Source organism: Pogona vitticeps, chromosome 1 (assembly GCF_051106095.1).
Source record: "Pogona vitticeps strain Pit_001003342236 chromosome 1, PviZW2.1, whole genome shotgun sequence".
Taxonomy (NCBI): domain Eukaryota; kingdom Metazoa; phylum Chordata; class Lepidosauria; order Squamata; family Agamidae; genus Pogona; species Pogona vitticeps.
Genome location: NC_135783.1, coordinates 123,718,947 through 123,820,793, shown reverse-complemented (window position 1 = coordinate 123,820,793; position 101,847 = coordinate 123,718,947). Strand labels below are relative to the sequence as shown.

Genomic DNA, 101,847 nt, shown 5'->3' with positions numbered 1-101,847 from the left:
TGCCCTTAGCTTGAGCCCATTATTACATGTACTGCACTGTGAGATGATCAAGAACAGATCCTGCCCCTCCTCTGTACTTTACAAGTATTTGAAAAGTGCCATTGTATCTCCCTTTAGTCTTTTCTCAAAAGAACACTGGCCAGTTCTTTCAGTCTTTCCTTCATAGTTACAGAGATTGTTGGTGTGACTCAGTAAAAGTAGTCCTGCAGTTCACTGGTCTTTTAACAGGCGACATATAAGCAGCGGAGTCACTAGTTACCTGGTTTAAAATGGGGCATGCAAAGAACAGTGAGCAATCATGAAGGAAGGTATCTAAAGCTACAGATAATTTTCACGCCCAACAGCCATGCACATGGTGTGCATCAGAGCTGCTTCCACGAGTCTTTACTCTGCTTTTTCACACCCAAATGAGCCCTATTCGGGCATTATGCCCCAAAGCATGAAGGTTTCAATTTGTGGGGAGCACACTTAAGCTGTGCTGTGCTATATTCTCTACCCTGTAAGACAGACCTTTACATGCACGGTGCAACAATCTGCAGAGGTGCTTGTAAGGATGCCCAGCTGAGTGTGCTTGTGACACTCCCATGACAAAGATCTCAGGTTCTGCACGGCTTCCGATTGGGAGTGCCATGTTCCTCTCAACACACTTCTCAGCACCTCTGCATGCTTCTGCACTGACTATGCCAAGGTCTGCCTTATTTGCAGGTGGCATGGGGATGTGGGGGGGGGGCAGAGCTTAAATTCATCCTTACTCTCCCATTTAGCCCTTCACACTTTGAGGCATATTTCCTGAATATGACTACGGTGTCAAGCAGTTGGGCTGCTCTATGTATATCTGGTTCTCCTCTACCCCACCTCAAAAAACTAGCTCAGAAATGTCACTTGTTTGGCCTTCTTTGTTAAAAACCAGCTGCAATGGCCACGTGGTATAGAAAAAGGTGCTATTTATTTCTCTCTTCTCTAGCACTGCTAGGCCTTGACTCATGAATCACCTTTTGTGGTGATTCAAGAATTTCACAACATCCTCCCATAATCTGAGCACTTTTCCTCTTAACAATCCACACGCTTGCTTCAGGTTCCGTTCAGGACGACTTGAAGACGTGTTGTTGCCTGAGATGGTGGTGCCCCCTTGCCCCTCTGCATATTAGAAGCTTACTTGACTGGTTGCTCAGTCTTATTTAAACACTAGTAACAGGATAGCATCCTTCACCTCTCAAGAGCAGCAGTCTAGATTAAACACAATAGGAAGGTAGTATGAAGAACAGCTGAGAGAAAACTGTTTCTCCCTTCCAGTGGGAGGCAGTGACCTTGTTCTTCCTAATGGTTTGGCTGATGCTGTTTCCGTCCAGTTGCTTTTCCACTTGCTGAGGAAAACATAGTTACTGGTGTATGAAATGCCTAAATAATTAAATTAGTTTTGTTTTGTTTTGTTTTGTTTTTTAAAGGATGCCCTTATTTCAGAAGCCAGCACACCCGACTCTGGTCCTGTTGAGGAACCATCTAAAAGTGGCCCATTCCAGAAGATAAATCATGTAATAACAGTAAGTACTGGAGGATGAAATTAACAATTGTGTTTGAAGAAGTGGTTTTTTTTTCAACTGAGGTTTTGTCAAAGACAGTTGATTTCCCCCATCCCACCCCTTTTGATCCTTTTTTTGATCCCTGCCCACTGAATGTTAAGCCTCTTATCTGATTCCTGCACAGACTTAAACACAACAACCCACAACCACCAGATGTCAGTGTAGAGTGACCAATATATTAAAATATATTTTAAAAGATGATAGATGTATCCAGTCATTCCCCCTTTATACAATTCTTTTTGTCCAGGTGAATTGGTGCTTTCAGGCCCCAGGTTCCTCTGTTGCGGTATTGTTACCTTCCAGACATTAAGAAACTGCGATTATGCAAGGAGGAAGCGAATGATGCTAGTGACACACATGACACATAAGGCAGGACCAACAAGCTTGTTCTCTGCTTTCTTCTCCTTGCGCAAAGCTTGAACAAAGTTCAGAGTTCACATTTTTAAGAAGGAATATATCTGGTATTAATAATTCATTATGTGCCATAAAACTGGTTCTGACGTATGGTGACCTTTTCCAGGGTTTTCTGGATAGGAAGCACTCAGAACTGGTTTTCCCAATGCTCTCCCTTTGGGACTGCACAGCTTGCCCAAGGCTCTGCCGGCTGGCTGTTCTCCCAGGCACAATGGGAGACAGAACTCTCACCTCTGGCTCTGCAACTTGTACCTCATTATTTTAAGAGTAATATATTATCATTTCTTTATTTACTAAAATACAAAGAGAGCTAAGTCCAGCTTGAGTAGACCCACTGAATGTTGAGTGGTGAATCAACCATTATGTAAATCTGAACTGACCCAAAAGAGCTACTCTAATTGGGATTCCCAATAGGATTCTGGCCATTAATAGAATTGAAAAATACTGCAAAATGTTAATTGTTAGATACCAAAAACTGAAACCAAACAGCAGTGATGTGTCAAATACATATATGCAACACTCAAAGTATATCTGAGTGTTGAAAGAATATACGACACTGGGCATCTCAGCAGCGATTCTTAGATTCTCTTGTGCAATTCATGTCTCTTCTCTTTCTCCTGCACTCTCTTACGGTACCCAAGATACCTCGTATCATTCTAACACGTCCTTCCACATCAGATGAAGATACCGACCAGCTAACACAGGATCCTGACGATCTTGAGCTAGAGGAGACAGAAAATACTGAAAGCCACCTCTATTCAGACTGTTTAAACAATGCTTTTTACCCTCCTTAATAAAATAATTCTTTTTAGAAAAAGAACCAGAGCGTCAGTGTATTTCTTGTTGTTTTTCAGTTGTTTGGACAAGAAATTGGAAGCTGTTGTGGTGGATGAGGAGATACTGAGCTGAGGTCATGGAGAATGCCTTGGTGTGGGTGGGTGTGTGGGTGTGAGAAGATCTCAAGGTGGCTAGCCCTCAAGGGCAGGTAAGGGAAAGGTGAGTCAGGTAGACCAGGGAGAGGCAAGGCAACTAATGTGGAAGGCACATGGTAGCATTTATTTACATATATTTCAAGGTGACACACATATAATTTTACAGCTACAACTTAACACCTAATACAACGAGTTTTAAGCAAGCAATGCAGAGCTATTTGTGGGATGGGGGTGGGTGGGCAGCAAATAGATTATGTTTGGGAAGACTCTTGCCCAGTGTGAAATTCACTGCATCCCCACATAAAGCTGCAGGCATGGGGTTCCTCTCCAACCAAGCATATTGTGGGTGCCCAGGTATCTGACCCTCAGACATGTGTCCCTTCAGGGGTGGATGGGAAGGATTTGGCCTTTCTGACCTTCGACACTCCGACTCCCACAATCCCTCTCCAACAGGGCCAAAGTTCGAGGGTTCAGAGGAGTTGTAGTCCGAAACATCTGGAGGTCCAAAGATCCTCCAGACGTGGTTGAAGGCAGGCAACACTATGTGTAGGGTTTCCTTTCCCCCCCCTCCTGCTTCCCGTCACCCTCCTCCAGTACAGCATTTACGCAGCAAGCGGTATTGTCCAAAGACGGACACTGACAGCTGCTGCCTTTGGAATGCGGACCCTGAGGCCTCACAAGATTAGCTTCCCCTCACCCTCAGACTCCGTGTCAGCTGAAAGGTAAGCACCCCGATGGCGACAGCGGGCAAAGTCTGACTGGGTTTCACTTCCATACCATACGCAGAGGCTTAATTTCAGCCAAGGGATCACCAGACCTTCCTTCGGGAACATGTTTCAAATGCCTGAACTGTGTGATGTAATGAAAAAGGAAAAGAGCCTCTGAGCATGTACAGAGTGTATTTGCATTACAAGGGCTAGAAGCAAAGGGGAAAAAGCAATCTGTAATAGTGATGTGCATGGTCTTCAGTTGAATGTGTAAAAATGAACCAAATCAAGGGGCATTTGTGCGTTTCCAAGGCAACAACAGGACACAGCAAAGACCCAGAGGGTATTAATGGAATGGAACGGTGTACCCACAGATCCCTCATGTAAAATCCAGCATTCACCTACTGCAGTCAGAAGTGAGGAAAGATGCAGAAAAACTCAGGAAGATGGAAGTTAGTGTGTGTGTTTTTAACCTTAAAAACGAACCCCTCTCGCCTTTCCTGCCACAGAGTCACTGACTGAATCAAGGAAGTCCTGCGGTTGCACCACCGCTGATTTCAAAACCAGGGAAACAGGGATTGTGGGAGCAGATGCGGAGTGTAGAAGAGCAGAATCCTGGCAATGCCATTTTAAGAAGGCATTGAAGACAAGCATTTGCATCGACCTTTTAAAGTTGCGTCTGGATGACTGCCTTGAGAAGCTATGGGGGGGGGGGCTTTCCCCTGGTGACTGGGGAAAAGGAGGAAACTAAAAATAAAACAGAGTGCCCAGCTCTGTGCAAACTGATACCAGTGCCTTTCTTCTCTGCCTTCCCTACTCCGTTGATGCCTTTGTCTTGCTGTTTGTGTATCCCAATTCACAGCAATGGGATCTTCAAGGGAACTGGAACCGTACAGAGAATAATCAAGGATTGGGACGTTCCCCACCGATGTGCTCTCTGTTTAGGCATGGACTGGGTTGGGGGGCTTCCAACAACACCTGGAAGCTCCTGGATTGTGTTTGTTTCACTTTCTGGGATGTAAAATCTGCCACCCTGACCTGGCTGTGCTGATGCTAGAGGGAGTTTGAATATGAAGCAATATGGATGTGCCATCTAGATTTTTTTTGGACTAGTTCCCAAAATTCTCTGTTCTGAAAATTCTAGCTGACAGACCCATACCAGAGATGCTTAAATGTGGCCCACCTAGAAAAACACCCACACTGGAAGGCGTCATGACCCAGCTTCCTGGTCAAAAAGGAAGCTGGCTCGTTATTCCTTTTTTTAACAGAAAGCTAGGGCATAAAGCCTCCCAGTTAGGCCTTCCTCCAAATGAGTTACATTTAGGAGTCTCTGGTGAGGGTCTGTCAGGCACAACTCCCAGAACAGAATTCTGGGGGCTGAAGTCCAAAAAAATCTCAATGGTACAACCCCTACTAATTACTTGATTTTACTATTTCAGAGTAGAAGTTGTCTTGGTGGTTGAATCAGATCACTCCTGAAAGAGAGATTGCTTTGTTTCTGCTTCTCATAGCAGTTTCCTTAAGGATAGGGTTGCCAGATGTCAGGCAAAAGGAGGACATGTCCTCCTTTTTAGCCTAATGTCCTCCATCAGGCAGGTAAAGATAAAAACCTTTAAAATGTCAGGCTTTTGTATATTTTATGTTATAGTTTTGGATGGGAGGGGGAGAGGTTGAAGGACCCCCTTCACCCTGGCTTTCCCTGCCCCCACCTGCTTGCCCATCCCCAGTATTTTGAAATATAAAAGCCTCCATTGAATTTATTTTTAATTTTTAACATGACTGTTTCTTGGTCGGTTCACTAAGAGACATTTATTGGCAGCTATTGTAATAAAATTGTATTGATTGTGGGTTTAATCTGGAATGATTCAAATGAAACATTCAATATGTCCTCCTTTGTCTTCCTTTTTGTCTTTCTATGTCCTCCTTTTGGTACTCGTGTATCTGGCAACCCTACTTAAGGACTCCCGCATGCCTTTTGATGCTGCTGCTTTTGTGAGGTCCTCCAGATGCTGCTGAAATATCATCCCTCCCTATTGCCTATGCTTTCTAAACCTAACAAGAGTTGCAGTTAGAAATGGGAGGTATTTGTATGCGAATATGAATATTCCCCCACAGGTGTAGATAATGAGGGTCCGGCCCCCTGGGCCAGACTGGCCACTCTCCATTCCGCCACTGCTATGGGCTCTGCGATCCCTTCCTATTGCTCCATTGCTCGTGATGGATTAGCCACTCTTGGCAGAAGGTGGGATGATGAGCCTCTCTGCCAGGTCGCAGAGTGGCTAATCCCTTGTGAACAACAGAGTGATAGGAAGGCACAGTGGAACTTGTGGCAGCAGCGGAATCGTGAGTGGTCGGACCCTCTTTATCTGCACCTGTGGGGGGGGGATATTCGTATTCATACACAAATACGAATACCCCCATCTCTAGTTGCAGTACAAGAATACTTTTGAAAATATGAGTTTGAATCTTTGTGTATATAACTATGTTAGTGCTGAGTTAGGATTGCTGCTCATTTTTTTCTGAGAAGCTTCTCACCTTTAACATGTGTGCATCAGATAGACACAACATAGACCTCTTCAGTGCTGGGAACAGTCATATTCCTTAGTATCCCAGGATGGGGTGGGCAGGGACAGGATAGAGGTACCATCCCAGAGTTCTAAATTTATTTGTTATTTTAAGTACACAGATGCACCGGGGGGGGGGGAGTTGTTTGGTGAGATAGTAAATCGTTCTACAATTGTGGTCTTTTGGTATTCAGAATTTTCCACCCCATCAAAAATTTGTACTTTATAGAAAACTTGGAAGAACCCAAATTGACCTGCTTTCATTTTTTATTCTCCGGGGGGGGAACCCTCCCTCCCTCCCTCCCTCCCTCCCTTCCTTCCTTCCTTCCTTCCTTCCTTCCTTCCTTCCTTCCTTCCTTCCTTCCTTCCTTCCTTCCTTCCTTCCTTCCTGTCCAGCATTCACATCTAGTAAACTTGAATGCCTGTTTGATTTAAATATGTCTATTCAGTTTCATTGCCATGTTTATGATATTCTCAAGGACACAAAAATAGTGCAGGAGGGACTCAAAGGCCTTTTTAGTGCAATGTGTGAAAACAGCCAAAGACAAGTTGTTCTTCAGATGGGGCATCTGTCTGGTGCCTGTTGATAGCTGCTGCCCATATGGCAGGGAGCCACTTTGAAGGCAACATTGCTGTAGTTGGTGTAGCAACCGGTGGGTGTGTTGTTGTTGTAAACCTTGGAATCTCACAGAGAGCCAGGGAATGGGCTCCCACCCAGCAGAGTTGCTAATATTGGACTCCTGACTTTATCAGCCCTGAACTCCCGCCAGGTTATTCTTCTAGAGCTAACAGGACACCAGAGCCTGCATCCAGGACTGTAAAAATGGGGAACAGGGGAGACACACACATATCTGTATGTGTGTCTGCTTGTGGACATATCTCTTTCTCTCTTGCAGCTGCTCCTTTACTAAGTTGTTTCCACTTTGCTCTGTTAAGTATCTTTGCTTCTCAGCTTCTGCCCTTTGAACTGGTGGCTTCTCATTCATTGCCAGAACATTCCTGAATTACCCTTAATTAGTCAATTCCTATTTTCTGCAGGAGTGTGTTTTGTCTCCGCAACAGAGTAAAGAATTTGTGCATTGCTTTTGTGAACTTGTATGCTTGTTATGTGATTTTCCAATAATAAAAATGAACCATTTTGCCTGCTCTCAAATTGTTATTAAAATACAACTGGAACTTAAATTCTGCTAAAGGGGTTGTTGTGCAATACTCATATGTTGCTCTAAATTTTGTCATTGCTTATGCAGCATCATTCAACAGCAGTACATAAATGGAAATTTCACAATCGGATGATACATTTCTGTATGATTCCTTTGTGTATCCAGCCAAATAATCAGGAATGACCCGTTTGCAACTGCAACTTGTTCTTGGGTTCCCCACTCCGGGAAGTTTTAGTTGTTTTGGCTGAATTTCCTAAGAATGTCATATCCACTTCAAAAGACCAGTGGCTGTCAATGTTGAAATGAACGCATTTCACATGGATGAATCTGCAGAACTTATTAAAGTTGGTTGTAATAGTACCTTAAGAGAATGTCAGATGACTGCCTTCTCTGACTGCATTTATTGCATAATGCTGCTGCCTGCAAAGCAAATGTCTCATTTCTCTCTCCCTGATTAAATTGACAAGATATCTGTCTTCCCACCTCATAGCCCAGTATGACTGTCTTACACTGCATTGCGGTGATGCAACAGGGCTACTCTAAGAAGAAGACAGGACTTTATACATCTGCTGATGGTATCCTATAGATCAGTGGCTCCCAACTTTGAGTTCCCAGATGTTCTTGGACTAAAACTTCCAAAAGTCGTCATCACTATCTGTGCTGGCCAGGATTTCTGGGAGTTGGAATCCAAGAACATCTGGGGACACACGGTTGGGAACCACTGCTATAGATTGAGATAGTGGGAGTACTGGTGCATGATCCATACATGCACTTGGATTTGTTTGCTTTTCAGAAGCCGACCTTAGGAACATCTGTTTAAACATATATCTACAGGTCTGATAAAAGAACTGTGAGCAGTTTATGTGACAATGTTGGCCAATTCATATATGGCATTTTGTATTTGCTTTAGAAACAAAGCTCCTGGAACAAAGACCCATACTCACATTTGAACTTTGAAGAACAATTGGAAAGGTTCTTGTGTAACACTTTCTATGCAGAAAGTGAATAGAAACTCAAATCCCTCTGGATTATTTGAGAAAACGGATGTCACAAGATGGAGTATGATTTGACTTATTTGTTGGAACTGTCTTCTGCATTTTCCCCCAACATGGGACACCAGGAGGTGTGATCACATTGAATAAAATTACAGTTAAAACACAAAACAAACCCGCTTATTAAAACACAGTTAAAAGTAAAGCAACATTTAAAATGTATCAACGAAAATAAACAACATAGAGCACCCCATTTGGTAAAAAGCACCTCCTTCCCTAGCAACAAACCAATTGTCAGAATTTGTTTGAAAGGTAATTCTCTGCTACCGGAAGAGTCTTCTCTTGGGAGGACATTCCATTGCCTGATCAACCACATACAGGTAGTATTTGGTTGATCATGGACTTTTATTTCAGACTTTTTTTTTATCTTTTGAGACATTGTAGGAAGAAATAAAAAAATTAAAAAATAATTGTTCCCTGTTTGGAGTAACTCAGGCCACAAATTTATTACAGATGAAGAACACAGGGCCACATCTGTTATGAAATGGTATACTGTACATACTTCAGCTCAACTGTTGGGCCCCCTGGGATGAGAGGAGGTCGAAACCACATGGGCTCTCGACCACTGGGTGGAGGTCTTCATACCTAAGACTGAAGCAGACTAACAACCTCTGAGCTGGGCATGACCCCCAAAGCCCACACACTTCAACGCCTTTGAGGGATCCTCAGATTGAAGATATGGGCACACCGCCTCCTTTTCTTTGTCTCTAAACCCAGTCCAAAAACTGCCCAACGAAGCAAGTACAGAGCACCAGTTCAAGAGGAGTATTGCCTCCCTTGGATAAATCTGAGGCTAGCCAAAGTCCGTTGTCTATGAATAAAGAAGGGAAGTGTCACAAAACTCAGCTATTGTGTAGCATGGGGTCAACACTTAAATGTCCTCTAGGTAGACAGAAGAAAAACCTCTGGAAGCTGCAATACTTTCTAAGGGGTCAAACACCCAGAAACCTTGTGCATTCTGGTGAGACCAGTTTAGGCTGGATGAGACCACCCCATCCTAGTGTGAAGATGACATCTGCCTGCTCCATGCCCTGCTGCAGGATACAACACTAGGCCACCACTAAATGGATGAATCCTTGCTTTCAAGATATTCTGCTTGCTGGCTGGCTTGTTTGTTTGTTTCATTTTATTTTTTGATAACACATTTCTTCATATTTGGAAAGGAAAGCAGTTTGTTCATAAACCATTCAAAGGGGAAGACGCCGCCACTGATTAGATCCATCGGTCTGGGCCCAAGGTTTTCAGTGCTTTCAGTGTTTCAGAATCTTCATATCTTCAACCATATTATTTGTTTTTATTCTCGTATTTATCTTCATTTGTATGCTGCCCTTTTCCCAATTAAAAGACCCAAGATTGCTCAAAAGTTGAGAAAAAAAAAACAAATTAACTAAAACCACAATAAATTATAACATTAACATTAAACATGTAATGGTATTAAAAACAGTCTGCTAAAATGATTAAAAACACATTTAAAACACACATAAAATAAAAACACATACAAAAGTGTGACACTCCTCCTTTTTAATAGCTATATGGCAGACTGGTGCAACCAGGTCTTTTCTATACTGGGAACAACTAATGTGTTGAATTTGGTGGTTGCTGCAAATGGAGAAGAATTTTGTTTTCGTTCTTTTTTAAAGAATTAGCTAAAATTCACAAATTTCTTCGTATTCAGGATGGAAAGAAATTGCAGCTGAATACATTTGATTGCAGAAGAAAGAGAAAGTGATAGATTTTGTTTTCTCTAGCCTCAGACGGCCAGCATGATGCGGTGACAAAACCCATGTTGATCCACTCGTTTGATGCCAACATGGTATTTATTGTTATCTGAAGCCAGTTGCTTCTCTTCCCGCCAGGGTTCTATTTGTGCATTTTCTAAGTCTATAAATGGAAACCCTAGCTAACAAGAAATTATCACTCAGGGAGAACTGATACAGCTCTGTCTCACAACTTGAGTATGTTCAGTCGTGGTGACTAACGTGTAGCTGGTTGAGTTGCTTCTTTATGGGCTCTGAGTTTCCTCCTGGGCAATGGAGGTAGAAAAGCATAACAGAGAAGCTTCAGCAAGAGATACTTTGCGGAAGGAGAAGCGAAAGGTAAGATTGGGGTTACCGTGGAATAATTAGGTTTTAACTTGGTGTTAGAAGGACAAGGAAGACAAGTAGCTCTTGCATAGCAAGGATCTTCCAGTTGCTATTTTGATACTTCCTCAAGTCAGTGACCTTGAAGATTAGTCAGCTTAATAGTAGTGTGTTGAAATTAAATTATGCTATGCTCTTTCAGGAAGAGTTGTGAGACGTTGCAGTTAGCATTTCTACACAATTTGTTTAGAGCGGCACATAGTGATAAAACATACATTGGTATAGCATATAATGCTAAAACCCAAAGGCCTGTTGTTATTTGGGATTTCTTTTTAAAGAATCAGTTCTACGGTTTGGTAAATCTTATGACATGCTCTAGAGTCTAGGTTATATTGAACAGGAGTCTGATACTGAGCAGCAAAACAAATTATGGAAGATGAAGCTGGTGATGATGGTTCTTCTGTTTATGAGACTGAGTACAACTCTAGAGTGATAAATGGCATTGACTGGTGCCAAAAGTGGTTTTCCCAGTGGCATGAAGGCGCCGCTGTGTTATTCTTGACTCTGAAAACTGATAAGCTGTACATATATAAAAAAAGATTGGCAGTCACTTACAGGGAATAATAAATCTAAATGGCAACACATTATTGAATTAATAAGGCACTACAGTAGAGCCACTTTTCCTACCACATAGGGATAATTTTGCTAGCTTTTGCTTGCATTTTCTGCTGTGCTTGGCAATTCACTGAAGATTATGTTTGCAGCACTGCAAACATTTCACCAAAGGCATCTATGGCCTGTTTTTGTCTTTGTTTGAAGCCTACCCAGTAGTCCCAACCCTTGACCTAGAGGTTACCTTCTCCATTATCATTTTACGCGCATTACTTGCATTCCAACACAAAGACTCATTAACCTAGTGACCCAAGCACAAGGCCACTGCCACCCACTGGCTGGACGCAGAGTCACTCTTCAGAATGAGTGTGTCGTCGTTGTAGATACCTGTTGCTGTCGGCGTCTAAATCTTGGGGTATGGTGCAATAACTGAATCAGGCTGTCAGACTGTCTTATTTCTGAGTTGGGCTCTCTTGAGACTATTGAAGGTTGGATTTGGCTATGACTGAGATTGTTTAATTGTACATGGGGAAATATAAATGTCACCTTTAACTGCATATATGATATGGTGACAGCATATCTTCAACTTGACTATATATCACACGCACATAGGGGGCAGGAAAGCCTGCAAAATGCATTGTGTCTTTAAATATAATTGAGGAAAAGAAGTTAGGTAAGAACATGGTAAAAACAATGGCAATTTAAGACTACTCAAACCAGGAAGAAGCTGGTTAGATCATCAGTGGGCAAAACTCTCCACTTACTTAAGGCTCTCTTTATTACAAATCTCTGTAGATTTTCTCCCAACTTCCAAATGTCATTACATTACAAAGAAACAAAGTGTGCTTCAAGGCAAGGACAATGCATAGGTGCGTTTTCCAGAGTTTGGAAATGTTCTTCAGGAGTAAAGCACCCGGAATGCCCCAGTATGGTCACATTTTGGCTGAGGGATGTAGCCATTCTGGGAATTAAAATGCAGTAATTAAAAAAAGGGGGGGGGAGTGTGCCTGGATTCGCTGCAGTCCTTTGGCAGATTTAAAGAGTCATGTATTTGGCCGGGCAGCCTTCGGGGCTGGTCTTTTGTCTTAGGTGAAAGCAGGGTGGACAAACTCGGTACCAGTTGGAAAATGGAAAAAAAGCTACTAAGAGGGGCTGCTTGATAAGACGTTTTGCTACTGCCTTTAAGGAAGCGACTGCATTGACTTCCAGTGGTGATGACTGGTTCAGAGTGCCAGTAATGACCCTGAAAGCTTTTCTATGCTTTTGAATCAAAATCCCCGGTGGACTACTTTTGGCCATTTAACTTTGACCACATGTTGAGAAGATCAAAGGCCCTCCTATGTATCCCAGCAGTCTGAGTCCTGTGCCTGGCAGGAACTCGACGGAGACTTCTGACATGCCTCTTGTCCTGGAATTCTTTGCAAAGGGAGACGAAACCCCACCATCTCTCATGCTGCCTGCCCTAGAATGGTCAGTGCCTTCATCTTTGGGAAGGCTTTATGGCCATAAATGGCAGCTCCTATTTGGGAGTGACTTAATACCTTTGTCTGTGTTTGTGAGTGGTTTGTTCTGCACGATTTTCTTTCTTCCATTCTTCTTTTTATGGCTTTATCACTGCATTGTATTTGAATGGATTCTTGAATTAATAAGTCATTTTTTAAAATGTAGTGGCTTTGGGCATATTAAATAAATAGATGAAGACTCCTTCTGCTCACAGAAAGGCTAGTGGTGAGTCAACAACGTTCACCAATTTATTCTCCTGCAATTTACCATACTGGTCTGGGAGCAAAACGTGGAAGGTCACTCCATGAAGTTCCATCAGCAGAGATCTGCTCACACGTTCTCTGCCTCCACCGAAACATATTGATCTTGAATAATACCGTGTGTGTGTGTGTGTGTGTGATTGTGTAATGAAGGTCAGGATACAATTGTCATGAAGAAATGGAAACTGTACGCAGTCAAGGCAACATCCTTCAAATCATAGTCTTGTTTCCTCCCAGCACCTTTGCTCCCCTCTTTTTGTGCCACGTAAGGGCGAGGGCCCCTAAGGTCAGCTAAGAAAGGAAGAGCCCCTGAAAAAGAAGACACAATTGACCTTTCTCTTTACCAATAATAATAATCAGTTGGAAACAGAAATCTGTGGTCCAAGTCTTAGCATTCATGCTGAGGCAGACCGGCTTTGACTCAGTGAAATACGCAGGCATCAAATGCTCGTGTTTATCCTGTTGCACTGCAATCAGGAGCATGTCCCACCATCTGTGGTGAGTAGCAATTGTTTTCAAGCACATCCCAATAGAGCTCTGAGGTCTTTAAGAAGGAAAACATACCAGGCCTACCTAGGGCTCTCATCTGTTTTATTCAGCTGGAAATGATAGAACATTTCTCCCCCTTCTTTATATCTCTCACATTTTCTCTTTTCATATGCCCTCCCTCCTGCCCCCCCCCCCCGTGTGTGTGTGTGAGTGTGACAGGGACTGACTGCAGCCACAAGGTTCTGCTCTTTCCCTCCCGGACACAAAAGAACACCTCACCTAATCTGCCCTCCATGCTTTCTGCTGCAGCTGTTGAGGCGTCAGCTTTGCCCTACCTGACTTTTTTCATTCGCTTTTCCCAGGCCAAGAGGCAAGGAGAGTGATAACTGGAAAGAAGCCGACATACAAGGGCAAGGGGGGGGGGGAGAGACTTGAAAGTACCACATCTTCACTCTGACATTTGTAACATACAGTACATATTTTCCATCCTCTCTTCCCACTGAATTTCACATACCTAAATATGTCAGAACACTCTGGCCAGCATAATATGCACAAGGAGGAATTGAAATAGATGCCTGCTGGAGATAAGGTTACAGTCTGTCACTTGGGTTCAAAACATTCATGAGGGCAGGGCAGCTGGGCATCACCATGAAGTGAAGGAAGCAACATGTTTGTGGAGTTGAGGTGGTGCAGCAGAGATGATAACACGGATATCATCCTAAACTAAACCCACATTTTCTTGTTGTAATGAATCTCTGTATTGGGACAGAGGAGAGTTGGGCTTGTCGTTACTCAGAAGGAAGCAGCTGCCTCAGGCAGCAGATCCTGGGGATGGAGAATGGTGGCAAAGTCAGAATTATATGTACATGTCAGAGGTTCCTCTACAGCGTGTAAGCCAAGTGTAGCGAACAGCCCTGCCCTCACCTGTCCATCACAGCTGAACAGTGGAGTAGGAGCCAATGAGAGGACGGAAGGTGGAGCCAAGGGGGGAGGGGGCTGGATATAAAGGCTGGTGTATGGAGTATGAGGAGAGATTCTGTGAGTGAGAGACAGTGTGAAACTTACAAGTTATCTTAGAGTGAGTTAGAGTTCTGTAAGAACTCCGAATGGAACAGAGTGTTAGTAGAAGTTTAAAGTTAAAGTAGAACCTATTCAAATACAAGTGATTAGCAACCCGTGATTTGCTTATTGAATATTAATCACATGTCATCTTCCCTGATATAATAAATCATTTAAGTTTTAAAAGTACACATGTCTCCTTGATTGAATGGTATTGAAGCAGCAATACCTGGTGGCAGCGAAGAAAGAAGAAGAGCGAGAACCCCGTGAAGACCTGAGGGGATAGGGGCTTCAGAGGAGATCACCACACCAAGCTTTCAAGTGTGGTAGAGGCAGCTAGCACTGAAGTACAAGTCTACTTCCTGGTCGGTTCTCAAATATGGTAACAGGCATACGTCTGTAGCATTTTCTCTTTGTCTTGCACTAATCCTGACAGATGGATATTGGCTTTCAAATCTTTATAGAACATCAGACAGACACATAAGTCTCTCAGCTGTTATCAGTGTGTGGCACACAGATGGCCTTACTTCCCATAAGTAACTGGATAGGTAGTTATTACAAGCCTATAATATACAGTCTGCTTTTAAACTGCTGCTAATCTATCTATCTATCTATCTATCTATCTATCTATCTATCTATCTATCTATCTATCTATCTATCTATCTATCTATCTATCTATCTATCTATCTATCTATCTATCTATCTATCTATCTATCTATCTATCTATCTATCTATCTATCTATCTATCTATCTATCTATCTATCTATCTATCTAATTGGATGCATGCAATCCCTGGCTATGCAGAATGCTTCACAAATTGCCATCTTGCCACAGATTTGAATCCACAGTGCTTTGTGACCTTTATCTCTTTTTCCCCTGAACCATTCCCCCATGGGTTTAGTGACTCCATATGAAGTGGGAACTGAGGCTTTCAAACACATACAACAATAGTCCCTCAGAGCCACACTAAAACCCCACAAGAGCTAAGAATATGCTGTTCAACATGCTTATTGTACGAGAATTGGGGGAGAACAATAGTAAGCATGTGGATAAAGTGTCATGGCTGCATGAAACCCATTGTCTCAAAAGATACAATGCTGACAATCTGTTCACATGCATGCATGCACACACACTCTGTCTCTCACACATACAGAGAAAATATTAATTGGACCAGTGACTCAACTGAGTCCATACAAACGAGTTTGGCCTGGATAATGATTTGTATTCAAATTCAAATCAGGTAGCATTAATAACACCAAGAGTGTGATCCACACAGGCATATAGCTCACATTTTGGACTGCTTGTGGTGCAATCTGGTGTTAGCTAATTCCTGGCAATCACACAATGTACAGGGAAGACCACTCCAACCGTGACATCAATCCACTTGCCCAAACTGGGCCTTCTGAATTTAGCAGTAGGGTTACTGCTTTGAGGGGCCTGGCTGGAGCAATTTCCTGATGGTTGGAAGGGTCACTTGCTTTCATTAAACTGACAATTTCCAGTGTGATCAGACACCTACCTTTCCCATGCTCTGATTGCACCCTGACTCTCCACTGATTTGAAATAGCATGCAGTTGCTGATTTATGTCTTGAAAAACCTGGGAGTCATTTCTCTGTCCTCGTCAGGGGTGTGGAACACGACTTAGGAAGCCTGGTGACAAGGAGAAAATGCTTGGGTAGTTTGAGCTCCTATTCACTCTGCACTCCTCTCCTTTGCTACAAGTTCATTCATGTGATTCTCAAGACATGTAGTGGAGCTGAGGGCTGAAGCAGAAGGACGGGAGATTCAAGAAAGCACTTCTTCACACAGCGTATAGTTAGATGATGGAATTCACTGCCACAAGATGTTAATGATGGCTGCCAACTGGAGCGGTATTGAAATAGGGTTGGGCAAATTAATGGTGGATAACGCGGTCACTTTATTTATTTATTTATTTATTTATTTATTTATTTATTTATTTATTTATTTATTTATTTATTTATTTATTTGACACTTTTCTTGAAAAAGGATTCAAGGCAACTCATTGCATTAAAAGAAACAACATTAGAAGAGACCATTGGTAATGAGGTGGCTAAAAATCATATAAATAAATAAATAAATAAATAAATAAATAAATAAATAAATAAATAAATAAATAAATAAATAAATAAATAAATAAATAAGTTAAAACAACAAATGATTATCTCATTCAAAAGAATTAAACAAACAAGTGCTGGATAGCTCAGTGGTTTAGGTATGGCTGGGAGTTCCATTCCCCGCTGTGCCTCCTTGACAAGGGCTGGACTCGATGATAGTTATGCAGTTCTAAGATCTAAGCATATTGAATACTTATAGGTAAACACAGTATTTAAAACATTAAAAACAACAGGAATACAACAGTCCCTTTAACACACCTTTAACACCTCTTAGCCAGTCTTTTAAAGAAAGCCTGCTTAAAAAGAAAAGTCTTTGTTTGCTTGTAGAATGACAGCAAAGATGGGGCCAGCCTGGCCTCCTGTGGAAGGGAGTCTCCAAGTCTGGTAGCAGCAGCAACAACAGAGAAGGCCCTCTTCCATATCCCCACCAAGTGCAGCTGTGAGGGTGGTGGGGCTGAGAAAAAGGTCTCCCCTGATGATCCTAACACCCAGGCAGGCTCATAAAAGGAGATGTGGTCTTTGAGGTAGGTTGGACCCAAGCCGTTTAGTGCTTTATAGGCCAAAACCATCATGTTGAATTGTGCCCCAAAATGGACCAGCAGCCAGTGGAGCTGCTGCAATAGGGGCTTATGTGATCCCTGTAACCTGCCCCAGTTAACAATCTGGCTGCAGCATTTTTGGCCTGCTGAAGTTTCCACACACTTTCCAAAGGCATCCCCACGTAGACCTTGTTGCAGGAATCCAAGCAGGATGTAACTAAGGCATGGCCAGATCAGACATTTCCAGGAATGGGTGCAGCTGGCACACTAGTTTTAACTGTGCAAAGGCAATCCTGGCCACGGCCGAAACCTGGGCAGCCTGACCTGAAGATGAATCAAGGTGCACTAATCATAAGGAGTATATATTTCCTCCCATCTAGAAGCAGCCTGTTGTGGAATATTAGTTGCTGAGAAGCAAGACTAGGGGAATAGTCATGCCCTGTTGCATTCATGCCCTGCTCGTGGACTTCCTGCAGGCATCTGCTTGGCCACGATATCAACAGAATGTTGGAACAGATGAGCATTGGGTCAGGTCCTGCAAGCTCTCCTTAAGGTGAGCTGTGAGGTGCAAAGCCTGTCCTTAAACCTACATTGGCCATAAATTAACTAGGTAAGGTCTCGTAACACCACTTCTCTCTACTAATATGGAGCCAATCACAGCAGCCTTCCTTACGGGCAGGGGCTTTCTGGTAGAGTCTAACAATGCCTTGTGACCACTTGGCTTGCTAGAATGAATTACGTATCCTCTTAGTAGCTGTTACACCACTGGGATGATAGATGTATTGAAATGTGATTCAGGAACAGCAGGGGAGCCCCACCTTAATTCTAGTGCCTAGATAATAAGAGATTCTCTTACCTAATGGAAATATGGAAACATTAGTAGGAAACAGTTAATGGTTAAATTAATGTCATTGAGCTTTAAAATCCAATACTATTCAGGCTAAGTGAGGAGAAATATATACTCTATTTTAAAAGTTAAATCGATGTTATATTGCCATTGAAGTTAGATGACTGCAACTTTATCAAACAGAAGTTTAAAAAAAATTCCTGTTCATAATTTTAGTTGGACCCCTCTTTCCCTTTCAAAGGGAAAGTTCTCCTCCGTTCTGCTTCATCGTTATAACAACAATCCCATCAGGTAGTTCAGGCTGAGAATGAATGATTTGCTGTTCAGTGAGCTGAATCTTTATCAGTAGTTCCTAACCTTCGGTCCCCAGATGTTGTGGGATTAAAACTCCTGGAAAACTTCACCACAAATTTGAGACACTGCACTTGATCATGGGACACTTTCTCAAAAGCTTTGCTGAAGTCAAGATATACTACGTCCACAGCATTCCCTCTGTCCATCAGGGAGATTACCTGATTAAAAAATGAGATCAAACTAGTTTGGCAGGATTTGTTCTTGACAAATCCGTGTTGGATTCTAATGATTATTGCATTGCTCTCTAGGTGCTTGCACAATGACTGCTTTACGATCTGTTCCAGAATTTTGCCTGGGATTGATGTCAGGCTGACTGGCCTGTAGTTCCTAGGTTCCTCGTTTTTGCCCGTTTTGAAGATAGGGACAATATTGACCCTCCTCCAATCCTCTGGCACCTCCCCCATTTTTCATGATTTCAAGAAAATAATGGATAGTGGTTCTGAGAGTTCTTCAGCTAGTTCCTTCAGTACCCTTGGATGCAGTTTATCCAGCCCTGGAGATTTGAACTCGTTCAAGGTGGTAAGGTATTCCTTGACTATTTGTTTATCAATCTCCAGCTACAATCCTGCCCCCCTTGCACTTCCAATTTATTTGGAAGTTCGTAGTCTGTCTTATGGGAAAAGACTGAACTAAAATAGGAATTGAGCACCTCTGCCATTTCTTTGTCCTCTGTTATCATTTTTTCCATCTCCATTGTGTAGCTGTACCACTATTTCTTTTGTTTGTTTGTTTGTCTTTTGCTACTCAAATACCTGATGAAAACTTTTTTATTGCTTTTAGGTTCTCTAGCTAACCTCTGCTCATTCTTAGCTTTTGCCCTCCTAATGCCATCCCTGCATTTCCTTGCTATTTATCTGTACTCATCCTTGGTGGCCTGGCCTTCTTTCCACTTCCTGTACATGTCTTTTTTTTGGTTTTTAGGTCCTCCCTGAGCTTTTTGTGAAGCCACACTGGCCTTTTTTTTGCCTCCCTCCCCCTTTTTTTTTCTTGTTGGAATCGTTTGTAGTTCTACCTTTAGAATTTCTTTCTTTCTTTCTTTCTTTCTTTTTTGAAGCTCCCACCCTTCTTGGACTCCTTTTCTTGTTAGGATCTCCTGCCATGGGACCTTTCTTATTCTTGTTCTGAGATTACTGTATTAAAATTGGCTTTTTAAAAATCCAGCAAAAGTGTGTGGCAACATTCTGCTTTTGTTTCCTTTGAAATCAAGAATTCTAGAAGGACATGGTCACTCTCACCTAGAGTTCCCCTTAGTGCCACTTCCCCCACCAAATCATCTCTGTTGGTCAGAATCAAGTCAAAGATAGCAAATCCTCTAGTTTCTTTCTCCACTTTTTGTAGGACAAAATTATCAGCCACACAAGCCAGGAATTTCTTGGAAAGGCCATACTTGGCAGAATTTGCCACCCAAGATATATCTAGATAATTGAAATCTCCCATCACTACTACATCGTGTCTTTTTGAAAACTTTGCAATTTGTTTTTCAAAAGTTTCATCCTCTTCCTCTCTTTGATTGGGTGGTCAGTACTAGACTCCAACTACCAAGTTCCTTTTGCTTTTTGCCCCAACTAGATTGATCCAGATGCTCTCGATGGGACAGCCAATCTCCTCCTCCTGTATTTCTATGCAGAAATGTCTATTTTTGACATATACTGTACTGCCACTCCATCTCCTTTTTTATTCTCTCTGTTCTTTTTGATTAGTTTATATCCCTTGCTTTGAACAAGTCAAAGGGACAGTCTGGAGAGAGGAAGTCTTGCTGTATCCTTGTGAGCCAAAATTGGAAAAGAATTAGTTCACATGAACAGGTGACATCAATGCAGTAATCTCTCTCTCTCTCTCTCTCTCTCTCTTCAGAGAGTTGCTTTTATATGTTGAAAGCAGTGATGGCAGGGGTAGGGCTAATACACTCCCACCAATGTGTTGGTCTCCACAGGCTCATGGAATGACAAAATATGGCATCTCTTCAGACACAACAGGATTTAATTATGAGTGAAAATATATAGGATTATTACAACAATGTAATAGAGCAAAATATGGCTCAAACTACTACTACTACTACTGTTGTTGTTGTTGTTGTTGTTGTTGTTGTTGTTGTTGTTGTTGTTGTTGTTATTATTATTATTATTAAAGGTAGAGGTTCCCCTTGACAATTTGTCCAGTCGTGTCCGACTCTAGGGGGCAGTGCTCATCTTCATTTCCAACCCATAGAGCTAGCGTTTTGTCCAAAGACAATCTTCTGTGGTCACGTGGCCAGCATGACTAGACACGGAACATGTCTAAAAACATGTTAAAAAAAATGAAGCACAGCATTGACTGGTATTACATAACAGACACAAATTTTTAACCAAAAACCTAAGTATCTGTTATGAGTATCTCGTACATATTGGCACAGTATTTGTGCTGTTCCTAATACTGCCATTTTTGTAGCTCTGATGGTGTTATTTCTGAGATCAGCAACTTCTTATAATACTGTGTGAAGTTTCTTGATATTGTTCCCAAACCCTGATGACTATGGGGACAACTGAAGGGTGTTTCATCCACAAGCAAGATGTGTCAATCTCTGTATTCTGTTAGTTTTTCAATGATTCAGACATGTCTTCATTCTATTACTATTATGTTTGTTGTGCTATGTTCAAGGTGTCTATCAGTTCTGGATATCCCATAATATCTTGACTTTGTAATTTTCTATCACCTTCTCTACCTGATATTCCCATGGGTTTTTGGAGGCTGGCAAGTTACATGTTTTTGCATAATGACCAGTGCACTAATTCTGCCACTCCGTCTTTGGACATTTGCAGATGAGATGTGACAATGTTCATCTTTTTCTTGCCAGAGTTGACATTTGTTTTAGCATCAGTTCCTTGAATCTTAGCTTTCATCACATTGGTTTGGGCTGCTTGTTCTTGTGCAACAAAAATCAAGCCTTTCCATCAGTGTTTCTCAGGTTTTGTCCATGTAGTGGTTTATTTTCCCAGCTGTTTAATTTATTATCAGATTGTTGCTTCTTATATTGAGCCTTTGTTTCTCTTGCTTTCAAAATATTCTGCATTTTCACTGCCTTAAGTAATTTTTCTCTACTTGCACTGATATAATCATTTAGGCTTATTTTTTCCTCCTCTGCTACCTGCTGTATTTGCAGTAAACCATGGCCTCTGATTTTTCATGGTAAATATAATCTGTCCACATCATTTTTTGGATGTAGTGCATGATGCATGTTCATTAGTTTCTATGTTTTTAAATTCACTTTTACTGCTACATTTTGGGTCCACTCTGTTATTCTAGCTGGGTATTTAATTACTGGAACTAATTACTGGAACCCCTTAGACTGTGTGTTTATGGTTTTGATTGTATTTCCACCATTTAATTTTGATTTAAAGATTTTTCCAGACTTTTGATGTACAGTGGTGCCTCGCTTTACGATTGCCCCACATTACGACGAAACTGCATTACAACGATCTTTTTGTGATCGCAATTGCAATCGCAAAACAATGGTCTGAATGGGGTTTTTTCGCTTTGTGATGATCAGTTCCCTGCTTCAGGAACCGATTCTTCGCAAAACGACAATTCTCCTCCAGCTGATCGGCGGTTTCAAAATGGCCACCGGGTAAATAAAATGGCTCCCCGCTGTTTTCTGGGATGGATTCCTTACAAGACAGCAACCGAAAATGGCCGCCCTATGGAGGATCTTCGCTGGATGGTGAGTTTCCAGCCCATTGGAACGCGTTGAAGGGGTTTCGATGCGTTTCAATGGCCTTTTTATTTTCGCATTATAACGTTTTTGTTCTACAGTGATTTCGCTGGAACGAATTAACGTCGTAATGCGAGGCACCACTGTATTCCTTTTCTGTCAGATCTTAAATTTTGTATGAAGGATGTATGTATCCGCTTCTGCTTTGTATCTCCTTTTGTATGTATCTGCTTCTAGTATTCCCTGGTATTTATACCCTGCTTCCCCCAAAATAAGACCTAACCTGAAAATAAGCCCTAGTATGATTTTTCAGGATGCTCGCAATATAAGTCCAACCCCCAAAATAAGCCCTAATTAAGTGAAACCCCGCTCTCCATCATTGTGCAGCATTGTGCAGCAACCAGAAGATAACGTGACTGTATTTGAATAAATGTAGATAGTTGTACCTGGAAAAAAAATAAAACATCTTCTGAAAATAAGCCCTACTGCATTTTTGGAGCAAAAATTAATATAAGACCCTGTCTTATTTTCAGGGAAACACAGTAATTTTCATTGCTTGATAGTGATTTTATAATATTGCTCTTTTTAAAAAACTCTATTCCATCTAGTTTTTGGACCTTGCCACATTGTATAGATAGAGTTGAACATTTGTCAATTCCAAATTCCATTTGAATATCTTCACTCCATAGTCACAATGTATTTAGCAGTGTTTCTATCTCCGTGGAACTTTTTGCATATAGTTTCTTGTTCTGAAATATGGTAGCCCAATTCAGTTTTATTTAAAATGATTTATATCAGGATTCGTGAGATGTTAACACTCAAAGCCTTCAATTTTGGGGGGCACTGGGGTGCCCAAACCAAAGGTCAGAACCTGCATGCTAAGCAGTGGCAGGCACTAGGCAGCAGAGCAGAACTACCAGAGATTAGACTTTCAAAACAAACAAACAAAAAGAACACTCAAGTCTCCATATTTTAGTAGCTCACAGCAGACAGTCCACTCGAAATACATAACCACTGCCCTCAGTTTCATGTTCTTCTCAGCCCACTTTGTCACATGGCTCAGCTTGGTGCCCAGGGTGCCCATCCATTAGACTTCTCCTGATTCTAGGCATGCCCTCCTAGCAAGTAAACTTTGTTGAATGGTGACAATGTATTTTTCTGTTTTTTAATTTTGTTTAGTTGTAACCACCCTTTCTGTTTTATTGATGCAGCATGCGGTTAAACTATGAAATTCAGTACTTCAGATTGTAGTTGTTGTAAAGGGGACTGGACCCAATTACAGAGGAAAAGGCTATCAATGGCTACTCGTGACTGTGACTATATATCACCCCTTCGCTCAGAGACAGGCAAGCCCACTAATAAACAGTTTCTGAAACAGAGCGGGGGGGGGGGCAAAAGCCTTCTTAGTATCCTGTAATGCTCCTTCCAGGCTTCATGTGTGCATCTGATTAGTCCCAGACAAAAACAAGATCCTGGGCTAGATCAATCTTCAGTTAACTCTTCAGGACTCTTTGGTTGTTTTTATTATCACAGTAAAAGAGTCAAATAATGAAATCCCTAAAATAACTGAATCAACATTTTAAAAATACCCTTCCTAAACAGTAAGCCCCATTTAATTCAGTGGGATTGAGGTCCGAATAAACATGCCTAGGATTATGTCATAAATGAACCTGTTGCTAAAAAAAAAGCCACTCTATCAAAGGAGCGTCCAAATAAAACAGATCAATGAAACGTAAATGCTTGCCGGGGGGGGGGGGGGTGGAATGAGAAGCTCTGTACCTGGTGCCAGGAAGATATTTGAGTAAGTAAGTTTCTAAATAAATCTCTTGCATATTTGATGGAAATTTGCCGGGGATCAAACAAACAAAGATAAAACCCAAAACGAAAAAGCAACACCACTGCTTATGAAAGACCTGTATATTTCTCCTCCTTTACAGTGCAGGCACAATCCAGCCACAATTAAGCAATTTCAGGCCTTGCTGACTTTAATAGGGAGAATTAAGGAATATGCTTAAAAACTGAACATTGGGTCATTGTTTTTGACAAACGCTGAATTTCTATCCAAGTGCTCTTGGATTGGCTACCATTCCAGATATGGCATAAAAGGGGTGGGATTTGTGTAATTTAACCCTATTTCTTTATTCTTACTTGTTAAATATTGTTTGTTATTAATATCATTGTTAAATTGGTGGTGGTGGGGGAAACATCTGCTTTCCATCAAACTGATGTTTTCTCCATTTTTCACAACCATTTTTGGGCTGCCATTGTTGTAGTACTGTCAAGTCGCCTCTGACTTATGGCAACCCCTTGAATGAGCGAGCTCTGAAGTGTCCTGAAATATGCTCAACTGCCTTGCTCAGCTTTTGTAAACTTAAGCCTGTGGGTTCCTTTTCATATTTGGTCGTCCTCTTTTCCTGCCGCCTTCAACCTGCATTCTTGGATTGCGATAGGGCTTGTTTATTTGCTGAAACGGAGTGTATGGCTACACTTGCAGCAGGGAGTGAGCTAGCGTGGGCCACTTGGGAATGGCTGGACTTGATTAGAACAATCTAATCAAGCCTGACCAGTCACATGGAAATGGCTGCTGCCAATATTGTGGAGTAGCTTAATAAGAAAATCAGTTCAAGATATTGGCAAATCAATCACTTCCTCTGCTTGGCAAAAGACAGGGGAAGTGGAAAAAATATTTTGACTGAATATAGACAATTACTTTCGTGCTGCATCAGCTATTTAAAAAATAGAAATCTTTTTTGCAGCTGAAGCTACCATTGTAGATTTGACTGCGTACAATTTCTTGACCTGTTCTGTAAGTTGAGACAAAGAAAACATGTAAAATAATGTATTTTTTTATCACAGATGTAGTGTATCAGCAACAATCTATATACAGTAAAAGAAAATGTTGTTTTTCACTGTCCTCTGCTGAGCCAGGGATGTGGTGGCGCTACGGGCTAAACCGCAGAAGCCTTTGTGTGCTGCAGGGTCAGAAGACCAGCAGTTGTAAGATTGAATCCATGTGATGGAGAGAGCTCCCGTCACTTTGTCCCAGCTCCTCGCCAACCTAGCAGTTCGAAAGCATGTAAATGCGAGTAGATAAATAGGTACCATCTTGATGGGAAGGTAAACAGCGTTCCGAATCTAAGTCGCGCTGGCCACGTGACAACGGAAACTGTCTTCAGACAAGCGCTGGCTCCACGGCTTGGAAACGGGGATGAGCACCGCCCCCTAGAGTCGAACACGACTGACTAAAATGTCAAGGGGAACCTTTACCTTTACCTGCTGAGCTTGTAAAGTGATTAACTTGCCAATATCCTGAAGTGGCTTGCCTATTAAACCACTTCATGATATTGGCAAACTGAAAGAAGAAAGTTTGGTTTCAATCAGTTCTAGCAAACCCATACACTGGAACTGATCCAAACCAGAGCTATCCTACCCACACCAGAAAAGTATAAGCCCCTTGACAAGAGCCATAAAGGTGTGGGTAGGAATGACTCTGGGGGCAGGCTGGTGTGCTCTAGCAAATATGTCGTTGGATTGCCATCTTTAAGAGCACCCCAGCCCATCCCTGCAGTACTCCAAATAGTGCAATAAACAGCCAGTGTAGTCATACTCTGAGTAAGGCAGAGAAGCTTCGCTTTCTCTTGTTGCTTCTAATTCTGCCCGCCAGTATGAGTCATTGACAGCATACTATGTTCACCTTCCATCGTAGGGTGGGGGACTCTAAGAATAGACCCTGATTCCAGTAACAACAACTATTACATGGCTCACTCCAGTGGACTGAATCATAGTCATAGCCCAGAGGAAGTCAGTGTTGCTCATTTGTGTTTGTGTTGCGGGGGACGTTTTACACAATAGTAGTGTGGAATAAACAACTCTCTGTGAAGTTCAGTTTGAAGAGAGAAGTTCTGCTAGCAATAGCACAACCTTCACTCAGTTTGCAGTTGGTGTAAATCTGGTCTCCGCTGACTTCACAGTACTTTCCTGTCCATACGCACTCAGAAGTCAGTCAACTTACTTAAAGGTAAGAGTGTGTCATAAGGTTTCAGCTTAAACTAATATAGAAGAATTGATGCACAAAATATAGAGCTCTGTGTGGTATTACAATGTGTTCCTGAACATTGATTGTTCCGTCAGCACAAAATGATGTAGGAGGGTTCCTACGCATGCATGTGAGAGGGTTACAATGCAGTTCTGCTTCCATTTTTACATTTAATGCTGTGCAACTTAAATGACTCCTTTCACTTAGCAGAACTTTTGCTTGCCCACTTCAGATTCCTCCTCATTGAGTTACAGATTTATTGTGGCCAGTTTACCATTACTGGCCGGCTGAGAGGCATAATTTTAGAAAATGATTGGACATGAGTAGAAATAGCAAACAAGGTTCCAATATGTTAACAATAAAATAACTAATTTTCGTTGGAACTAGATTGCAGTCTTGTACCCAATAACCCAAGATCAAACTTCACCAGAACTAAGACTTGCCTTTGAATGACCATTGGGTAAGATTGCTCTGTTGGTTAGTTATCAAGAAAAGAGCCTTCCTAGTCCAACAATCTCTTCTTTCATATAACGACCAATCAGATGCCCACGAGAACTCCACAAGGAAGACACGAAAACAACAGCAGCCTCCTTCTTACGTTACCTTGCAAGGGTGGAGTTCATTGGCAAATTCTTTTTGAGAAATTGGCTAATAACCCTTGGTAGGCTTAGCTTTTTATTTTAAAATTGACATTCTAAAGGGGGAGATGGTTACCTAGCTGGAACCCTGAACAGGACCACCCCACAGTAAAGCATTATCTTGCATACCTTGTTTGTCTGCATTCCTGAATGTCTGTGTGCATCAGAAACCTGAATTTGCTCAAGTTGTATACCTGGCCCCAGAATGGCAACAACAACAGGACCCTTCTCCTCTCTCTTCTTTACTGCATGTAGTTTCCTGGTTTCTCAGACCTGGATTTGGGGCCCCCAAGCGGAAAACATCTTCCACTTGAGGGGTGGATGCCCTGTTTTGGTCACAGCAGGCTCTAGGAGCAGCTTTTCAGCTCCTTAGCCTGGGTGGATCCCAAACACTCTTTTCCCCCTCCAAACAAACCAGAAGCTGCTGTACATTCTACTAGATCTTTTAAATTGCCATTTCCAACCATTTCTGGACCCCAAATTCTACTGCAGTGGATAGAATTTGGCATCATACACCCCAGACCTCATTCCTGTCCAAAACCAACAATAAGATAAAAATGTTCCAAATGGCAAAAGTGCATTTTTTCCAATTAATATATAATCATATTTCAGGTTTGAATGCTTTATCTATTTTCTGAAATAAAATTCCTTTGATATTATAGTTTGGTGTAATTTCTGTTATATCCTACTGTCTAAAATGAGGTACTTTTCTTGCATGCTTCCAGTTTTGGGATAAATACCATGCTAAAATTCTTAACAGTTATGACATTTTAAACTAATTATGTTTCTGACCTCCAACTGATGCAGTTGTCAGTTGTTTGTGATATGTTTTCTATATCCCCAAAGGAACTAATTATGTTGATCTTTTCTCAGTAGCGAATGGTGCACAGGTTACGATGTTCCTTGTTCAATGTGTTAAATGTCTGTTCAAAAGTTTTGGAAACTATAAAACTGTTTACAAGTCACGCCAAGCAGGACTGGTGATGGGGCCTAAGGCAGAAAGGTAAACAGTAACTGACTCTTCAAAGTTATGATGGGCAGTTCCCAAGGCCAGTCACCCTCTTTTGACCTGGAGACCAAAAATCAAATAACCATCTCTCTCATTTCTCTTGAAGCAAAACATTCAACAATAAACCAATAGCTAACCACTTGTGGCTTCTTTTATGATATGCTAAATCTGTGCTGGATGCCTCCTTCGTAAGGGTAGGGACAAATAATGTGCAAGGTAGAATTCTTTTCATATTTCTTTTGTTTTGAGTTCTTTTGAAGGGTGCCTCTTTTATTTTCATATTTTTCTTGCCCCAAGCCTTTCATTTTACACGAAAGAGAAAGCCTCTTCGGAGTTATCCATTTTGTGTGCCCTCATTCATGTTTTCAAACACCCTCAAATCCTTAAAAACGATTGGAAATCTGATTTCCTCCTAATCAGGAGCAGACACTGTGCAGGCTTCTCAATGAGGTTTAGACTGCAACTCTTACCCTCTTCTACCGTTATGCTGACATGGGCTGATGAGTGGCACCATCTAACAACATCTGGAGAGGCAGAAATTGCCCACCTTCTTTCAGAATGAACTTCTCCCACCCCGTACTCAGACCAGTATTATTAGGCCACCTGACTGAAGGACATGACTATTATTGATGATTTGGAAGTTGAGTCATGGAAACTGGATTTCTTTATTAGGTTGAAACGTTTCACTACTCATCCAAGTAGCTTTCTCAGTCCCTCACCTGGATGACTGAGAATCTTCACAGATATTGATGGTGTTTCTACATGGGCTTTAAAAAAAACCCACAAAGTGTTAGGAAAGGAAGAAGGGAAAAACCCTTGATGTTCTACATTTGTCTTTGCCAAAGGTTGTACTACCCTAAGAGCCAGACGAAGGATAGTCATATAGCTTCTTCTGGGAAAGATTGTCTACTGTTGGAAGGCTTGCCAGTGGACCATCCTCCGTCTGAACGACTTTAAAGCCCATTTTAAAGGTAAAGAACCAGAAGGAGGCAGATCAGACAACTTGTATTTACCCATCCACAGTGAGCAGCACTTAAGACAGAAAACTCAGTAGGCACACAGGACATTGGTCCACAACGTTTCCCCTCTTGGATCAGAACCCTGTTTAAATTTTTAGGGAACATGTCATTTCCCCCCCATTTGTATACAATATATAGATCAGCATCTGAATATGACACGATTCTTCTCTTTGTTTTGTTTTTCCCTTTGTGAATCTGAGCAGGTTCCTTAATGCTATCCAGCTGAGAGGCCTCAGAACAAGGACAGACAGTCTTTGGTTCCCCAATTTTTGGGTCGGTGACTCTCACCAGCTGTGTCAGAGGGTCAGGGGGCATGACCAGGACCAAAGATTTCCCAACCCTATCTTAAGATACTCCTTTCTATAAAATCATAGGGATCTTTCGGGATCTAGTGTTCTGTTATGAATCGTTCTTGTGGATGCACTTCTGGACTGGATCAGTTTCCTACTGATAAATATGCTGTTGTTGTTTAGTCGTTAAGTCGTGTCCAACTCTTTGTGACCCCATGGACTAGAGCACGCCAGACACTGATAAACATGCACGCATACATATCTATTATTTATTAAATAAGACTTGTATATCACCTAGTACCGGGTTTAATGCAATTTGGGGGGGGGAAAATAAGACAAACATGCAAATCAAAGAAGAATATATATTTAAATTTTATCAGGCAAAATCCAAAGAAACAAAACAAAACAAAAAGGGGAAAAACATGTGGCACCTTAAAGACTAAAATATAACAAAGTGGACAAGTCCACTTCATCAGACATGTGGAGTAAAAATGAAATACTGGATGAAATACCAATTACACACGAAAGTCATACTAAATTTCATTGGCTCTAAGAGGCTTGGGTATTTGATTACATCTCACATGCAATGGTTTATGGCCTATGTTTGGTGTTAGGTTGTAAACATTCCTCCAGGTGACAGAAAAGACATGACAGGCATGAGCAGAAGGGAGCAGGGAGAAGAGGTGGGGCGTGTGAAGACTGTTAAAAAACTCAAGAGATGGGGAAGAGTATATAGGTAGTAGAGGAACCCCATGGGACAGATTAAAATAGTCAGTTGTTGACAGTTTAAAATAGTCATGAATATAGTAAAATCCATTTGAAAGCCAGGGGAAATGAACTCATCTTGATCTGGCACCCGGAAGATATTATGTTGGGTCCTTTTAAGGAGAAAGGCAGGGTATGTATAAACAAGCAAGCAAGCAAACAAACAAGCAAACAAGCAAACAAACAAACAAACAAACAGCTCTAGTTGGAGTGGAACATTTCTATACAGAGTGCCACCAGAGCTGGAACTAGGGTGGGTCAACTGGGACTTTGCCCCAGAATGTCAAATTTAGTGGGTGCGGCCTGGACCTTGAAGAGGAGGCTGCATCCAAAGAGAGGGATGTTCTAACCAGATAGAAGGTAGACTGGGCCTCTGTGTCAGGGAGTCGGCATATCAATCTATAACATTTCAGGGGTACATTTTGTGCTGCTTATCCTGGATGCCAGGATAGCTGGTTATGGCTCCAGGTGGCATCATCAAAGAGGCATTCTCTATAATCACCATCTGCCTTCACTCAGATGGCACAGCATCTGGAACAGAGAATCACTGAAGATGACTCCAGTACACAGGCAGGATGATATGGGAACATTGTTCCTCATTAGCAATGATCTGTAGCAGATCTCCATTGTGAAAAGCACCAACATCTAACTGTTTTGTTCCAGTACCAAAGGTGTATATGCCTATATTCAACCTCTGAGATGAATGCTATTCATAAAAGTTGATTAGTCTGAACTACCCAATAAGAACTGCATGCAAAAACAAAACAAAACAGCATTCCAGTAAATAAACTCTCCCTTCCCCACTTCTATGGAAAATACAATATGTGCTTTTGAATTCAGTGCGATGCGTGCCACGGACCAGTGACCTCCCAAGTATTCATGTAGGCAAAATGCAGAAATGTTCTAGGCAGCGGAAGATTCTGTCTCATTGTCTGTCAAATTGTCAGTCTAATTCAATGAGCAGATATTTCTTTTCACATTTCAGAGCCTTTAATAAAAGCAAGTCATAAAAGAAAATTCTAAGATAGATCTTAAAACTTTCACACCATGCACCAAGCTCAAGCCGAGGGCTTGATCTGATTCATCTATTTATTCACTCAGTAAAGAATTGCCCCCCCCCACAAGCACCTTTTCTTCACATTACAGTATAAGTATTCTGGATCCTAAAGTTGGTGAATTACTAAAAACGTCGCCAGGAAGGAGAAGGTGCTATTATACAACCATACTGTATAGAGATTCAAGAGGGCCAGCATTGTTAACAATATCTTGCTCAGGGCTCAGAATGCTCACAGTTCAATTATTACTTATGGCAACACTTACTCCAGTGTGTCACTCAAGTACATCCACCTCTTAATAGTTATTATTGTGACATGAGCTAGGAGTTAAGAACAAAGAAACAGAAGAATTTACAGTCTATTAGACCAAGTCAGAGAATAATTGATTCATCAGGATTAGTATTGTGTAAACAAGACAGTGTCTCTCTCTGTGTGTGAAATCTCAAGACCACAAAGATCTGGTTCAACCACTCATGGCTGGCCTGGCATACTACAAGTATTGGCTAAGACTGCTTTGGGGCTAAATGGTACTGAACAGCATGGCCCTCATCCCATATATTTCCCCACAGCTAGTGTATATGGTACACAGATTAGCATTATCTCTCTGAAGGCTACAGGTAAGCTTCTTTCCTGGCATTGCCTAGAGATATGAAGAATGAGACCAGAAAAAAAGGGACCAGACTGTGTCCCTTTCCTATGAATTGTTCACCCATCTCCTAGATTTGAGACTATTTGGACTGTTGGAGTTTTGTTAGCAACTTCTCATGCTTTGTGTGACTGGGAGGGACTTATCTGGGCTGGGGCGATCGTCTGTCTATCCAGCACTAATCAATAGTTCCTTCCAGCCTTTGATTTCAAAGAGAGCCCCACCTCTCTGTTAAGTGCTCTTTCCCTCTCTTCACTCTGTTAATGCTACTTATTTGTTTGCTGTTGATCTGTTCAGTTGGTTGCTAAATGTGTGAACTAAAGAAAGCAGCATACTCAAGTAATCTTTGAAATTCTTCCTCCTACACATCTCTCAGTCTCTGAAATTTTTAGTGCCAGCTATTGAGAAAGGGATGGACTCTGGGGAACTTGTAGCTATTCTCCTTTGTGGCTCTCTGTACTTCTGCATAGCAAATAGGAATTTTACTAAAAATTCAAAACTCCGCAACATGGTCCTCACTCAGCTTGCCTCCCATCTCAGTGCACTAGGGCAACAAAATTCATAGGCTGATTAATGTGCAGTTAGGGGTTTAAGGTTACCAGGGAACTGGCAAGTATGACTGCGGGCACAGAGGAAGACAAAAAAAGAGTTCATGGCAAAGGCCATTCAACAGTTGCACGCATCTTGAGGACTTTGGTTCAGGATTAAGCTTTCCATTTGCAGGAGGGCAAAATTTTTAAAAGAGAGATGAGCCGGTATCTTGTCTCCTTTCAGAAAATGACAGATAATGTAGAGATGACCTTAAGTAATCATCAGAGCATCAGGGAGTGGAGGCAGCACTTTTATAGAGAACCCAGTGCACCTCTTAACAGCAATCCATGTGGTGAAGCTAAAATAGTGTAGAAAATTGTTTTCTTCCCCACTCTCCAAAGTTCTCAATGTTCTTCTCTTCAGCTGAACATATACTAAACAGTCATAAGCAATGCAGCGCTGAAGATGTTTCTGAGCACAAGTAGATTCATTGCACTCTATCATCCACACAGTACATATATTTTTTACAAATAGGGAGAAAATAAACGTTCTTAGTATTATATTTTAAGTAGTGAAATCTACACTTCTTTACCCATTGGAAACCATTCATTGTTGTATCTATACGAGGAAGGAGGTCTGCTTTCACAGTGTCAAGTGTTAGCTGAACAAGTTGTGCCTTTGTGCCCCCAAATTCTTCTCATGCCCACACAAACTGCCGACTCCAGAATATCCCATTAAAACCACCCGCAGAGTGCCCACTTAAAGTAGAACATCGTCTTTAAGGCTCGAGAGCAAATATGCAGTACTTTCATAGTCTCCGCTTCCTCAGAGAACAGAGTGATGCGAAAAGAAGTTCTTCACTAAAATTCTTTTTTCAGATAACAGGTATGAAATTGGGTTTATTTCTATGGTTCCCCCCCCCCTTTCCCAACATCAGGCTGTACTGGGTCCTTTTAAAGGCATCCTAGAGGAGGACGTCCATTGTAAGCAATCTGCTGGGCAACATGATTTCTAATTTCTCAGCTGTGGCATTGTGACTATTCTTACAAATATTTGTTGTTAAGTCAGAAACCTCAGTGGTTTAGGCATCTGGCTGTGGAGCCAGATGTTGGGAGTTCAGTTCCTTGGTGTGCCACCTTGATAGCAACTGGTCTTGTTGATTTTTAGGGCCTTCCAGCTCTGCAGTTTTCAGATGATGATGATGAACATACTACACTGCTTCATTAATTTCTAAAAAAGACCACAACTTTTCATAGATGACTAGCACCTAATGCATTAAGGTTCTGCTTGTTGTTGTTTAGCCATTTAGTCATGTCCGACTCTTCGTGACCCTATGGACAAGAGCACGCCAGGCCCTCCTGTCTTCCACTGCCTCCTGGAGTTGTGTCAAATTCATGTTGGTTGCTTCGATGACACTGTCCAACCCTCTTATCCTCTCTCGTCCCCTTCTCCTCTTGCCTTTACACTTTCCCAACATCAAGGTCTTTTCCAAGGAGTCTTCTCTTCTCATGAGATGGCCAAAGTATTGGAGCCTCAGCTTCAGGATGAGTCCTTCCAGTGAGCACTCAGGGTTGACTTCCTTCAAAATGGATAGGTTGGTTCTGCTTGCAGTCCAGGGGACTCTCAAGAGTCTCCTCCAGCACCACAATTCAAAAGCACCAATTATTCGGTGGTCAGCTTTCTTTATGGTCCAGCTCTCACCTTCATACATCACTACTGGAAAAACCATAGCTTTGACTATGTGGACCTTTGTCGGCAAGGTTATGTCTCTGCTTTTAAAGATGCTGTCTAGGTTTGTCATCACTTTCCTCCCAAGAAGCAGGTGTCTTTTAATTTCATGGCTGCTGTCACCATCTGCAGTGATCATGGAGCCCAAGGAAGTAAAATCTGTCATTGCCTCTATATCTTCCCCTTTTATTTGCCAGGAGGTGATGGGATCAGTGGCCATGATTTTTGGTTTTTTTATGTTGAGCTTCAGACTATTTTTGGCGCTCTCCTCTTTCACCCACAATAAGAGGTTCTTTAATTCCTCCTCACTTTCTGGCACCAGAGTGGTATCATCTGCATATCTGAGGTTGTTGGTATTTCTTCTGGCAATCATAATTCCGGTTTGGGATTCACCTAGTCTAGCCTTTCGCATGATTTATTCTGCATATATGTTAAATAAGCAGGGAGACAATATACAGCCTTGTCGTACTCCTTTCCCAATTTTGAACCAATCAGTTGTTCCATAACTGGTTCTATCTGTTGCTTCCTGTCCCACTTATAGATTTCTCAGGAGATAGACAGGGTGGTCAGACACTCTCGTTTCTTTAAGAACTTGCCATAGTTTGTTGTGGTCCACACAGTCAAAGGCTTTTGCGTAGTCAATGAAGCAGAAGTAGATGTTTTTCTGGAACTCTCTGGCTTTCTCCATAATCCAGCGCATGTTAGCAATTTGGTCTCGAGTTCCTCTGTCCCTTGGAAATCCAGCTTGTACTTCTGGGAGTCCTCGGTCCACATACTGCTGAAGTCTACCTTGGAGGATTTTGAGCATAACTCTGCTAGCGTGTGAAATGAGCGCAATTGTACAATAGTTGGAGCATTCTTTGGCACTGCCCTTCTTTTGGACTGGGATGTAGACTGGTGTTTTCCAATCCTCTGGCCACTACTGAGTTTTCCAAACTTGATGGCATATTGAGTGTAACACCTTAACAGAATCATCTTTTAAGATTTTAAATAGTTCCACTGGAATGCCATCACCTCCACTGGCCTTGTTGTTAGCCAGGCTTTCTAAGGCCCACTTGACTTCACTCTCCAGGATGTCTGGCTCCAGGTCAGCAGCCACACTATCTGGGTTGTCTGGGACATCCAGATCTTTCTGGTATAATTCCTCTATGTATTCTTGCCACCTCTTCTTGATGTCTTCTGCTTCTGTGAGGTCCCTACCATTTTTGTCCTTTATCATGTCCATTTTTTCACAAAATACTCCTTTAATATCTCCAATTTTCTTGAACAGATCTCTGGTTTTTTCTTTTGTTATTTTCCTCTGTTTCTTTGCACTGTTCATTTAGGAAGGCCATCTTGTCTCTCCTTGCTATTGAATGCTAGTCTGCATTCAATTTTCTGTAACTTTCCCTATCTCCCTTGCATTTGGTTATCCTTCCCTACTCTGCTAATTGTAATGCCTCGTTGGACAGCCAATTTGCTTTCTTGCATTTCTTTTTCTTTGGGATGGTTTATTTATTATTTATATATTTATTTAACTTATATGCTGCCCACACTATCCAAACGTCCCCGGGTGGCTTACAACAATTAAAATACAGTAAAAAAAGATAAAAAATTAAAATATATACTCTTAAAATGGCCATCAGGACCCACAGTTGATCCTATTTCAATTAAAAGTCTTCCGGAACAGGAAGGTTTTGACCTGGCGCTGAAATGTCATCAGTGTTGACACCAGATGAATCTCAATTGTGATAGTGTTCCATAGTCCTGGGGCAGCTGCCGAAAAGGCCCTTTGTCTACAAGCCATCTCTCTTACCTCCTTAAGGGGCGGCTCTTTCAACTTCCGGGTAGGTTCATATGGAAGGAGGCAGTCCTTGAGGTATCCAGGGCCCAAGCTATTTAGGGCTTTATATGTTAAAACAAGCACTTTGAATTGGGCCTGGGCAGCAACTGGTAGCCAATGTAATTGTGTTTAATCAGCTTGATGTGTCCCCTAGTGGCCCCACCACTCACCAGCCATGCAGCTTGATTCTGAAGCAGTTGCAGTTGCCGGACTGTCTTCAAAGGCAGTCCCACGTAGAGTGCATTGCAGTAATCTATACGAGATGTTACCAGTGGGTGCATAACTGTCATGAGACTCCGCTTGTCCAGATAGGGTCATAGCTGGTACAATTTCCGCAGCTGAAGGAACGTGCCCCTGGTCACTGAGTCCACCTGGGCTTCCAGAGTTAGACTGGGGTCCAGGAGCACCCCCAAGCTGCGGACCCCATTCAGGGCAGGGAAATGGCCCTCCAGCCTGTCTGGTGAAGCACCCATTAGCAGCAGTTCTGTCTTGTCTGGATTGAGTTTCAATTTATTAACCCTCATCCAGTCCATTATCAGGTCCAGACACGAATTCAGCACAGAAACCACCTCACCTGGATTGGTGGAAAATGAGAGGTAGAGCTGAGTGTCGTCAGCATATTGCTGACTCCTCAGCCAAAACCTCCTGATGACCTCTCCCAGCAGTTCCATGTAGATGTTAAACAGCATGGGGGACAGTATCGAGCCCCAAGGAACTCCATGATATAAACACTATGGGACAGAGCAACTGTCCCCCAGCACCACCCTCTGGACACAGTCAGCCAAGAAGGAGCCTCCATCCATAGTTCTTCAGGCACTCTGTCCACCAAATCTAGTTCCTTAAATCTATTCTTCACTTCCACTGTGTATTCATAAGGGATTTGGTTTAGATTATACCTGACTAGCCCAGTGGTTTTTCCTACCTTCTTCAGTTGAAGCTTGAGCTTTGCTATAAGAAGCTGATGATCAGAGCCACAATCGGCTCCAGGTCTTGTTTTTGCTGACTGTATAGAGCTTCTCCATCTTTTACTGCAGAGAACATAATCAATCTGATTAAGGTATTGCCCATCTGGTGATGTCCATGTGTAGAGTCGCCTCTTGTGTTGTTGGAAAAGAGTGTTTGTGATGACCAGCTTATTCTCTTCACAAACCTCTATTAAGCTTTTGCCCTGCTTCATTTTGAACTCCAAGGCCAAACTTACCTGTTGTTCCTTTTATCTCTTGACTCCCTACTTTAGCAATCCATTCCCCTATAATGACAAGAACATATTTCTTTGGAGTCAGTTCTAGAAGGTGTTGTAAGTCTTCATAGAATTGGTCAATTTCAGCCTCTTCAGCATTTGTGCTTGGTGCATAAACTTGGATTACTGTGATGTTGAAAGGTCTGCCTTGAATTCGTATTGGAATTGTTCTATCATTTTTGAGATTGTATCCCAGTACAGCTTTTCCCACTCTTTTGTTGACTATGAGGGCTACTCCATTTCTTCTATTGTGGGATTCTTGCCCACAACAGTGGATATGATAACTGTCTGAATTGAATTCGCCCATTCCTGTCCATTTTAGTTCACTGACGCCCAGGATGTCAATGTTTATTCTTGCCATCTCCTGTTTGACCACATCCAGTTTATCAAGGTTCATAGATTTTACAAGTTCCAATGCAGTATTTTTCTTTGCAGCATTTCCTTTCCCTTTCGGGCGCATCTGCAGCTGAGCGTCTTTTCAGCTTATGCCCAACCACTTCATTAGCACTGGAGCTACTTGTACTTGTCCTCTGCTCTTCCTCAGTAGCATGTTGAACGCCTTCCAACCTGAGGGGCTCATCTTCCAGTATCATAACTTTTAGCCTTTTGCTTCTATTCAAGGAGTTTTCTTGGCAAAGATTCTGGAGTGGCTTGCCAGTTCATGCTCCAGGTGGATTGCGTTTAGTCAGAATTCTCCACTATGACCTGTCCATCTTGGGTGTCCCTGCACGGGAGAGCCCATAGTTTCTTTGAATTACTTAAGCCCCTTCGTCACGACAAGGCAGCAATCCATGAAGGGGAGTGCTTTAAGTGCTATGGGGTGGTATATAAGCAAAAGCAAAAAAGCAAAAGCGTGCTGCTTATATACCGCCCCATAGCGCTTCAAGCACTCTCTGGGCGGTTTACAATTTAATTATGCAGGCTACACATTGCCCCCCCCCCCAGCGAGCTGGGTACTCATTCTACCGACCTCGGAAGGACAGAAGGCTGAGTCAACCTTGAGCCGGCTCCCTGGGATTGAACCCCGGGTCGTGAGCACAGTTTTGGCTGCAGTACAGCGATTTAACCACTGCGCCACGAGGCACTTTGGTGTTTTTGTTTGTTTGTTTGTTTTACTCTAGCTATGGCCCTGAGTTCAAAAAGAAGGAGAAGGAGAAAGCAAAGTGTGCTGCTTATATACCACCCCATGGTTCTTAACACACTCTCAGGTATTTACGATTTTATTATAGATTGTCCCCCTGTGAGCTGGGTACTCAATTTACCAACCTTGGAAAGATAGAAGGCTGAGTGAACCTTGAGCCAGCTACCTGGGATCGAACCCCAGGTCGTGAGCACAGTTTTGGCTGCAGTACTGAAGTTTAACCACTGCACCATGAGGGTCCCTCAAGATCCCCTCAAGACTGGAGCTACACTTTTGTGACAAAATATGAAAAAGTGAATTTGCTGAGGGTTAGCTGCAAACATGATCGACCAGCTCGTAACACATGTCTAAATTGCAGTGCCTCTAACTTTGCTTTAACCCGGTGTGAGTAAATGTGCACACTGTCAGTGTGGGTATGTTGAGGGCTGGGTGTGATGTCACATGATGGGAATGTCCTGTGCTGCTCCTACCCCCCTTTTTAATTTTTCTTTTAAAAACATGCTTACGCAAATCTTTCATGTGCCATTTTAATTACCAGTTAAATGTGTGATCAGAGAAAGAAAATGTGCAAGAGAGGAAAACAACTGAAGAAACAATGGTGGTTGAGGGAAGAGCGAGGAAGGTGGCAGGTTGGGGAGAGAGGGGCTGTCAGACAACTGGTAAGAAAAAAATAGGCAGTCCTGTACCATCCAATATTAGTTGTGAGGAGAATATTAGGAGCAGAAAAGAACTACACTGAGTGCCATTTTGAACTGCAGTAGGGCTTGGCATCACGTGACATGACAGGAATCATTGTGGATTCAGTCCAGTTTTCCTGGAGCATCAGGTTCTTTATCTTTAAATCAACCTGAACTTAGCCACCCTTGGAATGGAAGAGATTTTCAAAAGAAGGACTGTTCCCTGGCTTTTCAGATAGAGGACTATCTCCCTTGAAAGAGGACATACAGTCACTCTGCTTAGATGCAAATCCAGCCATTGTCCAGTGAGCTGAACCAGACAGTGAGGATTGTGAGGAGGCCCTGATTGTCTCCTGCCTTCTCCAGATCACAGGTTGGGCCAAGCATCTTTGAGAGGACCTGGCTCATAAACCACATCCTTGCCTTAATGCCATGCCTGGTCTCTGTGAACTTCAGCACAGTAATAACATTTGTGGCCTGTGTCTGTCCAAATTGCAGGCCTTGTGCATTCTCCCTCCCACGTGCCTCTGAATTCCTCGGTTCTTCTGATGGGGTTTCCCCTCTTCAGCTTTGTTAGCCTTCACCTAAAAAGGAAGGAAAATGTGGAGCCCATGGGACTCAGTCCCTGCTCCCACTCCACTGCCGCAACACTAAATTTTATTTATTTATTTCTTTATTGGACTTATATACCGCCCCATAGCGCTACAAGCACTCTCCGGGCGGTTTACAATCTCATTATACAGGCTACACATTCCCCCCCCCCCAGCAAGCTGGGTACTCATTTTACCGACCTCGGAAGGATGGAAGGCTGAGTCAACCTTGAGCCGGCTACCTGGGATTTGAACCCCAGGTCGTGAGCACAGTTTTAGCTGCAGTACAGCGTTTTAACCACTGCGCCACGAGGCTCTTTTGGTGATAGAGGAGCAGGACCAAAGCTGCCTTTATAAAAAGAACAATGCAGAAGCCTGTCAGAATCACAGTTCTGCTTTAAAGAAAGGCTTGTCCTCTCCTGCACATTTTATATCCTTTTGCTGTGCCCATGCCACCCAAATTCAGAGGCATCATGGCAAATTAAGCAGTGAGATGGCAGCAGGGGTCAGCCCCTTACTTTTCCTGTCCCTGCCATAGAGATTTGATGCCCGGCTGCCCTTCTTTCTGCTACTTTTTTCTTTCCCTCCCAATTTTCTCAGATCAAGGACTGCTGTTTTCTAGAGAAGCACCTATATTTTTTTGTAGTTCACAGTAAACAGACAAGAGCTTTAGGGAAATGTAGCCCCTATGATCAGCATTCCTCAGATGAAAGCACATACATTTAAACATCTTTGTTTGGATTTATATTGAATTCATACTATGATCGTTTGATTGGATTGTGGGTCAGTTTTCGTTATAGCCTCTAATTATTAATTTTGCATTTGTATACTCAAAATAACTCATTTGTATACCGGCAGAATGATTTCTGTATTAATACATTACATATAGGATGACCAATGTAGGGATAAGCATGTGTTCTTTCCACCAGCCAACAATGCTTTTCTGTGTTATTAATGCAGAGAAAGAGAAGGATCTGCAGATGTAAGCCAATGAGGAAAAAAACATTAATTAAAAGATAAAGAAATAAACATAAAGTTGCCATCAAATGTTTGCAAAAATATATAGAGAATTTTGTCAATTTATATCGATGATACAAACAATCTAAGTAAAAGTTACAAATAAATGGATGATCCAACCAAGTAACAAGCAGCATAAATTATTCCAGTTTCCTAACGCTTGGGCAGATAACCTGCAAATTAGAGCAAAATCTCTTGAAACACACTTCCTGTTTACAACACTGAGAGAAAAATGGGCAAATTAAACTTGAATACGTGGAAGACGTCAATGCAAACTGGAAAATATGAGAAAAAATGGAGATGAATACACTCACATGGTCTTCAGAGGCAATAATTTAGAACAGTTTGCTTCAGTGAAATGGCTGCTGCCTCTTTTGGTGCACAGAGCAGTACTTTGTGTTCCTTGCTAATTGAACTTATTATATATATATATTATAGGTTCCTTCCGAATCTGGATTCCTGAGGTTTACGTTTGTTCCCACTTTCGGAACACTGCCAACTCAGTTCCACGTTGCCGATACCCCAGCATTTCTTGTTGGACTTGAAGGGGAACCTGCGGATAAGAATTACCAGGAAAATGCCAGAAACAGAGTAGGATATTTACTTCTTTCTGTGTTTGTACTGATTTGCAAGAGCCAAGGTTAGGAAGAGGGGGGAAACATGCAAATTGCCCCAAAATATGTATCCTATTGTTCTTCCAGATAGTGATTGATAGCTATATTCAAGCACAACTTGAGAATATCAGGTTGGATGTGTCAAGGTCTGTGTGACCCTATTGCCTGGTTAGCTAAGTTACATTTGGATTCTGAACCCATTTATCTAGACTCTCCCTGTGCCTTTTCTCAAAAATCACCTGGCCCCAAGCCTTTCCCACCTCTGTGACATCACAAAGTCTGAGCCATTTCTGCTCTCAGGTTTTGGCTCTAAACTCCCGGGATTTTGCTGAGCTGGCAACTCCACTGAGTGGCGTAGTGACTGCAAACAAAGGATTTTCCAAAGGCAGAATGGAGAAGCCTAAATGATTCTGATACAGATGTTGTAACCATGCAGAACAAATGCATGTAACAGTAAACTCTGGCCCAGCCAACATGTGGGACAAAAGGATACATGTACACTGTTCTCAGGTAGGCCAATATCTGATGAATGCACTTAATCTAGGAGCAGAGTTAAAACATATACTACGTGGTCCAAAGGATATATCAAAGTGGATTTTCCAGAATCAAGAAAAAGTTCCAGACATCTTGGGTCTAACAGGCAAAGTAACAAAACAAATCTAAGCTAGAAGAGAAAGGAAGACATGGGGCTAAACTACATGTTACTCTAAAAGAACCACCTAGCTACATACCTCCCCATAGCGCTTAAAGCAGTGATCCTGAACCTTGGGCCTCCAGATGTTCTTGGACTACAGCTCCCAGAAGCCTTCACCACCATCTCTGCTAGCCAGGATTTCTGGGAGTTGAAGTCCAAGAACATCTGGAGGCCCAAGGTTGGGGACCACTGGCTTAAAGCACACTCTGGGCAGTTTACAAGTTAATTATGCAGGCTACACATTGCCCCCCCCCCCACTGAGCCAGATACTCATTTTACTGACCTTAGAAGGGTGGAGGACTGAGTCAACCTTGAGCTGGCTATCTCAGATTGAACCCCAGGTCGTGAGCATGCCACGAGACTCCTAGAATATTGTGAAACGGCTATCTGCCTTTTTATACATGTAATTCAGTCTGCAATTGCAGAAATGGAAAAAGAAGGTGTTGGAAGCGATACACATTGGCTGGAATGCAATAGTTAAGTTGTAACTAGAGTAGGCCCATTGTATCAATGAAACTTGTGGAGGAGGAGTCACCAAATCCTCACTGATACAGTGGGCCTACCCTAGTTGCAACTTAACTATTGTATTTCAGTCAGAAATAGCATGCACACCCGATGACTGTGATTAAAAGGAAAAATTAAAGAAACGTAAATAAAGCCAGAGAGGATATTTAACAAGTTACAACTTTTGCATGCTACGAATGTAACACTTGAAACAGCAGTTATATCTGAAATATTTTCCAAGTGTGCTTTGCTGAAGGAAACAGAATGTCTTTCTGGTTATCTCTATGGTTCTGTTTTTAAAGTCACCAAAGACGTTATCTTAGTAATTCCTTAACTCATTTCCCAAAGTAATTGTGTTCTCATAGGACATGAATAGCAGAAATTATAAAACAAGGGCATCGGTGAGGGTTAAGTACTCAGTTTGTTCCTTATGGGATCTATCTAGAAAATACAAGGCAAACATGTTGACAGCTTCCACATGCACACATGCACACCCAGTGTGGGAGCCCCAGCGTGACTATTTCTGGCATTCAAGGAGTTAAGCAGCAGACTCTGAACATCCAGAAAATGAGTCCCAACAACAGAACAATTATGTTTTGTACTGAACTGCTTACTCTTACCAGTACAGTCAAGCTCCCCAACAGCATATCCTTTTGTTTTTTCTGCCCAGGGAATGTTCTGGCTTTTGAAGCCCTTTTGTTCTCTTGATAGATAGGGGGGTTGCCCCAGATTTGTTCCTCTGATTATCGTGGGATCCATTGTTTTGCTTTTGCCCAGCCCACAGTCAGAATCCAGTCACTCTCACATGTTTTTTTTTAAATAATGCTTGATGCCCCGTTCTGCTCCACTGCACCTGCCTCCTACACCCCATTGTTGCATTGCTCTTGATATCATGTGAATTAGTCCTTCTCTTTATGTGGCCAGAAAGGGACATGTGTACTCCTTTTTAGGGGGCGAATCAGACAGACTCTGCCTGCGCTGGTGGAAGAGAGAAGGTGCTAATAGTGGAAACGCCACCATTTCTATAAGACGCCTCCCCCCTGCCCCCCTTCCAAAGCTTGCTCTTTCTCTGACATTCCCCATCTTCCCAGAGCCCTGATATGCTGGGTGCATTCATTTCCAATTTGCTGTAGGATCCATTAGCTTGCAAGACAGGATCTTCTGTTGGTGAGGAAGATAAGGCTAGCAAAATATTCATTTCAATGGTTTTTATTTTATTCTTGTTTAACAGAATAAAACAGTTGCTGAAGAGCAGGCCTTAGGAAGTGGAGAGAAGGGAAAGAGTGACGCTTCCGGGTGCATAAACAGTGGCCACAGTCTTTTCCAACCCAAAGAGCCTCACAGAAGCAGGCAGAAAATGGACAGAGATGATCTTTTCAAAGCTGAGTTTGTCTTTCTTACGGACTCAGATGAAGACACGAAAACTGCACTAGGCAATGGCTCTGGAGGTGAAAGATCCAAGATCCTAGAAACATCCTGTGTGTCTGCCAGGAGTGAGTCCAGAGGACAAGAGAATGTCCCACAGTTGCCTTTCCACCCTGAGCCTCCCTACAGTCCTGCCACTCAACATAAACAGTCTCAGGTACCATGTTCTTCAAACTGTATATGGGTGCATGTAAGAGAAGATGTTATCATCCTTATGGGAACATGTCTTTACAGAACCACGTTCTTCTGCTTATCTTTATTCAGTTCCCCCTTTATGATGAGTTAATAGCATGCATGTATGATTGTCTTCAACAGCTGACATACTGTATGTCTTGCTGAGAGACTAGCGTGGTGAAAAAATCAACCACAATGGCAGTGAAGGGGGCAGTTTTAAGTGTATGATAGCTTCTTTGTATACTCAGTGGGATTTTTGCAGCTACAAAAACTGGGTGTGCATAGCTTTCCACAACACAGTATACTTCAAAAGTGTTTGACTACATCTCCCACCACCTGTAACTTTCATGGTCAAAACATCTAGAGGGCAACCGTTCAATTATTAGTTCACCTCATGAAGCAACATTTTACCTAACTGGACATTCCTCTTAGATCTGGTGCGGTAGAGGCTACGCGAAGTGAACTGATGCCCCCGACACATTGCCACAGAGTTCTTCTACGCCTCTATTGTACATATTGCTCCACGTACCTGGATTGGCACACCTTACATGCATCTCAAGAAACCCTGGCCTTGCTTCCCCTTGTTTATCATTGTACTGTTCAGTTGCAATGTGACCAGACATCTTCTTCAATAAGATAGTGTTGCAAAGGATCCTCCCAGACAAAGCACAGCAGGAGAAGTGGACCAAAATAAAATAAAATAAAATCCTAAAGGATATCTCATAGCCAGATCTTACTAAAGATGCTGGCTGGCAATTCTGGAACTGAACATAGGGGGGTGGGAACAATATCAGGACTTTTTTTTTGCTGTCATGTGGGAAGGCAGTAAACACTGTGTTGTGGTGGCTTCGCTGCTCTTTCTGTTTTACTATCTGAGGTGACTGTCACCCTTTGGACAATGATAGGGCTGGCCCTGGATATAGTGGACAGATGTTGGGCTAAGACTAGGGAGGCGCCATTCAAATCCCTTCTCTTATGAAACTCACTGGGTGGCACTGGGATAGTGTGGTCACTACCTCTTAGTCCCATCTTTCTCACAGGCATATTGTGATGATAAAAATGGAGAGGAGAACCACGTATGCTGCCTTGATCTCCTTGGAGAGAAAGTGGGGTACAAATAAGTAAACATAATTACAATATTCCCTACATGAGATTTTGGGAAGTGGACCTTAGGGAATATAAGATGCAAACAAACAATTGTAGCTGGAATCTCAGTTTCTCAAGCTCATTGAATGGCTGGTTGGTTGTCCCTTTGCTGAAACTACTTAATAATCTTGAGAAATGGAAATCTTCCCTACCGCTCACCTTTAGAGGGGAAAAGAGTGGACATTTTCCATTTCTTTTTTTATTGTTACTGACAAAAATGTATCATCCATGCTTTTAAAGGGCTTTTAAAATGTGTTTTTATTGTGTTTGCAACAATTTAAAAGAAATGCAAAACTTCTTCTCCCCTCCCTCTAAAGGTTAAGTGGCCAGGAAGCTTCCCATTTCTCAAGAATAAGCAGCTTCCGTAAAGGAATAGCCAGCCAGACTCTTTGTTTGATCCCAGCAATTACACATGCTCCAACCAAATGAAAATGGTCCTATCTGCACCAACTTCTCCCGGAAATTAAAACAAAACAAAGTAAAACAAGTTACTCCTGGTGGGGACCCAAAAACCCATGGCAGGCGTCCATCAGGGTGGGCTGGTTTGCAATGGCATTTATATTGTGTGTCACCGAGAAAAGGAACAAATTAGCCTGTCCTCAAACTGGACCAAACTGCTGGACAAATCTCTTTCTAGTTGAAGCCATAGTCGGCTCCTACAAAGGTTCCTCATGGGGCTTCATCTCCAGACCCTTTACCATCTTGCTCACTCTCCTCTGGATGTGTTCTGTGTTGTTCAGCAGCATCATTTTGAACATGACAGTCAGCGGATTGTTATTGCTCCTGAGCAGGCATGTATAGCTTTGAGATGTACTTTGTATACCTGGTGGGGAAACGTCCAAGTGAATAAGAATCACATCTGGCCATGCCCTTAGTCTCCCTCACCCCACTAGAATGTGTCCCTTTCCCAACAGAATTTCAGCCCCTGCGGCCAAAGAGATTCTACACCTTTCAGCACAAATTGGGGATTGTGAGTGGGAAGCATCCATATAAGTTTCTGGCTTGCAAAATTAGATCAGTCAGCAGACCCCAAACTATCTCTGTTGGGGCTGCGGATGTTAGCAGCTTGCTGATTGGCTGATCACTGCTTCTTTCTCACCACCTGCCCCAAAGGACCTGCACAGAAAACTGGTTGATGACTCCAAGAATCCCTCAGCTCGCATTCCTGGGGGCCATGTTGTTTGGGGGGACTAAAATAATTTCACCAAGCTCTCAGATGGCTATGCTCTCATGCTATGTTGTGGAGCCTTTTCTGGGCTCAGCAGGAGCTGCATTTCACTTTCTCACTTCCTGCCCATCCTGCTGACCTTTTGCTTTCCTGTCTGGCTGATGGGAAGGGGAGGGCTGAACCACAGGAGGCGGTGGCACTGCTGGTCAGCATAGTCTGCCCATGTTTCCATCCAGGGAAAATAGCAGCTTGGACAGGGATGAGGGAGGAGTGACAATTTTGTTTGGCTTGTGTTTGTTTCATATGACCTTAACAAAAAAAATTTAAAAAATCATACATTTCTTCATTACTTTGATAGAAAGACTTCTTTTAAAAAAAATTAGGGGAAAATTTTTGAAAAATTGGGGAAAATAAGGTTAGGTAACAGGTAACCATATTAGTAGCATGTTTTTAATGTGTTTTAAATTGTTTTTTTTTAACAATCTACACTAGAGATAGTAATGTAGCACAATAGGACTAACATTAATTTTTATTTTCCATAAGCTTTTTGTTTCAGATTTTTTTAATATTATAAATTGAAAAACTAAGTATGGGACAAGGCCCAACCAGGAAATTTTCCTATCTAGGCAGAAGACCTTGAGCATTTGGCTCTTAAATATCTATTGTTATTTTTAAAATCCCTGTGTATTGAACCTACTTTCTAATATTTAATAAGGATTGCCTCCTCTGTTTTTCTGGACAGACTCTTAATCTTTAACAGCTATATAGCAGAGAAGTATAATGTGGCCCTCTCTCTACTGGGAATAGCTATGGCAACTAATTTTGGTCCATACAGATGGTTAAGAACTTTGTGACTGAAGCTGTACACCAGTATTTCACACTTTACAATATCTTTACTAACTGGTTGTTTATAACAACCATAAGGCCCCCTGGGGGCTTTGGTACATTTGAAGGGGGCCACAGGCTGGGAACAATTCTTCACACACCACCTTGTAAGATTTGTTATGTAACTTACACAATCCTGATTTGACTTATTATATCTTCTTAGAACTGCAGAGCTGGATCATTGAGTCCAGCCTCCATCATGGAAGCACAGTGGAGAATCAAATTCCCAACCAGATTCCACAGACAGATGCCCAGTGGTTCTTAACCTTTGTTACTCAGGTGTTTTTGAACTACAACTCCCAGAAACCTCAGCCAGCAGAGCTGATGGTGAAGGCTTCTGGGAGTTGCAGTCCAAAAACATCTGAGTAACAAAGGTTAAGAACCAGTGGCCTAAACCACCATTTAAAAAATTATGTTTATAGCTGTGACCAAAAAAGGTTGAGAATGGCTTGGTCGATGGTTGCCATTTTTGATTGGTAGTCTTGCAAACAGTCACATTTCATCACCTACATATAAACATATCCAACTCTAAAGATGCCAGCCACAGAGACTGGCGAAACGTTAGGAAGAACAACCTTCAGAATACGGCCAAAGAGCCCGAAAAACCCACAACAACCATTAGATCCCGGCCGTGAAAGCCTTCGTGAATACTTTATCCAAATTGTTTTTTGTTAAAATAGGAAAGAACTTAAGAGTTGAAAAATAATATACGGGAAATATTTGCTTGAAACAATATCTTTGAAGGTGACAGCATTACCTGTAACACAGTGGATGAAATCCTATTACTCAGCCTAGTAAGTTTTACATTGGGGATTTGATGAGTCAGCTCCTCTGTATGTTCCATTGATTCTTTAGTTGTGATTTACTTTACTGTAATAAGTTTCAAGTGGAGTAAGCCCATTTGAATCAATGGAATGCACAGAAGAGCTGACTCATCAAATCCCCACTGATTTGGTGAATATGCTACTCTTGTTGTGACTTACTATGCTAAGCAAACACCACTATTTGGGGGGCACTCATATTAAAATGCAATGTGGTGGCTGGCTGTGGCATTAAACATTGTTGGCTTGACACATACAAATTCTGATTTGTGTGCTACTTAAGAGTTCTTAAGAAGGATTTATTTTCCTATAGAGAAAAAGAAGTGGGAGGGAAATCAGCCAGATGGCACTAAGACTGTTTCGAAGAGCTGTAATCCAGAACACAGCCATAGGTTCTGTAGGCATGTCAACCTCATTGGGATTTGCATGTGAATAGCTGGGAGCACAAGGCAGCCATTAAGCCTGTTTGTAGTTTCCTCCATCCATAAAGTGCCTATTCATAGAAAAGTTTCTGTGTTCACATTTTACAGAAAACATCAAGCCTTTTGTTTATATCTCACAGCTACTAATGACATTAGTCAATGCTTTATTATTTTCGCAAAACTATGAAAGAAATTAGCACTGAACATGGAAAACTGGTGTCTTCCTTTACAGAAATCATTCTGAACACCAGCTGATTATCTGCATGGATTGCTTGATATTAATCATTTAGCAAGGCACCATTCTCGATGATACTGATAATTAAAATGAGCAACCTGCTATAAAAGCATTTAACCAACACAGTGACGGTACCTGACTTGAATGGTGCCACACATTATTTTCTGTTTTAACATTTCTTTTTTCTTCTCCTTCTCTTCTCCCCTTTCCAGTTAACTCCTCCTCTGCCTGCCTCTGGCCATCCTTCCCATACATCACCTGTTGTCTATTTCCTTTCTCCGACTAACCTGAAAGTAGACCATGAAGTGGCTCCTCCAGCCTATCCTGCCTCTTCTCTGCAAGAATCCTACAGCCAGTGGCAATCTGCAAACGGATCCTCAATCCACCAGTCATCTACCTATTTCCATTCTACCACTTCTTCCAGTGTACCTTCCTCTGTAGTGAAAAGACCTTCCTTCCCATTGCACAGCCTTTCAGACAGTGATCAACTCACCAGCAGTCCCAAGGCTAACACTCATCATGCGGACTCTGAAGCCACCTCAACACCCCTTTCCTCAAGGAAGGACTTGAGTCCTTCTTCACAACTTCTGAGTTCAGCCGCCAACACTCTCCAGAGCCCATCCCCGCGGGCCCATTCTCCTCTTCCTTCCAAGAGACTTACCACATGGTCTGTGGTCCCTATCTCTATCACAGCACATGTGTTGTCACCCAGCCCAAAGCCCGTGTCTTCTCCTTTACATGGTTCTTCCTCAACCTTATGCAGTGCAAACAATCCCTGTAGTCAAATGTCCTCTAGTGGAAACCTTCTGATGATGCCTGGAGGTAAATCCTCTCTGCCCACCAGGCTTTCTCTTCTGACTGCTATTCTGAAGTCAGGATCTTCTCCCAAAAGGCCATTTTCTCCTGCCTCTTGTCCTGCCACGTTTTCTCCCAATTCCTTAGGCTCTTCAACGCTGACCCTAGACCAAAAGTTTAGAACAACCCCTCCAACACCAAAGAAGTCACCCTCAAGTTTCTCTGTTAGGTCTACTTCTCCCAGTCACGATGAGTGCCACCTCTCAGTGTTTTCTAACACACCAAACCACACAAGCCTATCCTCAAAGTCCAGTCCTCATCTTAGAAGTAGGTCACTATCCCCTAAAAATCACTTGGACATCAGGGCAATGTCTCCCGACAAATTACGCCCATTGTCACCCACCATTTCTTCCTACAGAAAAACTGTTGTATCACCTCTCTTACACCCCAAACAACCCCATCTGTCCTTACCTCCAAGTACACCAAGGAAAGGGGCCCGGTCCCCTGCCCACAGAACACACGGCCCAGAGAATCTGAAGAAGGTACATACCTACTCTCCCACTTTTACCGCCAAGTCGACTCCTGTGTCTGTTTCTCTCACCAATCCAAGGGACTTGGGTTCCTACCCTTCAGAAAAAGGCTGCCTTCCTCCAGCATGGCAGCATTCTAGTGCTCAACCCAAAGAACGTTTCCCACAAGCTTCATCTAAGGATCCCCACACCACTTCACCAACTTCAATCTGTTCACCTCACTGGCCCTTTTCTCACACAGACTCGACCTCGCCTCCTCGGCCTGACTGTAAACTTAAGCCCTCTTCAGCTCAGAGAAATTCTTCCTCAGTACACTCAAACTTCAGAGCTTGTCCACCATCATCAAGACCCAGGACCCCAGCAGGAACGCACCAAGGATCCCCCACCGTAGTGCACTCACCTTACTCCCTGTGGTCAAGATCTAGGGAGCTGAACTCTCCACTGTCTTTCTCCCTACCTTCTGATTCTGAGAACCAGATTCCCCAGGTACTCTGCTTGCTTTCCAGTTTGCTTGCTTCTGTTCCTTCACTTTCCTTTCCTTCCCTGATCTAAGAAAACAGTACCCAGAAAAAAAATATATATGGTGGGATGGCTCCAGATTAGGTGAGCTTGGGAGAAACCTATTGAAATCATTGGGACTGAAGTTAGTCGATTTCAAAGTGTTGTTAAGTTTGGATCCAACACTAGTACTCTCTATCCAGTCAATTTTCTAAGCATCTTGATCTAATGTGTATCGGGAGCTCCCTTGCCAAAATGGCTTTTCTTTTTGTTTGAATAGATGGAATGAAAAGAATGCATGTTCACACCTTCCCTTGCATCTGTCCACTGAAATGACTGGGGAATTTCACATGCACAGGAGAATTGTATGTGCATCTGGGAATGCATGGATCTTTGTAACCGCACAATTGCATTTGATGCTTCTGACATCCCATGTGACTAAAAGCCTTTACTAGAGTGTTGAAGCAACTATTTCTAAAGCCAAAACATACCAGATAGACAGCATCTCAGTAAGAAGATAAAAATATGTTATTCCTGTACACCTTCAAAGTTGGCAAGTTTGCAAAATCAGCTTACAAGGATAGTCACAACTCCTTTACTGTGTAAGTCAGATTTGCTTCTAAATACTGAGCTCCCCACCTGGTCTGTTTTGACTGTGAAGCTTCATTTCAAAGGCATGTGGAACAGACTGGTTACCAATTAATTTGTGTGGAAAGTTTAAGCACGATTAAATCCATAAAATTATGCTTGTTAAAAAAAAGAGCTTTTTCCGTGCTAATGTTTTTGTTTCTCAAAGGAGGACAGTTTGATTTTGATATGTCAATGACAGGAATGTACCAGAAGAAGGCATGTGTATTGGATTAATTAATTCTGGAATAAAATGTTTTCACTGTGATGTCCCTATTTTCTGAAATCGAGAACACTGGCTGTAATCCCAAATTTTAACCCCTGATCATTGCAGTGTGATTTAAGCATGCAGTAACTGTAAAGTAGCTTATAAATAATGTTGTCAGTGTTGTTATGGATGCTAGGAAATGACTATGCAGTTGATTCCATGGAAATATTTTTAATTAACTCTACTGTGTGAGTGCAGCAGCTATATTAGTGGTTATAAATATTTATAGCAGATTATTTCTTGGAAATTGCTCTATTTGAAGTGCATCGTCTTAAAGACTGCTAATCACTGGAACATTTTCTTGCATTTATCCCATGGCATGCAAATTGGACATTACTTTTAAACAGATTTGTAAACATGGGATCTCTCTCGCTCTTTCTCTGATGTGTGCACATGTACACACAAGACATAGCCTCCCTCACTTGCAAGAACAATAACTCTCAAGTCGATTCCAATTTATGGTGACCCTTCAGAGTTTTCTATCTATAGACTACTTAGAAGTGGTTAACCATTTCCTTCTCTTGGAGGAATTCTTGGGAGGCATGTAGCTTGCCCAACACCACACAGGCTGGCTTTAGTCCCAAGAAATGCAGCAGGGCATCAAATTCCCTGCCTCTATATCCAGGTTCATTGACCTGTTCACCCTTAGTCCACTGGAATTCCAGTGTGGACAGAAAATACCCAGGAACTCATTCAGTGCAACTCTTGGCCCGCCCCCAAAACTGATGCGTGAGAGCTGAAACTTGTAAAATTAAATTTATTATACTGCTTTAAAAATAAAACTCTGTTCTTCCTCAGAAAAACCCATTGCTGGAAGAACAGAAGTCTTCATTCTACAAAAAGGATCATAAAGATTTTTAAAATGTTGTTTCTATAAACAAATTTGACTGTTTTGAGAATCAAAACAGCAGCAAAAGATAGCTGTTTCTTCCCCTCCTGTCCCCTTCTACCGTTAGTGAATAAGGCTGCAATCCTGAATTGCATTGGGGCTAGTTCTATAAAAATAATGAAAACAGTTACGAAAGCATGCAAAGAAGTAACAGAAGTATAACACATTCATCATGCTGCATTCATAACATACAGTAACTTCATTATCCCTTCTTTACTGGAAAAAAGAATTAATCATACATAATTCATTCATTTGCAATGAGAACCTGTCTACTTCTGCAGATATAGAGTTTGCATTTTAAACCTTCCCAGTCTGTCAGAAACAACCTTTTAAAAAAGGTGGCTGCTTGGAAGAAAAGTAGAGGCATGTGGAACCAGAAAAGAGCCTTTCTAAAACTTTTAGCTTTGATGTCCAGATTCCAATGTAAGCATGGGAAGTTACCAGAAGGTGGACAACTTTAAAATTACCCTGTTTTGTGTATGAGTGCTCTCAGAATGAAGGGAGAGAAGAATTCCCTCCAGCTAGCATATTCTTTTGCTAAGGTTGAGATACCCACAGAGATGAGTGCCTGAGCAAGCAAACATGCAAATAATGCCCATGTTTACTTTCTAATGACCAATCACAAAACAAAGCTCACTGGAAGGCAATATGGAGTTAAATGAAAACACATGTTCTGACATCTTCTACCACCAAAGCAAATACTGTTTCAAATGAAATGTTGTCATCCAGTGTGACCTTAATATTTTTGTTAGGAGTGTGACTAGACTAAAAACTACTTGCAAACTGGTTCTGTAAACACCATTGTGTCTACAATCTAATACATAGAACTCAGGAAGTCAGCTGCAATTTAGAAGTGAAGAAGAAAGGTCCTCCCTCCTACCACTCCTGGCCACTTCAGTGAGTCTCGTCTTGATCATGGCTCTATTATCAGCCTACCAGCATTGCTTCAGGCGTCATATCAAGGTCACCCTGAGGTGAACATCATCACAGCCACTCAGCAAAACCTGATTCTCCATCATCTATAGTACAAATAGTATAGTGCTCTCCCCTGATTTTGCAACTGATTTGTTACCTCTATATTCAGCAAGGAAGACTGACATGCATGTGGCCAGCATGGATTGTGTGCACCGAACGTATGCTGATGTGCATCCAGTGGCTGAAATAAATACTGTCTGGACCCTACTATAGCCCTTGTTATGTTTAAATGAAAAGGTATGGATTATTTTGATGGAAAAGCAAGAAAAATGCATTAACGTGTCATATAATTCCCCCTAATATTGATGTTATACAATTAAGACTCCAAAGAACCACATGTAATGCTATTATGTGTTTTTTCTTCCTGTGCCCCCCCCGCCTTTCTATCACTTTTGTGGGTTATGATTTATTGCAACCATACAAGATCAGGACAAGCTACAAGGCATTTGCTGCAATCCCTACTAACACACTACTTCTGGAACAGAAGGTTGGTTTTCTTAAATGTTTCTTTAGGGGTTTGTTTGGAAGTAAATGTTAATATGAACTGCTCTGTGGCTTCTTGACTGGGGATAGGCTTGATGGTCCATAGGGTCCCTGCTAGCTCTGCAGTTCGAAAATGAGGATGATGAGGGATGCTGGAAGTTTAGTACATTTTTTTGACATTTCCAAGCTCTGCAGCAGATTGTGGATGGACTACTGTGTGCTCAAGTGTGTGCATCATCGACACACAGCAGCAGCCTTTGGCAAGGGAAAGAGAAATGTGAGTTTGAATACCAGCCCTACAATTTGTTTGGTTGATACAATGTACTTGAGACAGACACATCATTTTCACTGATTTTCTATCCTCACCAGGACTGTGCTTTGAGATTTGTGATCTATTGATGAGAGCACAGATGGCAACATCTGGTCTTCCATGACATGTACTGAACTGCAGCTCCCACCATTCCTTATTATTGCCTCTGCTGACGATGGCTGAAGGGAGTTGAGTTCTAATAACATTTTGAGAGATGTATGCTTCCCCCATTCTTGGCTTAGAGAATTACTTTTTGGAACAGCAGATTATATTTACAGATAGAAATCAGCTCCAGTCACTCAGTGCTGTTCCAGAAAATAAAGCTGCAGTACACGTGCTCCCTCTAAAGGACAGGAGGGTGCAGAGTAGTCGAATGACAAGATGGGTGGGATATAAATAAATAAATAAATAAATAAATAAATAAATAAATAAATAAATAAAGAAAGAAAGAAAGAAAGAAAGAAAGAAAGAAAGAAAGAAAGAAAGAAAGAAAGAAAGAAATTGCACCTGAAATCCTTTTAGGGAAATACAAATTTCTCCATCCCGATTTTCCTGAATTTCTCTGAATCTCATCTGCATTTTCTTTCCAACTTTTTTTTAAAATTAGCTTATGAAACTTTGCTTTCTCTATCCACAGTGACATTTGTACATATTTCTCACCCATTTCCCTGATGTATACATTTATTTATGCATTTTACCTAATTCAATTCAAATTTTTTCTATTGATTCAAGGGTACGAGTTTTTAAAAATATTATTTTTAAATATTTTAGACATTTGCAATCTGTTTCATGCATATTATTTCTCTGAAACACCCCATAAGCCCCACAAACTAGTGAATTTCTGAGGTTAGGTGTTTCTTATTCTGGAAGACAGTCAAGTCGAATAAAATGAGTTTGCTTTTGTAAATCCAGCTTGACTAATAGCCAGAATTCCCACTGGATACGGTTGGGCCATTACTTCTGTTTAGCAGATCCCTCTTGATTATTCATCATAGTTGGAAAAAATTAACTGAAACTGAAAATAAAGAGGGAGTCTGAATCATAAAAAAAATCAGAAGAAATGAGGACAAATGTACACAGCTTTGAATTTGATTATCAGGATTCCACTTTTCTTAGAGAACTGCTCAGAAGCCCCCTTTTTGTTTTTGTTCTTCATGTATTATATTTTACTGGACTTCTTGTCCGAAGAAGTGGACTTGTCCACGAAAGCTCCCATTAAAATACAGCAGTTGGTCTTTAAAGTATCACAACATTTTGTCTTCTCTATTTTTGTTTTGTTTTGTTTTTGCCTGATATATTTAATCAGTGACTCAGTTTGGCTTTCTGATGATGCCTAATTTTATTTTTTGTTTTTATGCTTGATTTTATCCAGATGCCACTTGTTTTGAAAGTTGGGTAGAATATGTATGATGGACATGAAGGAAAGAAGGAAGGAAGGAAACCTCAAATTTTTATTGTTGTCACTATTTAATTTTTTTTATCTCCAAACGATTTGTGTTATCTGCAGGCACTTGATGAGCCTACTAAACCCGAAGCATTGGTGGAGGACAAAACTTTGGATACACATTCAGAGGTGAATTTATTAACCTCACTATATTTAAAAGTAACTTCTTTTCTGCTAATGTCAGTATTTGCACTTGCCTTCCACCATGGATACATGTTCAAACACTGTATAAGCTGTACCAGTCTGTTAGTGAGCATGCCTTTGTGATGTCAACTTTTATATATGATTGTGAGACAGGTGTGGAAACATCAATGTAGTGATGTGAAATGTGAAATCTAGGTGGCATTATGCTAAGATATCTGTCTAGCGGATAAAGCATCATGTTTTTCTGAAGCTTGTTCTCCACCCATGTTAAACATGCCCAATCACATCCCTCCCTCCCTCCCTCCCTCCCTCCCTCCCTCCGTCCATCCATCCATCTATCTATCTATCTATCTATCTATCTATCTATCTATCTATCTATCTATCTATCTATCTATCTATCTATCTATCTATCTATCTATCTATCTATCTATCTATCTATCTATCTATCTATCTGTCTATCATCTATCTATCTATCTTCCACCTGGAAAAAAATAAGTGGGGAAGACAAGAAGTATATAGATAGAAGAAGTAAGGTGGATATTATGAATGCATTGGAGGGGGGACCCATGATATTCTGTGGGGTTTTTAAAGGAAACTGATTGAAAGTATTAGGTATTAGGTACTCAACGAGAGAGGCCAGTTCTCCTCTTTTTGCTTGTCTGTAGAAGGAATCTAGGTTGTAAGTGAGGGAGTCAGCAAGACAAGATGCCCCAAGCAATAGGTCAAAGCTCATCAAAGCAATACAAGGAGCAGATTAGGTGAGAAAAGGGATAGTACTGTGACATAACTTTTGTCTTGAGCTGGGAAACATAGAGGTAACAGCCTTTCTTTGAAAACTCTTCTAGATGTGCTCCCCTGCCCAGCTCAGGCAACAGACAGAAGAGCTTTGCGCAGCTATTGATCAGGTCTTGCAGGACCCCCTGGCAAAGGTAAGCAGCTCTCTGGAGCAGCTTTTCTTTGTGTGTTTTCTGCCTGCCCCCCCCCTCAGGTATAGTTTCTGTAACTGCACCCCCTGAACTTATCTTCTCCCTCTTCTTAGCACCAACAGGATTCCTCTCCAAGGTCTCTGCAGAATTTGTTTGATTCAGATGTAGGCAAAGTAAGTGAACAGTATTCCCCAAACTCAAACCAAACCAATAGGCCATGGAAGTTTAGATTTTGTCAGTGGGAATTGTGCCTCTCTTTTCTCATCGTAAAAATGCACATGCTCTTGGTGTCGGTCCCCCCTGGGTGGTTTTTTCAATGGTTATATTGATACAATCTGCATATCTTCAATCCTCTAGACCAGCCATTTTCAACTCTTTTTTTGGTCTGTGGCTATAAAGATTATATAAAATAAATACAGACCAAATCAGGTTTATATATGTTGCATGATGAACCTTATAAAAGTGGTATGTGAAAAATGGTATCCAGTCTGTGCTCCCTTCCAGATGTGCCAGGGCCCCCGAGAATGACTGATTTAGTACATTAATGACTAGCAAATGTGAAGGAAAATAGTATATAGTAACAGAAAAATTGAGTTAGGTAACACAAGAACCAAATTTACAACCCTCCTGACTTCTATGTTGAAACATTTCACACTTGGGTTTATATTCTAATACATTTTTAAATGCACATTTGCTGAGCACTGTTTTGCTGCTGAGAAAACTGGTTTTGTGTGTGTGTGTGTGTGTGTGTGTGTGTGTGTGTGTGTGTGTGTGTGTGTGTGTGTGTGTGTGTGTGTGTGTGTGTGTGTGTGTGTGTGTTTTGTATTTCAGTTTCATGGGTAGCATTTCATGCTGTAAAGGCATTAAAAGTATATGGGCTCCATCTTCTTTAGCATGTTAGCTCCTTCCCAGGTCGACATATACATTTCTGAGCTTCAGAGCTGAGCCTAGCTTAAGCTTAATGAAGCGGATTAATACATGGCCTGAATATAACCATTTCAGCAGGAAAAAAAACCTGTATATGGAGGATATAGAACTGCCCAAGCCATGTTGCTATTCTGTTGATTACTCTTTCCTGCAGCCATCTACAGCATTGCAGAGATCAGCTGGACGGGAAACCAGATATGTAAGTGCCATTGAAACCTAGGCCTTTATTAGGTCTCTGCCTGGGCAACTATCTTCAGTAGCAGAGCTCAGGACTAGAACATATGACTAGAGGAAAAACCACTGGAGGTACACATTTTTCTCTCTCCTTGTGGAAGAACTATGGGGCGTCTTCACAAACTAGCAAGCAGGAGTAAGATCTGGAAATGGCGTTTTGGAGAAATATGAGTTTTGGAACCTCTCTCTTTTCTCTCTTTTCTGGAATGGTTCTGAGCCACATGAATATCACATTGAAAATCACATTATAGATCATAATTGCAGTAACATTTACATCAGCCAAACTGAAGGGCAAGAACTCATCACCCAAAGACTGAAGATATTTGCATTTAATAAAGTGTTAGGACATACTGATGTGTTCAATTTTAGCAGGCTTGCCATAAGAGCTCCCCTTGGAACAGCCTATGTCTAGCTGATTTGGATGTTTAAAAATATCTAAGCTATTGTACAGAAGAATATTGGAAAGACTCCATGCTGTTTTCCCTTAAATCATAGTTAAGAGGCATTTGAGAACAGGACTGAGACAGTTATCATCCATCTAGTAACTAGTAGAATAGCTTCACCCAAACAAGATGCAAAACAATGCATTGCTTTATCATTTGCATTCAAATTTGTGGATGAGGACAGGTGTGAACCCAAGTTCTCCAATAAGTCACATTGTATGTGAGTCTAAACCTCTGCTTTCGTTCATTCTACAACTTCCTAGAGAACATGGTCACTGGTACCTCTAGTACCATCTCAAGATATAGGACAGTAGGATTGATTTCCATGGGCAGCAAATATTTTAAAATACCAGCACAGAAGCACAACTTGAATAACACCTGGAGGGCCACAGTCCCTCAGCCCACATGGTCTAGGGCAGTGGTTCCCAACTGTGAGTCCCCAGATGTTCTTGGGCTGCAGTTCGCAGAAACCTTCACCACTAGCTGTGCTGGCCTGAATTTCTGGGAGTTACAGTCCAAGAACCTCTGGAGACCCAAGGTTGGGAACCACTTGTCTAGGGTGTTGTGGGCAACTCTGGCAGGTCCAGATGACCTATATTCTGTCCTTGGACCTAGTAGAACACACAACATGGAACACACTGGAATATGTGTAAATACATGTATGCACATGCACACATTCATGGAAGTTCCTGGTAGTCTATTTCCACTTGGGGAAAAAAAATACTATTTTAGGATGCCCTTCTCTAGTATGTGGTGCTTTCTCTTTGTCAATGTTGTTGTTCCTAATATAACAATAGATTCTTCAGTTGACCTACTATTGTAAAATACTTTATTCCAGGCTAACCTCTATCTGTCAGGACCTGCAGCGACCGAGAGTCAAAAGGTACACTTTGTGTCTAATCTCCCATTTTCCTCCCCAGATGGTTGTTGTTGATAATGTTGGAATATATAATTGTACAACCCAGCATGTATGTGTGTGTGTATATATATATATGTATGGGAAAGACTGGAGTATGCTATTTTCATCGTGGAGCATTCTGACCAATCAGATTCTGTCTGGTGTTAGCCAATGAATGTTAAAAGGGTTATCTGTGAGATAGATAAAATCAAGTGACGTGTTATTCAGTTAGATAGTCTAGTGATAGTCTGGAGGTTGTCTGTTAGAGATGTCTGTTAGATGTGGACTGCTTATCCGTTACTATGTCCGATAAGGAAGATAATATATCAGTACAAGTGTATCAAGTACAAGTCGATGTATCAAGTGCAAATGTTTAAAGTGCTGTTTGTTTATTCTAGATGTTTTACAATAAACATTTGTAAAGTTTAGGCAAGGCCAAGCGAATATTATTTTGACTGCTGGCACACATAAGGGGAAAATAGAATTTATGATCTGTTTTTCATGCTACGCTTAAACCACTGTCTACAAACTCTTACGTACATTTCAAACGTGACTGAGAGTCAAAAGGTGCACTTCGTGTCTAATCTCTCATTTTTTTTCCCCCAGAGGATTATGATGTTGAGGATGCATGGACTTAAAAGATTTATGTATCAATTCCTTTAGCTTCAAGGTGTCCTTGATAAAAATGCAATGCAAAGAAAAAGTGAATTAAATAATGGAATTGGGGTATTAAATTCAGACTTATCAGGCAACACCCTCTTCCACAGTCACTTAGACTTAACATTTGGAGGCAAATCGAGTTATGAAGTCAGTCCAGACACCGTCTGCTGGGGACTCAGCATGAAACAGTGTCTACACTGACCCCTTAACTAGTAGTATGTTGCTGAAGCTATGAAAGAGAGTTTCAGCCATCAGAACTTAAAAGGCATTCTGGGAGTAAAGAGGTTTGGAGATATAAATCTCTAGGGAAAGATGCGACCCTTTGCTCAAAATGAAATGAAACCACTGGCTTACTGGCTAAACTCACATGCAGAAAATAGACCTGGTTAGTGCCAAAGTATATATGTAAGCTGTGACCTGGCTGTTGTTCAAGTGAAGATGTGTTTTGCCTACATAGAAAAGCTACCCTCAAATGAGTAAATGAGAGAGGTACTGAAACGATTCATTAGGACTAATGTCATGCAGCAGACTATTAATGTGCTCTTAGTCAAAGTACTTTGTAATTAAGTCCATTAAATAAATCAGACCACTGGGTCTCTTGTTTTCTGGCTCGCAGCTGTGCCTTAGAATTATGTACTTTTATTAACTGCAAAGCAAAATGTAGCAAGGTGTTTGTGTCAACAAAGTGGAGAAGCATTGATTATGGGTCACTAACTAGTGCACTTACCACTCAGAAACTATATAGGCATTGTCCTCTTTTACAGCCCATGAGTGGAATCATATTAATTAATATCCTTCATGTCATTGTGTGACATTGTTAAGTTCTATGGGTCTATTTGTTTATTTATCTGTTGATGAACCTTGCAAATACAATTTCACAAAATGAGCCTCTTCTTATTCATCATTTAATAATAGTCAACATGAGCAATTATAACAACAGCATGCTACAATTTGTGCACCCAGGTCCTCAGCAACAGCACTAATACAGAAGCTGCTCGTAGAATCTGCAAAGTTCAAACATCCTTTTTGATTTTTTCAGACTCAGACAAAAATCCGACATATCTTCCTCAACTGGACTGGGTATTTTTAATTTTTTTTTATTTTGCTAAAATGAATTACACAACATAAACCTACTACCACACAGAGAAAAAACAAACAAAAAAAATGCAATAAAATACAATTACATATCACACAGTGCTACCTTCACCTTCAGGACCAAAATTAAACTTCATTCAATCCATTTTCCCTCCAAAAATACATAGTTTCTTCCCTCAGTGTATACCCCTTCCCTCTCTAAAATACATATTCCAAAAACACATTCCATATTTTCTTAAAATCATTATTATTTGATTGGCCTCTTCTTATTTTCATATCACATCAGTTTATCATTGATTGCCATGTCCCATAATTCTCTATACCATTCCTCTAGGCTGAATTGATTATCATTTCTTGAAAATATTAATCTTGCAGCCATAATATTGGATTGGGTATTTAAACCATACAAGATTCAGCTCCACATTGAATAATCAGTTCTGCACGCAGAGTCTTCAAAACCCTGAGAATGAATGAATTAATTAATTTGATTTATATACTGCCCCATTAGAGTGAAGCAGTATTCTGGACAGTTTACAATAATTGTTAAAACATACTGCACTGAAAAAAATAAAAACAAAAATTAAGACATTAATAAAATAAAAAAATAAATGTCACCAAAAGCTATTATCTTCATGATAAAATACAAATATCAGTTCAACTGCATATGCATGAATTTGCTATGTGGATTCAGCCCTCCAACACAAATATACATAGGAATTATACGTAGACCAAGTTGGCAAGGGCCTTAGCAGTTTAAGTGGCAACAGTAGCTCTGGCCTCTTCAGCTCTCCCACTCTTTCTGATTCAATCTCTTACTCACAACCTGCTCCTTCTTAGTCCCACCCATTTGGACTGAACCAATATTTCATAGGAGTTACAATCACAATAGAGGGTATGTAGTAACATAAGCTGTTACTCTGCAATTCAGCTGTTGTTAAGGAGGCTGTATAGAAGGGTAGCAATTACTAGTGGAGATGAAATTCTGTATTCTCAAAATCTGTTTTATCTTTTTGAAACCTGCAGCACTTTTAGTCTGTAGCACTTTTAGCTATGGCAATAAGCTTTGAGAACATAAAGGTATCTGGTGAACTTTTGCCTGGGAAAGTTTTTGTGCATCACTTTTTCACTATGGGGCATAATATGTTGGTTGAAAGCCACTGCATGTTGAGGAAATAAGTACAGTGGACCCTCGACTTACAGACGGCTTGACTTACAGACTTTTCGAGTTACAGACTTCTCTGGCCGCAAAATTTAGGTTCGACTTACAGCCAGAGAATCGACCTACGGACCAGAAAAAAAACAAAATGGAACAAAAATGGAACAAAAACGGCCGGTTACGGGATTAATCGGTTTTCAATGCATTGTAGGTCAATGGAGACTCGACCTACAGACTTTTCGACCTGCAGCTGCCGTTCCAATACAGATTAATTCCGTAAATAGAGGGTCCACTGTAATCCATATGCAGAGACTCTTGTCTTTGGATAGAAGGGGGGAAAGGGGAATAATGAGGCAACAGCAGAGTAGAAGCAAATCTGGTCGGCAAGGCATATATCTGAATTTTCTAACCACTGGCTTAGAAGGGACGTGGTGGCGCTGCGGGTCAAACTGCAGAAGCCTCTGTGCTGCAAGGTCAGAAGACCCGCAGTCGTAAGATCGATTCCACGCGACGGAGTGAGCTCCCGTCTTTTGTCCCAGCTCCTGCCGACCTAGCAGTTCGAAAGCATGCAAATGCAAGTAGATAAATAGGTACCACCTTGGTGGGAAGGTAACGGCGTTCCGTGTCTAGTCACACTGGACACGTGACCACAGAAACTGTCTACAGACAAATGCTGGCTCTACGGCTTGGAGACGGGGATGAGCACCATGCCCTGGAGTTGGACATGACTGGACTAAATGTCAAGGGGAACCTTTACCTTTACCTATGAGGGCTGAATGAAGTATGAAAATGTGTGTATGTTATGTGCCATCACACCCAATTTACAGCAATCCCGAAAGGCTTTTACAAGGAATGTGAAAGGAGTGGTTTACCACTGTTACCCCTCACTGAGTTTTCATAGCTCAGTGGTGATTTGAACTCAGCTCTCCTGAGCCTTAGTCCTATGTTATGTGAACTCCACTACACTGGCTGTTGAAAAAGTTGGCTATGATATAGTGTAAGAAAAATCCTTCAATCAATGCGAACAAATGATGATTGTTATATTTCTTTACCTACAGAAATATAGCAACTTGTATCTCAGAGCTGAAGGCCCATGAAATTCGTTCCTCTAGAAATCTGCAGCAAATATAAGACTTCTCTTGTTCTCTTAAGTGGAAGAACAGTTTATTTCACAGGGCAGCCATAGATTTTTTATGCATTGTATAAAAATGAATGTATGTCAAAACATTGTTTTATTTCTCCCAGAGTTGTTGTGCAAAACTCTTGGCTTGTGTTGCTTTTCTATTTTAAGATTTATTGCTAATATAAAAATGTTATGTGAAGATCTTCCAGTGAAATGTAGCACTAGTACAGCAATGAAAGAAAAGGAATTCAAAGTAATTTGCTATTCAGTTCAGAAGAATATTCTGCACATACAAAAAAGGAAGGAAACTTAAAGAAGGCCCTTAAACTCTTCTTTTGTATAGACATTCTGCTTTTATTGTCTCTGTGTTCTACAAACCTAGTTTTGGTACATTAAATAAAAATAAAAAGATGGTTGAATAGTTTGATGAGCTAGGTATCTGGCTGCAGAGCCAGAGGTTGGGAGTTCAATTCCCCACTATATACAGCTAGCCTGTGTGGCCTTGGGCAAGCTGCCCAGTCCCAGGGTACCCCCAAAAGAAGGGAATGGTAGACCACGTCTGAGTATTCTCTATCTCAAAAATTCTGAAAAGGGGCACTATAAATCAGATGGTGCACATACACATACACAAGACGTCTTGACACCATTTAGTTAGCACAGTTAATGGCACTCTCAGCAGGTGAGGCTGATGCACTCTACCAAACCTTAGAAAAGCTACTCTCTCTCTCTCTTTTTTTCTTTTTCTTAGATTATGCTCTTTCATCATGACCACTGTTAGGTTGGGGTGCTGAGAGTTGTAGGCTAAAAAGGTAATCCTTTGCAACTCAGTCCTACAACACAGTTGCTGAATTTCTGTTGCTTAGGGTTGTAAGAATAGCCCCACTGAATCAGTAGTGATTTGGTGAGTCAACTCTTCTGTAATTTCCATGGATTCAAATCGACTTACCACACTAAAATAAGCTGCAATGAGAGTAGGCTGATTTGAATCAATGGAACTTACAAAGGAGTTGACCTTGGACTGGACTAGGAGGGATAGCCAATGAAAGTAATGAATGTTATCTCCATAGTGGCCAGAATCCTGTTGCTTACAGACACTCGTGAAAGTGAAAAAGCATAAACCACAACGGTGAGTTGCCTCTAGTTAAGTTGTTGTTGCTTGTATGCCTCATTGTGTCCCAAGTCAACATGATGAGGAATACAGGCAGCTACTCTTTAACCAACAGCAATTCACCACTGTGATTTACGCCACTGCACTTAACAGTATATTGGCATACACAAGCAACAGGATTCTGGCTGCTGTGTTTAAGACTTCAGAATTAACATCTAAAAATAAATTCAGTTTTCCACAGTGTTTGATAAGATTTTAAAAAACAAACTCTCCTGCTCTTTCTTTAAATTAGACAAAGCCTGGTGTCATCCGCCCGACATTGGTGAAAGCAAAGATAATGGTTAAAGAAGAAGAACCCATCCAACCAAATCCATTCAAAAAGTACTTAGAAGAAACCAGTGATCCTGAAACTGAAGAGGTGCTGCTTCTTTCCTCCCCTCTTTCTAACTGAGCATTGTTACTTGGGATTTCCTTGGCTTATTAGAACACAGTGTTAGGGGTGGGCATCGTGCGGCCCATTGCATCTGGCAACAGGCCATTTTTGCACACCCACCTTAAGACTCTGCAAAATGTTGTTTTTAAACTGCCAAAAAGTATCAGTGCAGCTTGCCAACTGCTTTCCTGCCTTTGCAGCAGCTATTTTTAGCTTACTTTAAATTACTTTAATTTCTATAATTATTAAACACTGGCTGAAATCCAGATGTTGAAACTATATGGCTGTAAATGGCAATGCCGTTATCAGCCTGCAATGCTATTCTTTAAGTGAATAAAATTGAAAGCTTCCAGCGCCCCTCCCAGGTTCTGAGACTCCCTAGGTCTCCCCTCTTACCGAGGGAAATTTCTAGCACCTTGAGTGGGGGAGCCTTTAATGTTAGGAAAATCACTGCCAGTGATCCCACTGCTGGATCAGCACTACCAGTAGTGATCTGGTAACAGTTTTCTGACACTAAAGGCTTCCACCAACATCCTAAGGCTCCCAAAGGATTCTTAGGGAGCCTTGGACCTTGACATGGTAGGAGGGAGGAAGTTTAATTCAATTAAAGAGTAACATCACTGGATTAGGATATCCAGATTGTGCAAAGTAAACTTGTGCTAACAGGATTTCAGCCGGTGGCAAGAATCCTACTGGGGTCACTATAAGGTTTGCATAGGTGCTATAGCTCATTGTGGCCAATGAGGTTGGAACTACGTCTCCATTGTGTGACTTGGTCATGTGCCCAATGGCACAACCAACCTCATCGGTTAGCCTCAGCAAACTGCAGCAAGTTACACGAACCTTACACCAACACCAGACAGTCTCCAATGAATACAGAAGGAAGCCAGAAGGTAAACACACCGACTGAAAACATCATCATACAATTTAGGCAATTAAGGAAGTGAGCCACTCTCATTTTAGAATGTCATAAAACAGGAGAGCAAAATGTTTTTGAAATGGAAAATGTTTTTGAGACCACCACCCTGGATCAAGGCCCCAAACGCTTGCATATGCCATGACATCCAATACAAGTTACTTTACTTCCTGCTGTCATTAAATTGTGTGGCTTATCATTTATCATGACGACCACCTTGCACTTTGAAATGGACCATCAGATGGATTCATGGGTCACTCCCGGTGCTGATGCTGCCCTAGGTATTTTCTTACCTGTCCAATTCATTTATAAACAACTGTATCTGTTCAAATAAAAACACTTGAGACAACATAGCAAAGATCCCTTCCTGAGATATATTTTTGAAAGGACTCCTTTGAAGTCATACTAAATTGTGTTTGTAATTATCCATTACAGAATCTGTATTAAGCTCAAACAAAAACTCACTGGACAAATGCATTAACTCTTCTGAAATAACTGAAATAACAATGGCAATTTTTAATCTTGTGGCATTCGAACAAAGTGGGCTTTGTCTGAGAACATCTTTTGGCATCTGTTAATCAAACGTTCTGTCTGCTTCTGCTTCTTCCAGGATTCATCTCTTGTCCAGCCCTTTCCCCCTACTAAACCGAAACCCACTACAAAGTCCACACTACATCCACTGTCTGTCTCTCATGCTGACTCGCTAACTCCTGGACCATTCAACCACGTGGGTTCCACCTTTGGGGATATCCATGACTATTCTTACACTCCTTACCAGCGCAATGCTTTGTATAAGAAGGTGAGAAACAGGGGGATGGGCTTCAAAGAAAAAGTAACCATTTAAAGCCTTCAAGAAATACGTTTTAAGGCAGTTCATGTGAAAACAACCCAGTGCCCCATGCTGTCGGGAACCAGGCCAACAGCATGGGGGCACAACATAGCTGAGTGAGCGAGTGTTAGTTGGAAGAAGGAGAGAGGCAGAAGAAAGGGGGCATCAGACTGAAGCATGGCATACCTAGTACTGTGAGCAGTGTGATGCACTGGACCCCCTAAAGGCATTTGGCCAGAGAGGTCGACAGGCACTTATCTACCACTTTTGCGCTGGGCCAAGTCCCAGGACCTCAGCAGTGTGTAGCATAAGCCCTTTGAACAAGTCTGACCTTAAAAGGGCACTTTACTCTTACTCATTACTTTGCAAGTACAGGCACATGGGCTTTGTGATTCCTTAGAACTCACCAAAGCTCAGTTAGGTAGGACTTTTAAATGATAGCTAGTTCGTGGCCCTCTCCACTTCCTGGATTTAGCCAGATCCTGCTGTTCAAGAGACCAGTCCTTTTGTAGAATTGTTATAATTAATTTTTATTTGAAAAATAGGGTTTCAGTTTATATTGCATAAGCATTAGCATCAAGAACATTATTTCCCATATAAAATAATAAATGCTAAAGAGCTAATTAAGGTACGCTATAGTGGGCTATTGTGGGCTAGCCCCGCCTCCTTCTTTCTCCTTACTTACATCCTCTCTCCTTCATAGAATCGAATCCATCATCAGAACAGAATAGAATCCATTGAACCACATTCCGTTACTTTCCATTGGTTACCTTCACATAACCCATTGCCCAATTTTCTACATTCCCTAGCTCCTCCCTTCTTCCTGACCTTTATACAGTTGTGTTCAAAATTATTCAGCCCCCAATGCTGTAAAGGGGTTTAGGGACTATAGTGTACATTTGGAATTGTATTCAGAATCAAATCCTACAAGGACGTTTTAAAGAACCAAATGCAACTAAAATAACATCAATTGTTTATGTAATACAGTAGTAAATGTTTCTTTTGTGGTTTCTTCATTGCCACAATTATTCAACCCCTTAAAGACTACCACTCTGAAGAAGAGAGGTTCATTCAGGTGTTTTCGATCAGGTATTGAAAACACCTGTGGATGTCACCGAGCACCAATCAAGCATAATAAGCACCAATTAGGCAGCTTTAAAATGACTGTGATACTCAGCTCCTTCTAGACATTTACTGGTGTGGTTACAAACATGGTGAAGTCAAGAGAATGGTCCAGGAAGACAAGAGAAGAGGTGATTTGTCTTCACAGGAAGGGCAATGGCTATAAGAAGATTGCAAAGAAGTTAAACATACCAAGAGACACCATAGGAAGCATCATTCACAAATTCAAGGCAAAGGGCACTGTTGAAATGCTACCTGGTCGTGGAAGAAAGAAGATGCTGACTTCGACTGCTGTGCGCTACCTAAGGCGTAGAGTGGTGAAAAGTCCCCGTGTGACTGCTGAGGAACTGAAAAAAGATTTGTCAGATGTGGGTAAAGAAGTTTCAGCTCAGACAATAAGGCGCACACTGCGTAATGAAGGTCTCCATGCCAGAACCCCCAGGCGCACCCCCTTGCTGTCTCCCAAGAATAAGAAGAGTCGACTGCAGTATGCCAAAAGTCATGTGGGCAAACCACAAAAGTTGTGGGATAGTGTTCTGTGGACTGATGAAACAAAATTAGAACTGTTTGGGCCCATGGATCAACGCTATGTTTGGAGGAGGAAGAACAAGGCATATGACGAAAAGAACACCTTGCCTACTGTGAAGCATGGCGGAGGGTCAATAATGCTTTGGGGCTGTTTTGCTTCTGCAGGTACAGGGAAGCTTCAGCGTGTACAAGGTACCATGAATTCTCTTCAGTACCAGGAGATATTGGATGAAAATGTGATGCAGTCCGTCACACACCTGAGGCTTGGGAGACGTTGGACCTTTCAACAGGACAATGATCCCAAGCACACCTCCAAGTCCACTAGAGCATGGTTGCAGAGGAAAGGCTGGAACATTTTGGAGTGGCCATCGCAGTCACCAGACTTAAATCTGATTGAGAACCTCTGGTGGGACTTAAAGAAAGCAGTTGCAGTGCGCAAGCCTAAGAATTTGACTGAACGGGAGGCTTTTGCCCATGAAGAATGGGCGAAGATACCCGTAGATCGCTGCAAGACACTTGTGTCAAGCTATGCTTCACGTTTAAAAGCTGTTATAACTGTAAAAGGATGTTGTACTAAGTACTAAGATTGAATGTCACTTGGGGGTTGAATAAAAACTAATAATGATGTGAGCACAGAAAAGACATTTGTGGTTATTTCATTATAAACTTAAGGTTATATTTCTCTGACCTACAAGTGCCTCTTTCATGTAAATGTAAGCAAGATGACTGAATGATCAAAATCAATGTCAAAATGGCCAAAACATTCAATTTCAGTGGGGGCTGAATAATTTTGAACACAACTGTAGCTGTTAACCAATTAACCTTTAGAGGTTGTACCACCTTCCTCCTCCCCTTATTCTCATGAGAGTCCCGGTTTATCTCTTCCTCAACTAGCTTGGAATGTTGAATCTTCCACAGGCCTCTGAATTCGGCCTTCATCACTATCTCGAACCAGGTTGTAACGGTCTTCAGGAAAACATTCTCATGGCACTTAGAAAAACACATTCCAATGTCTCTCAAATCATCTCCACACAGAACCTGTCTGACTCCATTTTACATTTCTCTGACTACATATCCCATCATCACGACAAGCAGAGTGTGCCATTCTTTTTTACGTAAATGGTATTTCAAGGAAGTACAGCAATAGTAGGTTGAAAATAATTTTAAAAATAAGGTTTTCTACGCACCCAGCTTCTAAGTGTGAGGAGTGTGTACTGACAATGTCCCCTGTCTGAGAGAACACACTCTTACAGGACACACTAGATGGTGGCCAAAGCAGCTGTCCTACAGCCACCATGGCCGGACCTCTTGAAACAGAATCTTTTTCAGCCCGTTCAGACAAGGGATCGATCCCGTTTGGCTTGCAGGATTCCTGCATGTATGCCTCTCCCTCTCCCATGTCTTTCCTGTGGGGTGGTGTCTGTGGAGGATAGGAGCCTGCCATCCTTGTTAAGACAGTGTCCCAGAAAGCTTGCCCTGTTGTTGCAGGAATGAGGGACTTGGTCTCTAGAATACGGCTACTAGCACTGCTGTTTGGGTGATATGTTCGAAGAGTAATTCTGGCAAGCCTTTTCTTGCACCCTTCCAAGCCCCTCCAGGGTAGCCCGGAACCTATTCTTGAGATGTGGGTCTGGCATTTGGTTTGGGATGTGGGATTTTTCTGAATTCACAGCACAGTTTTAGCTTGGTACAGCTTTGTGCGTGGATGCTAACTGATTTCAAAGGTTATCTTTACCTTCACCTTTTCTATGAATTTTAGTTTTCACAGATGCAAAGATTTTGAAAATTGAGAGAGAAATGGCATTTGAATTCTTAATTACAAGGAATAAATTGTTCGTCAGAATTCTATATATATTCACAAAATGTTTTCTTAATTGTGGCTGACTGATGTGATGCTAACAAACATCTTAGTTTTGTGCCTGGTCATATGCCTGATTCCACAACCAAGACGTGTGCTGGCACTTCATTAATTAACTGCAATTACAGCTACTCAGCTATAATAGTCAGAAAAGGTGATGTTAAAAATCAGACTACTGTCCTGGATTCAATTTTATCTCCCCCAAACTGGAAGAAAATAGAGTCACAGAAACAAGAGAAGGGTACTGAGAAAATATGGGAAGTGCTAGAAATGGATATTTTTTCAGGTAGGCTGAATGTACGTCCAAGACAGAAGGAAATTGAAAGAGGGGATGTATTTAATAATTGGTCTCGATTTTCTGCTACAGTTGGAATAACTTAGATTTAAATTAAAACATGAATATAAGCTGAAATTTAGAGGATAACCAAACAGTAGATATAAAGAATATAAAGTTGTTTTTTGCATTGAAAAATGAATAGATTAGATGCATGTATACCTAATATGAATAGATTGGATGATTGTATACTCTGTGTTCTCCTATCCTTAAAACCCTTTTCCCATCCCTTACACTTCCTTTTACCTTTTGTATCCCCTACCCTATCCCTAATAGTTTAAAAAATAAAATATTTAAATTAATTAACTGCAATTACCTGCAGCAAATTACACAACCTTCACACAAATACCAGTAATATACCACTTATCATTACCTTATCTGTTTATCTGCCTCTCATATCAAGTGATGATGCAAATTAGTCAACTAAATAGGAAAATTAAGGTACATATTTCATCATAACTCTGTTTCCAGCACTACCACCCTCCCACCCACCCCCCGCAAAGCCAGAACAGGAGCGTAATAAAGTAATTTAGGATACATGCTTGAAATATTTTTCCACACTGCCTTGTATGCCATCCTTGGAAGATGCAAGAAAGACAGAATACAAATGCTGTAAAGCAATATCATACAACTTCCTATAATTATTTTTTTCCTCCCAAAAGGCTTGTCTGGGGCAACATATTTTCCTCTCTTCCTTTTTTCTCTTCATTATAATGTAACCTTCACTATATCTAAAAGAACTGTGAAAAAATTGCCCTCGCAATCTATACTCTATCACAGAGCAGCATTTTGTGATCTTTGAATGCTTCTTCCTCTTTCCCCTTCCCTCTGAATAGGAGGAAACAGATCTCTCTCTCTTAAGGACCCTGAGCAAATTAATGTTTGCAAGAGATACACATTAAAGTAATTAAACAAGATAGAAAATACCGGGAAAATAAAAGAGACCTGCAGTCTCGTTGCTATGGTTTTTGCTACTTAACAGTTGGATGGCTATGATGTCAAGGCCGTACACCACTGTTGGGAGTGAAAAGAATTCCTGCTGCAGAAACATTCTTCAGAAAGCCTAGGTGGCTGCTGTGAGTGACAGCAGGTAATCTACCATGCCATTAAAAAGACTAAAAGCAAACAGTAACTAATTCTCCCATGCTAAAGGAACAAAACCCAATCTGTTATGAGGTCTTCCTTCACAGCATGTACTCTGCCAGGCAGTTGATTAATGAAAAGTAGCAGTCTGAGAAAGAACAGTGAGAGAAGCCCCTTTCAGAGGTGTAAGGAGGAGAAAATGTATGTTTCCATCTCATCACTCTCAATCTACTGTCATCAGATGTCAGTTGGATCAGAGTTCCCACAAGCCTTAGGCAGCAGGGCTGAAATTCAGGCATTCTGGAAGTGGCAGTCCCAACAACCTATCTGACATGGCTGGTCCTGTCGTTAGGCAAAGGGATGCTGTTGCCCAAGCCAAGAGACCCATGGGAGTGAGAACTCCACTGTGGTCCTTCCTGTCCTGTCCAAAGATGACTTCTAGTATTTTGGAAAACAACATCCTTTTAAAAGAGGAAGCTAAGCAATGAAGTCTTCAAGCTACTCCTTTCCCCTATGAGCCACATTTAGGTGTCAGTAGGTGGGGGCTTGTCAAGTGGAACTTCTAGAGTTGAAGTTCAAAAATTCTGAATGGTACATCCATAGTTCTGCCCTTGTGGGCAAGGTTCTTTCCTCCAACAGGCTGATAACCCCATGAATCTAGACCAAGAAATTATCATGGGACAAATCATGTTATAAGTTATAAGTAAGGTAGCTAACTATCACCTGCTTGTTCATTGTTGTTTAGTCGTTAAGTCGTGTCCGACTCTTCGTGACCCCATGGACCAGAGCATACCCTCCTGTCTTCCACTGCCTCCCGGAGTTTGGCTAAGTTCATGCTGCTAGCTTCAATGACACTGTCCAACCATCTTGTCCTCTGTCATCCCCTTCTCCTCTTGCCTTCACACTTTCTCAACACTTTTCCAGGGAGTCTTCTCATGGGATGGCCAAAGTATTGGAGACTCAGCCTCAGGATCTGTCCTTCCAGTGAGCAGTCAGGGTTGATTTCCTTCAAAATGGATAGGTTTGTTCTCTTTGCAGTCCAAGGGTCTCTCAAGAGTCTCCTCCAGCACCACAATTCAAAAGCATCAATTCTTCGGCAATCAGATTTCTTTATGGTCCAGCTCTCACTTCCATACATCACGACAGGAAAACCCATAGCTTTAACTATGCGGACCTTTGTCGGCAAGGTGATGTATCTGCTTTTAAAGATGCTACTTTAGGGGAACAAGGAAAGCAACTAGAAGTTACAATAATACATTTTAGATGTAATGAATAACACCTAAGTTACTTAGTTATCATGAGCAACATCTAATTATTTAAATATTATTTTTAAAGGGCATTCTAATCAGATAGTTGGTGAGTCTGACGTCATGGGGGCAGCAAAGCTGTTCCAGGTTTTAGTTTGAACTTTAGATGAGATATCCAAGGTGCTGAACCTGTTTTGGAGTTCAGCCCTGTGGGTTGTTTCTGTAAAATTCAGACGGGAACCTAGAAGAGATTCACAGCTCTTACAAACTTGGAGTCACCTACTTCTTCGGATTTTGGGCATTTAGGAGGCATTGTTAACAAAACAAAACAAAAAAAACTTTCAGGGTTTACACAATTCTCTTTGAAGAATTGCCAAGGGAACTATTGTCTGGTTTTGTGTTTAATATTTTTGTACTTCTAAGGCGCAATATCAGAATATCTTTCTCAGAAAGAAAGCTCCCAACTAGCACTGGGGTAGGAACAAGAAGCTTGGGTAGAGCTTGGCCTAGCTAAGGCTCAAAACCTTCTAATTTAGGTTTTTCTCCCAGGTGAATCCCACTGAGGTGTTTGTAAGGTGCCTGCAAGGTAGACAAAACTCCTTGAATGGAGAATCACAGTATTTCTAGTCCAGAAAATCCCCCAAACCCCATCTCTGTTGACCAGAACTGCACACAATAGCTTAGGTCAGGTCTGGGCAAAGTAGAATTGTCTGGTGCCATTCCTTCTCTTGATTGGGAAACCATAGGTCTGTTCATACAGCTTAGAATTTCATTCACTTTTTTTTGGGGGGGGGGGTATCTCATCGCATTGTTGGTCCATGTTTAGCTTGTGGCCCATTAAGACCTCCTAGATATTTCTCACTCACACTAGAGCCAAGTTAAGGATCTCCCACTCTATATTTGTGCACCCAAATTTTCTTTGCATATACAGTATATCTTTTGAAATTTGCCAGTCTAATCCTCCTTTAAATTCCCATGTGCCAATCATTAAACAGAACTCTGCAGAGCTATCAGGATAGGCCCAGGCTTCAGCTGTCAGCAGCAGGGGCACAAGAGGATGGGTGAAAATTCAGTCCCTTCCCAAAGCATGTCTTTTGGTGCCTATGCTCCCTGTTTTATCCTTTAGTGAACAGAAATCATGGCTTGTGGGGAAGGGGGTTTGAAGTGAGAGGAAAAGTAGACTTCACCTTCTCAAGCAGCATTGCGAATCACTAACGAAGATCCTGCAAACTGGGGTGGAGCGACCTTGTTTTGGTAGGGACATAACATTGTGTGTGTCCAAAGTACATGAGACTCTTTTGAGCACACACAGGACACATACACACACATGATGGCATTTTGCTCATTAGGTAGCCAAAGGAGTTTTTTTGGAACTCAAGTTCTTGCATGAGGATCAGAAAGACATCAGTTTAGTTTACTACTTGCAAAGAAACAGATGTTCATTTCCATTGTACCAGCTTCTTATTCCCAACATGCTAAATATTTATCATGATGTGCTATTCTATGCTACTGCTTCCTTCTAATGGCCCTGACATTTGTGTTCTTTGCAGCACACTCATCCTATAGTACCTATTCCGGAAAATGAAGCCCTCAGCTCTAAAGAGATAATGGTACAACACTTTCTGTTTCTAAATGCATGTGAAATTATGAATGAACACTAATTTAGATTTATTCCTGTTGGGTCAATGTAAAAGGAAAACCAGGAGTGTAGTTAGAGACAATAACAGCCTCTTTATTTAATAAGCCTGAGAGCTAACATCCACATCCTGCATGCAACTAGGGGCATCATCTGTTGCCTACGACTTCGTCACTCTTTTCAGATGCTACCTGGTGGTTAATGGGGTGTTTGGGAAGTAGCACTGTGCCAGGAGGCACATTAGAATGTATGTTCTTTAGAACGTATGTTGGCACACGCTGGAGCAGGAACAGGTTCATGTTTTAAAGTTAGGGGATGGAACTGCACACTACAACCAACACCTTTCTCAACCCCTCACCTCTTGGATAATATCTGAAGGTGCCTCATGCTTATTATGCAAATGCAAACCAGTTTGAAAGTCAATCCTGGAGCCATTTGAAACTGCCATAACATCCTCCTGAATGTAAGTGTCCCAAAGCAATTATTTCTGAACGTGAGCCTCTTTCAGGAAGTTATGCTACCTCTGGTCAACCTCGCTTGGCCTAATCCAGCTCTCTTCCTGTACCATCTACTTCCCATTGGTGGAAACAGAGCTTGGAATTTTTTTTTTTTAAGAAGTAATTTATTACCTTCACAGTCCCAAGCTCCCAAATTACTAGACTTTATCAAATACCAATAAAAATGATTCTAAACATTACAGAAGGCTTGTGGGTTTCGAAAAATGCTAAAGTAGAAATGCTATATACCTTATTTTGCTATAAAAGTAACTAAAACTATAATCATCAGTAAAGCTGCAAATGATGTGAACTTCTCTCTCATGGCATTGTAGTCGTAATTCAGAGTGGGTCAAGTTTCTCCAGACAGAGGGATAGAATTTTTTTCAGAAGAGCTATTCTTTTAACCAAATATCTGCAGCAGCTTTCTTCCACGAGAAGTACCACTTTGTGTACTCCACCGTATGGCCTTGACTGCGTTCACTGATTGAACACAGATTCAAATCCCACAACTGGGAAAAACACCATGAGTTAAAAACAAAATGTCAATGACTCCCAATTGCTCTGGCCTCTTTCTTGAAAATGTTTGGAATGCAAGATAATAGCTTGGAGCCAGCTTTATGTGTGGGTGTGCTTGCTGTTATCTTATAAAAACATAACGAGAGGAGAAACTGGCTCCCAGCTAGCTAAATAAGTGGCTTTTGCAGCTTGAAGCTTAGTTTTATTATTTTTTCAAATCCTACATCACGCATTTCACATTTAGACACCCCCTCCACACACAAAAAAGCCCCCTGGCTTGACTCAGAAGGAGTACTCTTGGCTCAAAGTCATAGGATATGCCCAGAAGGATCACCACCCACAATAGAATTGGAATCTGTAGGACTGGACGGAAAATTTGGCCCGTAGCATTCATCCTCATACCCTGACTGGGATCCTGCAGCCATCTTCAGTGCAGGAGAAGCCATCAGTGCTTGCCTGTTTGGGTTGGAAAAGGCCTGGAAAGGGATTCCCCATCACAGAAGCATTTGAAGCATTGTTTCAGTAGGCTAGGCCAGTGGTTCTTAACCTTTTTGAAAGAAACGCCCCCTTGAGCCATTGAGGAAGTTATCATCGCCCCCCTCCCCGCGGTGATGATATCTTATTTACTTATTTACTTATTTACTTACTTATTTACTTATTTACTTATTTACTTACTTACTTACTTATTTATTTATTTATTTATTTATTTATTTATTTATTTATTTATTTATTTATTTATTTATTTATTTAAGACATTTAAATCCAATGACCCCTGAAAACAAAATTCAATTCTGAGAAAATGAAATGCCCCCCAAAAGTAACATTTAATGATTTAGTTGCAAGCGAATTTTAAGACGCAAAAAGAAATATAAAAAGGGCATAAAAACAAACCGCAATGCAGAAATTAAAAATTTCAAGACGAAAACTCTGAAACTAAATTAAGATTAGAGGAAAATATATATTCATGCACATTGTAAAAAGGCTGCAGCCATCTTCACAGGTTTGGCTTGCTCCAGGGCCCCCCTACCGCCCCCTTCTGCTCCAGCGCTCCCACGCCGCCCCTTTTCGTTCTACCGCCCCCCTGAAAAATGAAATCGCCCCCTGGGGGGCATTATCGCCCACGTTAAGAACCACTGGGCTAGGCAATGGGTCATTGCCTCATCCCTGAGCCTGGACTTTCTTTGGCCTACTGCGTTACCACAGAGAGAGGACTGGGATACTTCCTGAAGATTAAAATATCAAATATGAGCACTCCTTCTTATGTACCCGAGATCTTGTTCAGGCTGCTTCTTGTTTTTCAGAAGGAGTTTGTTAAGATGCCTCTTGAATTCTGATGAAACTTGTGTTCAGTTTATGGTGGATTGAGATGCGTTCCTCTCTCTAGGCTTTTCAGGCTTATGCTTAGTTTGTTGCTTGTGACACAAGACCCAGACACTTCACAAATGGAAGCTCAACGTATAGATTGCTATAATCAGAGAGGGAGTGAAAACTTTTCTTCTTTTAAGAAGGAAGAAAGCTTCCTTTGAATTCCTTCACTAAAATCTTTAAAGGCTGAAATCCTATTGCTGAGTGTACTGTAGTAATTTGCAACTAGGGTAGGTCTATTGAATCAGTGGGGATTTGGTGAGTCAACCCCTCCATAAGTTGCACTGATTCTTTGGGCCTATTCTGGCTGTGACTTCCTGTGCTAAGCAACAGGAATTCAGCCACTGAGTCTTCATGTATTTTTATATCCATCTTTCTCCTCTTACTCTAATCAAATTTTGATGTAGGTTTTTCAGGACAAGAACTTCTTGCTCGTCAAGCATTACACACATCAATCACACTGTTAATAACATGTTGTACACTTCAGAAACATTTTCCTCCTCCTCTTCCTCCTTAGGACAATCATTTGATAATTTTGGAGATACATCTGCTGTGGAGATCTTTGGGCTCGAAGCCACATATTTAATATTATTATTTTTATTTTAATAATTTATACCCCACCTTTTCACACCAAAGATCATTTGCAATATAAATGTAAATTACCAATTGTAAATCCAAACCAACAATGAAAGAATAAAAAAGGCATTAAAACCTAGAGGCTAGTATCCTATTGTTACAGAGCAGACCAACTGAATCTATTGCAGAATGGTAAGTTGATGCTTATGTAAGTAGGTCCCATACATTCAATGGGTCTACTCTAATAGGAACTAATAATAGGATATTGGCCATAGAATAGGTCACAGTACTAATCAATATATTAAAATAGCACAGACTTCATTGCAGGCAAGTATTCCTTGATAGGCAAGCAGTTTATCATCTGAACAATACACCAGAGAAAATCTGTGTTCCTTCTTGTGCCCACTCCAGAGGCAGGTGGAAATGTAGCTCAGTTCTTTTATTGTGCCAGTCACAGAACCTAAAACAGCAGAGGTGCCCATGCACATTGGCAGTACTCCCCTTTTAGATTTTTGAGAAATCCTCATACACATTGTGCCTGTCCTTAGCCAACATCATCCAACCGTCTTTTAACAACAACAACAACAACAACAACAAACTTTTGTAATGTAAAATGAAAAGCAGACAAGAACCTAGTTTAATGTGATTTTAAATTAAGTATGAGATTTGCTTTGTTTTTAAATTAAGTTTCTGGTATGCTGAGGTAGGGTTAGGCAAAATTGCTCTCTAAAACCCTAGAGCAGCCATTCTCAAGCTTTCTTTGCCCATGGCCATAAAGACAATATGAAAGAAACATAGGTGTAATCAGGATTGTATAAGTTGCATAATGTATCTTAAAAGGTAGTGTGTGAAGACTTCTTTCCAGTGGTAGTCCCCTTCAAATATGCCATGCCCCCCTCCCTCCCCCTGGTTGAGAATAGTTGCCCTACAGGAATGGCCTTGATCAGTCTAACATTGAGACAGATGAACAGGTGTTGTGACTTGGGATAAGGCAGACTCTGCTCTCCCTCTACTCGTCCCTCCTCATATACATTTGAATAACAACAAAAGTAGCAGGAATTCAGGGGGAGTTGGACCCTGGAGTAGGAAGAAGAAATACACTTTTTATATCTTGATAACTGTGGCCAATATTTTATTGCTGGTCGCACCCGAGGTAGGCTCACTGGCAAGAATCCTGTTCCTCAGCATAATAAAATTCATAACTTTCATTCACTTCCTAACTGGCAAAAGAAAAATCCCTGCCATGATTCAAGTGCGCAAGCTGGTATGAAGATGCACCACCCTGAGAATTGTGGTGGGGACTCTTGATTTGCCAGTTATTTTATTTTATTCTAGTTTTATGCCACTAGATTAGTGCAAGGTACTACTCTGGGCAGTGAACAAACAAAGTTAATACAAATCTTATAGTAATAAAGATAAATGATGATCAAAACAATTCAATAAAAAGGATAAATTCATTCATTCATTCATTCATTCATTCAATTTGTATCCTGCTTCCTATTAATGTTACAGCATTACTCTGGACAGGTTACAACACATATAATAGAAAATTAGAATTAAAATACAAACATTAAAACCAGCAACCATAACCTTAAAAAAACAGATGGTGCCAACTAAGCCCCAGAGTAGATGGAGGAATAGAGGGGAGGGAAGAAGAGGGGGGGAAGAAAAAAAGGGGGGAAGGTGGTCAGCTGGGGTCAGTGAACCTCCCTGAAAAGCAGTGTCTTTAATTGCTCCCTAAATGTCAACAGGTAGGGGGCTAGGCAGAAAGTTATGAATGAAATGAAAGTTATGACTGTTCTTGTGCCGAGCCACAGGAATTCTGTTATTGATTCAATTGAGGAATGGTAAGTCAACACTTATATGAGCCCACTGGGTCAGTGGGTCTACTGTACTTGGGAACAGTAACAGAATATGAGCCAATGCAGGTATAGAAGGTCAGAAAGTTACAGCTTTCACTTCATAAATAGAACACATGCTGAAAAATTAGTTGACCCACTGGCATCGTAGGATGATGATATCTGTAGTGGCAACACTGAATCAGGAACCAAGGAATTTGTAAGGAAGAGGAATGCTGTTTTGCTTTTTCTCATGTCAACTTATATTTTGATAAATCCTGATCCAGAACAAATGGAAATGTTTTCACCCATCTGTAGGACAATGAGCAAATAACAATGACCTGTTATTTTTTCTTCTTTCTCTTGAGTTTTAGTAAGTTCTGACCCAATAGGGCTAAGAAAAAAATCCATACCCTGTTTCCCCGAAAATAAGACCTAACCTGAAAATAAGCCCTAATAGGATTTTTTAGGATGTTCGTAATATAAGCCCTACCCCCAAATAAGCCCCAGTTAAGTGAAACCCCACCCTCCACCATTGTGCAGCAACCAGAAGATGACATGACTGTATTTGAATCAATGCAGATTGTTGTGCATGGAAAAAAAAACACCCCCTGAAAATAAGCCCTAATGCGTTTTTTGGAGCAAAAATTAATATACTAAGACCCTGTCTTATTTTTTGGGAAACAGGATATCTATGTCTAAGAAGCCTGATGCTGGTTGTGATGTCCCTCACACCTTCCCTGCCACCTCTTTGTACTCAAAGGACAGAGCAAGACAGGACCTCCCCCCCACACACACACACGTCTGTGGCCATACAGCTGTTGCTAATGTTATTGCTTGCCAAACTCATTTAGAGCAAATTCTTTACTCCCATCCCCTAGGCATTTGCTAAAACCTAATTGCTTTCCCGCCTTGTTGCTCAAAAACAACTAAACAACTAGTCTCTTTGTTTTGTTATGACAAAAATTGTCTAAATGCCAATTTTACAGCTTTGTTCTGTCAGAGCGAAAGACAAGCCACGTTTGCCGCCCTACCAAGACAAGAAAGATCTAAGCAAAGGAAACTTTCCAGATCCTGTGAGCCCTCACAGCAGATCTCACTCTTTACTCAGAGAAGACCTTGGGAATGATTTCGCAAAGCTCAGCTAAGGTACAACAGTCCTCCTTGTGAATCAGCTTTTCTTTATGTATCAGTATAAAATAAGGGAACACAACTTATGGTCTCCAGACCATTCCAATGTTGGACTGCAGTTTCCAGCAGCTGCTCAGCATCACCAGGGTGGTATGGCATGATAGGAGCTGCAATCCTACAATATCTACAAGTTGCCCGATTGTAAGGCCGTCAGCAGTCCCAAATTGAGGCACCTTCCCACCATGAATACTGGGGTACCTCTAAGGCAGAAGGAACTACCTTCCTGACTCCCATACCACTGCAGAGCACCCTTGGAATGGCCAAAAATTGTGCTAAGGATGTCTTCTTCATTTGTATCAGAAGCAAGCCAATGGCGCTTCAATAGTGGAAGGATCAGCCAACTGAGGGCTGTTACAGTGGGGTCTCTACTAAAGAACGTCCCTACTTAAGAGCAATCCAACTTAAGAACAGCTCCATTTGCTAAATTTTGCTTCTACTTGAGAACAGAAATCCAAGATAAGAACAGGAAAAAAAAAAACCTTTCCTGCTCTTTTTTTAACCTTAGGTCATCTTAGGTTTAAAAAAAATTCTCCCCATAGTGGTAGAGTACGTATTAACCAGCTTTGGTTAATGTACGAACGCACCTCTACATAACAAAAAAACAGCCAGAACGGATTAATTGGTTTTCAGTCCATTCCTATGGGAAATTTTGCTTCAACTTAAGAACATTTCAACTTGAGAACACCATTCCAAAACAGATTAAGTTCTTAAGTAGAGGTTCCACTGTAGTTTCTATGGACGGAAAAGAGCAGATACGGATTAAATGGTTTTCAATGCATTCCTATGGGAAATGCAGATTCAACATAAGAACTTTTCAACTTGAGAACCACCTTCCAATACGGATTAAGTTCTTAAGTAGAGACCCCACTGTACCGCCCAGGAGAGCCCCAAATGTGTTCACAGTTCTCACATTGTTCAGGGAGGCTCTTTCCACACAGTTTTTCACCCTAAGTGAACACCCTGTCGATAAAAAAAAAAGTCATCTAACTACTGGGAAATTTTTGCTGCTGTACAAAGAGCAAAAAGACAACTATTTCTCTTCATCATGAGCAGTATCAGCAAAAAAAAGTAGTGGGTTTGTGCTGAAAGCTTGTATTTGCACAAATACAACACATTTTTTACAAACGTCTTTTGTACAAATTGCAAGGTTTTTTGCCCCAAAACACTTCCACAATTTTTTTTCACACAGACACACATTCCAGAATATGAAAAAAAAAAAACCACAAAAATGTCATAACTTTGTGGAATGGGTGGATTTTTCTGTTCTCACCTATGAGAACAAAATATGTGAAGACTTATCTCCCCAAACTTTGTGGCTTTGTCAGCTCACCAACGAAGAGTGACCTGAAGACCCAATGGAGATTAACTGGTTTGGTTGGTTCCTCAAAATGGTGCACCATTAAGCAGTAATTCCAAATCCTGGGTCCCCAGATATTCTTGGTCTACAACTCCCAGGAATTCTGACCAGCACAGTTAGTGACGAGGACTTCTGGAAGCTTTAGTCCCAAGAACATCTGGAACTATGTTTGAGAACCATGGTACTAAAGAGAATCCTCTGCCCTTCTTGCCTCTACCTCTTTGGTCACATCAGCAGTTTCCATTCCTTGCCTGCCTACTTTGGACTCTGATAAGCAGTTGGATTTGCTTCTGATCTCACTTGAGCCTGACGAATGTGCCATGTTTACGACCTGTCAATGGAGAGGGATGTTTGCTGCTAACAACAAGGTGTCTAAGTGTTGAGACTCCTGTGAGTGTTAACTGTTGAAAACATAAAAGCTTTAGGCAACAGAAAGGTCTAGAATGGCCTTGAAAATGTACGTGTCAGATAATGTACTTTCCATTATCTCAGAAGAGAAGTGTTGTTGTGCTTTCAGAGGGAGCTGTGCATGCAAGCTGTGTATTGGGATTCTCACCTCCTAGCTTATTATTTCTCACCAAAGAATCAGCCTCCATGCTCCGCAAGAGAATTATGTTTTAATTCTAACAACAACAAAAATAACCCCTAGGATCTTTAATTGTACTCAGAAACAAATTGCTAAACGGGGCAGTTATTATCCCATGGTGGTGGCATCCCTCCCACTTGTGATTATCCTAAGATAAAAACAAACCTAATGTTCTCAAGCTGCATTATGAGTGTGAGTGGAGCCCCATTGACTTCCATGAGGCTTATGTTTGAGTTAGTGCATGCCTAACTATACACTGTGGCTGCTTGAATGGTGGGCATACTTGGGCATGCATGCATGGCATGCTGCCTCCACACCACTTCCTACCACACTTCAACTTCAGCTTGAAGTAGTGAATTTTCCTGCTTTTTTTTTGCACACACTCTAAAGATGATTTATACAAGCCCTTTGAGGTTGTTGGCATAGTCAAATACTGGATGATTGTTTGGCAAGTCCTAACTGCTGTAAATTTTAACTTCACTACAGGGAAATTTGCTGTATCGAATGTAGAAGGTTCTCTGTACAGCGTCCACATTAACATCTCTTCCTCTTTTCTTTTTCTAGAGACCATTTAAAGTTAGATGTAATCTGTAGAGAACACGTACAGTTGGGTGTAACGCTGACATGGAATCCATGTGGAAGGAAACTGAAATGCTGCAGCTTTAGATGGCCTCCCTCCGTACCTCTTTCTCTTAGTAACAGTAAAATACAGTACCAGTAGCCTGCAGCAGCTTATCAGGAAGGTGGCAGCCCAAGTGCAACAATGTGGAAATGACTGTGGGAAAGATCTGGACAGTCTCCCAAAGCTATCAAGTTGATTTTTAATGTATGTTGTGAAGAAAATAGCGCCGATTATTTGGAAAGCTACTTACATTCTGCAATGAAATAAAGCTGGGCTGTATAAAAATGCACAGGGCACTTTTTGTGGATATTTTGTCTTGTAGTCAGGAGTGTTTGCCAGCCATTTTGTCCTAGTTAATGCTTTTTATCTAGTTATACCAGAGTCGTCATTACAGTTATTATACGAGAGTGTCTAGTTGCAAACATGATTGTTGAATGCAAACTCAAATACAAACCATTTTCTCTTCCAACAATGACTGTTTTCTCTGGTGATATCAGGCAGACTGAAATGGAAGACCTGCATTTTGCTGTTTTTAAATTAGTTCAATTCTTTTTTTTTTTTTGCCTAAACCCTCTGATTTAGGAATGTAAGGTATTGTGCTTCTGTATCTATGATTCAAAATGCCAGGGAAATGGCCCGATATCGATGCCAATCTTCACATAGCAAAGAGCAGCCTGAGTATTGTCAATACCAATGTCAGCAGCCAAGATGGCTACAAGAACCCTACTCTCTCCCCCCCCCCCCACACTCCATCAGTTGACTGTTTCCTCACTCAAACACAAAGCAATTGTCGGGGTTCTTTTTCAAAAGGCCATCTAGTTATCTACTGCTTGGAGTCACAGAGTAAGCAAAATCTCTGGAAGAAATGTGTCTTTCAGATTAATTGTATGTAACGCATATGTTTGGGCAGCTGGAACGTATTGCATTGTTAATATCCAAGGAATTTACATGACTTGGGAATGCTTCTCCCCCATGCAACCCAATGCACAACATACCCAGCCATCTGTATTCAGAAACAAGTCTCACCCATGTGTTCCTTCAGGGACCAGTGTTCTTTTATGCTCAAGAACGGAACACAACCCATCCAGATTTTGAGAATGCTAAAGGAAAAGTATGGATACTTGTTGCAAAACTTCATTTTAAATCACTCACAGGAATATGCAGTGTGTGGATCTTTCTTTGTAATATGATACTTAACTGCGACTTACTTGAACCTTTGGGAGGGAAATGAAATGGCTTAAATTAGGGCATCTGATTGAGTGCCTCTTTCGCATTGAAAACTTTTTCTTATTTCAAGTTCAACACCCCCTGCACCTTTCTGCATTTGTTGATTTGATGCTCTACATCAAGATGAATGGAACAATAAATATTGTCAGTTGTCCTCTCCGCCTCTTTCTTAATATTGGAATTTATTAATTATCACATTGGCAGCATCCAGATTAAAAAACATAAGCAGCCTTAAAGATCAAGTTCAGCTGGTACCATGCTTCAGCAAAGAAAAGGCAGTTTCCTGATACAGATGGGAAGAAAGTGAAAAAAACCCCTCCATCCTCTGAATCTGCAAAATCCAAAATGGGAAGTCAAAGCCACCTCTACAGTGGACCCTCTACTTACAGAATTAACCCATATTGGAATGGTGGCTGCAGGTCGAAAAGTCTGTAGGTTGAGTCTCCATTGACCTACAATGTATTGAAAACCAATTAATCCCATAACCGGCCATTTTTGTTCTATTTTTGTTCCATTTTGGTTTTTTTCTGGTCTGTAGGTTGATTCTCTGGCTGCAAGTCAAATCTAAATTTTGCGGCCAGAAAAGTCTGTAACTCGAAAAGTCTGTAAGTCGTGGGTCCACTGTATTTCTACGCATCTGCAATCAGTTCAATGGCCAGTTGGTTCATGAGTGTGACTGGTCATCTGGATGTATAAGCCCCTGTCAGTTGCCCACCCCAAAGCAGAGATTTCATTATCGCACTTGATGATCATCCGTATTTTCCAAGCAATAGATACTTAGAGAACTTGTTGAAAAACAACCCTGACAATTGCTTTGTGTTTGGGTGAGAAGAGGTTAATTGGTGAAAAATGGAATCAGGTCCTGGGATTTCCCCTGCTTGGTGTCTCTTTGTGAATGGTAGTGAGCGCAAGAGGATATCCGGTGTTCCATTTTGACTGCTAACACCGGTGTTGTCAACATTCATGTTACCCTTTGTTGTGTAAAGTTTGGCATCCTTTTTCTAGCTGGCAGTACAGGCCTGATGTTGTGCAGCAATATCAGTCCGCTTCCTGGCATTCTGAATCGTGGTTACAAAAGCACTATATCCCAGATTCATAAACCAGAGATTTTTTAAAAAAATTTAATTTCCTGGCTTATAAAATGAAAGTTTAAGTATACATACACTAAACACAAATTCCAACAAAAACTTCCAGTGCTACAGGATTTCAAGCTGGCTGGATAGCTCAGTGAGTTAGGTATCTGGCTGCAGAGCCAGAGCTTGGGAGTTTGATTCCCCACTGAGCCTCCTGCGAGTAGAGCCAGCCTGTGTCACCTTGGGTAAGCTGCACAGCCCCCAAAAGAAGGGAAGGGTAAACCACCTCTTAGTAACTCTCTACCTAGGTAACCTCGAAAAGGGTCACCATAAGTCAGAATTGACTTGATGGTGCCCATGTAAGTGAGCGTGCACACACACACACAAGATATCAGAAGATGAGCACATGATTAGTGTTATGGCTACTAGAAGGAGACAGAAGTGAGAACTGCATGGATGTGTCTATAGTCCCTCTGTACAAAAAAAATTTGAGGGGCTATTTATGACTTAATGAAATGGTGAAACAACGGTCTAAGTAGGTACAATACATACAATGGAGAAACATACACACTCTTTAACCTCTTAGATGAACTAATGTCGCCCAGCCCACTCTGCCAAATGCAGATTGGAAAGCTATGTTTCAGCTTCCAATCCTTTTCTTTGAATTAGGCAAGCTGAAGGGGAAAAATATATATACATTGGAGCAAAAGCTCTATAGATACGTTGTGTGCATATTTTCCAAAATATGTCCCTTTGCCTTTTGAAATTAAAAAAAAGAGGAAGAAGTTGGAGTTTGCAAAGAATGTCACTGGTCAAAATCATACATACGATGTGAAAGAAAGACAGTAAAGACAGAGACAAAAATCAGCTCATTTGAAATATAGTGTTACAGATGTCACAGATACCACCAAAAAGGCAAATAAGTGGATGTTCAATTAAGTCAAATCTGAACTCTCTTTCAAACAAAAATGACTAAATCGAGTCCATCCAATGTATTTCACAGCCGGGATCTAATGGTTGTTGTGGGTTTTTGAGCTCTTTGGCCTTCAGAACACAGCCAAAGAGCCCGAAAAACCCCACAACAACCATGAGTCCATCCTAACTTGCATGTATAATGAAAATACAGAATTGACTAGAAACTACAGTATTACTGAGAAGAATGGTGGCAAGGGACAGTAGGAAAAGAGGAAGAACTAACATGAGCAGGTTGGCTCAATAAGGGAATTCACAGCTGTTAGCTTGCAAGACATGATCAGAACATAATGGAAAATACTGCTAGGAATGACAGGGGGCTGTAGGAAGAGAGGATTACCTAACATGAGATGCTGTTGGTTTGGCAGATCTGAGCAGAGCTCTTAATGACAGGACATTTGGGAGGTCATTAACTCATATAGTCACCAGGGATCAGAAGTGACTTGGTGGCACATAACTCTTTGGAGTGTTTTTTTAAATTATTATTACCAAGCATTTATATAGTGACAGGATGGGTGGAATGGAAGCTATGCCAAGAGACTGTAACAAGTTACAGGCATCTGAGCGCTCCTAACATCAGGTAAGACCATCCCGGCACACATGCTCAATCTAATAACCAAGTTGCTGTTAGTATAGTATTCAGGCATCAAACTGGGCAGTACAGTGTCCTCCTAATGCCTGCATCTGCTTTTTTAGTTAATAGTTTGTCTATTACTGGTTGAAAATGTAGGGAACATATCCTAATGTTTTTGTCAATCATTTAAACTGTTCAGACTCAATTAAAATTAATGTAATATACTCCTAAAAGTCAGTAAAGTAATTTGATTTCATTTGAACTCCATCCAATTTTAATGGGCATTTAGCACGCTTATTATCTCATAATTCAAGGTCTCCTGTGATTTGAATTTTCTCCGGCTGATTCAAAAACCCTTCTTTACAACAGAAGATTTCAATATTATCTGTGTCTCTGAGAGAGAGAGAGAGAGAGAGAGAGAGAGAGAGAGAGAGAGAGAGAGAGATGTTCCATCTAAGGCCTCTATGCCTGTACAGTACACTGAAAAAAATACACAATCAAGAAACTTATACATTTATCCCTCCAACAACTGTGGGTTAGGGGCGCCAGACCCCCATGTGGTTCAAAATCCTTGTGTCTTATGTTCCAAAAAGTGTAACTACAAAGCACAAACACTCCTCTTTCTGACCTGTTTCAGCCTCCCAGCATGTCCCAGCACGCTCATCGGCTACCACATGTAGCTGACATGACAGGAGAGGGGCCTGGCTGGGCCATCACCATCATCACCAGGTGCCAACAAAAGGGCCCTTAGGTAACTAAGACTCACCTTTCTCAAGTCACTTCCTGGAGACGAACAGCATTACAGGATTGATTGATTGATTGATTGATCGATCGATCGACTGGGGGGAAAAGTGTATAACAAAACTGTTCTGCTCATATCCATGCAATTCAAGGAAGACGTGTACTTGGGTTAAGGCAGGTGTGAGGAACCTTCCTCATGCCAGGTATTATTGGAATCCAAATCACATCAACCTCAGACAGGATATCAGTGGGCAGAAATTATGGGAATGGTAGTCTAACACCACCCAGAAGGCCCTAGGTTACTCATCCCTGCACTAAAGCATAAGTGGGTGAGTGCTGGATGGCAGGAGGAGGGGAACCAGATTTTCATTTTACTTGATACTGTCCAAATCTAAGGCATTTGCTCTTGGGGGGGGGGAGAGTTCTCATCACATGATCTTTATGTTTCCTCCTTCCCGCAGCAGTGCTTTCTGGGGAAAAAAAAGGTTTCGTCTAGGTTTTCCCCTTCTCTTCTTAAATTGCCTAGACATATTTAGGGATTGCAACAGCCCTCCCTGCCCTGGCAATAACACTGTGAAAGTGAAAGGAAGTACAGAAAGACAGACTTTGGGTTTTGCATGGGCCCTGTAAGAGAGCTCCCGAGAGGTTTGAGGGAAATGAGAATCCTGGATGCAGGATGAGTTACTGAACGGCAGGTGTGTTCAAGTGCCTTCTCTGAGTAAAATGGCTTACATCACTGCTCTAAAGGAAAGAAGAAAGGTGGAGCTTAGGATGAAACTTGTCCTTTTTCACCTTCTTTTTGTGCAAAAGAGTTCTGAAGAAAAACTGAGAGTTTTGAGTTTCCAACATGAAATCTCCGGTCAATAACATGACATCAGAGCCTTATTTATTTTATTTATTTATTTTATTTATATCCCATCTATCTGGTCAAGCGAGATTCAATTCTACTCCCCAAAAGTGGCTTCCCGTCTTTACTGAACAGTATTTGCTGGCCTATAGTGAGATGCACCTGGGTGTCACCTGGGTGTCATAGGTAGCCTGGCCCTTTCTAGCTGTGCAAATTATAGGCAGGATATTAGTTAGCATCTAGTAGCAGTAGATGTTAAAAGTTCAGGTCTGCCCAATGTAAGAGTGGAAGCACAACATTATTAGTGTTGACTATAATTAAAGTGGGATTATAGTTGTTTGCCTTGTGGTAAAATAAATTGCAAAGAAGATTAATGAAGATGCATTCAAATCAATATATTCAGAAAGATTTTTCCCTGGTGCAAATAACCAAAACCAGCAATAATAATAATTTAAACAGTAATCTAGATAATACTGACTGATCTCCCATTCAATGTTTTTCATTAGCTTTATGTTCGGAACAAAAAGTATTTCAGTTTCACATGAAATTTAAATTAACCAAAGCGGGAACAAATATGATGTTTGTGCTTTGTTCCTAAATGTAACACTCTTTGCAAGAGTAGGTGATACAGTACCTTTATTGACCACTTTTAAAAAAATCATAAAATCTGCTAGCCTTCATGGGTCAGAAACCTCCATTTTGTCAGGTATGTACTGGTGTGAAGAAGTTAAAAGCCCCAAAGCTCATGACAAGATGGATATGGCGAGGCACGTTTTTCTTAGATGTAAGAAAGGAAAAGATGCAGGCTGCATTGGAGCTGTTATTATTGCTGCCCAGAGTATACCTTTGGTCTAAATGGGCGGGGTAGAAATCTAATAAACTAATAAACAATAAATATATTATTTTAAAGTTACAGCTGAGAGAGCTCTGGATTGGATCTCACACTCCAATTCTTCAGACAAAGACAGGCAGGCAGGTCTAGGGATACACCCATTCCACAAACAAAAGCTGACAGGGCTGGCAGTCCACCTGGCACATTCTGCCCTCCACCATTTTGCCACCACTTTGCCCCTTTCAGCATCTGCCACCTGAGGCAACAGTTTCCCTTTTGCTCCATAGTAAGTCCATCCCAGCTGACACTGGTCAAAAGCTCCCTGGTCCCCATGCCTCACCAAAAGATAACTGGTAATTTAAGCCCTTACAGTAGAAACAACCATTTATTTCTCCTCCGTTTCTCCCCTCCATTCATTCCTGTTCCCCTGTTGCTTGTTGCTATTGTTTTGCCTGTCTTGTGTTTTGTATCTTAAGCTTCTTCTGGAGGAGGCCTGACCTTTTGTAATGTATAAGACCCATCCCTGTGCAAACCGATGGAGTTAAATAAATAAGTGTGGAGAAGCTTTCAGGCTTAGATGCAATTACATGCTGGACTGGAGCCAGTTTTTGCTGTGTGACGAGAGCAACATGGACTCCCTGCTGGATTCTCTTTCTCCGGCCAAGTTATTATAACTTGGCAGTTCCGGCTCAAGACATTTTGCTGCCTGAGCGGAGCAGTAAATTGTGTCCCTCCACCTAAGGCAAAGTGCCTACGAGGGCCTGAAGGCCAGAATCCAATGGTGTGAATCCTGTGAGGCAAAAAGTCCCCGAAGTGCTCCCCCGCTCCCATTTTAGCACTGAAACAACAATAACAACAATGTAGATCATGTCAGACTTGCTGCCTATTCATGACACTTAAAATCAGTTATCCCAGGTGGAAATGCCCCCCATTGCCTAATGGCATTTTGTGTCTTGTATTTGGTCATAATTTCTCTCTTTTTAAAGCAGGAAACATTTTTAATAATAAGTATCCAGGAGGGAAAAGCCACCATGTGTCTATTGGTAACTGACTAGATGGTTTTGTGTTTTCAACCTATTACCATGAGTGGCCGGGGGGGAGGGCCTGGGGACAAAGGGTTGCCCTCCATCTTTCTTCTCCTCAGGAAAAAGCTCGTCTCACTAACCCCTGGAGCCCACCGCCTGCTTGTGACTTCTCCTGCTCAAACGAGGTGCCCTCTGCCATCATTAGTGAGCATCGAATTCTCTCTGTGGGCTTTTCTTGGCAAGGATAACTTCCTGTCAGAGTGCCAGTTGGAAGAAAGTTTGGCTGTCATTTAACTAAAAGGAGCCAGATGCAATTTGTCCTCAATAGGGATCATTTTTCTTTCAGACAGGGGGAAGCTTGAGGTGAGAAAAGACGTCTTATGTTTTCTTTTAATGAGCTTCCATTTTGTGCATTGAAATCTATCACCAGGCACTGAAAGTATGCTTTCGCTGCATCCCATATGATTGTCATTTCTGTATCTTGGAGATTATTAATTTGAAAGAAAATTTCTAATTCTTTTAATGGGAAAGTGCATTTTGAAGCAACCATATTTAAACTGACCCAGCTTGGGCTATGTTGACTATCCATTCACACTCTTAATGAATGAGCTACTGCTGATCCTGTAAGTATTGTGGAAAACAGTTTCCTAGAGGAAGCAAGAAAGAAGTGGAAAATGGTAGACCAAAAGAAGTGAAGCTCATGGGTAGACATAGATCAGGATATAACAGCAGAAAGATGAAAGGGGCAAAGGCATGCAAGGTAAGAAGAAGCCTGTACTCAGTTAGAGGTAGGACATAAAGCCACCACAGGGATTTTTTAAAAGGCCTTATGTAAACAGAAAAGTAGAAAGGTGAAGGGTTTTGGAAGCAGAGTTCTAGACAGATGTGTGGGGACCAAAGTGAGAAATGGAAGGCCAAATTAGAGAAGAGTGTACTTATCTAGGCAAAAGGTGTGTGTGTGTGTGTGTGTGTGTGTGTGTGTGTGTGTGTGAGAGAGAGAGAGAGAGAGAGAGAGAGAGAGAGAGAGAGATTCATTGCAAAGGCAAAGTTCACAAAAGGGTACTTGAGGAAAGATAAAGAAACTCATTCTTGGACATATTGCTTTTCTGTTGACAGTGAAGCATCCAAACACAATTTTGGTAATGCTACTTAACAGCAAGACTGAGGTTCATAGCATCAAAAAAAAAAAAATTAGTTGGTGTGAGTGAACTGCAGTCCATAAAAGCTTACTTAGAACTTGTAAGGCCACTACAACATTGATAGCCCCAACTACAGATAGATGCATTCAATCAACTGTTGAATGGTAAGTCAATGTTTATGGGGCTCACCTGTGCATTTGGGGCTCACCTGTGCAAAAGATTTGCCTGTACTCTGTGTTTAAAAAAATGGGACAAATTACTCACAACTACCTGAAGTCCCATTGCTGTTCCTTATGTGACTGAGCCTCAATTAATATTAGTGAGTTTTGGACTAATAATGACTTCTTATTTTCTTTATTCCTTTTGAAAACACTATGGAGCTATAACTTAGTCAACGTTATTGAACTCAGAAGTTGTCAAAGGGAGAAATATGTTTCATTTCATAGCGGAGTATCTCTCATAATGTTCATATGCTTTACTTAGAGGATGAGCACAAGATAGATTTAGTTCAGACAAAGGAACATAGAATATGTTGAAATCTCCACAAATATGTGCGTAATTAATATTGGGAGAAGACTGATTTATGAACAATATTTATAAAGGCCACTAGAAGGATGATTTCTGGAATACTTCCCAGATGCAACAGTTCACTTATTAATCAGGTTTACTGGGGCAGAAAATTTAACATTTCACTTGGCATGAACTGGGGAAGAACATCTCCTGGCTTTAGGCATATTATGTATATTCAATTACCTGTCTGGCACAGAGCAAATGATTATTTGCTTGTCTGTGTGTGGTGCCGGCAGGTACCTTGAAGGATGAGCGGCACTACAAGGAAGGAGAAACATTTAAAGACAACTTTAGCTCCTGGTAATGGCCTATTATGGCTAATATATTCAGAAAAACCTTCATTCTGAATGCACAAAAACTTGAATAAGAGTTACATGCTTGAACAGAGATGGGAAAAAGTTGATTATCTGGGTTCACCAATCCCAGAATTTCCAAGCCCACTACAGAAGTGAATTCTGAGATTTCTAGTCACAAAATTTCCAAGGTTTGCAGGGGTGTTAATTTGCAGTAACCAAGACAAGGAAGAGGCTCATAGCATCAAAAAATGAACAAATTTTAGTTGGCACAAGTGGACCGCAGTCCATAAAAGCTTACTTAGAACTTGTAAGGCCGCTGCCATATTGCTAAACCCAACTACAAATAGATCCATTCAATCAACTGTTGAATAGTAGGTCAACATTTGTTTAGATCCAACTGAACCAATGGGTCCACTCTTGCTGGGACTAACAGAATACTGGCCATTGTCTTTTAAGAGTCCTTGTTATTTCACCACAAAAATAGCCACATTTCCCCACCCTTAAAACTGGCTGGATTGCTAGAATAAATGAGCACCAGAACAGCCAGGGTTCCTCATGTGCTACTTGCATGTTCACTAGTGAACTGGAATGACCTAGGGATGCCTTGACCTTGGCTGATATTGTATGAGGGCTCCTGCAAAGAATCACACACATCATCCAATATTTACACCAGTGCAACAGGTCTTAGAAAGAGAGGGGGGAAGCTTGGGCGAGGGCCCTCCATTGCAGTAAATTCCTTGGCTATCTCTTACACAAAGAAGATTCTAGGGGCAGGGGAGGCAAACTGCTGCAGTCCAAAGAAACTCATTATTTTAGAAGCAGCTGGTCATACCCCAACAGTATAGTTAAAAATTCAGAAGTGCAAGGTTGCTCCAGGATACTTGCACACATACATGCACAGCCACATACAAACACAGAGACACTCTTTTCCTGTGCATGCACATTCTTTTCCTGGGCATGCACACACACTCACAGGCTCCAAATGATGACTTATCTGTACCTGTAACTACCTGTGGGTGGGGGACACTGCAAAATATACACAAGGGGAGTGCATGGAGAGGGAAAGAGAGAAGCAGAGTTTTTGAGGCAGGCCAATTAACGTGTTCTTCTCATTATAGGGGACTGGAATGCTAAAGTAGGGAGTTAAGAGATAAAAGGAACAACTGGTAAGTTTGGCCTTGGAGTTCAGAACAAAGCAGGGCAAAGGCTAATAGAGTTTTGTCAAGAGAACAACCTGGTCATCACAAACACTCTTTTCCAACAACACAAGAGGTGACTCTACACACGGACATCACCAGATGTGCAATACCGAAATCAGATTGATTGTGTTCTTTGCAGCTGAAGATGGAGAAGCACTTTGATACTACTCTGATGGCAGATAGTGAGGAGGAATTAAAGAACGTCTTAATGAGGGTGAAAGAGGAGAGCTCAAAAAAAATGGTCTGAAGCTCAATATAAAAAAAACTAAGATCATGGCCAGTGGTCCCATCACCTCCTGGCAAATATAAGGGGAAGATGTGGAGGCAGTGACAGATTTACATTCTTGGGCTCCATGATCACTGCAGATGGTGATAGCAGCCACGAAATTAAAAGACATCTGCTTCTTGAGAGGAAAGCGATGACAAATTTAGATAACATCTTAAAAAGCAATGATATCACCTTGCTGACAAAGGTCCACATAATCAAAGCTATGGTTTTTCCAGTAGCGATGAATGGAAGTGAGAGCTGGACCATAAAGAAGGCTGACCGCCGAAGAATTGATGCTTTTGAATTGTGGTTCTGGAGGAGACTCTTGAGAGTCCCCTGGACTGCAAAGAGAACAAACCTATCCATTCTGAAGGAAATCAACCCTGAGTGCTCACTGGAAGGACAGATTGTGAAGCTGAGGCTCTAATACTTTGGCCATCTCATGAGAAGAGAAGACTCCCTGGAAAAGACCCTGATGTTGGGAAAGTGTGAAGGCAAGAGGAGAAAGGGACGACAGAGGACAAGATGGTTGGACAGGGTCATCAAAGCTACCAACATGAATTTGACCCAACTCCGGGAGGCAGTGGAAGACAGGAGGGCCTGGCATGCTCTGGTCCATGGGGTCACAAAGAGGCGGACATGACTGAATGACTAAACAACAACAGCAGCCATGAATGTGTTGCAGGATGGGTCCCTTTTCTGGGACAAGGGTGCAGAAAGCCAAACAGCATCCAAGTCTTCCTAAGCAGGCAGGCAAGTGAGAGGGCGATCTGGCTTCTCCTCATTCAACCAGTTGTATGATAGAGCTTGAAACCAGTGCAAGAATGGGCACGTGTCAAGCAACCTGCTGAAGCAAGAGACATAACTGCTAGATAACGCAGTGGTTTAAGTCTCTGGCTGCAGAGCCAGAGGCAGGAGTTCGATTCCCCACTGGGCCTCCTTGACAGGGGCTGGACTTGATGATAAGGTCCCTTCCAGCTCTGCAGTTCTACGATGATTATAAGAATATATGGCTTGTGTAGTTGTTCTTCTGTTTTGGTGTTCAGGCAATAGGACACTGGTCTATCTGCTGGTGTGCAATTGTCATCTGTATCGTTTTCCTGTGTCCAACATGTTCCCTGTTCTATCCATTTCAGCAAATATGTGGACAGCAATAGAAAATGCTCAGCTAAAATATGCCTAGTGCAGCCTGATTTAGTTAAGTAAATCAACTTCGGGAATTATGGGGTAAGAATCATGGTGTTGCAGCTTTAGACAGATAAAGAAAGTATAGTCAGCTCACCTTTTTGTCTACTGAGGATCCTGAGAAATCTTGTTCACACAGGCAGGTACATACATTTTTGTAACTACTGCGTCCCCTTTGAGAGAATAGGGCAAACTGTGCAAATGAAAATAACTTATTTTTGTACTTAAAAATAAACCCACACTGTAATTGAATTCCAACTAAGAAAAACAAAACAAACAAAAACAAAATGTCACCAACAGTAAATGCTGATAAATAAATCTTTGGACTGCTGTTTTTCTCCCCCCCCTTCTTTCTTTCCTTCCTCATTTTTTTTTCATATGGAAAGTGCTTGTGTTCTGCAGTTTTTTGAAATGAATAAACTGCAGATCTTGAATACTTCTATAGTCCCTTCTATGGATCACATAAGAGACTTATTTCAGTACATGTTAATTTATGTAACACATCTGTATGGTCATTAAGTACCATACTGCCGGCACATTAGTGAGGCTTGCTTGCTTTTTCATATTAATTGATCCTGAGGGAGAAAAGATAGCAGTAGTGTAATTTCCATATCATGGTGTGATAATACACCACCTCTCTAATAGCTCCAAACACCACCTGCAGAGGCAGATAGCTGCACCACTAAAAGAGCAGCAAAAGGATCTGCTGACTTTGCTGTGAAGTTACACACACGCACGCACGCACACATACACACACACACACAAAACCCCTGTATGTTTCCACAAATACAGAAAGCAGATCTTTACTAAGAACATGCAATGCTTCTGGGGAAATTAGTGCTGGCCTATGGTAGCTTATGCTAAAGTCAAGGGCTCTTTGTGGGCTTTAAAGGGTGAAACTGCTTCAACAGTATGGGCTGGCAGGGCTTAGCATTATTGTCAGAGAGGGTCAGATGGCCGTTTCGGGCAGCAAGCCTCCAGGAATGGTGAACTAGACAGCTCCCACATCAAGAAGCACTGTGCTGCACCTCATCTCCTTTCCTTGCACAGCTTGTGCCCTGACAGCTTTGATGTGGATGTGATGGTCACCCCCCACGTCTCCAGAATCTATTACACAGGGCTGGCTAGATCGTCACATTTTTTTTGCTAAGAGGAAAGGGATGGAGGAAGAAAGGATGACATTGTGTACATGGGGGTGCAGTGTGCTGGGAATGATAAAGATGGAGACAAACCGCCATGCTTCTCTGCTTCAGGTGACAGGGAAGCCTGGCCTGTCAGGGTGGGCTGGGCAATACAGAACACAATGAGAATGCACAATGCTAGAATAAAAGAAAAGGAGCACTGTGAGAGAAGCACGTCGTTCTTTATTTGTGGCACTTATTTATTCATTGCATTCATGTTTGTCTTAATATCATCTATATATGAAGGTTAGTGTATCAGCCATCTATATAAAATATAATATAAATGCAGATTGATTGATTGATTGATTGATTGATTGATTGATTGATTGATTGATTGATTGATTGATTGATTGATTGATTGATTGATTGATTGATTGATACACCACTCATCTAACCAAAGGTCACTCTGGGTGGTTTCCAAACAATCACATGACATGAAACAGCATAATAAAATTGAAACAAAACAAAAATTAATTAAACAAATATTAAACAGGTTAAAAACTGGCAACGGTAGAGCAAAAGGCTGATGGCTGGCAAATTCTTAGATTTGGAGATGTTGAAAAGCCTAACAAAATAGATATGTTTTTTAAAAGTTTCTTGAAAGATACCAAGGAGGGGGCCAGGCAAATTTCAGCTGGCAGTTCATTCCAAAGGCAGGGCGCAACTGCTGAGAAGCCCTCGTTCCTTGTTCTCTCCTTCTGGACCTCCTTCGGGGTTAACACCCTCAGCCTTCCCTCCTGGGAGGAAAGTGTAGGATGAACATTCCCAACCAGAAGTAGCCGTTTTGCCATGTAATGAGGTCCAAAACCATTTACGGCTTTATAGGATAGAACTACCACCTTGCAACTGATACAAAAGTGTACAGGAAGACAGTTTCAGTCAGTCAGGATTGGGGAAATAAAAGGTATTTATTTATTCCCCTTACTAATCTGGCAGCCCTCTTCTGGGCCTGTTGACGTTTCCATATCAGTCTCAGGGGCAGACCCTACATAGAATGCATTGTAGTAATCTATTCTTGAGATTACCAGAGCATGGGCCAGTGTGTTGAGGGACCCTGTCAAGGTAGCTTGAGAGGGAAATAGATGGACCAAACTACAGATGCTATCTGCTACTCTATAGACAGCACTGGGTCCAGGAAGATGCTCAAACTACTAACCTCATCCTTAGAGGAGAGAGTGGTTCCCCCCAATGGTGAAGGAGGCTCCCAATTCATGGACAGCAGGAACCCCCATCCAGAGGACCTAAAGCACAAAATGAAAATGTGAGAAAGTGTCCAGAGTATATACTTCTGTGTAATGCTCTTGAGTGTGTATGCTCATGGCCAGTGACCACACAGGCTGTGGGATTATGGAGGGTCTTGTTTCCAGAAAGTAATGTTTCCTGCCTATGATTATGTCTGGATTTCTCTTGTTCCTCACAATATCAGTCAACATAGAAGAAAAGGAAGTCAAGGAGATATTTGGAGAACTAGATCTAGACTGCTGAAGGAATGCTACACCTTTCAAACAACAGAGAAACATACAATCTTGATGGACATCCATTGGTAATCACCCCACAAAGTGGAATTATGAATACTACAAATTGTAAACAATGACAACGTTTCTGAACAGGACAATGTTTAAGTTAGTGCAGCATTTAATTAATTAATTGATTGATTGATTGATTGATTGATTGATTGATTAATTAATTACATTTCTATATTCCCCATGTAGTGGCAAGCACTTACTCTGGGTGGTTTACACTAGTTAAAACATGCTACCCACCCAACCATGTGATGTAGTGGGTAAGTTCTTGGTTTTAGGATTGTTATGTATGTGTGTGTGTTTTGGTCTGGTCTCTGGGTGTTCTTTGTGAATTTCGTTGCATGTGTATATGGTGTATATACGTTCAATGACAATAAATTATTATTATTAGAGCAATTGACTAGAACTCTGGAGAACAGTGTTTGAATACCCTCTTAGTCATGGAAACTCACTAGGGGAAGTGGAATTGGTAAAACCCACTCCTTAAATGTTTCAATTACAGTATCTTGAAAGGTTTGTTGAGGTCACCATACAGTAAGTCGGTTCTGACTTGATACCATACACACACACACCATAAGAGAAGACAAACACATAATAATGACAGATACTGATTCGCATGACTAACGTGCTACGCGTTTGTATCTGAGGCAGATGTAAAACTAACAACTACAGCCAATTTTGGGAAAAGGGTTTGAAAGTAGGTTTCAATTACCACCTTGGCACATTTCCTTCATTTGCTGCCCTGTTGGACAGAAGGCCAGTCACAACAGGTTTCCATTATATATATATATTATATATATATTTGATTTTTTTTTTCCTTAGGAGGTTTAGGCCTGGATGAAGCTCAGGTGCGTTCTCTTTGGATGTCTTGCTGAAGCCTTTTGTTCTGTGGGGGGGGGGGTTGCTTGTTCTCTCCCTTATCACATGGGCCAAGAGGGAGGGCCTACTTGTTTTAACTGGGAAGTTTCTGGACCTTGCCTTCATTTCCTTAGGAGGTTTAGGCCTGGATGAAGCTCAGGTGTGTTCTCTCTGGATGTCTTGCTGAAGCCTTTTGTTCTGTGGGGGGGGGGGGGTTGCTTGTTCTCTCCCTTATCACATGGGCCAAGAGGGAGGGCCTACTTGTTTTAACTGGGAAGTTTCTGGACCTTGCCTTCATTTCCTTAGGAGGTTTAGGCCTGGATGAAGCTCAGGTGTGTTCTCTCTGGATGTCTTGCTGAAGCCTTTTGTTCTGTGGGGGGGTTGCTTGTTCTCTCCCTTATCACATGGGCCAAGAGGGAGGGCCTACTTGTTTTAACTGGGAAGTTTCTGGACCTTGCCTTCATTTCCTTAGGAGGTTTAGGCCTGGATGAAGCTCAGGTGCGTTCTCTCTGGATGTCTTGCTGAAGCCTTTTGTTCTGTGGGGGGGGGGGGTTGCTTGTTCTCTCCCTTATCACATGGGCCAAGAGGGAGGGCCTACTTGTTTTAACTGGGAAGTTTCTGGACCTTGCCTTCATTTCCTTAGGAGGTTTAGGCCTGGATGAAGCTCAGGTGCGTTCTCTCTGGATGTCTTGCTGAAGCCTTTTGTTCTGGGGGGGGTTGCTTGTTCTCTCCCTTATCACATGGGCCAAGAGGGAGGGCCTACTTGTTTTAACTGGGAAGTTTCTGGACCTTGCCTTCATTTCCTTAGGAGGTTTAGGCCTGGATGAAGCTCAGGTGCGTTCTCTCTGGATGTCTTGCTGAAGCCTTTTGTTCTGTGGGGGGGGGGTTGCTTGTTCTCTCCCTTATCACATGGGCCAAGAGGGAGGGCCTACTTGTTTTAACTGGGAAGTTTCTGGACCTTGCCTTCATTTCCTTAGGAGGTTTAGGCCTGGATGAAGCTCAGGTGCGTTCTCTTTGGATGTCTTGCTGAAGCCTTTTGTTCTGGGGGGGGGGGGGGTTGCTTGTTCTCTCCCTTATCACATGGGCCAAGAGGGAGGGCCTACTTGTTTTAACTGGGAAGTTTCTGGACCTTGCCTTCATTTCCTTAGGAGGTTTAGGCCTGGATGAAGCTCAGGTGCGTTCTCTCTGGATGTCTTGCTGAAGCCTTTTGTTCTGGGGGGGGGGTTGCTTGTTCTCTCCCTTATCACATGGGCCAAGAGGGAGGGCCTACTTGTTTTAACTGGGAAGTTTCTGGACCTTGCCCTAGGAGAAGGAAAACTCCGAATTTAAACCTCCACTGCCTTGTGGCTATATCCACTCATGGAAAGGGCTTCAGGAGATAACCTCGAGGCAAAATCCGGAGCTGGAGTCCCGGAGGCACTTTGTGTCACTCTGCCAACTCCTGCGACGTTGCTGGAACCAGTTGTATTGGCTCTTGCCTCTCCACTGGACCATTTCAGCGACGTGGAGAGGGGGGATTTGCTGCTTGGGTAACAGCCTATCCTCCATATTATTTTACCCAGGCTTCGTGCTCTGGAGAGGACACTCCAGCTTCGCATACAGCGTCGAAACAACACGGGAAGTAGCAGTTACCGGTTATAAGTCTTTGCTCAATTGGCGTAGAGCAGGACGCCAGGGGCTACTTCTGACGGTGGGAGAGGTCATTGCACCTCACTAGGTAGATACCGCCCGCCTTAAGCTGGGCAGCCCCCAGCCAGTAAGGTGCTACCTCGCCACGGTCTGTTAACTCCACGGGGTGCGTGGGGTTTAGGGTCAAACCCGACAAGCAGATCGATAACCGTGCACCATGCAACAATCGTAAGAAAACTTCTGCCCTAATGCTGGGCACCTGGAATGTATGGACAATGACCCCTGGCTTTCCTGACTACGGCTTTCCTAACGACCTGCAAGAAATAGGTGATGTGCACAAGACAGCTGTCATTGACATGGAACTGAGTAGACTGCAGATGGACATTGTTGCCTTACAAGAGACAAGACTGCCAGACTCTGGATCTGTCAAAGAAAAAAACTTCTCATTCTTCTGGCAGGGAAAACCATCGAATGAGACCAGGGAATATGGTGTTGGTTTTGCAGTCAAAAATACTCTTCTGAGATGCATTGTTCCACCTACTGTGGGGAGTGAAAGAATCCTGCCTCTGCAGCTCCACTCATCAGCAGGACCAGTAACCCTCATTAGCGCATATGCACCAACACTGTCATCCACTCCAGAAGTGAAAGACAAATTCTACGACGATCTGGCAGCTACTATCAAAAAAGTCCCTGAAAGAGAGGCACTGTTCATTCTTGGAGACTTTAACGCTAGAGTTGGTGCTGATCATAATTCTTGGCCCACTTGTCTAGGCTGTTTTGGCATTGGAAAGATGAATGAAAATGGCCAACGCTTGCTGGAGTTTTGCTGCTATTATGGTCTTTGTGTCAGCAACACATTCTTTAACACGAAGCTGCAACACAGAGTTTCCTGGAGGCATCCAAGATCCAAGCATTGGCATCAGCTTGATCTAATCCTCACTAGACGTTCCAGCCTTCCTAGTATTACGATCACACGCAGTTACCAGAGTGCTGATTGTGATACTGATCACTCCCTGGTGTGTAGTAGAGTAAAACTACGAACAAAGAGAGTATATCACACGAAAAAGGAAGGAAGACCACGTATTGACATCAGCAAGACTTGCGATGAAAGAAAAGTGAAGGAATTTACCCAAGCACTTGAGGAAGCCCTTCCAGGTCCGGCTGATGCAAATGCATCTGAACGATGGGAACACTTCAAGAACACTGTCTATAACACCGCCTTGTCCACCTTTGGCAAGAAGACCAAAAAGATGGCTGACTGGTTCGAAGCCCATTCAGAGGAGTTAATGCCAGCCATCGAGGATAAGAGAAGAGCTCTAGCAGCATACAAAGCCTGTCCTAGCGAGCACAACTTGCAAGCTCTTCGAGCTGCTCGCAGTCAAGTCCAACAGGCTGCCAGGAGATGCTCCAATGATTATTGGCTCCAGCTCTGCTCTCAGATACAGTTAGCAGCGGACACAGGTAACATCAAAGGAATGTATGACGGTATCAAGCAGGCCTTAGGTCCAATACAGAAGAAATCTGCCCCCCTGAAGTCTGCTACAGGTGTGCTCATCCAGGACCGAGCACAGCAGATGGAACGCTGGGTACAGCACTACTCTGAGCTATATTCCAGAGAGAATGTAGTAACCGAAGAAGCATTAAATAACATTGAGTGCCTGCCTATCTTGGAAGAGCTGGACAACGAACCAACCCTAGCAGAAATAAAAGCGGCCTTGGACTCCCTCGCCTCCGGCAAGGCACCTGGAAAGGATAACATCCCTGCTGAAGTGCTGAAATGCGGTAAGGAGATCATCACCACCGAACTGTATGAAGTCTCTTGTCTCTGCTGGAGGGAAGGTGGAGTACCACAGGACATGAAGGATGCAAACATCGTCACATTGTACAAGAACAAAGGAGACAGGGGTGACTGCAATAACTACCGTGGCATCTCTCTTCTTAGTGTGGTAGGGAAGCTGCTTGCCCGTGTTGTGCTGAAGAGGCTCCAGGTGCTTGCAGATAGAGTCTATCCAGAATCACAGTGCGGATTTCGAGCTAATAGATCCACCACTGACATGGTATTCTCCCTCCGACAGCTGCAGGAGAAATGTAGGGAACAACAACAGCCACTCTTAGTGGCCTTCATAGACCTTACAAAAGCATTCGATCTGGTTAGCAGGGATGGCCTTTTTAAAATACTTCCCAAGATTGGATGTCCACCGCGTCTCCTTAACATCATCAGATCTTTCCATGAGGGAATGAAAGGCACTGTAGTTTTTGACGGCTCAACATCAGACCCCTTTGACATCCAAAGCGGAGTGAAACAGGGCTGTGTCCTCGCACCAACCCTGTTTGGGATCTTTTTTGCTGTCATGCTGAAGCATGCCTTTGGA

General features: G+C 41.7%; 2 protein-coding genes and 1 long non-coding RNA gene across 19 annotated transcripts in view; 2 read left to right on the top strand and 1 right to left on the bottom strand.

Annotated features, from left to right (window-relative positions):
* Positions 1-2,814, top strand: part of LOC140702237 (uncharacterized) — a 12,984-nt gene extending 10,170 nt beyond the window's left edge. The window contains exons 6-7 of the mRNA XM_078386669.1: positions 1,446-1,541; positions 2,636-2,814. Coding sequence (XP_078242795.1) covers positions 1,446-1,541; positions 2,636-2,788 — 249 coding nt within the window. The 3' untranslated portion in view covers positions 2,789-2,814. The remainder of the gene's footprint in view (positions 1-1,445; positions 1,542-2,635) is intronic.
* Positions 2,815-9,272: 6,458 nt separating this feature from the next.
* Positions 9,273-82,623, top strand: MLIP (muscular LMNA interacting protein). 17 transcript variants are annotated; one of them, XM_073000417.2, is made up of 15 exons: positions 9,273-10,505; positions 40,620-40,772; positions 43,225-43,575; positions 48,482-50,080; positions 53,276-53,338; positions 55,152-55,217; positions 56,078-56,161; positions 56,272-56,331; positions 57,240-57,284; positions 58,601-58,645; positions 64,095-64,220; positions 65,762-65,950; positions 73,703-73,762; positions 79,584-79,729; positions 82,279-82,623. In XM_073000417.2, the coding sequence occupies exons 1-14, from the start codon at positions 10,440-10,442 to the stop codon at positions 79,707-79,709; spliced, it is 3,033 nt and encodes a 1,010-aa protein (XP_072856518.2). In that variant the 5' UTR covers positions 9,273-10,439; the 3' UTR covers positions 79,710-79,729; positions 82,279-82,623. The 17 variants fall into 17 exon arrangements, with proteins under 17 accessions (XP_072856518.2, XP_072856512.2, XP_020637452.3 ...); XM_073000411.2 differs by having other exon boundaries at positions 79,570-79,729; XM_078386463.1 differs by lacking the exon at positions 9,273-10,505 and adding an exon at positions 25,746-25,995 and having other exon boundaries at positions 79,570-79,729.
* On the bottom strand, positions 60,755-91,595 carry LOC144587096 (uncharacterized). Its single transcript, XR_013542268.1, has 2 exons — positions 91,520-91,595; positions 60,755-60,875 (listed from the first exon to the last, which is right to left on the bottom strand). It is a non-coding gene; the product is annotated as an uncharacterized LOC144587096 (long non-coding RNA).
* Between the last annotated feature and the right edge of the window lie 10,252 nt (positions 91,596-101,847).

Excerpts from the sequence above, each read along its gene's own strand:
- MLIP (XM_073000411.2), top strand. The coding sequence starts at position 10,440 with ATGGAGGTAGAAAAGCATAACAGAGAAGCTTCAGCAAGAGATACTTTG. Across the intron at positions 56,162-56,271 it reads TGCAGGACCCCCTGGCAAAG|CACCAACAGGATTCCTCTCC; the intron begins GTAAGCAGCTCT and ends CCCTCTTCTTAG. Across the intron at positions 64,221-65,761 it reads GTGATCCTGAAACTGAAGAG|GATTCATCTCTTGTCCAGCC; the intron begins GTGCTGCTTCTT and ends TGCTTCTTCCAG.